We start from the raw sequence: 134,341 nt of genomic DNA on the forward strand, positions 1-134,341 counted from the left end.
TTTTTCAGTGAAAAATTCTAGCACAGTCAAGGTAAAATATGTAGTAGTGCAATAGTGAATGCAGATTTGTGGATCACTGGATAAGTTGCGCTGCTCACACCAAGGTTTCTCACATTTGGACAAGAACTAATCTGAAAATGCGAATTTACAATTTAAAATTTGATTAGGTAGTCGGCAATGACTTTTATTTGGAGATCCGGAATAAAAAACTTCGATTACGTGAGTTTGTTAGCTTGTTTGATCACAAACTTAGACTCCACAGCCAAAATTTCCAATGGATTTCATGCGAGAGTGGACGTGTAATTGCTGAAGAGAGCACGAGACGCCAAGTGCACAAAATGAACCGAATTAGGTGAATAACTCAGATCCCAACCCTCCAGCAGGATTGGATCAGAGCACAGACTCACGTGGCCAGCCGCTGTCACTGATTGGCTGACACATAAAGCAGGCCTTTATTTCACATTTTATCGGCCGCGACAGACTCGAAACGCATACAGCGCAGATACACACACAACGCCAGCGTGCCAGTTGCGAAAACTCAAGATTTTTCTTGTGTCTAGTTTTTTTTATCTTCATTAGCAGTACTTTGCTGCTGGTGTGCTCATTTCGCCATTGTCAACGTTTAACAAGCCGTGTAAAAGCGGTTTGCGAGCAAGGCCGCACATAAAACAGGCAGCCGCTGTCGATCATGCGCAACTGATGGTTTTCCTGTCGCGCTGACACACACTGGGTGGCTTAACAACCCGGCGCACACCAGCCATCTCCCGGTTCACCCGCCCCCGTGCGCTGTGTGTTCTTATCATTACACTCCCTGTGATCGGGTATTTATTGCCCGCTTATCGCTACAGCTGCGCTGCCTGCTGTGACAGGATTTTACTGACTGGCTATCTTTATCTGGCCGTGCGTTTGAATTTGAATGCTAATTTTATTCTTCTGCTCGTTTCTCTCTGTCTGCTCTCTTCCACAACTCTCTCCTTCTGATGTTCCCCTGGAAATAGAGCGCATTTCAAGTGGCAGGAGTGCGTCCATTGGGTGTTGAAGAGCCCCAGCTGCATGATCTTTATCAATTGCCTTGATCTCCTTGGTGTTGTGCTGTGTGTGGCTGTGTGACGGTGTGCTCGGACTGCACGGAGAATCGCCAGTGTGCACTTTTGCAGGCGCTGCATGCTGCCTGCGCTGAATCAGTCTTGCCATGGGTGCCATTAATAGTTGTCTGAAAAAATCCAACGGACGCGCACAAGCTCTTCCTCCGACCAGAAAACCGTTTTCCCCGCCGGAGATGGGTAATCATTCGGTAAGTGAGCGGAATGTATCGCACTCGAGTGGGTTTGTTGAGGGAATTCGAGAAAAAGTGAACAGTAACTTCTGGAATTTAGGAATTGCTGGCTGTTTTTCTTTTGGAAGGGTACAATAATACCAGATATTTTTGGGAATTTCTGGTTCTGTTAATCTGTTTTTATTATAAATCTGCTGACTATTCTATCATTTTTCAGTTTTTTTCTCATTTAAAATTTCAAAATGAGAGAATTCGTCTCTCAATAATTTTCGCTAAAGATTGTTGAGAATCTGATTATTTAATTGTATTAAAGTACTTAATCCGTTTGTTTTGATTCTGTTTTTGAAACTGGCGTGAGATGATTCGGCTTTTAAAAAAGTTTGAAAGAAATTTTGAAAATTTATTTTTGATTTAATTTATTTTATTTTGGATGTATTTCGCAGTTTCGGTTGTTGTTTGGAGTCTTTATTAGTTATCGTAGTGAAAAAATACTCTTTTTTAGTTTACTGGGTCGTTCGAAAGTTATGCTATCTATGTATGGATTGCGAATTGATTTTTCTTGTGGAATATTATCTAATTACAAAGCTCGTTTTGGTGAAAAGCTGGAGAAGAAGGTGCTTCCTTGAAATTGAATGCTGGAGAGTGTGCGTATTAGCGCGAGTATCGTTTGCACAACAAACTGGGTCGTGTTGACAATCGTTATTGGAGAAATGGATCGTTACGCTTGCGCATTATTCGAGCACTTTATGACCTACAAGAAATAACTCCAAATCGTTATGACTGATTGGCACTAGTGAATCATGCTGGGAGACTTGCTCGTCGCTCTAATCAGGCTGCTTTGTTGATGGAAAAGAATAATTAATTGCAAATTACTTATACATTTGGATTTTACAAATAATACAGAGCTGTGTTTTTGGTAACTATTTTTTATCGTTTTTATTACAATATCTTATGCGAAAATAATATAGCGAGTTTTTTTAGTGGCTGGCGAATGTTCCAGAATAATATTCAGATAATATTGTTGAAGTTCAAGCAACCAAGCAGAAATGAAGTGATGAATTATTGATGATTTGGTTTGCGTACTGCCGTACCATCTTCGAAATAGCAGCTTGAAGTCTTAGCGTTGTATCGTAGTATAAGGGCAGTACTGTGGGGCATTTTCAGAAATCGGGCTTTGCCCACTAAATATACAATGAATATGTGACGTTATATTGTTATAACTGCTAATAATTGAGATGTTGCCACTTTTTTTATGTAAATGTTGCTGGATGGTAATCATGGTATCCATATTTAGTCGCTTCAGACTTCAAAGCGACTTTCTTATCGCTTTAACCTGAAATTCTGTTTCATTTAGTTGTACTGTAGATCGCGTAGCCGTTTTCAGAAATTTATACAAAAAGTTCATTTTTTTTCGTATTGTTGCAGTCAAATGCCAATATTCTGACCAGCCACTTGCACAGCGCCCGGTCGGGTGCAGCGGGGCCTGTCCCAGGCGGCCACGGAGGTCACAGTCAGTTGCCCGCCCTCCCGGACCATCAGCGGTCAGCGGATGGCTTCACCTCATCCGGTGCCAATATCTTCGTGGCGCTGTATGATTACGATGCGCGGACGGATGAGGACCTGAGCTTTCGGAAAGGTGATCATCTGGAGATTCTCAACGACACCCAGGGGGATTGGTGGTTCGCCCGCAGTCGGACCTCGCGGCAGGAGGGTTATATTCCCAGTAACTATGTCGCCAAACTGAAGTCCATTGAGGCCGAGCCGTAAGTTTTAATAAAATTGACATTTACACGGTTTAATGAAGGTGCGGTGTTTTGGCGATGGTCAGACACAGATTTGTGTTTCTGTACCGGTTGATCGGCATCGCGTGTTGGGGATTGGCCTAATCGCGATTACATATCTCCGCAGTTTGTTGATTAGGAAATTTTCGGAAAGTGCACACATTTTCCATTAACTTAAAACTTTCAATAGAGCAATTAAACTACGAATGATTTTCTTAATTTTTGTTCTGAAAAGTACGTCATCGGCAGCTGTAAATCTTTATTGCACCGGATTGCAGCGATATACGAAATTGTTTAAGAAATCGAATTCGTAGTGTACTGGCGTAACATTAACGCGGAATCGTTCATCTCATGAACTGCGCTTCAGATTGATCGGATTTTGTATTTGTTGATTTTAGCTTATTTCTTTCAATTTTTTAAATACTTTGTTTTAAAAATCGAAGTGGTTTGTAATTTTAATCAAATAAGATTGCTTCATGAGCGTGCAAATTAGCTGAAATTGAAAATAATACTTGGTGTTTCCGATTGTTTAGTTTCTAAATTTTTGCCATTCAATCGGTTTTCGTGGCATCGCTGGCCTGAATTGCACATTTACGATCTTTCTTTCGCGCTGTTTGTAATTGAATTATGGCATTATTGCGGTTGCGAAAAATCTTTACAAATCAGTGTTCGATTGAAACCGATACAAGCCGCGAAAATTCGTGATTACGGTTATTTATCGATTTTTGTCTTTTTAAGGCTTGATGTGAACTGTGAAAGGTTCACAGTTTGATTTGCGGATTTGTAGCGGTTGGCTTTTCTCGGTGTTCGGTTAATTTACGGGAGGTGAAGGAACGGATTCATTGTTGCGATAGCAAATTAGCGCAAAATTGATTAGTGGAGAATTGGTATTTTCACATCTTTTCCATGTGGCTGCGGGCAGCATTGGTATCGTTCCATTTGTTCAAAGAGCGCGAAAGTTTTCTCGGTCGATTTTGATATATTATAAATCCATTAAATCTTTACATAACAAAACTCAAAATTTTACTTAACGAGAATGAAAAAGTTTGTTTACAATCAGACAAAGCGGTTGAAAAACAAAACATTCCCGGCAGCGTTTCCGAAAATTGGCTGAAAATTTTCAGGGAACTTTATTTTTTAAGATTTTTGGAAATAAAATAGCTGATACGGAAGTCCTAATTCGGTAGTTACTTGGTTAGTTGATTTTCGAGCTTTCTTGCTTCCGTTTTTATTTTTAACCTTTCGGAAATCGTTGCTCACTTAAATCGCGAAAAGTACGGTGCCTGGCAGAAGTTACCCGAAAATGTTACCATAATTATTTTCTCTTAATAAGGTCATGTAATGCATCCGTCTCCGGAACGTTTTAAATTGGTCTAAACCATCCCAAGCACGTAGGCGCACTTCTGTCAATTTGGTTGTTTTGAAAAATTAGCCCGACACGTTTATACAGGCCCGCTGAGCGGCCCGGTGAAATATCTTGGCGTATTTTTAGACATTCGTGGAGTGTCATTGAAATTGGCCGGTCTCATAATTGCCGGTTTTGTGAAGTGTGTTGGCATTTTCTGGTTGATGAACCGTTCTGATTTTTTCCTTATAGATGGTACTTTGGAAAAATTAAGCGGCTGGAAGCGGAGAAAAAGCTGCTGCTGGCCGAGAACGAGCACGGGGCGTTCCTTGTGCGCGACAGTGAAAGCCGCAAGAATGATTTCTCCTTGTCAGGTTAGTCAATTGCCGCAGTGCGACACACACAAGACCGACGAACACTGTGGAGGCGGTTTTTTTCTGCCGGATAAATCTGACAAGTAGTTTAATATGAAAATCTCGAAAGCTCTCGTCAGCCTTTCAAAGCGGAATAAATTATTAATCATGATAAATGAGTGCCGTTAAAAAGCTCAGGCAAATTTGAAAAAGGATATTATTTAATGATCTACTTCTGTTTTCTTGTCCTAATCGATTTTGAAATTTTCGCTTTTCTTTGTTTAAAAATAAATGACAAGTGAATAATTTTTTTATTTAATATATCTCCACTGGGAAAATAAATCACATTTTTGTACAATTTTTTGCTGTTTTTTAAAATTTTTTCTTCATTTATGTTTGCGTTTTGTCATAAATTATTTTTGTTAATTGTTTTATTGTTTTGGTTTATGGAGGGATAAAAATTTGGCAAATTGTGCGGCTTGTTTTCCTGGCTCGTGTCATCAAGGTGGCGAAGCGTGACTTGCCGCTGTAGGCCAGTTTTTTCCCTGTTGAGCTGAAACGGATAACAATAAAAATGTCGGGTGGAATTCAGGCATATTTTTCAGTATGCGCCTTTCAGCAAAAGGTGTTTTTATGCGAGGGAGGTCTGGCTGTGAATTTTATGCATTTTATTCGACGAGCGCATGATTTGGGCACGCGTATTGACAAACATTAACTGGTTTTCTTCATCTTGCGTAACACAGAGCCGGCTTTCGCTGCATTGTATGGCAGACGGATTTCCCATCCCGTTACAATTACTGCGCTGTGTGTCCCGCGGGCATGGCAATTAAGGGCGGGTGGTGTCCTGATCGTAAATTATTTGGAAACGAAAGTGATTGTAATTAATGATGGTGTACAGACAGCTGGCTTTATTCGGCCAAAAAAAGGCAGGTCAAAATTGGTGTGAGCTGCAATTAATGGGTGTTCACTTTTCGGCACTGAAAATTTTTTCAAATGTTAAAAAATCACTAAACTGTCTGAATGTGTTGCAAAATCCTCTTAATTTAACTGGAATGCACAGGCCAGCAAAATTCTGATGGAAAAAGTGAAAATAAATAATTCAAAAAATATTCCGCAGTGAATTCATTGTTTTTCCGGGATTTGTTAGCTTGAGAAAATTGCCGGTGATCCCACAGATGCCTGTAACAGATGTTATGATAACCGCGTGAAAAACCGCCGTGACAGTGTTTTTTTATCTTCGTAATGGGCCACAGTCAACATTTTTGCCGCTGCAGACATAGCCGCGCTGTACTGCGTGCGTTGGAGCATGAAAGTGACTGCTGGGCTGTTTGTTTTCAGTGCGTGATCAAGACACAGTGAAGCACTACCGCATCCGGCAGCTGGACGAAGGCGGCTTCTTCATCGCACGCCGCACCACCTTCCGGACACTGCAAGACCTCGTCGAGCACTACTCACTCGATGCCGATGGACTGTGTGTCAATCTCAAGAAGCCCTGCGCGCAGGTATGCCGGTGAATGCGTTTATAGGTTATGTTGTGGTCGGAGAAAGCGAATGACTGCCGCAAAAACTTGACACAATCCCGGCAAAATTTTTCTGACCTTTTTCTCTAGTTTTTTCTATTTTACAGCAGAGTTTTAAAATTTTTAACGTATACAGGTGATTTTATTATCGATTATTTTATTATTCTTATTATTTTTTAATTAATTTACTGCTGGGGATTGAAACAGTTGAAAAAAATTAAATAGATTGTTTTAAATTTTACTGCTTACTGTAGGATTTTTGGTAGATGATTTGTTTGAATAGAATGAAAAGAATGCGCTGGCGTACGAAAGCTGTTATGCGCAGACGTCATGTTTCGCGATTTTTTACGATATTTCCGCGCTTCCGTTGACGCCGCATGGCAGTGCGAGAATGGAACGCACGCAGTAGCAGTTAATCGGTTGATAAACGGAAATGCGATTATGGACAAAAATGTCGCGCCGATAGTCAGCAAAAGAATGGAGAACGTTGACCGATTGCGCCGAAAATGACGCGTGCGATAAGAGCCTTCCAAGGGATTAGTTTGATTTTCTTTATCTGCCCACAGCTGAGTTGTCATAGGAATTCTGTCGTGCGGAAGAGTTTTCTCGGTGGTGACAGGAGAAACTTTCCAAAAAACCAATCAGAAAATCGTAGTGGTTCATTTCATAATCTTACATTACTATTCTTCTTTTATTAGATATTGTATTTTTCAGGGCAAATAAATTTATAAATAGTTGTCTCATAAAATAAAATAAGAGAACGTGAACTGGTAAAATTTGGTAGATGCACACTTATCGGAAATAAGAATCGTTCAGAAACAGAATGAAAATAATTTAAGATCAAAAAATTTCCTGTGTTAATAGTATTAAGTTTATAGGTGGAGCGCCCAACGACAGCTGGTCTGTCTCACAATACCATTGACCAGTGGGAGATTATGCGGGAATCCTTGAAATTCGTCCGCAAACTCGGCCATGGACAGTTTGGGGAAGTATGGGAGGGTTTGTGGAATAATACAACGCCGGTCGCCATTAAAACCCTGAAACCAGGTATTTACAGGCATTTATCGGCGATTCAAATTTGTAGTTATTTTTCGGTGTTTCAAAATAATTATTCCAATTATTTGGCTAGCTTGGCTTTTTGTTCGCGTTATTGTTCTGTTTTTGCTCGAGTTTTCCCGTTAGCCTTTTGTTTACACATACGTAGCCCGCTTTGTAAAACCCGATGTTTTTGAATTTCTGATTGAATGGATTATGTATCGGTTGTGCGGCGTTTGGCACACAAAAACCAGTTGTGGGGTTGTGTAAGCGAAATGGATTAATGCGTGATTATGCCATCTTTTACTACAGATTTGTACTACGCCAGCCAAGTGTGTGTCGTAACCCGTTTGTAATTAATTTGAAAGATGACTGGTTTCTTGCACTGTTTACAAGCGGTTTTTAATTTTTCAGATTCTTGCATTCATTACGGCAATTTCTGAAGAAAAATATGGAATAATTATAACTAATTTGGCACTTATTACTAAAGTATCCGAATTCCATGCGAGCTTGAAAAAATTCCAATTTTTAAAGCAACAAAATAAGTATTATAACCATTTTATTACGTTGCAGCTGACTTGAAATTGCTATGCAGCTTCGCTGTCTCGTGAATTGTAATTTTTAAAAAATGCAGAATCATTTGAAAACTTTCTATCGTTAAATAAGTACGAGTACGGATAACTGCGCAGAATGCGATCTATTATTTTGTGGTTGATTATTTTTAGGCACAATGGATCCGAAAGATTTCCTAGCGGAAGCACAGATCATGAAGCGTCTGCGGCACAATAAGTTGATCCAGTTGTATGCTGTGTGCACCCTGGAGGAGCCCATCTACATTATCACCGAGCTGATGAAGCACGGCAGCTTGTTAGAGTATCTGCAGAGTCCACGCGGACGCCAGCTGAAATTACCGCAGCTCATCGACATGGCAGCACAAATTGCCACCGGGATGGCCTATCTCGAGTCGCAAAACTATATTCATCGCGATCTAGCCGCCCGCAACGTCCTCGTCGGCGAGAATAACGTCGTGAAAATTGCCGATTTCGGTCTGGCTCGATTAATTCGAGTCGGGGTAAGAAATATCCTGTTTTATATTGCTATGTATTTGTGAACGATTAAAAATGTTAAAACTAGTGAAACTTCCAGATAGAAGATAGAAACTTCTGTTTTTGACAGTTTGATAAAAGACAATCAAATTTTGTTTGAATTCTCAGAAATCTGGGTGATATTCCATTAATTCTTTTTTATTTTTACAGAATTTTGACAAATTAATAAAAAAGCAAATAAGTTTATTTGAGTAGGTATTATATCACGAATAAATAATAAATGCCTTTGCCGTGAAGGATAAATAGAATTTTACGGGAACGTGAAACTGTTTGGCAAATATGTATTTCGTTTTGATTGCTGACTTCGCAAGTATCGGCTGAAACAAAGAAAAACTAACACGATATCATGGGGAAATATTTGCATGTTTTGTGTACCGGGTCGGTGTTTTGTTGACACCTGTCGCGAAGGTTTGGTCAGTTTGCTCCGTTCCGGTGTGAGTGAGATGTTTGAATGGTTAATCTCGGAGTAGTGGTTGTGTTTATGTGGGCATGTGCTCGCTGTGACGGTCAACAGATCCGCTTGATCGGAGCGCTAATTACTGGCGCTGTCCGTGTCAGCATCCTTGATCCCGATCGAGCCGCTTGATACCCATGTTTTCAACAAAAACAATTAACCTTGTTGACTTCGCAACTAAACAGCAGAATCAAATACGTAGTGAAAATGCACATTTAATGATTTATTTAATGAATATAAGAATTTGTGTACTTTTTAACGAAAATATTAGTCAAGTGTACGTGAAATGATTTTTAAAAATGTGATAATTGTATGATTTAATTGAAAAATGTAAATAAAATCGGAAAAAATACTTGAAGGAGAAAATGTAATAAAATAGGAATAATTTGGCGTTTTAGAATTAAAATTAAAATCTATTTCATTCATTGTTTGTTTTTGTAAAACGAATTAAAGTAAATTTCGTTTGACTTGCTAGGAGGACGAGTACGAAGCACGTGTGGGAGCACGTTTCCCCATCAAGTGGACCGCGCCGGAAGCGGCCAATTACAGCAAGTTCAGCATCAAATCGGACGTGTGGTCATTCGGTGTGTTGCTCATGGAGTTGTACACGTACGGACGCATACCCTATCCCGGTGAGTCAGTCAATGACTGCCCTGACAATCATGTCGCTCTTCATTTTACACCAGCTACACCCTCCTGTTTTGCCTGTTTTATCACGATTACCGTGCTAAATAATTTTTTAATAATATTACTACTGAATTTTTTAGTCAAAAAACCGGTTATTTTTGTTACGTAAGTTGTGTAATTATTTATTGTAATTATTATTGCCGTTTTGGCATGCGTTCATGTTTATTGTTGATTCTTTTTACAGTAGTTGTAATATTTCATACATGCTTTGTATGAAAGACGTGTAACGACTTCGACTTTCATTTTGCATTTGTAATGAGCTTAATAATGCATTCAGCAGCGAACGTTTCGATAACCTTTGTGTTTGTTTGGAGAGCGGTCGGTTGGGTGGCGGTGCGCAGCGTGTAGTGTATTGGCAAATTCATGCATCAGCGCCAATTAGCCGCTGAAGCAGCCCCATAATTGCGCAATTCCCATTGAACTTGAACGCTGCTTAAACTTTTCTTGCGGCTACTTATTGGGTCGTGCGCAATTAATCTGAATTCGCGTCTGTAATAGTTGGGCTATTCGTATGCTAATGCTGCGCGAGCGGGCGTTCGATTCGCTGGTGTAAAAGAGTGCAGGTTTCTTGATGGTCAGGTCAAGTGTCGCGGCACCGAATTTATGATGAGAAGCAGACCTTCAAATGCTAATTAAAACGCCCGGCCACAACAACAACAAAAGCACACAAAGAATTTGAATTTTTATGAACAGATCGTTGTTAAATACTGTATATAATTTTTTAAACGAGAAAGCTAGCATCATCAATATTAATAATTGGTAAGTTAATGTGCAGCGTCCCAATAGAGCAGAATTAATTAATTACAATTTTTGCCCGTAAATTTATTTGTTCTTTTGTAAATCTTTTTACTTTTGTCAAAAGAGAAAAAAGCTGCAGTGGTAAAAATTACGTATGACGGTGATGACATTTACCGGTGTATTTTGTAAATTAATTTAAAAATCATTATTGGGGAAAATTGTGATCTTCCATTTTTATCGTCGTAGTTTACTGGAAAAAAATTGAATATAGCAGTTAACAAAATCTGGTATAATTGTAAAATATAAGTCAAAAAAAGTAAATGTAAAGTTAATTTATTAGCCAAATATACTGTAAGTCCAAAATTCGAAGTTAATTTATTATGATTTTCCTGGTGTTATTATTACTGTTTTTATATAAATCGTATTTATCAATAATTTGTTCGTAGGCATGACCAATGCGGAAGTGCTGCAGCAAGTGGAGAACGGCTACCGGATGCCCATTCCCGACAAATGCCCGGCTGAGTATTACAAAATCATGAAAGACTGCTGGCACAAGGACCCGATGAGCCGGCCCACCTTCGAGACGCTGCAGTGGCGTCTGGAGGAGTACTTCACCGCCACCGGCACCGAGTACCGTGAAGCCACCACCGTGGCCTAAAATGCCCCGCTCTTCCTCCCCCTTGTGCGCCCCGTGGTGTCTTTGTATCTCTCGTTGATATTCGCGACAGGACCACACTTGTTTGTAATCTGAGTGTTCGCGTTCGAATTTTCGTGGGACGCGACGCTGCCTCGGCTGGACTATTTTAATTGGATTAATTTTAAAATGTTTTTTTTTCTAGTAAATTTATACCGTTAGTATTGTGCTTGACTCTCTCTCTTTGATTTCAGTTCTCGGCCTGTGTGTGCGGGCTTTTTGATGATCCTGGTTTACTTTGTATCGTGGGCTGCTTTTTTGATTTTTATTTTGTTTTTATTGGCAATTTTGTGGCGGCTGTGTTTTGGGCAGCCTCGTATTTGACCGGATTTTTAGATAGTTTTATTGTGGTTTTTTTTATTGATCGAAAAAACCGCCATGTGTTCAGTGTTCTGGCTGATCTGATCTGGTAATGCTTATTATGCAGCGCGGCCTCTGCTTATAAAATATTATTTCAGCTCTTGTGTAAATCCTTTGCAATAAAATTCTCTTGCGCTGAAAACACAAATCAAAATACATGCTATCAGTAAAATAACACCACAAAATGAATCCAGAATCATGTTCCTACAGGTAGTATGCTGCATGTACATTTAAAATTTTGAATTGATTTGATTGTGTCCATAAAGTTAAGAATGGCAATAATTTGGTCTCGGAAAACGCAGATTGTACACAAAAATCCACACGAACGGATTGAAAAATTGTCTTAAAATATTTCTTTACAGAAACTTGAATAACGTACGGGAAAATGTTGTACACGAGTAATATGACTTCTACACTAGTAAAATATCTGCTTCTAGTTGTACTGTAGTACTTGCTTTTGTCTGTGCAAATGACGCAGGACAGAGGGACCTTTCCGGAAGTCAGTTTTGTCCAATATCCATGAATCCATTCTGGCGTGTACTGCTGACTTTCGCCAATGTTTTACACATGAAACGGGATCGATAATTATTTGTAGCATATTCTGCTATATAACTTAAGAATGTAAGAAAAACAATTATGTGTAGTCCTGAAAAAATGCTACACAGACCACTGTCCACTAGACCATTGACTCCTTCCGTATTGCACTCCGTATCGACGCATTCCGTATTGCGACTCAGAATTAAAGCGCCACCGCCTCCGAGTGGGCGGTGTGGCGATCAAACGAAATTAGAGAACACTACTGACTTTCGCCAAACTTCCGCTTCCGTCACCATTTGTCGAAAAATATTTTCGCTCTTCTTATTAGCCTTCTATTACACTCATAAATCATAATTACAGTAATTTCTTATGTAGCTTCAGTCCCGTGAAAAATATCTTCAGTTGACTTTTTATGCGATTTTTTCCTGATATTACGATCTTGAAATGATACGAGATTTTATCCAGTTAATAAAAGCGTAAGTTGCATGTCCGCAAGCAGGTGACGATAACAGCTGAGCGTTGAGAACTTAAGCATGTTCAGAACAAACATTTGGCGCTACGGCGTTGTTGCCGTGATTGACGACAGCGGACGCATTCGTCACGGTATGATCGTCGATCTGGTGGCAGACGGAGGGGACTTCATCGTTGACTTCGACTACCCCGACCACCACGCCGAGCGCGTCCCCCTGGCCAGTTGTGTAGCGCTGCAAAAGCGCTACCCACTCCCCGTGGGGCAGCCTGTTCGCGTCCTCCTTCAACGTCAACCTGACCAGCCGTGGTGTTGGTACTCCGCTCAGCTGCTCGCTCTAATAAAGGACGGATATCTGGCATTTCAGCGTGAATCGGCGTTGGTGGGGGTGTACGCTGATGGAGATACATTTCGCGATGTTGTACCGTGTGGAACAATCTGCGGAGCGGAGCCTTGGTGTCCTCTGACCAAGAAATCGCGTTCAGACACGATTACATACTGTGATGCATATTCCAGAAAAAATTGTATTTTTCGCCAGCATCAGGTGAAACTGCCCAATGAATCTGTACTGTTCAAGTTGACGGAGAAGGAGGGATTTCGGGAAGAGTGGAATAGCTTGACGACGTCGGTACTGGTCCACATCAAGCTCGTGGCTGAAACGCTGCTGATTCGCTACATATCGACGGAGAAGAAGGCATTTGGAGAGGAGCATTGTGTATGTACTGGTATTCGGATCTGCGATTTGCCATACTGCCCCAGAATTTAATTTAATCATTTTTTCGTTTTTTTTTTCATTTTTGGATCGTTGGAAGTTATTCCTACGAGAAAGCTGCTGATTTTTTATGTAATTTTATTTTTTTTATTATCTTTTTATTTTTGCGTATGGAATTGTCTGTATTGATGGATATTGCTTTTACCTTCTACAGATACGGTACTGGCTAATGTCGCCTTTGTCCATTTTTGCCTTTCTTTGTATTCTGGACTTTTTGAGTGGAAATATCTGCGGTTTTTTGCAGAAAAACCTTGTCCTTCGGATAAGTCGTACGTTGAACAGTCCGGAAAGAAAGAAGCTGGCAGGCGAATCCTCGCACGAGAACCGAAAACGCTGCAGACTTGACTGCGATGAAGCACTCCTCCCATCTCCTAAGGTATAGATACTTATTTAATTTTGACAAGAGTTCATTAGATTGCCTTCTGAAAAGTACTGCGGGTTTTCATACACATGGAAAAACTCCAAAAGTATCATAAATTTATTTAATTTGAAAGAAATAGGGATATCTAATACCTGTGATATATGCTAAAATTAATGCTTTTCTTAGGTAGACGCTGCTGTGATAGACGGCAACGATGTACCTTGGCGCGTTCTCCCTATGATTCTCGTATTAGAATCACTCTCCTGCCTTGCTGTGGACCAGCAGATGAAATACCGTCAAGTCAGCCGTGACTGGAACACGGTATTCGCTACGGTTACCACTGCATCGCTACATCTCTATCTCGAGGTGGACTTATCAAGCATCCCCGTTAAGAGACGCCGGTTAGCCTTCACGTTGAGCCAAACCATCACGTCGTCCACCAAAACCCTCATCGTCACGACAGCCGCCGAGAATCGCCGGCAAGCACAGTTCGCGTGCGAAGTGGTGGATTGTGTGGCGCAAGTGATAGCGGCGATGCAGATAAAAATCCCGTTGATTATCTTGTGGCATGTGGCAGCGGATTTCCGTGATTTGATTCCGTACACCCCCGGTTTCACTGATACCGCCTTGTTGCCCTCCAAGAACAGGCAATACCGCGAGCGGCGGTGGGCGTGGGCCGGGGTTTGTGATCGGCTGATGCTGCGGGAAGTGCTGACGTTGGTGCCGTTCGATTGCGCCGGGGAAACGGTACTGGCTGGGTTAAAGAAGTTTTATGCAGTGGAGAAGCACTGCTGGTTGTACGATCACCTTGCGCCCGGCGTTTGTATCGGAGCTGCTCAATGGGATGCGGAGTACAGTAAGCATGTGCTGCGAGTGGCGAAGAGTATTATGAATACGAACACAACGGCTACGTAGCCCGGCTCTTGATACGTCATGTTTGCTAAGTGGTGGTCATGTTGGCTATGTGGTCATGTTTGCTGTGTGGTCCTATTGGTTTGATAAAGATGTATCGGTACGAGCAACTTACGTACTGTGTAAAGCTCACTTCTGATGGCACAATTCTCTTGGAATCTCATGGAAAAATAAAATGCAGAAAGATGTTTTACCACGACAAGTGTGTTCATCGTGTGCGCTGTAATTCATCCAGGAAGCCGGAAGTCGCAAAGAATACTTGATATAATCTCCTTCCCTGTCCTGAGATGACACTGTAGCGAATTCGTTACCAAGCCTTTTGGTCGTGTGTAAGGCAAACGCCAGTCATTTCAAGCCTGGTAAAACCGCAAATTTCGACAGAAGTATAAAATGCGCTACTAAGTGTTGTGCATTTGGCGAAAGCGATTTATAACGTGAATTAGATCGAAAACGATAGAAAGTAGTACTTCAGTACATTGTTACCTGCATTGCTGTGTGCATTGTGTAGCTTTCCGCAACACCATGGTCGGGTCATTTGCAAAATAAACAGCACTAGGTTGACTTACGTACTTCAGAATATGTCAGTATTACGTATTTCTGCTCCGTTTCCAGCTTCTACAGATATCTCGATATATTAACAGAGCTGTTGCGATGGTCGTTCTGGAAGAACATCCGGGTTTGAATGTGTGCTCTGTACAACGGATCGACGAAAAAAGTGTCTGTTTATAATTAGCTGATCTCGCGAAACCTGTCGAAGTTTACCGACTTTTCACAAGTGCTCTAACCACATTTACAACATAGAATTTTAAAAGCACACCTTTTACAGTTTTGTATGCATAAAATCATTACGAGTACAAAAAATTCACAACCGGTATTATAAATCATTCCGCTTTGGTTTTCTTATTGTATCCGGTGGTGCCTGATCTCGGTAGCAAGTGACTGTTATTTTACTGGAGTTTCAAAGAAGTAGCACGTACGTATGTCAAAATCATTTTGCAACAGGGCTAGTCTGCGATCAACCCAGGCGATGAACACACCGGATGGACTCGGCGGCGGTGTTTTGGATGCGCTGATACCGATGGACTGTGTGGCGGAAGTGATTGCGGCGATGCGTATTAAAATCCCGCTGACAATCCTGAGGCAGGTGGTGGCTGATTATCGTGACCTGATCGTGTATTCCGTCAAAGCCTTCGGTGACGGCTGTCTGTCGCAATTAGAAATCGCCAAATACCGTGACCGGCGTTGGACCTGGGTCGGTATCTATAGAATGCTTCGACTACAGAGGGTGCGGATTTTGGCGCCGCGTTACTGCTGCGGACAACGGGTGCTGGCTGGATTAAAAGTGCGTTATGCTCTGAAGAACTATCGGAGTACGGTGCGGATGTACTGCAGGTAAAGAACGGCATCCTGAAGACAAAAACCAAAAAGGATTGTAGTTACTAGAGGGGACACACACAAAATGTCGAAAAAGTGGTTTAATTTACTTCAATAAAATTTCATATGCTCATTGTGCTCAACTCAATGCATGTTGTACGAGCTCCACTGCGTACAACCTTGGGGGCAAATTGTACAGCAGTTGCCCGGATTCTGTGTCACTTTTCTCGGTCACCAGAGACGTCCTGAACATATCCCAGTGAAATGGAATAGCTTGTGCGGTAGTGATGTGATATTTGTTTTTCTCTTTTTCTAATTAATAATTTAGTGCAACTTGATCTTGTGCAGCTGAATTCTTGCACCTTGCTGCGACGCTTTGTACAGTAGTTTTGAGAGTATCATGCATCCAAATTGTCTTCCATTTCAAGGGGGCTATGTCCCGTTGCGAGAGGACACTAAGCCATATGAATACTTCGGGAAGCCGCTAATTTGTAATTTACTTGAAGTGCTCATTCGAAGCGGCGGTAATCGTGACCTTTCAACTCCCATATGGCCGTCGGAACGCTTTATTCAGCTTGCCGGTCGTTTCCTCACTTTTTCGGATATACTGTAAGATGTTATGCAACATCTGCTGGAAGTTCTTTACCATTTCGAGTCGTTTCAATTCGATCGCGAATGCAACCTCCACCAAAACTGCCCGAGATACGCTATCACGGACGTCGGGTCAAATGCGAATCATTATCCGACCAGCGGATTTTTCATGGAGTCATGTGCTGATATGGACTGAGTAGCGTAAACCTCCTCGAAAGAGCCCTTAGCAAAATAAATAGAAGTATACACAGAGGTATATTACGAGTATTATTGCGCGTGAATGATTACTAAATTTTGCCTCTAGCACTACAAAGCTGAATCCAGGCAAATAAATATTCTGCAAGCATGTTGTGTTTCTGGCATGCATTGGCAACAATTATAATATTCGGCTGACAAAATATTTCGATTCCATACTTCCATGCGTATAACATGCAAAGCTCTCTATAATTACGATCTGCTGAAGTGCTCATTCAGTTATCTGTCTTCGCTAGTGAATAATGAAGGGATTTCTTCGAAGGTCATCACTATGCCTGATTGTTTGTATTGCTGTTTTTACCGGTCTCGCTTTCTCGGCTGCTAAACCAAACATCGCCTTGTTAGGATTTACCGGGCGGACCAATGCAACATTCGGTCCCGGCGGCTTTGGTGCTGTTTTGGATAAAGGAGAGGAACTTTTACAAGCCAAGTACGGATCGCAACTGAATTTTACAAGGAAGTTATTTCTGAGTTCCTATCCCATACGGTGCGATGAACTGGAGTCCATTGCGGCAGTGTGGGCGAGCCAGTTTTACTACAGTGCAGAAGCACGGGATATTGCCGGCATGGTGATGATTGGACCAGGTAAACAGTATGAATTCAGCCGTTACAAATTACGACCGTGTACAATATTAACAATTACATAATATTGTACACATATATACATTATATGCATAATACCTGAATTTTGTTGTTTAACTGCTCTTGCTTTTTTTGTGTAGATTGTATCAAGGCCGCAACATCGATAAATTACATGGCTAAAGGTGGGAAAAGGTTGCAATTAAATCGTCCAAACAGGAATTATACCTATGTTATGTGCACAATATACATTTTTTTCAGAATGGAATGTCCCCATATTCAGCCCACAGTAAGCTTCCGTAACAGTATAAGCTTCAATATCGATGTCATTTCGTTCCATGCCCCAATTTTTAATGGCTCGGGTTGGCTCTCCGAATTCTTGTCCACTCCATTTTACAGAACGCAGATGCTGAATTCGGAATTATACGATAACAGGGCACAGTATCCAACATTAACGCGCATTGCTCCGTTCATCCAGGATGATTTGGATAAGGTCATCCGAGCCGTGCTTACGGCGCTCAATCGCACCACAGTGGCATTACTCTGCGATGACGCGTCCATTTATGGCCGCGCGATAGATCGTCAGTTGTCTTCCTTTATTGTGTTATGCCAAGCACTGCGCAGGGGTCTTGAAAAAGACAGGAAGACGGCTCTTGCGCTTTTCTATGCCAACACTGCCAATACATCACATGTCCAGAGAACCCTGGTGAAAGCCACCTCGTTCGCGACAGGTATTTGTAAAAAATCAGAAACTTGCTTTTCATAAGAGCACAGAAATAATTTTGTACCATCCAGCAAAGAAAATGCATTGTTCTTTATTTTAACGCATAAGTTAATAAGGATTATACAAGACGCACGATTACTTACTAGTACTTTTACTCGTACTTATACACGAATTCATGTATAAGTACGAGTAAAAGTATTCGAATACTTTCCGTTTTACTTGTACGCGCGTCGTACTTATACACGATTACTTTCCGTTTCACCGCGGGCCGTTAATTAATGGTCAAAGCTATGCGCAGGAGTTTTGTAATTGTAGGAAACTTTAGTACATCAAAATTTTGTATTTAAAAAAGTTGTACGAACCCGCATTGCACGTACGACGATCGTACATTATAATAATATTATATTAGGCGGCATTCATAAATTACGTCACACAAGTTGGGGGAGGGGGGAGGTCCTGAAAGCGTTACTGTTGTTACAAAGGGGGAGGGGGGTATTAAAAACTTGCAACGATTCTGACGTCACCATGCTATATCTATGGAGGGGTTCTAAATTTGTTACGTAGCGCTCAGGGGAGGGGATCTGAGTTTGTTAGCACTGGTGACACAAGGGGAGAGGGGTATCAGAATGTCGAATTTTTGCGTTACGTAATTTATGGATGCCGCCTTACTAGTATAATAAGTAATCGATCGTACATCGTACATCTGTATTACTGTGCTTAATACACAGTAAGCACAGTAATACAGTAATACAGATACACAGTTACACAGTTATTAATCTGTATTACTGTGCTTATTACTATAATTTCTTGACGATTAATTAAGATTTGATTTTCTTTTGAGTATTGATGGATTTCGGTATTATCTGGACCGTTGAATACCGGTTTTTCTTGTAGTTGATGTAAGTGACGCTCTTGTCGGAACAGGTACGACGGAATCAACAGTCCGGTGATAAAAGGCTCGGCGTTGCGCGCCCTGCAGGGTGACCCCGCCGGAGAGGCCAGTATCCTGCAGCTGACGGAGGCGCTGGACACGTATCTACCGGATCCGCTGCGCGACTACTCCGCGCCCTTCCTCCTCCCCGTGGAATCTTGCTTCTTGGTGCCGAACCGCGGCGCGGTGGCCGTCGGGACGCTGGTGCAGGGCACCATCAAGAAGGGCGACCCGGCCGAGATTCTCGGGCACGGCACGCACCTCAAGACTGTCGTCACCGATATTCAGGTCAGGAAAATATCTCCAGTGTTAGAAAAACTTTTATCGCTTTATTTTTTTTTTTTTTTTCATAATCAGTGCTTTTTGTAAATAATCTTGGGGCGTGCAAGGGATTTATTTTTGAATTTTTTTTAAAATAGTTTCATGTATTTTAGTGGATTGTAATTTTTAATTAAAATCCGCTAAAATTGCCAGTGATTTCCGGGAGTGTCAATAATGTCAGGTTTTTTTCGTAATTGGCTGAATTCGTATTTGATTTATTTTGGAAATAATTTCGGGTGTGGGAATAATTTTGTTTGTTTTGTTTCTTATTCGACTAATTTAGTGGAAATGCAATTACGATTTAATACGGTTGTAATAATTATATCCTTACTGGACAGTTTTGCTCTGAATCGAAATTTAATTGATTTTGAAAAATTATATTAATTTCGGTGTGTAATAATAATTCAGTGTACGTTGTGTGTTCTGCAGAGAATTTATTAATATTATAGTTTCGGTTTATTATTTTTTGGAAGTTGTTCTTGGATTGTTGTTTGTTAGACTTATTTATTTGCAAGTGGTGTCTGTATGTGTAAATAATTCAGTTTATGCCGTTGATGTTTCCAATAATTTGCAGTTTGCTCGTTTTAAAATTGGCCCATTTAAGTTACAATTTCGTTTGGTTTATTTTGTGAAGAATTTACGAGTATTTGAATAGGTCTTCAAGCAGTCCATTCCGCAAGTGGAAGCCGGGAAGAATGTCGGTGTGTTATTACGCGGAATCAAAGCGGCGCAGGTGTCGCGCGGTATGATCCTGGCGCCGCCCGGCCGCTTCACCGCCCACAATCGCTTCCGCGCCCAGATCTACTTCCTCACGAAACATGAAGGTGTGTTGATACGGTTTTCAACGTAATTATACAGTAAAAGCTTTTTCCAGCAGAAAATAATTGGAAAACAAAACTTGCATTTCGTTCATTGGCGCGTTAGGAAAGACGCGGGCGCATTTGAGACAAGAATCGCTTCTGGCTCTCCTCACTGATTAATCATACCGGAAAAACTCGTACAAAAAATATTGTGTACCTTTTTTGTTATAAAAATAAGGTGTAAAAATAATTTTTTCAACGTTTTATTGTTTTTTGGCAGTTTGGAAAATTTTCCGGCTGTTTTGTGCGGATGTGCTTTGAGTGTGCAGTCGATTTCAGATGACTCACTGATCTACGTTTTTCTCAGTTCAGAAAATAAACCGTTTTGGATTTCAGTGCATTAACACACTATTACGGTTTATTTCAGAGCAAAAAATTGTTTGACAAGTAAATCGAAAACCCCTGGAAAAAGAATATAAAATTAAAAAAATTCAAAAATAAGCATTTGTTAATATTTTTTTAGATAATTAAATTACAGAAACAGAATTACCTGCTTTAAATAAGTACAGAAATGAATAGTAGCCTAATAATGTGATTCATATGTCGCTATACTCGTATAAATGAAGAAAATTACCGGTTTGCGAAATTAAAATCGAAAAAAAAATCGAACGATCCGCACTGTTAATAAATTAACATAAAAACTGGGAAAAACACAATAAATTAGTTACATATAGTTCGGCTTTTTGTGTCTGTCTATGGGAAGAAATGAAAAGTAGTTGTAAATATATAAATCAAAGGTTGTATCCTTGTATGTCCTGGGTTTGATTCCTAGGTTGGGTGGATTTTTCTCTCATAAAAATCAAACCAGAAATGTATTTAATTGTCCCCTAGCCTGGTAAGATATCTCCGTTAATGAGTCTGGCTGCTGTAGTTGCAATAATAAAATCAAAATAAACAATCTTGAAGAAAAAATAATTTAACGCAGACCGCGTGCCGTAGGCGGCCGCAGTAAGCCGATCCGCAGCGGCTACGCGCAGCAGCTCTTCTCGCACACCTGGGACGTGGAGACGCGCCTGGACCTCCCGCCGGGCGTGGACATGCTGATGCCGGGCGAGCACAGCGAGGTGTTCGGGACGCTGCTGCGCGAGATGGTCCTCGAACCCAATCAGCGCTTCACGGTGCGCGAGGCCAACAACCAGACGGTGGCCACCGGCGTCATCACCAAACTGCTGCCCAGTGTGCGGGTGGACCGCAGTCTCGGCAAGCTGGACGGCGCGAAGCTGGTCACGGAGGCGGGGGATGTGATGGAGCGGGATGGCGGTGCGCCGAAGAAGGCTGTCGTGCGGAAGGCGCCCAAGACCGCGGAAAAAGCCGCATAATTCCGGGTTGTTTTCGGGATTTTTTTGCGGGTGTTGTTGCCGCTAGTGTGTAGTCATCTGTGAAATGCTGATTCGGGAGAAAATTCAGGAGTAAAAAATTTGCGGAGAAAATGAAGAAAATAATAAATAAATCAACGATAGAAAATTAATACCAATTGTGGGGAAAATAATATGTTACAAGGAATGAACATAATAATTATAGGAAAAATGGTCAATATTACTAGATTAGTAGCACCGATAAATAACATAATTATGACCAACTACAGAAAAGTCTGCATAAATTAGTGCCGATTTTCGGCGCGTTTGATTCGGGAATTTTCGGGGGATTTTAACATATCCCGAACTAATGGTAACTGAACAGTGAACATCACCGGCTAACAACTGCTGCCGATTTATTACAGTAATAATTATTATGGTTAGCCAATTTCCATATAATTGTATGCAGATGATTATCAACCGCATTGATCTGCTTCAGTTGTTAGAAGCGTCAAACGAGCGAATGACAGATTTTATTAGCGACAACGTTCGCTCATGCAATCCGACTAATAAACTACATTATAACAGATCGTTAATAAATGTTCCTGACAACCAACACGAAATGGAAAAACACTGCAGATAAAGCACTGCGAATACGACTTGACAAGTAAAAAATATTTTATCTCCTTCCGATTTGAACACACTGTGCTACCAGCCTATCAATACTGTTGAAACCGAGAGAAAAACACACAGTGCGACGGTGCATAGTCACTTTAGTCAGTGCTGGTCGGCTATAATATTTTACAGCGCGATAATGTGCTGGGCCAGTCGCTGTAACGCCGGTTCGGCGCTGCTCTCGCGGGCGTCGGCATGCTGGTCACGGCGCTCCGGCGGCTGTCCGGGCCGGGCCACCCCCCAGGCGAAGCTGACCCCGTTAAAGAGGAGGAAGGCCGTGTCGTCCTGGGCCCGCTTCACCGGGCGGAAATGCTGCTGCAGCATACGGCCCATAATGGACTGCATGTCGTCCAGGGTCTCCGGGGAGGCGCCGGGATGGCCCATGATGAGGAGGGCCGGGAAGACGCCGTGCCCGCCCGGCAGCAGAATATCCGTCACCTTCTGCAGCACGATCAGGGGGCGCTGCCATGCCGGGTCCTTGCCAATGACGCCCGTGTCCCACCACTCGTGGACGTAGTAGCCGGCGGTGTCCAGGCGCAGGCTGCTCTCCACCGCGTCGCTCCAGGCGAAGAACCATTCCTCTGTCAGCGCCGCATCGTTGCGCAGTGACAAGCCCTGGCGGGCAGCCGCGGTTAAGGGCCCTTTTTCGCTAAGCATAACAGTCAGAAACGTTCAATAATGCAACAACGCCCGCCAATTTGTAACTTCGCTTTACATCGCTGCAGATGTCTGGTTGTAGTGCAGTGGCTTCGATGGCCTGGCTGCAACTGTAAAACGCTTTCGTTACTGATTTCTGACAATCAGATTGCATTATATATATATTGTCTCAATTTCATTAAAAAATTTTTAGTACCCTGGGAGGAATATATTATCTTGCTTAATCGGATGGAGAAAAAAATCGGTTTAATTAGAATAAAAATTTTATACGTCTTAAATGCGCGTTTTCGCATTGGATTACAACGAATCCGGTACTCATTTCGACCAGACAAAGCAATGCCATTTTAACAACCGTAATTTTATTGTCGGAGTCCCATGAAAGGGCTGTCTGCTCCAGGAAGGAAGGATAATAATAATAATAGTAATAATAATGACATCAGCGCGGCTTACCCAGCGCACACCGCGGCCATTTCGTGATCAGGATTATTTTGGAAGATTTCATCGAGGAAACGGTCTGCTGTCGGTTTCATCTGGAAAACCGAGACACCCAGTTATCAATCATCAACAGTAGAATGATTAGCGAATTTTTTAGATTAGCACAATATATATAACACAATACTTAGTTAATTGCACGCATATATGCTTAAACACTTTCCACATTCTCCGCACTATTAAAATTCTGCACAATTTTCCACATTTTAATAGTTCAAGAAAAACAGTGATTTGGGATGCATACACTGTCACTTTCCGGGATGATGAAGCGTTTATACTTTTCAAGGATTTCATCGCGCCGATCCGGATCGTGCGGGTACAGGGATTTCTTGGCCAGCGTGACCAGCATCTCCCGCCGCAGGCGCATGCCCAGCCGCGAGTGCAGATCCACTTCCGGCGTCTGTCAAATCATCACCGTGTCCGTAGTACTGATAGCAATTAACGACCGACTTTTATTTCAATTTGTTTTAATTTAATTGCTATTATTTCACATTTATTTACTGCTAAAATTTGTTATTATTTATTCAGGAATTTTATTTTTCTTTTTTTTATTTACAGGAAATGTGGTTATTCTTAGGAATTCATCCCACAAAAATTAGGGAGAAAATCCCGGTATTAAAATTAAAAGCGCTGAGCGTGCCAGCGTACCTGGAGAATGTAGTTGTCGAAGCCAAATGCGGCGACAATGCGCTCGAGCGTGGTGTGGGTGACGATGATGAGGTAGTGTTTGTCCAGGATTTCACTGTAGAACGCCGTCTCCCGCAGATGCGGCATCCACCACCGCGGCGTCCTGTCGAAATTGATAAACAATTCGTTATTTTTTTTAATAAATCCTTTTACGCACACACTCCGATAAAACATTGTAAGTTAAATCGCAATAATCTCGGAAACCCGGATCCTGGAAATCCAACGAGAATCTTGGGTAGTATTTTCCGGCAAATTTTAAATTTAATCTTTTCGGTTTTGTATCATGTAAACCATATTCAATTTGTCTATAATATTATAAATGTATTTATAATTTTAATCATCATTATTAGAACTTGTTTTATGCATTTTAGATTACTGGTAATCTGCAGTAAACTGTAAATAACACTTTTCTCTGGATTCTGGAACAATAATCCAAAATGGGTCTGATACGTTTATTTAAGCGTTGCTTGATGTCAGTTTAATTTAATTCTCAATTATCTTAATTAATTTGCCGCAGCATTCAACAAAGAAACCCGAGAAACCAGAAAATTCTGATGTAAAATGACAGTTTACCTGACATGGTTTTTGCTGCGCTTGGTGAAGCCCTTGAGGATCCCCTCCCCGCCCCACAGCCCCAGATGCGCCTCGGGGGGCATCATGGGGCGGACAGGTTGGTCTTCATCAATCTGGCTCCTATCAACACGCAAACCATCCGTCAGAACCGTCTAAACCCGTCTGCATTCTGCAACGCTCTACACACTGCAAGCCCGTAACCGCGGGCGGTTGCCGCGTACACACACACTCCCTTACGTAATGCCCGTTTCGCGGTCGTAGACGTGGGGGCGCTCCGATACCCGATATTGAACGGGATGTGACTGAAAATTGGGGGCCAATGTGTAGGCGCGCTGGTAGTGTGGAGGGGTTTTCTCCAGTCCGTTGATGAGATCGACACGGCTGCGGCTGAACTGATCGCGCATCACCACCAGCTTCTCCAGGGTCGGGCCGCGCAGCCAATATGGGACGCGCATTTTCTGACCGTGAAGCGATAAATCACGGCAGATATCCGTCAAATAATCAGCACAAACTGCACTTACAATTCAGATTTGTGATGGACGTTTTAGCTTTCTACTGCACATCAAAGTGCAGAACGAAAAACTGGGAATCTGGAAAGCGAAAATCAAAGTACCAAAAATTTCCATTGACAGGAAAATCACTCACGGTCAGCAAAATATGATAAATTTGCTGATTTCTATTCCAAGCTGCCCACCCTGGGCGGTAGACCTGTACGACACTTCCACCGTAAGATTTTCGAATTTCGATTTCCGACTGCGCTTGTTGACTTTCAAAGCAGTGCTTTTCGATGCCAAAAACATTTTTTTTCTTATGGAATTTGTCTAGAAAATTTAATAAAATAAAATTCTTACTGCTGGCTAACTTCACCTTGCTTAAAGACTGTGTGCACTGTGCAACGATTTAATTTTAATATTGATGCATTCAATATTTACTCAAGTTTTTGTATTGATTTGATGTTTTGCTTAATTTTTTAAAATAAATAATGCAAATCGAAATTTTTATTACCACCGTTAATTGTGATGCTACATACTCCAGACGCATTCTTAATTATTTTGATGTTTCCACAGTCTTAGACAGGCGTAGACACCGCAGGTTCCGCTGATTTTTAATAATTTTATTTTCTGACATTGATAAACACAAAACGTAAAACAGCAGCGTGATCAGATTTCATTCGGCCTGGATGTTGCCGCGTTCGGAAACGTAGATTCCGTCTAAGAATTTGCGGATGTCCTTGTTCTTCACGGTGGTCGATTGCTGGATGCGGGCAGCTGCAAATGAAAATCAAATAATTATTACGCTATCGAACAATTTTGAAAAACACCGGAATTTAACCGGGAAAAAGCTAAATTATTGGGAATTTAAAAAATAAAAAGCAACAGCAATCCACATTAAAAATGGAATTTACATGATTTAATTTACTGATCTTTACCAATTCCTTTCATCCTGTTTTTTTTTAATAACATAAGTGGTAAGTGGATAAAGCAGAAAAATATACATTTTAAAATCAGCAGATAAGACCGGAAAACACAAATCCAAAAGCAGAAAAATAATACACGTTGTGTCATAACAAAATTACAAATAAAATAAATACCGAAAAATTCTGCAAAACTCGTAGCAATTTTCCAAATCTAGCCGGCCCATTTATTAGAAAGCCCGAATGAAAATCGCTACAATGACTAAACAAACAAAATAATAATTCCGCAAAATCCACTGGCATTTTTCCAAATTTAAGGAGACCAAGATAATAAAAAAATTCGAGAAAAAATCGACAAAATGGTTAGAAAAATAGAAAATAAATGTACCTGACTGTGAAACGAGCTCCAAATCGATCCCATCAATGATCAGTTCATCCTTCTGATCGGGGGAATTGACGCAGGTCACACCGTCGGCCATCGCCACCGTCCGGACGATTTTCTCGCCCAAGAAATTGCGGATTTCCACCATGGAGTTCTTCTGGATGGCCGTGCAGTTGATGGGGAAATGCGCGTACACCGCGCGCATTTTATACCGATAACCCTGTGAAAAAATCCATTACTCCCTTTTTCACGTGAAGAAATCCAAAAGGAAGGGATTTACCAGCGTCACTCCCTTGATCATGTTCTCGATGTGCGAGCACACGGTGCGGACGGCGGCGAGCTGCTTGCGCACCCCGAACCACTTCTCCACCCGCACCCGCTTCTTGCCCACCTTGTACATGTCCACCTGGATGTGGCCGAAATTGCGCACGAGGGTGCCGCGTTTGCCCTTGACGGTGACGGTGCGTTTGGACACGCTCATTTCAACTGCAACGACAAGCAAGAACATCCATCACACGGGGTACTTCGTTTGGCGTATGCACACGGCGCCCTGTTCACAGTATATCAGGTATCATGCGCTGAACAGAGAACTCTCCAGATCAGCCGCATTGCTGAATAAAACTCCTCACGCACCATCTTGCGGGACGACGACGTCTTGATGCGACTGGAGGGTCTTCATGATGGATGATCACAAAAAGGAGAGGGAAGAGATATTCCTGACAAAATAAAGGCTGGTGTTGAATCCATTGGGGAAGTGGGATAGTTGTCAGAAAAAGTCAGAAAACTACGCGCAGAATTCAGAGCTGAGTCGACGATACGGAGTGGACGTACGCTGAAGCGTGCTACGCTACGCTTCCGCCAGTACTACGCGCATTGTGCAGTCCAAAAGGAGGCGCATTATCAAACGTTCAGTATAAACCATATCATAAAGTGCAACGTTGAGCAGGAATTTGCGAAGCTAATGTGTTTTCTGTGTGCGACGGTTTCTGCACGTTGACGTGTCATATTACGCACGGAATACGGTTTCAAGTAAAATTCTCAATTATGTAGAATATTATGTTAATCACTTTAATTTTTTCCTATGGTATAACCTGTTTAGCAGTACAACAAAAACAGCCAAAAATGTCAACAATATTAATATATTAAAATCTTGCCATTGAATTATTTTGACGTTTCGTCAATGGACCCCGCACAGGAACGGCAGTCAGGAGTTGCTTATGTGACTGTGCGCGTGGGCGGCAGTCATAGCGCCAGGAATCAGGATACACCGCGCGCGCACAATTACGTCACAGCGGTCAAGCGTTGCTCATATATATGCGTTACTCCGACCCGATGCCGGCCGAACAGATCGCCTAAAGGCGATAACGCCGGCTAAGAGGGACACTGTTGTGGTGGCCACGTCACCGCTAATTAAGGCACAGCGAGGATACTTCCTGATTCATCTTCGTCGTCCAACAATCTGCACATTAAATTTCTTACCGTCAGTAGTCGAATATATTATTAAATGAATTCATAATAATAAAATTCCACAAATTTGATTATTATTATTGGAAATTTTTTTACGGATTTCGGAACAAAAGTGTCAAATATACTGCACAATTATGCCGGCCATTATCCATCACCCATGCATGGCGATCTGCACTGCGCTCACGCGTATGCGCCCGCGCATGCTCCAAGCAGAACACCAACTGTCCTCCCGCTTATTTCCATCAACTGCGGCCCGGCCGCACGGCAACGTAGACACCGTCGGGCACGGGGATCCCGGGAAGAACACGGTTGTACCGGCCGTCCCGCGGGAGTGGATGCGCCGCGGCGGCGCGCAGTTCGTGACGTACGATCAGATCGACAAGGCCCTGGAGGAGATTCGGAGCGGGAACACCATCCATATCGCCCATATCGGGAATAAAACCACCAGATACAGCTGCGCATATACGGACGCTCCCGGGCACAAGGATGTCGCTAAGGAGACGTGGGTGCATTTTTCTCACAAATTAAAAAATTAAATAACAATGGGGAAAATTTAATAATTATTTACCATTTTTTTGGGAATTTTTGAAAATTCTCTCGGTTAATAAAAAATAGCAATATCATTAGTATGTAAGGATTTGTTATATTAATTGCAGAGTTTATTAGGGAGTTTTTTTTAAATTTTACAAAACAGTGCTCAGTTTCTGCGTAAGAGCGGAAAATATGTATTGAAAAATTGTATTAAATATATAAATATTAAATATATGTAATGTATAAATATAATTGTCATTGTTCTAAATTTAACATGGTTATTAAACATGACACATTACTTACTGGGTGAATTGTTAACTTCGATTTAATTTTGTGTACCGTGTGCGTATTTCCGACTTGTATGTACCAGGGCAGATTAACACGAGTAATGGCACAGTAAATACAATAATTTACAACCGCAGTTAATAGCGTTAAAACAAATGGCATTAAAAATTAATTTTTAATTCGAAATTACTGAACTAATACTAACTGCATTATCCAATTAATTCTTAAGCAAAAATTTCATAAATACAATTTTCGGAATTTTTTATTTCGTATAATTATTATTGAGTTATTGTCTTTGTTTCATTTTATGCAAATTTTGCAAATACAAGTTTCGTAAAATTAAAAAAATAAGAAAACATGTGAATTTTTTGTGGAGATGGATTTTTTATTATTATTATTATTTAGCGCACATTTATCGAAAATTTATTTTATGCGTATTTATTGTTTGTTTTTATTGAAAACTTATTTTTTATAGCGAATTTAAAGTTTTCTTAGCCAAACAAAAAGCTAAATAAAAACTAAAACAGAAGCTTAAGCTATTGTTTGCAGAATCGGCACGTTGGAGATGCAGCCGTTGGTCCTGGTAATGGCGCAGACGCGCGAGCAGCTCCTGCTGGCCAAACAGATCGGCGTGCGGCGCATCATCGTCTGCGTCAACAAGACCGACCCGGCTGACCAGGCGATGCGGGAGCGAGTGAAGATCGAGATGCAGGAACTGCTCACGCGATACGGGTATGAGTGCGCAGTGCGCACACCAGACCCGGCAAAGAGCAATTATTGTAGTACAGTGGCAAAGTAATCCGGGTTTCCATGAGAAATTTGCTTTTTAATTGCTTTTCTTATAAAGCAGGTTTTCGTCCAAAACATAGAGAAAAGTTAGTATTGAATATATATATCATCAATTGTTTTTTTCTGTTTTATTTATTAATTTTCTCAAATATTTTCTGTTATTATTTTGACAATATCTTTATTAAGGATCGTTCATTTATTTTCATTTTTATGATTATTGGGCTGTTCGCTGCTGAATTTAGTATTACTGCTATTCTCTACCGATTTATTATGGATTCAATTAAATATTATTATTTAATATATTATTAATATTAATTAACCGATTATTGACTTGAATTATAAATACAAACTTAATAAATAATTATAAATACAAAATGATATATAAAATTATAAATTAATTCTAAATTATATAAAAATTTAATTCTGAATTATGTATAAATTCAATGTATAAAAATACTAAAATTTTAAATTAATAGGAATTTTAAAGATGATGTATATAAAAATTTATTACAGTCTGTGCAAAAGTTGTAAACCGGTGCTGCATTGGCAGGTATGACGCAATCGGCAGTCCAGGAGTGAGCGGCGTAATCGACGGCGTTATGAAAAAGGGCCAGCAGGCCGAGATAGCCGGGCACAGCCCACAACTCAAGACCGGTATTACCGGCACACAGGTGAAGAACGGTCTCTTGCAATTAAATTTTTGTCTCTTAATTGTCGTATACGAGTACAAGAGACAGCCACAAAATTAATTTTACGCGATCAGTACGGACATTCTTTACGTACCGTATAACCTTTAAAGGTTATACGGTACGTAAAGAACTGCAAATTTGCAGTTTAATCGTTGCTAAAATTATTTCATTCTGTCACCGGATTGTCAGCCGACTACATAATAATTACTAGTTATAATAATGGCGTAATAATAAATCGTCAGTTTTCCTAAAAACTTATTATTACGCCATTATTATAATTAGTATTTATTATGGTAGTCGGCTGACAATCCGGTGACAGAATGAAATAATTTTTAGCAACGATTAAGCAAATTATTACTAACAAATTGTTATTACAATAAATTATTCTAGTAATAAGGTGGTAACAAGTCTGTTGCATGTACTTCGGTAATAATTTCTGTGGTCGGGTTGTTAGATCTCCATTTCGTCCGTTCCCAAAGTGGCAGCCGGGAAGAATACCGATGGGTTGGCAAACGATATAAAAGTGGAGCAGCTGCCGCGCAACACCATCTTCGGTATATTGTTGTCTTATTTGAATCGAAAATACGTGAAAAAAATTGCAGTGCCAAAATAATCAGCAAAAACATAGGCTTTTAATTTTGGTCACGGTCGACCGGAAAATACCAGTACTCTGTACGTACGTACTCTGAATCAACCGCTTATTTCAGACTATAGTGCTGGCTTTTCCAGCAAGAACATTTCGGCGGGTAATTTTACAAAGAATGCCGGTTAATTACGAGAAACAAAAAAATTTTTAATTGCGGTAAGTTATTTTTAGTTAACTGGAAAATAATTCGTGAAAAAATTTGTTTTTAATTAGTGCAAATTATTTAAAATTAACTGCATATTATTTTTAAATAGTGTAGATTATTTAGCAACAGCACCCATGAATTTACAAAAAATTTACTGTAGTAACTGATAGCATTATTATTGTTGTTACATGTAATAAATAATTATTAAAATTACTAACTATTATCATCAATAATAACTGTTATAAATTTATTATAAATAGAAATGTAATTTATAGTAATATTTATTGATCATTAAATGGGAACGGTGTTTTCAGGCGAAGTCAAGCAGCCGATCGGCCAACACGTCGGTACGCACCAGTGGGACGAAAAAACTGGATTGTATATGCCTTCGGGCGGGGACATGCTGATGCCGGGCGAGTACAGCGAGATGGGCGGGACGCCGCTGCGCGAGATGGTCCTCCAGCCCAGCCAGCGCTTCACCGTGCGCGAGGTCACCAGCGAGCCGGTAGTCGGTGGTGTGGTCGGGAAAGTGCTGCTGCCCAATGTGCCGGTCGACTGGCGTCCGGCTACAGCGGACGCTCCGCAATCGCTCACTGAGACCGGCGACGAGAAGGACCGCGATCTGCACACGCCAACCAAAACCGGCGTGAGCCGGGGAACATCGGGTGTGCTCCTCTCCGGCAGCGGCGCGGGTGTCCTGATGATGGGCCGCAGTGGGCTCTTTGTGCCGGCGCGGGCTGATCAGCATCCCGCCCGGGTGCACTCTTGGGCGGATACGGCATGGGGATGGTATCGTGTCCAGCACGACCTCCTGAAAAAGCGGGTGAAGCAAGTGGAGAAGGCCCGGCACACCATTGAAGCCCCTTTTTACGAGCTGTACTTGTATTTGTTCTTAATCAATATAGCGCCGCCCTTTCGGGTGCGGCCACAACCCGAGCTGAAGAACAGAAAAGTGGAAACGAGATATAAGACACCAGACACTACCATCGAGATATTCAACAAGCAGAACGAGCGACAAGTCCTGCTGATTTCCGAACAGAAACGCCCCAAGTTCGACGAGCCGACGCTGGAGAAGCAGTGGGTGGAGCAGGCGAACAAAGCCGTCCGCACCCGATTATGCGGTGAAGCCGTATACGGAGTGATTGCTCTTGGTAGCTGGGCCAAACTGTTCGTTTTTGACGCAGCCAGTCTGCAGTCAACCGCGGTGACGGGATGGTTGCACATGATGAAACCGGAACTCCGCATCCAGTTCCGCCTCGGACTGGAAAAGCTCTCGGGGCTGAAAATCAATGCTCCCCTGTACTGACCATGGTGAGCCTATTTCTGTTTGATTTTATTCATCAGCAGTCAGTAAAAACAAAAATGTTTGCGCGGGACACTAATTAAAATGATACAATGGTATTCGCTGTATTGACATTGATTATGGATTATCTGTGTCCTCAGATGAACGGCAACAGTATGTGGCCTTACCTGACCGGCACGCATCGGCGCTGCGTGTCATCCGTGATCATTCACTTACCTGTTCCATTGCGCAACCGGCTTTATACCGCCACAATTAACCGGCTGCAGACGCGTTACCTCAAACGTCCCCATCGTCATGCGGCATGCGTTGGTTTATTTTCAGTTAAATTTAAATTAATTGACTTTTTTCGATCTTCGTGTATGGAAGACAATTGTAACAGTATTGAACCGGTTTTTATTATATGATTATTTTGTGTTTAGTGTAGGCAATTGTTTCATTTATATGCTTGTCATTTTGCATGATAATTATGCCATTTTTATTATGTAGCTACTTTTTGTTCTGTCGGGTTAAAGTTTTCTGGTGCACATCAGTTCTCCAGTCGGCATGTGTGGAGTGTCTCATCTTCATGTAAAAACCAGACAAGGGTATTTTAATAATAAAAAATTATAACAGTTTCATAATCTATTTCTTGATAATCTCCTAATAATTTTAAAATATGCAGTTTCATAAATTATTTATTTATTATTTATTACAGAGTAATTTTCATGAATTATTATTATTGTTATTATATATTATTATCGTTATTGTTACATAGTATTCTAATTATTACTATTATTTAAGTACAGTATTTAGTTTAATACCCGTATTAGTCGAGCGTACGCTGTACAGTATTTTAGGCGACTGGAGGAAAATGCGGTAAAAACCGTGTGATAATATATATTACTGTGCGGGCATGATAGACATCGGATATGAGTCGAATAATTAAAATACGAGTGTCATTAGAGCAGCCATTGATTTATTAATTATTTTCTATACTATGCTCGCATGGTCAGAGAGTACCGTGTAGATTTAATTCTGTCTGTTATTTCATGTTTATATTTATGATTAATAATTCACAATGAGAAACATTATCGTCAAAGAAAAACGCAGAACAACAACGACTATAGAATGAAGTTACCGGTGTATTATTAGGAAAAACACATGCGACGCTGCATTTTTGCAGCGTTTTCATGCACCCGCGTACAACATTCAGCATCATACAGATAACCTTCTAATTTCTATATACAGTACCAGTATACCGGTCAAACTGCCACCAAGCCAGATTATTAATTAATTCCTTTATCGCCAGCGAGACCAGCGGTTATGATGGTGATGACGCCGATTATTGCCGGCATAATATCCGTTGTTGTTGAAGCCGGTGTTGTAGTTGGTGGCCATGGTGGGTGTGCCGACGATGACAGCGTTGGGATCCAGGACGCCCAGGGTGCTGTAACTGCAGCCCGCCAGCGGCAGTGTCGAGCTCTGACCGTATTTGTATATTGATTTTCATTTTATTAAAAAAATTGTTCTATCCTTATTTAAAACTATCATTTAATAATGTTTTCTATTTTTGAATTATTTCTTAGTCCACTAGAACAGTGTATTTATTTCATATATTGTAATTATCTACATATTTTTTATATATTATTGTTACTGTATTGATATTTATGCTGTTTTGTAATTTGGCTATATACTCGTAAATATTTTTCTTATGAATTCCAATGTAAAGACACGATTTCGACAATCCGGTGGTCAACATGATGAATACGGAAGGTACCAAATAATGCACAAATTATTAATGGGTAATTAGTTTACGGTGATCGATGAGGATAATTCAACAGAAATTAGCTATGGCCTACAGAGTACAGTGATTATGGTATTGCTGGTTTTCGGTTAAAACAGCATGAAAATTTATTCCCACAACAACTTCACCGGTACATGTTTCTGTCAGACGGTAACCAATGAATTAAGTACTTATTATTTTCTTCGTATATAATACGTCGCATTTATATATGCATAGAGCGTTTAACTGTGAATTCTTTGGCTCAATTTCAGCGGCATTCCGGCACGTTTGGCGCCATACGAATCCCGAGTGTTTATTTGCACTGCCCGGTGCGTATTGTTATGGTTTCCCGAAATATGCGCACAAGGCTTTATCACGCGCGCATTATTCTTTGCGCTGGTCAGCATTATGTAAGATGGCGTCGCCGCGTTGCCGCATAAACAAAACACTCGCGGGAATAGCTAAACCGCCTTCTTACCGGACCCCGGCTCATGGAAAACACAGGTTATTAACCGTGAAAAAATTGTCGTTTTCTGGATAAAATTGTTACCGGCATATTACATAGCAATTTTTGGTATTTATTATCGCAGAACTAATTATAACTAATGCGCTAAAAATTTACTAGAAAACATAATAATTATTTTAATTAGAGCTGAATTACACTTCAGTTCGTCAATTACTTATTAAAAAAACAAAAAGAAATTAATTTTAATAAAATAAAGAAACCATAATAAAAATAGATAGGAAGCCCTCTGATGTTTTCGACTAATAAGTCAAACGCGCGGAATAATACACAGAACCGGTGCGGCTGCGTGTCGGCCGTGATGCCGGACGTCGGCGTCAGGTCGATGTCGGCGGGTGCCACGCCCTCCGGCAGCCGAATGTCGAAGCACTGCACGATGCCGCAAAACCGGATGAACAATTCGGCACGGGCCAACGCTTCACCCAGACAGCGTCGTCTTCCTGAAAACAAATAAACAAAATAAAGCAAAACCTATTAATTAAAGAATACATTTATGCTTTATAATTATTACAATAAATCTAAATAAAATAGTAAACAAAAGTTCCCATCGGTAGGCTATCGTGGGAAACACCGCGGATGCGTAGTCCGAACGGCATCAGATACTCCGACCGTCCGACGTCTGCACTTAACGCCGTCTTTTAAGAAACGCTCCGGGCGGAACCGCTCCGGCTCCTCCCACCAGGCGTCATTATGATGGACGAAGTAGATATTGGCTTGGATAATCGATCCTGTCGTTAAAAATAGATATAAAAAATAATAATGACAAATATAATAAAATACAATGAATAAATTTAAAAAAGTCATAAAGGTCACGGTTTGGGATACCTTTCGGGACGTCGTATCCTTCGATCTGGATGTCCTCACGGGCGCAATGGTCCACGCCCATAGGAACGACGCTGGCGTAGCGGTGCACCTCCATGAGGGTGGCCTCGACGTAGGGCGTGGCCAGTTTGTCCGAGGGCGTGGCGAATTCCCCGTTGGCGGCGTTAACGTGTCGGTCCAGTTCGGATTGGACGCGCTGCTGGATGTCCGGGTGCAGCGCCATCATTAGCAAGGCCTGCAACGCAGAAAGTTATAAAGGTCATGAGTTGCTCATTTAATTAGTTTTTGCCCGTTACCGAGCGCAGCGTTGTGGTCGTCTCGAAACCGGCTTCGAAGAGGTCTCCCAACAGCAGCGGAATTTCAGTCGCTACAAAATTCACAATCATCTACTTTGTAAGTAGATTTATTTTTAACTATTTTGTACTTGTATATTTAATTTAATTATTACTGAATCACTTGAACTGATGAAAAATTGTTCGCTAACGGTAGTTGCCGTTCTACACAACACCACAAGACAAAAATATGTATTTGTAACTATTTTGTACTAGTATATTTAATTTAATTATTCCTGAATCACTTGAACTGATGAAAAATTGTGTGCTATATAACGGTAATTGTCGTTCTAATTTTTGATTAAATTTTTAATTGCAATAATTATATTATCTTGTTTCAGTCAAATGCTAACTTTTTCGATGGAAAACTAATTTGCCTCATTAAAAAAAGTCCAAGTTAAGCCTTCGTAATTTCTTCGTAATTTTAGAACAAAATTCGATTAGAACTTTAAGCCATATAAATCTGTAAAGTTCTCAATTAAAACTGAATATTTATTTTTTGTAATTAAAATTTTAATGGCCTTAATTAAAGCAATTATCTTGATGTTTATTTACTGCTTAAAGTGGAATCTTGTCAGCTTTTCACTGCAGAAATATAACTCTAGATCTCCAGAAAATCGGAATTCAGATCGGGTGCAAAGTTATCGAGGTGCTCCTTCATCGGCCGACTGAAGAACGCATTCAATCCGTGCAAAATCTCCATGAATCGCCGGTACGTTTGCCGAATGGGCGGCACGTGCTGCAGTCCCGGCATCACAATCAGGATAATTTTTTTCATAGTAAACTCAAAATTCTTCTTAGTGTACTGCAGGAGCAGACGCAGTTGGGGGTCGTCCATCCCGTAGCGGGCGCCGCGGTGAGGACGCTGGCGATGACGTTGGCCACGCTGATGCTCAGCGGCACCTTCGTCTCCAACGGCCGCCCCTCCTGCGCCTTCAGAAAGGTCACCAACGCGCCGGCCTCCGCCACGATCTTCTCCTCCATCCGGAACTTCCCCACGCCGAAATCCCGGAACGTCGACAGGATGAAACGCCGGTGCTCCTTCCGCATTTCGCCGTCAGCGAAAACCACGTGATCTGAATTTAAATATTACTTCTATTTTTAGGTAACATTTTTTAAATAACGCTTATGTATTTTAAATAGGAAATCACTATAGGCACCCCCTTACACCCTCGTTTATTATAGGCACCCCTTCTCACACCCCGTAATTTGTACGGTGTTTTACCTCGGTTCCTTATTGAAGGAAATTTTTTAATTATATGGAATATACACATATACATATATATATATATATATATATATATATATATATATATATATATATATATATATATATATATATATATATATATATATATATATATATATATATGCATCGGTATCATCCAGTTCATAATGCCAGGCTTTCTCCCTGTGCCACCGATGATTCTCAACTGTATATTATGCGTTTCCCCTGCCGCCATATACTGGAGTACTATTTAGCTGTTTGCATGTTATGAATCAGAACATATATACATCAACTTTGTCTCGCGAGTATATAATTACCGGTATACGTAATTGTCACAAATTACAAAATAAATAATGTACAGTATGTATCTGAGCAATTATATTTATCGTTAGTTCCGCTCTTGTGTATTATACAGCCTGTAATGGAGATTGTTATGAAGTTTTCCGCTCGGTATCAGCAACTTCAAGTGAGTCGTGACTTCGAGGATTACAAGACCATCCGCCAGGATGCTCGGCCAAATAAGCGCTCAGGATCATCTGAAAATAAACGACCTTCTGGATGTTCTTACCAAGGAACCGAAAACGGATGCTCAACTCAAGAGGGTGAGCGAAATTCAAACCTTCAAATTTCCGCCCTCTTTCGCATCATACGAGTAGCATTTATGCGCGGCAATTATTTACGTTGCTTTGACATTGCAGATCCCGGCCAGCATTCCGCCAGTTCAGACCACGGGACATCCATGCCGCTTTATGCTGCGTTAAATGCCACTGCGGACTGGCTATCAAGTTTTGTTTCGGTTGTGCAACAATTCCGGCAAGCGCTTGGAATCTGAAACAGACAAACAGTAACACCACGGCCACTTCCTGAAAGAGACCAAATGTACATTGTTGACATTAACTGCTGAACCACTGTCGCAGATAAGCAACTGCAGCTGAGCTGCAGCACATTTGGCGAGCGGCAAAAGGTCACACGCGGTATCTTTGCCTGTTTGGATTATGTAAAAAATCAGATCTAGAGAGTTGAAGTATCGATAAAAATTTTGGGTATCGATGACGTTGATGCGTTGACAACAATCCTAGAACTTGGGAGTCTTGTCAAACTAGTACTCTGGCAACACGACCTCTAGTCGATCTGTATTAATTAGGGTTCTATGCATGGAAGTATCACAAAAATAATATTCGACAATCATATCAGCTCGAAAATTATTATTCGGCATATCTGTTTCGTGACGAAACTACAGAAAACTAACGTAAGCGTTTTCTATACTATCACTATAGCTGAACACTGATATTTATCCAACATTTCTGATTGTTTCTCCATAACGTAGATGCTTACCTAGACATGACCTCTGCTCCGTCGATCATCACTGATTGAAAACAACTGTCCACCGGCTCGAGCTATACTGGTATAGACGGCCTCGTACCCTTCTCACGCGAACTGAGGGAAATGCTGTACTTGGCTATCTTCATTTGAGTGACCGTGTCAGCAATCCTAATAAGTAACAACTGGATGGGTCGCGGCACGGCGATGATGAATGATTTCGTGAATTTAGGGATCGAAATAATCTCAGTGTACTGCTTAGATACCACCAAAAAAACAGAAAGCATGGCTGTACCGTAATAGCTGATCTCATCACTAACGCAAATAACGCATAATGTCTTAACTGTTAAATTAAAATTAATAAGAGGTTATTTCCTAACCAGCAAAACATGGGCGTCGCTGTTACTCGCTCGCACGGAATCATTAACTACTCAACGTTGTAGCCACTTCGGCTCAAGCCGGAACAGCAGCAGCGCTAGCCGAGCGGAACAAGACCGAGAAATATCGCAGCATTACCCAAGAGGCCAGAATGACTGGTTCTCCCCGTTGGGCTTCGAGACATATGGAACGTTTGGACCTAAATCCACTCACATGGTAAACGTACTTACAGGGTAGATGATTCAGCAGGTAACTGGCGATTGGCAAAGCACGAGAAACCGAATTTTTGCGTCAACAGATCAGCATCGAAATCCAGCGAGGAAACGCAGGAGCACCGGCGGCGAATTCAGACGAAGTTTTTTCTGTTATTCGACCGCCCTTGTTTATAGATGTACGTGGCTGCATAGCTCGTTGTCTTTCTGTTTGTATAAGATAAGTACTTCGCAATTTTGTTTACCGACATGCAGTGATAAAGTACAGTACCCGTTTATTTTAGTACACACTGGACAAGGATTACGAGCTACTGCAATGCCTCCAATATACATGCCTCCCATAATAGAGTAGTACTAAAGATTGCGCTGGTGCGGCACGATGTTTATGACCCCTCGCTTGTAACAAATATACGGCTGCAAGGTGCTTATTCCCGACGATCTGGAGAAGGAGATAACTGCACAGATATCAATCATTCAAGTGGTTTAAGTGGAAGCATATGCGGTACATCGTCTTTCCGCTACGTATCGCCGTTTCGGGCAGTCTTGATTGTGGGACATGGTGACGGTCTTGACAGGCAAATCCGCAAACGCAAACCATTTTCCCCTATTTTCTTAAACGCAGAAACTGTACAATCAACAGGAGTTGTACACGGTGAAGAATGTAACCGAATGTAACCGAGGAACGCAAAAATAATAATGCAGTAATAAAAAAACAGGAAGACACATCAACACTATCACACGTTGTCAGGGCCGGGCTGGGTAGCAGCTGTATGCATGATACTTTTCTGTATCCGCAGCACATTCGCACGGAACTGAGCAGCCCCACGCACGGCAGAAGCTCCGAGATAAATGCCGGGTGAAAATTCGTCGTCCAACCAATTGTAATTTTCCGCCACAGAAACCGACTGCAAGCCAGCCAATGCCGATTCTCTGTGCCAACGGGAATACACCAACATCCGCAGCTCCTGCAATCGCAACATTACACAGGCACCGGGCCAGGCCCACCGCCGATCGCGGTATTTGGCGATGGTTCTCGCTGATACGTAACCACTACCGACGGCTTGACGGGAATACCGAATTAGATCACGATAATCGGCCGCCACTTGCCACAGGATAATTAACGGGATTCTAATCTGCATCGCCTCGACCACTTCTGCGATGCAGTCCACCGGTGCGTATGCAAAACGTCCCTGCTGACGATCCGCGGCGGCTGTCGTGATGATTAGGGTTCTGGTGGATGATGTGACGCACTTGCCCAACGTGAAGGCTAACCGCCGTCTCGTGAAACGGCTGCGGGAGGTGTCCACCTCCAGATAAAGATGTAGCGCGGCAGTAATGACCGTAGCAAATACCGTGTCCCAGTCTCGACTGACTTGACGGCATTTCAGCTGCTGATTGACAGGAATGTACGAGAGCGAGTCTAGCACAAGGGCAAGAGGAAGAACGTGCCAGGGCACAACGCGGTCGTCTTTTATTACGGGAATGTCTTCCTAGGAAGGCATTAAATTAGTAAACCGATGGTAAGGTTTTTCATTAATTGAAAGATCAACCAAGTATTACACAATAAGGCGGGCTAGCCACAGCAGCAGCATTAATCGGACCATGAGAAGCCGTGCCCGAACATTTCGATTTACATGGAGAACATGTCGGCGTATAGTCATTTCTATTAAGGTATATATTATTAAGGCTCTCACATATATTTCTCAGGTTTTTCCGAGATTTCGAAGCTTTTTTCGTGTTTCCTGTATTGCAGTACAAGTACTTATGGAGTGAGTTATGGTTAACGGACAATAAGTATCCGTACCTATTGCTAACCAACATCGTTGGTAGCTTATGTATCTGTGTTGCCAGTGGTCCAGTACGTACCGACTCAATAACAATACTGAAATATTGCAATTTGGAAATGCTCTTATTGAGAAATGGTAGCGCGCCAGAAAATTGATCAGTCTAAAAACGAAAATATTCTACCTTAACACTCGGGAAGATCACTTCATCGCAGCCGAGTCTGCGTCGTTTTTGCTTTTTTTGCCCGGCGTCAACCTTCAAGTTTTGTCTCTCCGGTTGGTTGTTCAACACACGCTTCACGCGAATGATAAAATCGCTCTGCAGAAGAAATGGTAAACTTTGGTTAAAACTTAAAACCAAGCAAGAGAGTGAAGACACGAACAGAGAAAATGCAAAGAAAATTAAGATCGGTTAGTACTTATTAGGCATAACCTATGCTTATGCCGCATAAGCCTATGAGATTTAAAAAGGATTCTTTACTGTTATTACTAACTAACAAGTGAATATATATATTTTTTTATATAACTATGCATATTTCAGTAGCTCCACAGAGACAGGTAAAACATTACTGTATTACTAGTAAGTACCCACACACTGCGATTCTTCAAATGCCTTTTTCTCGGTCGATATGTAGCGTATCACCAGGGTTTCAGCCAGCAAACTGGTATGGACAAGTACAGACTTTGTCAAACAACTCCACACTGGACGAAACCCCTTCCTCTCTGTCAGTTTGAACAGTACGGATTCATTTGGAATCTTCACTAGATGCTGGCGAAAGCACACATTTTTTCTGGGGTATGGATCACAGTATGTAATGGTATCTGTAGGCAATTTCTTAGTCAGCTGACACAACGGCTCCGCTCCGCAAATTGTTCCACAGGGTACAACATCCCGAAAATCGTCCCCGTCAGCGTACACCCCCACCAACGCCGATGTACGCTCTTTTTCCCAATATGTGTCCTTGACCAGAGCGAGCAGCTGGGCGGAGTACCAGCACCACGGCTGATCAGGTTGACGTTTAAGGAGGACGCGAACAGGCTGACCCACAGGGAGTGGGTCTAACTTTTGCAACGCTACACAGTTAGCTACAGGGACACGCTCAGCATGGTGATCGGGGTAGTCGAAATCCACGATAAAGTCCCCTCCGTCTGCCACCAGATCGACGATCATGCCGTGACGAATCCGTCTGCTGTCGTCAATTACGTCCACAACGCCGTAGCGCCAAACGTTATTTTTGAACATGTCGAACTTTGAGCTGGAGTTTATCGCCAGGACTACAAAATTGTGCACAACTTATCCAAATATGATGTTCATAGATAACAGATTTACATAGATACACCGTCATTAGAGCTGGGCGCAGGGCAGGGATCCTGTCCTGAACCTGCAGGATCCTGTCCCTGCAGGACAGTTTCAGGGTAAAATGCTGACCTGAAATTTGTTTCAGGTTCAGGTTCAGGGCAATTAAACTCCCTGAAAGTTCAGGGACAGGGCGTACCTTAGTCCTGCAGGAATCCTGAATTTTTCAAAAAAATTGCAGTTATCGGAATTTCAAAGTTGCGAAAGTAAAACATGGCGCCCGCAAGTAGACAATTGCGGGTGATGGCCCTAAAAAGTGCATAAAGCGCTAAAAAGCGCAGAAAAACTCGCTACCTCATTACACTACACTACGAAATGCGTGCTTAGCTCGTTTCGCTACTGGCTTCGTATCGTCTTTCAAATGTGCAGATGCGGAAAAAATTATACAAGTACATTTTAAGTTATTTAACTCAAACACGCTCAGGATTTCAGGTCAGGCTCAGGGTGAACACTTTCAGGCTCAGGACAGGTTCAGGTAGATCACCAAGGTGAGTTTCAGGGACAGGACAGGTTCAGGGAGGGAAAAATTGAAAAAGTACAGGTTCAGGGCAATCTAACCGTCCTGTTCCCAGCCCTAACCGTCATACACGATAAAAGTTACATACCTAGATAATAGCTATTTACTATATTCTCAGAGGATATAGATTTACTATATCTTCTTAGAATTGACTGTAAATGTTTACGGTGAAAGAAACAAATCAGTTTGCGACTTTATGTACAACTACAAAGTATGTACGTCGTATGGCGACGTATGCTTTCACTTCGTTTAATACTCGTAGTAAATTATGCTTTCTGTTGGACAGCGCTATAGCCAGCGACTTCACATTCGAGTGTATTAATACGACCGGAAGATGGCGGAAGTCTTATAGCTACTCACTCGAGCAGCCTTTAATTTGTTTGAGCGCCACACGTAGGCGGTGGGCGCCACACTGGTGAAGTCGCTGAACGCGCAATCTTTACCGCCGGCCACTGTTCAGGGAGCATGCGCGAGCGTTATCTTATTGCACAATATAGAGATGGATATTAACCAATTCTAGAGTATGCTTACATAATTATTTATTTAATGAACTAAGGTACCAAGATAATCAGATTCGGGGGTAGGCTCTCAGTTGGTCATATCGAATGATCAGCTAGGTGCACCGTCCGTACGTATGACCTTTTCGATTCCCATCGACATCATTTGTTTCGTTTTCCGCTTGCCGGTAATTTCTTAGTTTCTGTCGAAATATAATTATATCGCGTTTTTAAAAAGGAATCTGTGTTGAACATATTGTGGTTTGTCATTGAAAATTTTTGGCCATACATTTTCAGGAACTGCAATTAATTTCCACCAAAACTTCCCACGTTTTGTGATTATGGGCATCCTGCTAAATTCGTTCATCCCGATTTCTTAGAAAAAAGTACTGATGTCTACTGCACGTGATGCCTTATCCTAATTAGTATAGTAATATGGAGCACTTAATATTTTACGAAACGATTGACAGTTAACGTAAAGTACCGTAGTACTTAGCAAGTATAACTTTTAAAACTGCTTTCGTTTTCTAATACGCTTTCTTACCATCTACCGTCCCCGGTTGAAACTTGACTGTTACGTAGTTGTTGTTTGAATTGCCAAGTACTGTACCTGTATTTTATGAAATAAAGCTCGTTAGTACTGTACCAATATAAAAAGCTGTAACATCCTTATTAAGCTAAATGCATGCACTGGCTCATGCCGGTTTCATCATGGGTCCAGAAAAGCGTAGAAACACTTTGCTGATTAATGCATTGAAACATGCGTGCAGTTTATTTGGTGCGTTCGAAAGCACCTTACACGAAATTAACAAATGCAACCGCATTAGGGTAATTAGATAGTCACTGTCGTAGTGTCCTCAAAAGGGTGTATTCCGTAACAGCACTGGCGAAATGGTCGCCTAATATTATTATCATAATTTAGATCCGCAACGCTGCGAGTTATGCGCAAAATATCATGGCTAAAAATATTCCATGAAACGTGACTGTACCAGTAATACATCCATGAATTATCAACCGTCGACACCCACCAGGCACAACCCAAATGCCGGAAGTCCCTAAACGCGTGGGTCACGTCTTCTTTCGAGGAGTTGGCCGGAGTCAGGAGCACCATTTCCGCCAACAGCAATGTGTCACAGAGGGCACCCCATGACCAGGTTGACTGTTGCGCTATTTGCCGGTGTGAAGGGCCTTCCGGAAGAACATCCCGGTAATCAGCGCTCATGTACGAGAGGACCAACATGCGCACTTTTATCTGCATGGCGGTTAACATCAACGCCACGATGTGCACCAGATCACGTGCACGATGCTGGCGCCGATGCGAGGGAACGGTGATGATCAGCACTTTGGTGGAAGCGGATACGAAGTGAAATAGTTTCCGGGCTAATGTCGTCTTCATGCTGGGAGAATCCGTCTCCGTCTCGATGCATGCGGAGGAGGAGGTGCAGCGGACGATGGCGTCCCAGTCGCGGCAGATGCGCCGGCATGGTGCCAGCCGATCCGCAGTAAGGTACGACAATATGTCCGCTGTGAGTTCGAGAGGGATATGTGAAAAGGGCATGTCTGCACAGTGGTTGTATTGCAGTTGATCATTTCTTGCAGCAAAACCGGAAACCTGGAGATATACACCAAATGTACTTGTACTGGTGTCTTGATCATGATTCATGATTACTTGCATTAGTTAATTACTTGCTGTTGCATGATCTTATGACTTATGATAGTCATGTTCGGCGCTCAGATAAGTGACTAAGTGCAAAAGCAGCACAAAGTGCCCAACAAGTGTGTAACTAAGTGCACATAGTTTATGCTTTTCAACTGACAAATCATCTGCTAATATTCGCATAGTGCATAATACGGATGTACTAGTTCTGAACTTGAGAATTTTTGAACTGAATTTTACCGACTACAAGAAGCCTAGAGCATACGCTTACCACGAGCGAGTGCGAAGAATGACCAGCAAGGAGGACGGCGTGCATAGGAAGGCCTCCTAGTATATTCGTGCGGGAATTCCGTCTTTTCTGGCGTTTTTTTGGCACTGCATCCACGTCGTGTGCGCTAACTAGATTTTCTTCGTGTCTCCTTTGTTGAGAGCGCAGTATGCGATTTACCAACCGCATGGATTTCCTCTGGACAACAGAAACATAAATGTAATGTCTTAGTTTTACAGTATTGCCATTTCTGGCAAATGAATACTAGTATACTCGTAGATTTTGATACTAACCATAACTATTTACTCAGTGGTTGGAAATTATATATGTAAATAACAATGTAATAATGATATACCGTATTTTACCAATTATACAGTGACCTGGGTCGCTAATACAATATTTGATACCGTATTACCAAATATACAGTGACCTTGGTCCTAGATTTTGATACTAACCATAAGTAATTACTCAGTGGTTTGGTTTGGATAGAGATTTTGGTTGTTTTTTTAATGTTTAAATTTTAACTGTAAAGTAGTGTGCCCGCGCTACTCAGTGGTTGAAAGTTCTAATTATGTAAATAATGATGTAGTCATGACATACCGTATTTAACCAGACTTATGCAGTGACCTGGGTCGCTCTTTCTTTGTAATTGTAAAGGTTTTGGAGAGCTATAATATATGAGAGCTTCGCAGAAGTTTTATCTTAATCTAATGCTCGGAAGAGAAAATTGTATATCATTGCATTACGTAAAATAACCATAGGCAAACTTCTACGATTGCAATAGAAGTTTTACGTTTACTTTTACGTAAATACGTGTTTACTTTGGCAGGTTCGTATGTGGGTAATTAAACCGATAAGGACATGATGTGATATTGATAACTATAATTATTTCGTGGTGGGTTTCTAAATTGGGACGTGTTACTAATTGGCAAATAATGCGATAATTCGTGCAGCTGTTCTACGCGATTATTCCGTAGAAATACAAGTTCCTTGTACAAGTTCCTACTAAGTATTTGGGCAACAATACGATCACTTACGCAATTCTCAGCGGTCATTTCAATGTCAGGCTTCTGCTCACTGCAGATTGAAATGTAACACAGCGTGACCCTGTCCGGCATCACATCAACACGGACAAAAATGGTTTCTGTCACGTGATTCCAAGTGTCCCGGAATCCCGGTGTCCTAGTCAATTTCCTGGCACTGCGACCAGTTAACTCCACCTGATGTATGCGGAAATTGAAATTAAAGGGATACTCGTCATAAAGTCGATGCGGATAAGCAGTCCGCAACCATCGATTGGCCAGGGTCGATTCTATTCGCTGAACTCTGCCAGAATCGACAAATTCCCGAGTGGTCTTCCCGTCCATTACCACTTCCACCAGGGCACATGAGGCAGCTTGGCGATCGATAACTTTTACAAGTTGCTGACCAGGATACCAGTACCACGGTTGATCGGGGTGGCGCTGCAGCAGGACATGGACATTTCGCTCGTAATCAAATTCAGTTATAACGCGAGATTTCTGATATGATGCCGATGGGCCGTCGGCGATCCTGGCGTCATGCTGGAATGCCACATTACAATTGATTGGAACACGCTCGGCTCGGTGATTCGGGTAGTCGAAATCCACAACGGGATCGCCACGCTCCGGCTCCAGATCGACAATCATCCCATGACGTATCAGTCCGTTGTTGTCCTTCACGTCTACAATGCCGTAGCGCCAAACGTTGCTTTTGAACATAATTGTGCATACACTACTAGTACTAGTGCATACAGTTTTCTGAGATATTTTTTAGCGAAACCAGAATTTAGTATGTGCCTATTGTGGATGTATAAAACGGATTGATACATAGAATCACAGAAATGATAACCACTGATTTACAGTAAACTGGTCTAATTTTCTGCAATGCGTACAAGAGCAGATCAGATACGGTCGCCAAAAATCCATGGAAAGTGGAAAGCATTCGATCACATTCTCTTGCGGTGGTCTAGAAAGGAAAGATATATTTTTACGCAGGCGCTGCACGGTTGAAACGGGCAAGCCTAATATAACATTTGGCAGACGTAGTCTGTCTATATATTATATTAGTATAGGATCCAACGTGTAACTGAAAGGTTACTGAAAGGTCAGGATGATTCTCTCTGTTCTGAGCTTTTGCGTCTGTCTATCCTCTAACGGGGAAAAGATGGAAAGTAAAGGACACTAAAGGTTAGCCTCAATCCTGCCTGTTCAGCTGCCGATTTTCTGTCGGATTCCCATTCGAAGAGATGCTGTACAATGTACTGGTGCAGCATCTCTTCGAATGGAATCCGACAGAGATACTAATAGATGCATCTTTGCGATACATGTACAGTGTACATGTATCGCAAAGCTGAACTATAGACTGTCGGTATTCCAGCACCAGTATCAGTGGATGACTCCCCTCATTCTCCATTCTATGTATCGGCGCTCAGAAAAAAATCATTGAACTAGAACACTTAATTGCTCATTTCCCAGGACAAGAATGCAGTGTCCAGGCTGAGCAGGAGAATATGAAATGAAAAGGAATGCAGGTCAAGAAAACGTATTGCTGTACATCAGAATTGTTCAGACATTCCCAAATTCTAGAAATTCCACGTTAGATTAATTTGGACAACTCGTACGCAGAGTCGCAGATAACGCATTGTTCCGATTTGACTAGCATCAATGAAATTCAAATTTTCATTACGCTAATAACAAATTCTCTTGCACGGCTGCAGTATTTTGGCTTTTGTCGCATTTATTCTTAATCAATCCACGCGCCTGCGTAAGGCTTCCGTAGGAAGCGTTCCGAAGGAGTTTCAGAGAAGAGACTGGGCAGAGACGATGCGATGCGGTAGCTAAACAAGGCAATAAAACTTGCTCCCCTAAACGCTGCATTAGAAGGCCTACTTCGTCACTATGCCACCTGCTACGTGTCTGCATTCTTATTCCCACGAAAATATCCTTATTAGCGTCTGGAATTTTGCCATACAAAGCGCATTTGGTTGCATAATACCGTAGCGCAAATAGATACGTGCACTCGTCATAACAGTCCGTGATCACTGATATTTAACTACAGCAGCGGTGATTGCTATCCTGTTAATTATTATCTACAAAGTACAAATGCACTTAAGCCACCGCGCGCTATAAAAATGTAAAAAAATATACATAACTATATGTACATAAAAAAATACATAATAAAATGTACATACATAACCCTTACTACGTAGAAAAAAAAATTGTGTAAAGTGTACGGTGGCCAGTGTACACGTAGACGGGAAGTACAGACTACAGAAGTACATCCAAAATTGAAATTATCGGTGACCTTAATAGTTTAATACCACTCCCGCTCAAAAACTGCTCACCAATAACGGATCGTTCATACTCGTAATCCGGAAATGGTCACACGTTCGAGCCAGCAGAATTCACCACTTATATCTAAGAAATTACCACTAACTTTTCAAAAAAACTCCTTCGGAATGTTTCCTAGTGCGGAAACCTTACGTAGGCATGTGGACTGATTAGGAACAAATGTGGAAAATTTTAGGAACAAATGGATCTACGAAAGCCCGCCCTGCCATGAACACAACGCATTGACATTTTCGGATTATTTTAAGATTAATTATCATCCGAAAGTCGGAAACCAACAGATGAACACATGACCCACAATAACGTTTCTTATTATTATCTCTTAGGCCCAAAAAGTAAGAATACAACGCCTTGGAAAACCTGATGCTGAAAATCCGCTATCAAAACAAGAAAAACACTTTCCACTCAAAAAGATCTGACCCCCACCTCAAGTGCAAGCAAGCTGAGAATGACACGAATGCAACGACGATTTAACAAGATGTCTTGGTCATATTCATGACGCTTCTCCGCAGCCGCAACACTGTAGACCGCATGTTAAATTCACCTACAAACCCCTTAGGAAGCTCGTTCTTCAACCACAAGATGTCTTTTACATGGCGAAATTCTTGCAGACTGGTTAGCACATCTCCTTCCGAGCATTTCTCACTTATCACAAGGAAAACTTCTGCCAGGATCAACTTCCGGCACAGGGCCCGCCACGACCAAGAAGGCAACAAATTTCGTGCCGGGGGCGCAGGCAGCACATCGCGGTAATTAGCACTCATGTGTGCCAGGACAATCACGCGCACTGTGGCATTCATCACGGCCAGCATTGTGGCCACCAGGGGAACGATGTTATTGGCTGGCGGATAGATTAAACGGTCAAGCTGGAACACGGTCAGCACACGCACGGTGGTCGTAGTGCAGACTGTTTTGTAAAGTGCCCATGCTAGCGCTGTTCGCATGCGCGGAGACGCTGCATTAATTTCGATGCGGACCGAGGAGGAGCACGTGATGATGGTGTCCCAGTTGCGGCAGACGCGGCGGCATCGTGTCCGCCTTTCCGCGGAGAGATAGTCCAGGGTTTCCGTCAGGAGTTCGGGAGGCAAATGCGACAGCGCTGCAGTGTCGTTTTCGAAATCACCAGCCTAAGTCACATACAACAGTTCAAACATGTCCGTGAAATCAAATTAACGAATTTATAAAAAATCCTCAGAAATTAAAAGCGGCAAATCGTGAAACCAAAGACTCCAGAGTCACGGATATTTGAAACATTTTACGGGACAAACTCGAGTGACGTTCTTCGGCTTCGGCTACAGGATAAGTACGCAGGGATGCAGCGTTTTATTCCATTTTACTATTTTCTAATGTATGCACATGTGCGTTAAAATAAAATAATTTTCAAGTACGTTCCGAAGAAAACTGTCCAGTATTTGGACAACAACGCGACATCTTTGTAGGAGTGTACATACGCTGCCCAAGACCATACCTGTGTTTGAGGGAGGATTTCGCCTGGGTTGGCAAGTTTCATTCTCTGTCGTTTTTCTTCCTCGTCTTTCTGATCATAATCTCTCACACGTTTCTCGCGTTTTCTTTTATGATAACCCAGTAAAGAGTCCAACTTTAGCAGCACTTTCAACTGCAATTAACAACGAGCAGCTGCATTAGATTAGTATTGTTTACTTACGCATTCGGCACTCCCATATTCAAAACAGAAAATTTAATTCAAATCGCAAAAAGAAACTTTAACGATAGACTGATAAAATAGTGTACATTTATCAATTCATTTAGTACTAATATTCTACTCGTATTTCAAAGTTTCTGTTAGCTTTCCATTTCCCTTCAGTTTAAATATTTTGCAATCACAAATGCGTAGCACGCAGGGCTTCTTATACTATTGAAACGTTTCAAATAAAAAATACAACCAAAACTTTTTTACCAATTACTTACACAATCGTCCGCGGTAAGCTCATGTTTGTGTTTTGACGCCGTTACATAATGCATAAATAACTGCAGGTCCGGCAGCACTTCAGCCCGCACAAACATCGTGCTCGTTAACTTATTCCATGTTTCCCGAAATCCCGGCGTCTCCGCCAAGTAGCGTATTCCAGGATAAAAGTTGGTCTTAACGCGATGTTTCCGAAAATGAATATTCTGCCGGGGAAATTCATCGTGGAACCGAGCCGACCTAGAGCCGCGTAACGACTTATTTGTCAGACAGTACTCCGTCGCGACCTGAATTCGATTCGCATCCACGAATTCAAATATGGTTTCCCCGTCGATAACGCATCTAACAAGAGAATGGGGGTTCAAGCGGCTGGAATCAGCGATTTGGAGACAAATTTCCCCAGGATACCAGGACCATGGTTGGTCTGGGCTGCGCTGATGGAGAATCTGCACCTGCTGTCCGATAGCAGGCTTGTCCACATACGGCCCTTTTTTAAACTTCTGTTGGAAGGCTACACAAATGCTCAGGGGAACACGGTCAGCGTGATGGCCAGGGTAGTCAAAATCCACAAGGAGATCGCCGCCGTCTTCGACCAGATCAACGATTATTCCATGGCGAACCAGTCCGTAGCCGTCCCTTACATCCACGACGCCATAACACCAGACATTTTTCTGAAACATTGCTAGCGGCCTCCGTCAATATGGATAACGTATCTACAAATTTTAAGGTACGGTTTTCCTTCACATTTGTAAATTAGGGTAAAAGGACGAAATCGGAAAAGACAAGAGAAAGAAGGCTTTCTATTTCTGACTATTTTTTGGCAGTCTTTTGCACCACTATACGGCGTACTGTTTTATCCACTTTACAATAAGTCAACAGGTGGTCGCCGGCCGGAGGTGGCAGCTCTCACCAACGACTACCGCCTCGATGCGTCGGCCATGTGGCCCATCACAAGCACTGATCGGCCATTGGTCAGACAACCGGAAATAACACGCTGTTGCCAACTGGTTGGTGGTTAGTCGATCCGATTGAAGTGCTAAGGCTGCCACCACCGGTTCACCCCAATCAAAGCATATGTACAGAGTACAGAAAATTTTCTCTTGCTTTCGTAATGCCAAAATACTGGATTGTTTTGTTTGTTTGTAAGTTTTCTTACTCGCCTTTTGTCTTGTTTTGCTTTCTTTAAATTTGCAAGTAGTAATTTTTTAATTGTGCGCTCAGCTGCGCGGGAAACCTGAACCCTAAATCCTCAAATGCATGCAGCAAACTGAACTGTGTCATTCTAATACAGTGCAAGCATTTCGTTAAGATGTTCAAAAATAATATCTGGCGTTATGGTGTCGTGGACGTGAAGGGCGATGACGGATTAGTTCGCCACGGAATGATTGTTGACCTAGTGGAGAACGGAGGGGATTTCATTGTGGATTTTGACTATCCCGATCATCATGCCGACCGCATCCCTATCAGCAGTTGTGTAGTGCTTCGAAAAATTCGAAATAGGGACTTCAAAAAAGGGACTGATGTTGTAATCCTTAATCAAATCAACCGAAATCAGCCGTGGTGCTGGTATGCAGGGAAGCTACTCGTGACAGTAAACGATTACAATGCCCGCGGTAAACTCTATCACGCTTTGGTGGAAATTGACATCAATGGCGAAAAAGTGCAAAAATTCGTTAACTGCGATGAAATTCAAGTTGCTCGTGACTGGATCCCTCTGGCCGCGAAATCACAGGTCGTAGGGCGCTCGAAAAAAGTCTGTGACAAATTTCCAAAGCGGGATCTTTATTTTCGTAAGCATCTCACGAGACTCGCCTATCAGCCAGCTGCACCCGAAGAAATTAATCGGCCAGAATTTCGGGATCTGTGGAATCGTGTGACGGAGTCTGTTTTAGTTGGTGTTAATGTGTTGAATGATGCGCTGATTGTTTCTTGCATTTCATCGGCGGAACCACTGTATGCGACTCAAAACGTATGTACGAGTACTTACACCCTTATTGGCTTCCAGTTTCCAAAATATATAATGAAATGTTGCTGATTTTGTACACACGAGGGATTACACACACTCGTATAAACACTTAGAAACTTACAGTAGTTATGTTTTTTTTTATTCGCGCTGTATTCTGTGGACTATGTATGTCGAGACTGTGAATAAGTTACAAGTGTGCACAAATCTTGTATGTATATAAAAATTCAACACTCTGCATACTGCAGAAGTAAAGTGTACCGTATCTTGCACATAAATATGAAGGATTAGTGATTAGGTACTTTTCTATGCACCTTATAGAAGGCTGGTAGTATCTGCACATTGCAAAAATTGGCGGCCCAATGCCCTTGCCACCTTCCAGTGCTATCCGAGCAGTGGAAGTATATCGGGAATATCGAGTATGTGTTTGCGTTTCTAAAAGTGTACGTATTTAATTGTCATTATAGTGATATGATAATATACGATATCATGTTTTATTTTTGCTATCAGGGAAAACAACTCCTCCGAGTAGAACTGGAATTAACCAACTATGGTAAGAAACTGCTATGGAAACGCAAGAGGGAAACTGATGACCGCGGTGCAGAGTGGACAGGAAGTGAACACAACGTTGCATCCGTAAAGCAAGATGCTAAAGCGATGCAAAGGAAAACTCAGTCTATGGTAAATGTTGCGATACAACAGATCCCTTCTCTCCATATTATCTCTCGGAACACCCTGCAGTCGGCAACTGCGGTGTATTTTGGCGTACGAATTGCTGACGAAGTATACACCTATATATGCAGATATTTTTCTTACTACTGCAGATCCTAGATGCAGCCTACATGCCTGTGGAGACTAGTATTCCCTGGTCCCATTTACCACTGGAACTCGTATTCGAAACACTGTCCTATCTGTCCATCGAGAAGCAAATGCGGTTGCGTCGGGTGTGCCGCAGCTGGACCAACGTACCTCCGGCGGCATTTACACATTTCTTCGTCGAAGTTGATCCTGGTGCGTCCTGCCCTCGAGCCAAACTAGCAACGACGTTGCATAAGACCGTCCGGGCGAGCACGAGAGTCCTGCTCATCACTGCCCCTGCACAACTCCGACGGGACGGAAGTTGTCCTTTATACGTCTTACACACCATAGCGGGAATGTTGGTGGGGATGCAGATCTGCGTGCCGGTTATTATCCTGTCACATTTACGCGCTACTTACTGGGATCTGCGAACACCTGATGCTACGGACAAGCGGGATCGGCTGCCATGGCGCGCTGTCTGTCAAAAGCTGGTGCTCCTTGAAGTGAAGGTCAACATGTCGTCGTGGGAAGCGGACATGGAAGGCTGTAAACTGCAAGAGATGCTGTTTTTCCCTCAACTACTCACTTTCACCCAGGTGACGGGAACCTTTTGGTTTCATCCCTATTCCAATGAAGGTCTGCATGTGGTCAAAAGTTTCATATACACCATGCAGAACCCTCTTTTGCAGTAGACTTAAAATACCGCAACATACATGTCCTTCCCAAATACGGCTGACAGACTATCCATATTTTCTACTTGTTACCTTTTGTTTGCATGGCGGAGTAATGTAGGTGTGTTCTCGTTGCTTTATGGCAAACGGTGCCAATCGGGTACGATGTAACAACAACCGAAACATCATCTATGGGGGGTTTGTGTTGTAGACAGTAGACCTAATCGACAATCACCTTTCAAAATTTGGTAATGCACTAACACCGGTACCTCCTTTCACCTACATACTTCGAAATAAAGTCTGATAGTATTTTTAAAGCAAATTTACTGCGGTGTAACCGTGTAAAATGATAAGCTGGGTTTTTCTCCATTTGGTTCTGGAAATAGTTCCGTGACAGTGAAATCTGACTGGTTGGCCCCGATATTGATGGATTTAGCTAGAATAGAGGAGGCTTACAATTAGGGAAGTTGCAGAGATCTCCAGGTGGTAATTTTTTTATCCTCTAATTTTTTTCTCAATTTCCACTAGAAAGAAGTAGCACTAAGCACCTCCGGGCGCCTACCCTGGCCACAGGTGACCAGTGTGACATGTCAAGCACTTCCGCCCGTGTGTAGCAAGTTTTTAGAGTAATACAATTCTATTGCTTGTGTTTTGAATTCTCCGAGCAATCTGCGGTTTACCGTTTACGTATGTACTGCAACAAAGTCTGGCTGTCTTAAAGTATTTATTCACTGTTTACTCGCACTCGATCACAAACTCCATAGAAAGCAGTATCCAAAGCAATAGGCTAATCCAGAATTTAATTATCCTATCTGACACCAACAGCAGAAACAATTGACCGCACGCCGCGATGTCCACTCGACGCCACAATCTGGCTGTTAAAATTAATACTGTCGTCACCGTCAATAATACTGCAAGAATACAGAGACATCAACCTGAATAATGGATATCTGCTGTGAAAAGGCGAAACACCTAAAAGACCTGAACACCCGGCGTACGTACAAACAAGGCAAGAAAAACGAATGCTACAACGGCCTAACAAGAAGTTTCGGTCATATTCATAACGCTCTTTCTAAGCCGCAATATTTCAGACTTTCCGGAATCAACACGATTGTAGTACTCCCGAGTAATCCGATGAGCATCCGTCCTGCACCACAATGGGGCAATCAGATGACGAAATCCCTGTAGATCTGTCAGGACCTCGTCTAGCGAGCATCTCTCCGGCATCACGAGAGCCACATCCGCCAGCACCAACTTCCGACATACTGCGCGCCATGACCAAACAGGCTGGCGCTCTCGTGGCGGGGGTGCAGGTCGCACATCCCGATACTCCACGCTCAAGTGGGTCAGAACAATCACCGGCACCGTGACCTTCATCGCGGATAGCATGGCGGCCACCTCCGGCACGATGTTTTCCCAAAAGGTCGTGCAGACATATTGGGCAAAGGTTAGGACACGCACGTTGGAGGCAGTACTAAAGGTTTTGTAGAGGGCCCACGCTAATGCGATGCGCGCACGCGTTGGCGCTGCATCAATTTCGATGCGGACCGAGGAAGAACACGTGACGATGTTGTCCCATCCGCTGCAGACTCGGCGACACCTTGTTCGCCTTTCGGCGCAGAGATATCCAAGTATTTCCGTCAGTAGTTCGGGAGGCAAATGCGATAATCCAGTGCTTGAGCAGTCGTTTCCCGAGTCGACGTCCTAATTGAGTGCAAACAATGATCAGTGCAGCAGAAATAAGAATAAAATTCAATAAGATTACAATAATAATAACAATAAGGTAAGCAACAAGATTTCATAAATTTCTCAGCATGTCGAAACCGAAATAAAAAAAACATTGAAACCCAGTAACTACCAATACGCTTCAATCCGCTTTGCAAAACTGCGGAACTGCGAATCAGAACCACTTCAGATCTCATAAGCTCGTATAGTAAAACATTTTTTGGGTGGTTTGCATTGAACGATTGCGAGGTACTTATACTGATGCGGGAGTTGACCTAAAGTTACGCCACGACATACCTCTGTTCGGGAAACGATTTGGCCAGGGTCTTCATTTTTTAGTTTCTGTGGCTTGTCTTTGTCGTCCTGATCATATTCTCTCACACGTTTCTGCCGTCTCTTTTCATGGTAGCCGAATAAAAACTCCAACTTCCGTAGCACTTTTAACTGGAGACAACAACAAATTTTCATTATTAATACTACGCACTACGAACAAAAACTTAATGCAAGACATTGCAACATGCACTATATGCAGTATATACTGTACATTTATACTGCACTAGTGTAGTTTTAATTCGTAGCAATAGTACGGCTGCTCGCAATCGCTCGCAATCGCAGTAGCAACGTAACAAACAATCAGAAAGAAACCAGAAAGGCTTTTCTAATTTTTCACTAACTTTTTCACTTACACAATCTTCTTCGGCTATTTCACGTTTAAATTTCGATGACGTTATGTAATGAATAATCAGTTGCCGGTCAGGACCTTCAGGCAGCACTTCAATCCGAACAAACATCGTGTTCGTCAATTTATTCCATGTGTCCCGAAATCTCGCTGTGTCCACCAACTGGCATATCCCAGGATAAAACTTCGTTCCAAGTCGGTATTTCCGAAAACGCAGATTTTGTCGGGGAAATTTATCGTGGAACTGTGACGAGCGTGCGACGCGTAGCGACTTGTCTGTCAGGGAACATTCCGTCGCCACCTGGATTCGATGAGAATCCACGAATGAGCAACAGGCACGTGCATGCGGGCACAGTACTGAACATGTGCGCAGAATGTTTCAGAAGAGAGATAGCAGCGGCGCAAGTGTTGTACAGGGAATCTCTCAGGCCCGCCTGCACCTGACTATTGCTTATTCCAAAGTTGCCTCTCCATCGATAACCACTTTCACAAGAGAGTGGGCGTGCATATAGCCCTCTCCCAGACTGTGATCGTCGACTTGCACAAGCAACTGGCCTGGATACCAGCACCATGGCTGATCCGGGCTACGTTGATGAAGAACTTGCACAGCTTGTCCGATTGAAGGCTTACGGTTACCCCGGTAAAGAGCGTAATGGAATTCCTGTTGGAAGGCCACACAGCTATCGAGGGGCACATGGTCAGCGTGGTGGCCATCGTAATCAAAATCGACAATCAGATCTCCGCCGTCCTCCACTAAATCAACGATTACTCCATGACGAACCAGTCCGTTGCAGGCGTTGCTGTCCTTAACGTCCACGACGCCATAACGCCAGACATCCTTCTTGAACATAATGCTATGGTTTCTTTATATGAATCACAGTTTTTCACGATTTTCAAAACGTTGTCACATGGGGGATAGGAGCAGGGTGTGAAAATAAACAAAAGCATCTCAGACTCAAAATGACCACGAAAAAGTCTGAATTCTGAAAGACAAGACAAGACCAAAAGTCAACAGAAACTGGAAAAGCCCTGAAAGGTCACCTGAGCCTGTAGTCCACGAGGTAGCAGTTTTCTAATCAGTGACTACCGCCTCCATGCGCCGGTCAGAAGTCACAATATCACTTCCGTCCGTTGGTCACCGGAAATAATAACCTGTTGGTGGTTATCCGGGCCCGCTAAGAGCGATATCTTTATTTGCTTCAAATTGTTTCCAAAATCTGCAAAGCTTATGAATCGGATTATGAATTCCCCATTTACAGTGATTTACTTTGCTTTTTTGAAATTATCGAGACAGTGTGAATTTTGGTATGTGTGAAGTGTGTACAATACACTGCAGCCGTATGGTGCGCTTCCGGTCCGTCGCCGTACGGCTTATGTTACGCCGTAGTTCTCATGCCGGGGACATGCCAACTTCGTGTAAATTTAAAATTCCGTAGAGCGACGTACTGGGTTCAGACGTTACATGTTGAAATTTCGACTAACTAAAATCTCAAGGGACAGCTGCCGAACTGATTTTTGTCTTAACAATGTTCAACCACAACATTTAGCGACGACGACGGATTAGTTCGTCATGCGGACTAATTGTTGAGGATCGAGGAAATTAATTGTCGATTTTGACCATCCCAATCACCGTACCCCATCAGAAGCTGTGCATCGCTTAGAAAAATTCGAAATTGCTACAGGAAACAGACTAGTATTGTAGTTCATATTCGACTCGATCAAACGAGATCGACCGGGACCATCCATGGTATCCTGGAAAGCTTCGTGTCGCAGTCGCTGACAGCGCATTGGTCTGAGTGCTCGTTCTCATGCTTCGGGAGTTATAAATTTCTACGATGGGGAGAGAGTAAAAACAGTTCGTCAAGTGCGACGAAATTCAAGCTCCTCGTGAATGGATTCACAACCGGCACGCGAAGGGCCCTCAACGAAAACAATAGTTACACCGCTATACAACTCGTACCGAAAGATGACTATTGACTAACGTAAAGCCGTTTAACTACGTATACCAATAAAAATATCGTACAAGTATAACTATAAAAGGTTGTATATTGTATAAGTAATTAAGTATGTACAAGATGTGGATTAGGACCGTTAACCGGGTATGATATAAATAACAACTTTTGGGGCTTGTGCATGCTGAGGCTGAGTTGTCCTGTAGACAAAAATACATACTTATCACAAAATATTTGAGAGACCTTTTGACAGTAAAATCTGCCAGATTCCGCTCGGCCCGATATTGTGCTGACTTAGGAACCGGAGGATGGGTTACGGAGCTGCAAAATTATCCTACTAAAAAATTTTACCAGAATTTGATCTTTGCATTGCTTTAACCCGTTCCACACCATGCGTGTTAGACCGACATGGTGGAGGACTTCTTCTCTCTAATCCGTAATTATGGTCGTAGAAGGTTTTTAATTGTTTTGTTTCAAAGAACAGATGTTAGACAACAGTCCACAATCTATAAGACTTAGATCCACCATGCCCGTAAGGTCCAGGGAGTGACCAAACATGGTCAAAACTGACCAAACGGAGTACTCTGAGGTCCTGCTTAACTGTACAGCCACCTCCCCATCAGATAAATTCAAAAAAAAACTTAAAAGAAGTACTTGATTAGCTCTATACAAAAACGAAACAAAGTTCCGAAAATAAACGCCCACTGGCCAATACTGGTCACTTGAAGATGCCATGTCGGTTATGACACGGTTGGGCATGACACTATTTTATTAATAAGCTTCGAAAATTCGTATCAATTGATAGAAACATCAAACACGATACAATATGCAATCAAAAGAAAGCTCAGAAAAAGCTGTATTAACTGACGTGTGCATAGTGGTCAGCAAAGTGACCACTGGTCAGCAGTGACCGGAAATCCTACAAATGTAAGTTTTGACTAAACGCAATTAAAATTAAAGTGAATAGATGCAAACAAGTTGTGTAGTGACTGCTGTGGGCAGCTCTAACATAGCTTTGACCCGTACACAATCAGTATTCAATGAATCGGCTTGTGTGTGTGGAATGCTATTATTGCCATATACTGTAACCTAGCTACTCCATTGTTCCAAAGAAAATCTGTATATTTTCTGCAAATTATATCTAAGTGTTAAACTGTATTAATGAGTGTGAAATCTTGTAAAAGTTATTAATCTCGCGCCAATATTTCGCTAATTGAGCTCCTACCCTTGCATCGAAAACACCACTTGCACCATCCGGTCATGAGCGCTCGTAACCTTTAAAAATCAATCTGTGCAAAGGGTCAGCATAACGGAAGAGAGCATCTGGGAGTAAAGGCAACGTCCGTTTAAGGAATTAAGCAAGCATTATTCAGCAGCGGTGCCGACATAGATTGTGCAAAATATAGTTAATCACTCCCACACATTCTGGACAATTCATGGTGCTTACTTGTTTGAAGGGAGCGTCACCTACCATAACGATTTGTTGTTCTCTATAAACGGAAGTATTTCTATGAGTAGGCTTTTTTGGCAGAGCGTTACTGACCCTAACTCCGCGATACCTTCATATTTCTCAACAACGGGTAAGGTAGTGGTCACTGATACAACACTTTGAGAATATAATTATGTCAGGCGTGAGCCATACTTCCTGCTTGTTATCTCTGCTATCCCATTCGGCTGCACAACCGGAAGTGGTATTAAATCCACTGTATAGACGTTACCAGGGCTGTGGCCCGCAATAAGGCCAGTGACCAGCTGTCCAAACCGCAGAGCAGAAGTGACCAACTGTTGTGAAATATCGAAGTAGCACTTATGCACTGGCACATGCTAGTGTTTACCTTTTTTAAAATTTCCTTGACCACTGGTCATCTTGATGACAATCGCAATATACCTTTATTAAAGTACTCGTTGAGATCTACCGTTAGAGCTATTGGCATAATCTGTGTGATTTTTCTATCGCCTGTTATAAACGACGATGTATAACATGTCGGTGCAACATGGTTACGATGCGTGTTAGGCCGACATGGTCATCTCCTGCTTGACCTATGGTCGCCAAAATTTAAAAAAATTATTTTTACCTTAATTGAATTTTTCTGTCTCAGACTGCCAATTTTCAAAACTGTAGTCCCATCCCTTCTGGTACCCGGCTTTCCTGGGTTAACCGAAATTGTAGGTCCCCTGTATTTTAGTAGTCTGCCTTTCTGGTCGCAGACTGCGGGCTGGCTGCCCGTGCCACATTTTTCGGTCGCAAGCATCGGCACAAAAGCTGTAGGTAGCAGACGGGTTTCTGTGGAATTTACTCGGGATTCGGGAAGACCATGCGGCACATACTAATTAGTAATTACTTCTACCTGTGGCTGTGTTCAGTAACTTTGTATTGCTTGTGTATTAAATTTCATTTTCCGCGCACCAAATTTTGAATTAATCTATCAGTTATTATTAACTACCATTTATTTACTGCAACAACTTTCCGTTACTTTCGGCAGCCTTTAAGTGCTTATCATACTACTTAATCATTTGCATTCGTCACCACTTACTCGCGCTCGAAATCTCTTTCTTCCGATTTATTAGATCACAAAGTAGAAAAAACGATTAGCATTATACTTCACAATTTAATTATACTCCGAAAGCCCGAAACCAATAACAGAAACAAATTCAAACAATTGACCGTACATCGCGATTGAGCACTAGAACCCATATGTCTGCTGTGAAAATTATTAAGTATTGTTATTATTTTGACAACCCCGTATAAAGGGGAAAAACTTGGAAGACTCTCTTAGCGCAACGCTGCTGTGAAAAGACGAAGCCACCTAAAAGACTTGACCGGTGTAAGCAAAAACACGTTGAGAAACGAATTCTTCGATGGTCTAACCACGAGTCTCGGTCATATTCTTGACGCTTCTTCTTAGCCGCAATATTTCAGATTTACCGACTTCAGCGTGATCATAGTACTCCCTCGTAATCCAGTCAGAACCCGTCTTTAACCATAATCCACCCTTCAGATGACGAAATCCCCGTAGGTCTGTTAGTACCTCTTCTCTCGAGCACTTCTCCGGCATGACGAGGTCCACATCCGCCAGGACCAACTTCCGACACACTGCGCGCCATGACCAAACAGGCTGCCGCTCTCGTGGCGGGGGTTCAGGCCGCACATCCCGATACTCCGCGCTCATGTGTGTCAGAACAATCACCGGCACCGTGACCTGCATGGCGTTCAGAATGGCGGCCACCTCGGGCACGATGTTTTCATAACGGATCCAACGCGCACAATGGGAAACTGTTAGCACACGCACGTTGGTGGCAGTGCTGAAGGTCTTGTAGAGCGCCCAGGCGAGTGCAATTCGCATACCCGGCGACGCTCCATCAAATTCGATGCGGACAGAGGGAGAACACGTGATGATGGAGTCCCAGCCATGGCAGACGCGGCGACACCTTGTACGTCTTTCCGCGCAGAGATATCCAAGTATTTCCGTCAGGAGTTCAGGGGGCAGATGCGATAATGCAGTAGTGCTCAAGCAGTCATTTTCGCTATCCTAAATCGAGAAACACTGCAAACATTGATCAGTGCGGCTGAAATAAAATGTCAAAAGAAATTTCTCAGCAAGAGAAATTAAAATATTGCAACTTTCAAATATTGGGTAAACGTGTGCAATTTTCTATGATATTTATAATAAGCTGTAGAGCGGATGATTAAATTAAACAAAAATAATCTTTACCAGTAGCCCTGATTGCAAAACCGTCGAATTGCACATTAGATCTAATCATTTCCACTCTACAATAGTGCAGACAGGCAGAGCAGCACTGTATTGTACAGTTTATAATAAATATAGATATAAAAAAATACAACTGAAAAAAATGAACAGTACGTTAGTAACAGTACAGTACTGTTACTACTGTACTGTAAGTACTGTACGTTTTTCAACGTACGAATGTACGTTTTTTTCAGTGTATCTGAACAAGAGCGGCACCTAGGAATTTCGTATAACACAGTAATACCTGAACAACAGTAATACCTGCATATGAATATAACAATTATTATATCTGAACATTAAAAATAAATGTATTCATAGGAGTTCCTCGAATTTTAAGCCGCGGCGCACCTTTGTTTGGGAAAAGATTTCGCTTGGGTTGTTATTTTTCGTTTTCTGTTGCTTTTCTCCGCTGTCTTCCTGATCATATTCTCTCACACGTTTCTGCCGTCTTTTTTGATGGTAACCGAATAAAAAGTCCATCTTCCGCAGCACTTTCAACTGGCGACAACAACAAAGTTTCATTATAAATATTACGTACTACGAACCCGAAACTTCGCAACAACACGCATTGCACAAACTTATATAGATATGCTTTAATTAATTTTATATTCTATATTTCGTATCAAACTATCAACAGCATGGTACAGTCATGGCAAAGCCGCTCGGCGTGCTCGCAATCGCTTGAACGAAAACAATAAGGTAAACAACAAGTTTTACTAATTTTTCACTAACTTTGTCACTTACACAATCTTCTTCGGCAATCTCACGTTTATATTTCGAAGACGTTATGTAATGAGTAATTAGCTGCACGTCAGGCAGCACTTCAATCCGAACAAACATCGTGTTCGTCAGTTTACTCCATGTGTCCCGAAATCCTGGTGTCTCCGCCAATTGGCATATCCCAGGATAAAACTTCGTCTCAAGTCGATATTTCCGAAAATGGAGATTCTGCCGGGGAAATTTATCGTGGAAGCGCGACGAGCGTGCGACGCGTAGTGCCTTGTCTGTCAGGGAACATTCCGTCGCCACCTGGATTCTATGAGTATCCACGAATTCCACACTTGGTTCTCCATCGATAACCACTTTCACAAGAGAGTGGGCGTGCATGTAGCCCTCTCCCAGACTGTGATCATCGACTTGCACAAGCAACCGGCCAGGATACCAGCACCATGGCTGATCTGAGCTGCGCTGATGGAGGACTTGCACAGCTTGTCCGATGGCTGGCTTACGACTGCCAAAGTGCATTCCGTATGGGAACTCCTGTTGAAAGGCCACACAGCTGGTAAGGGGAACACGCTCATCGTGATGGCCATCGTAGCCAAAATCCACAATGAGATCGCCCCCGTCCTCCACCAAATCTACGATTACTCCGTGACGAACCAGTCCGTTCCCGTCCCTTACGTCCACGACACCATAACGCCAGATATGCTTCCTAAACATATTGCTGACGGATCTTTCTGCTCTACTACCAAATTGCTCTCACATCTGAAAACAAGAAATTATGTTTCTTCACGATTGTCAGAATGCTGAAACATGTCAGCAGGGGTGTGAAATTATAAACAGAAACAAAATAAGCGTGAGAAAGTCTGAATAAATCTGAAGTCTGAAGTCAAACGCCAAAAATCGGAAAGGCCCTGAAAGGCGGCTGTGTGTGCAACCCCAGAGGTGGCAGTTTTTCAATCACTGACTACCGCCTCCATGCGCTGGTCTGGAATCGTAACGTCACTGGAAAACACTGGTCGACCGTTGGTCACTGGAAATACAACGTTGCTGCCAGCCGGTTGGTGGTTACCTTGACCCGCTTAAAGAGTCATTCTTTTAATTTCTTTGCTTACCAATCTGCATTTTTTCCACTTTCAAGTTTGCCAAAGAAATACTGTACTGTACCATTTTTGATTGTGCATCCATTCTTAAAATGTTTTTTGGAAGGAGTCGCATTTTGCATACTTCAGAAGTATGAATAATTGCATTATTTGCATGTAAACGAACGAGCATGTATTGTACTGGGTCCTCGTGTTACAATAAAATTTTGGAACCTTGACTTACCGAGCAACTGCACGCAACAGCTTCCAAACCAAACCGATCTTTGCCTTAGTGATAAATGATAATGGTATAATTGTAATTACAATGTTCAAACACAACATTTGGCGTCATGGTGTCGTGGATGTGAAGGACGACGACGGATTAGTTCGTCACGGAATGATTATTGATATGGTGGAAGATGGAGGGGATCTCACTGTCGATTTCGACTATCCCGATCACCACGCTGACCGTGTTCCCATCAGCAGCTGTGTAGCGCTAAGAAAAAGTCGAAATTTTTACTGTAAACAGACTGATATTGTGATCCTTATCCAATTGAATCGAGACCAGCCGTGGTACTGGTATCCTGGAAAGCTTCTTGTCCCAGTCACTGATTTTGATGGTTTGGGTCATTTTCGTCATGCTTTGGTAGAAATTACCATTAATGGGAAGACAGTACAAGAATTCATCAAATGCGATGAAATACAAGCAGCTCGTGAGTGGGTCCCTCTTACGATGAAATCACAGGTCACAGGTCGGTCGAAACGATTTTGTGACAAATTTCCTAAACGAAATCTGTATTTGCGTAAATACCGGACGACACTCGCTTATCAGCCAGCTTCAGCGGAAGAGATCAAGCAACCAGAATTTGGGGATCTATGGAATCGTACGACCGAATCTATTTTAGTTCATGCTGATGTGATGGATGGTGCACTGAGTGTTGTCTATATTTCGTGGGAGGAACCGCTGGACGCGACAAAACATGTACAACGCAGTAACGCATGGCGTACTGCCAAAATGCATTTTTGCTATTTGCTGTTAAGAGAAGATAGTGCTATAGATCCAGACGATTTATTGTTAAGAGAAGATAGTGCTATAGATCCAGACATCCAGTTAAATTTAAATCTTCCCACGCTCGTCATGAGTGATCTTGACAAGTGACTTTCCACAGAGGAACGAACAATCCCTCTATGAGCTTTCATTTGCGTCCGTAAGCTTAACCAATCAGAAATTGGGAAGCTTCCGGTGAGCAAAAAAGTCCCCACCTGCCAGGGGCTCGAGAATTCTGAGCACTTTATTCCATACACTGCCGGTGCGGATATGTTTAATAAGAAAAACTTGGCCTTTCGTTCTACTAATTAAGGAAGTTGCGAAAGGGCATTCTATGTACTTTGAATTGGCTACAGTGTTCAAATCGATAATCTATCGCTTCGAGACCCGCTTTTTGAGGCTCCGTTGATGTCAGAGATATTTATTTCATCTTGTGCTTTTAGAGGAAAAAACTTGCCCGAATGGAACAGGAACTACGGAATTATCACAAGAAAGGTCAAGGGAAACGCAAGAGGGAGATTGACGACTGGAGCTCAAAGCGTACAGGAAGTGTACACGACGTTGAAATTGTAAAGCATGATACCAGAGCCAAATTAAATAAAACGCACGCAAAATGCGATGCGGCAGAAGGACAGCAAACCTTTTCTCTTATGCCACCGAGGAATATTATCACCCAGAATATCTCCCTGCAGCCGGTTAGACTACGCTTCCGCATGCACATCCCCCGTTTTTTCCCTTTGCATAAGGCACGTTATTGTTTTCTTCTGCAGACCGTGGATGCGGGCTGCTTGGGGACTGATATCCCTTGGTCTTATTTGCCGCTGGAACTCGTATTCGAAACATTGTCCTACTTTTCCATTGACAAACAGATGCTATTGCGTCGGGTGTGCCGTAGCTGGACCACTGTATCTTCCGTTGTTTTTACACACTTCTACGTCGAAGTTGATCCTGCCACGCGCTGTCCGCAGTCCAGGCTAGCCATGGCACTGCATAAGACCGTGCGGTCAAGCACGAAAGTGCTGCTCATCACCGCCCCTGCACAACTCCGGCAGACGGGAAAATGTTCCTTGAACGTAATATACACTGTAGCGGAAATGCTGGCGGGCATGCAGATCCGTGTGCCGGTTATCATCCTGTCGCATGTAGGCGCCTATTACTCGGGTCTGTTGATGACTGTCGAGTCGGACAGGCACAATCTGCTGCCTTGGCGCGCTGTCTGTCAGCAACTGATGCTGCGTGAAGTGGAGGTGAAATTATCGTCGTGGGAGATGTCGAAAAAACTGGACATGCTGGGTAAACTACAAGCTTTCCACAAAATGACGGAAATTAGCTGGTCTCCGCCATATTGCGATGTTTTACGCGTGGTCAAAAGTTCCATGTTTACAACTCCACCCCATTGCACTTACAGTTAAATATTATAAATGCCGGGAAATACGTTTCTCTTATCGTTAGTACGGCAGTATATAAGAGTATGATGAACCGATAGCATTCTTCTGTTTTGTTTAAATTGCATATTTTTGTATGGAAGCTGGATAATTGCAGGGGAACATCGGAGCGTGATTGTAGACTGGAAGTATTCTAGGGAACTAAGCAGGAAGCTCTTCTGTCTTTTGATGTTTATTCAAACCAAACACATACGGGAAATTGTACTAGTACTTAGCAGTTCCAGTAACTTATGCGACCCCAACCTGATATTTAATGTCCTTGAAGTTTAAATGAAGATAACTCGGATGTGCGCGTTTATCTTTGCTGTCGCAAGTTTTAGCACTTTACTCGAATATTGTACGTGTAGACTGTACAGTGTACAGATGCAGTCTGTACTCGTAATCATAATTCGTATCCAGCTTTTGATCAGGTTAAAAATGTGGCTATTATTTCATCACTGTGTGCTGTGTAGTGTGTACGAGTACATATTTCTTCGTTGTTGGACCATGCGCGAGTTACATATGCCCCTTCACTAATTCCGTCTGTGCTCACTCAGTAACTCTAATTTATAAGGGTCTTAATAATATTGCTTGCTGTTTGGATAAGTATTTCCATGCACCACTTTTTAAATTCAGTTATCTACAAAACCTGAAGTAATCATCATCGATAAGTCGCTAGCTTCGTTCATGCATGACATACCCATGGCCACTGGCCATCGCCCATATAAACGCAGTCAGCACCCATGTTTACTCGTGCACGCAGGATCGAGAAACTGCATGGATGGGTAATGTAGTAAGTACTGCAGGACAACCCCAACAACGCTTTTCATTATGGTGTCTTGTGCACCCTCAAGTCCCGATCCACCATAAAATAGTATAACTACTGTCGGCTCCCTGATGCGCGTTGATGCGCTTCCGGTTCAGTGACTTCCGGTTGTGCCACACCCGCATCGAGGTGGCGGTGTGGTAAATTCTATATGTTTTATATGTTTTACCCATGGTGGTGATACCTCCATAAATAAAATTTAACGACAACTACCAACGGAGTTCCATAAAGTCCCCAAACATGTTTAAAAAAGACGTCTGGCGCTACGGCGTCGTTGACGTCCAGGACGACAATGGACTCATTCGTCACGGAAAGATAGCCGATTTAGTGGAAGACGGTGGAGATCTGATTGTAAACTTCGGGTATCCTGGCCATTATGCTGAACGTATCCCACTGAGCCGTTGTGTCGCATTTACCAATAATGACTACCGCCGTGGCCTTACTGGTGTTGATGTGCAGTTTTTAAGTCAGCGCAGTCCCGATCAGCCGTGGTGTTGGTATCCTGCAAAGCTCCTGGCCCGGGTGAATGATATGTACTCCTACGTCGTCGTCCAAGTGGATGTAGATGGACAGTCTACGTTTGCGTTTGTGGATTACGACAGAATCCGCGTGACAGAAGAAGTGTGTTCCTTGGCGGATAAGGCGGCGTTAGGCGCACAGGGAGTGCGGTTCTACGATACCTTCCCTATCCAACATCTGTCTTTTTATAAGCAGCACGTTGAGTTGGGCGCGTATCCCGAAGTACTGGTTATCGCGGGAAGACGCGGGTTTCGTGATATGTGGAATCGTTTAACACATACCATGTTTGTTTGTATTGAAGTTCAGCCGCCGCAGGAGATAGCACTGCATTATGTTATTGCGTGCAAGCGCAAACTTGCCATTACCTCGGAGAAATGTGTAAGAGGCTCTTCAATTTTGCTGTTACTTAATTTCAGGTTTATCCCCGCTTGTGTATGTATGTCATCAGCGTATGTCCTATGGTCAATACGCCCCTCATTGCACACCTTAAAGTGATCTGTAAGTTTTAAAGCGATTTGGTTTAAACTTAAACCAACTAGCCAACATATTCGAAATTTAAAGTGTTCTTTTTAAGTTAATGGAGCTGTCTGGGTTACGAAGATAAGAATGATACAGATTACAGAACATCCATGACTTTGCACGCAGCAACAGTCTAAAAGCTGAAATAATAATTGTAGCGGCTCGATCAAGTGGCACCACAGAGTTCGTGTACGGGAAAGCAGCACACATGCAGCGTATGCATGCCCATGCGCTCGCAACATGAGCAGTGCACACTTTGCAAGTGCTGATTTCTCGTACACAGACTCTGTGGTGCCACTTGATCGAGCCGCTACAGTAACGCACTTTAATTAACTTACAGAGCATTTTAATGTGCGCAGCGAGAGGGCCTTTTGACTCATTATCGGAAATATTATTCTTTGGATTAAATTTCTGTACTGTGAAGAATGTGAATTTTTGTTTTCTAGAAAGAGCATCTGGGCCGTGCAGCCTCCTTACTGGATTATTATTATAGAAAACGTGAGATTCGAATTGACGCGTGCCTCAAAGACGAAAATCGACGTCGAAAACGACTGAAACTGACAGCCGAAACCGGAAGTGCGAATAGTTCTCTCCGTATCAGACACCGCCGTCAAAGTTCGCAATCCCTCAAGGCAAGGAAGTATCAATAATCAGGATTGTTAGTTTCAGTTCGGCACCGCGATATTTCGCCGAGGTCGTCACACTAGCCACCAACAAATAGCAACTTTTGAGCTGTCTTATTGAAGTAATATTATGATACAGTATGATTTTATACCGTAACCTTAGGAAATTACAAAAATCATGTGGTCTGCTAGCCTGCTACCCATTAACCAATGGCGCCTTGTGGCGGTACGATCTTCAGCGTACACGTATCAGGAGCATAATAAAAGTTAAGAGACAAGAGCAAGAATATGATTGTCAGTGTTGTCACAGTCAGGTATTTTCAAAAACTCCAAGTCTAGAAATTCCATGGTGGATTGGTGGGCAATTGCACATTTTCGGATGTTTCCGGTTCAATTAGCAGCAATCAATCTGCACTGCTGCACTCCATTTGCAAGGTTTTAGCAACAGTAATTGCTCGGCTCTACCCTCTTAGACGAATATAATACTTGTCCACCCTCGATTTTTACCATATTTTACAGACTTGTAATGATTATGTAGAATACAGAGTATGATGGTGGATCTAGGAAGAATCCACGGACAGAGACAGAAACGGAATCTATCCTGTAGAGTGAGCAGTGTTGTATACTACGAGTTATGCGGAAACGCAAGACACCCGACAATCAACTGCACACTTTATCCCATTCATATGTCACTACAGAAGCTCCCGCAGCAGAATGCTGCGGGGCCAAAAGAGCAGCAAGTTACTCAGACGACGATGGCTAGCAACTGAAGAATCTACCAGATTGAAGATCTGGTAGATGAAGAAATTCAACATCAGAATACAGCAAAACAACTTAGCGCCCGCACTGGTGCGGGCGTACGGGGAGGCCACTCCTCCTCACAAGAGCATACTAGTTTCCTATTTGGTAACAGTACGCTATTGTACTCTGTATTACAGTGAATACTGGGAAGTATACTGTACTTGAACAAATTTCAGAATATCCTTTCGTTTTTCAATACTTTACGCACGCTGAATTACTTTCTGACCACATTTGACGAGTCCGGAAAAACCAAAAGTTGATTACTTTTTGGGCGGCAAGATCGTACGAATACAAAGACATCCTTTCCCACCTGTATGTGCAGAACTAATTTAAATGCAGTACTTGATTAATTTATTTTCTTCTTATTATACACCAAAAGTATGATACGGTAATACATTTTATTATGTAGCTTGTACAAGCTCTAATTTCAGAGACTTGTTTCTGGAGACGCCAGTGATGAGACTCTGCTATTGTGGTATCTCCCGCTGGAAGTGTTATCGGAAACATTATCGTATCTCGTTGTGGAAAGAAAAGCGATGTGTCGGCGCGTATGCCGCGACTGGAACGCTCTCGTCGTCCATGCGCCATCGGTTCTGATTACATGGGATCCGTTGTCTACCCACATGCAGACAACTGTAGCGTGGATGTTGTATGGAGTTGCGAGAACTTGGTCAACTTCCATTCGATCGCTGATACTTACCGTTCCTTCGCGGGACCGCTCCCGGCGTACCCGCCGTAATCAACTTGTACACGTCGTACAAGAAATGCTCACAGCCCTCCGGATAAGAACGCAGATAATTCTTCTGTCATATATTACGGATACCGACAACGTCGATTCCCTACCTCCGTTTCAACCAAAAAATCAATCACCATGGATCCGTCTCTGTCGAAAGTTGTTGTTGGTGGAAGTGGAGATGATGTTACCACGAAACGGTTCCAGAGATGGCGTTCTGACAGGTTTTTATGGCAATATCGAGGGTTTTTTGTTGCCGGCTGCGAATGACTGGCACCGAGATATGTTGCGGATAACCAGAGGCAGTCTCCAGCTCCTGACCGAGACATAGTGCTTACGCTAGGGGTCAGCGAAAAAGGACTTCCTGTAGTAGTCGTCCTCTTTATCCATATGCTGGTGTGAACTCAGTGCGGTATCGTTTGCTGGGGGATTTCGAATTTCGATCACAGAAGGTCTAACGTTTTTAACGCACCCGTCGTTATCAAGGAAAATGCACACCGACGCCGCCCATCGGCGTGATTCAATGCATGTATAATACTCGTAATCACTTTACAGTTCGCTGTTCTGGGTGTGTCTCTAGAAACACTGTTTTGTTCCTTTTACCTCCGATACCAAACTAACAATGTCAGAAGTATTAGGTAGAGAAAAGCTCAAATTTTTGTACATGTTATATAATTCACACGGTACATAAATGTTGGAAATCACGGTGACCGCATATCATCTTAAATATTAATTATCTCAGCAGTCGTGTAGGATTCCGTAAAATTTATGTGCTTATACGGATTCTACGGAATAGGTGCCTGTACATACAACGATAATTTCGCACTGAACTTCAATCCGGCGTTTTGGTGCTGGTCTGCAACTGCACTTTCACATTTGCAGACAGTACTTCCGGTTGAGCGACACCCGCACAAAGGTTACAGTTACAGTCGCCAATGGCTCCCTAGAGTAGCCAGGTGGACCATGCATACTTGGTCCACACGCTAACAGTTGTAAAGCATACTAACATTATTATTATGTAAGCATGTGGATTATGCCTTGACAGCCTAGTAGACATCAATCACATGATGTACTAATAGTGGTGATATGGCACTAATGGCAGGTGCATAAACAAAATTCGATGACGATTTTTAGGTACTTTAACTTCCAGAAACCCAGAATATGTTTAAAAAAGACATCTGGCGATATGGCGTCGTGGACGTCCTGGACGACAATGGAATTATTCGTCATGGCATGATAATAGATTTAGTTGAAGACGGTGGCGATTTCATTGTGGACTTTGGGTACACTGGCCACCATGCTGATCGTATCCCACTGAGCAGTTGTGTCGCCTTCACGAATGACGACTACTTTCGTGCTGGCGTTGATGTGCAGTTTTTAAATCAGCGAAGTTTCGATCAGCCGTGGTGTTGGTATCCTGCTAAAGCCCTTGTCCGGGTGAGCGATCGCAGGAGGTACAAGCAAACGTTGTACAACTACGCCCTGTTGGAAGTAGATGTCGACGGGCTGCCCACTTTGGCATTCGTAGATTGCGACCGAATTCGAGTGTCAAAGGACAGGTGTGCCCTGACAGAGAAAGCACTAATGAGCACTGGACGAGGACAGTTCTACGATAAGTTTCCAAACGCACAGTTGTATTTTTCTAAGCGGTGCGTGGAGGTTGGTTGGTTTCCCGACATGCTACCTATCGCGGAGAAGCGAGGATTTCGGGAAATGTGGAATCATTTAACCCACACCATGTTTGTTCGCATTGAAGTACAGCCGCGTGAAATAACGGTGCATTACGTTTTTGCGTCAAAGCGCAATCGTATCATGGACGCAGAAAAATGTGTAAGGTTTTGTTAATTTGGCCCATATACGTACTCTGTACAGATATGTGTTGTCGTGAATTCCCATCGCGGCCAGTAACACAAATTCGAGTGCCTATGGGCTATGGTAGGTATTTGCGAACTGTGAAAAATGAGTAATTATTTTCCAGAAAGAATATTTGGGCCGCGTAAATTCCATACTGAATTTTCACCACAGGAAACGCGAGATTCTAATTGAACTGTACAAAAACACCAAGCGACGTAAACAGCAGAAACGGACTGTGGGTGGTGACGCCGGAAATAATCCTCTCCGTGTCAAACGCCGCCGTCAGAACGCGCAATCTCTCAGGGTAATAATTAAACAAGATTTTCAGTTGCAGACCGCTGTCGATATGTTGTTTAATTTTTGTTATTCGACTTTCGAATTTTCGTCGCTTCACGGGATACGCTAGCAAGATGTTTTACTACGGCTACATATAAATTGGAAAGTTTTTGCATCGAGCGCAGATAACAGTTTTTGCATCGAGCGCAGTGAGGCATCGGCAAAGCGCACACATTTTCTGTCGCTACGCAAAGCGTGGTTTAAGGCTTTTATAAAATTTCTCCAAATCCTTTACGACCGTTTACCAAGGCGTACGTACTAGAGCTTGCTCAGTACAAATGTTATGCTTTATGGTAACCAAACACACAGCTTTGATTCATGTATTATGTATTACTGTATTTGCATTTTATACTTCTAGGGACTAGGCTCTGCAGATGCCAGTGATGATTTGTTGCGTTATTTGCCGCTGGAAGTTTTAACGGAAACCTTGTCGTATCTCACTGTGGAAAGAAAAGCGATGTGCCGACGTGTCTGTCGAGACTGGGATGCATTAGTCGTCCATTCGCGGTCTGCTCTGGTTCAAGTGGACCCGTTGTCTCAGTATCTTCGACCTACGGTGGCGTGGATGTTGTATGGAACAGCGAGGACCTGGTCCACTTCCATCAGAACTCTGATATTTGCCGCCACACATCCGCACCGCTGTTTTTTTGCCGGCGATGACCTGATACCTATCGTTAAGGAAATGCTGACAGCATTGCGGATTAAAGTGCACATAATGCTTCTGTCACATATTACGGAAGCTGATTATTACGAATTCCTACCACCATTCCAATCAGAAACACCACCGCCGTGGTCGCCGATCTGTCGAAAGTTGCTCCTGGCGCATGTGATCCTGATCAAACCGCGCGACTCTAGATACACCAAAGAAACCGTGTCAGCGGTTTTTCAGAGGTGTGGCAATATGGATGGATTCTGGTTGAAGCCTAAGGATGAGCGGAGCCCCGATAAACTGCGAATTAACAGAAGCACCATTTGCTTGACCGGGACGTAACGGAAGTGTATTCCAGTGAGTTTCCGGCTTCCTTTGTTTGGTAACGCTTAACAGAACACTACAAAATGCCGCACCAAGCGTAGAATATGCTTGATAGGCATCTTATACGTACATACATTACCTATGCTTAAAAATTATTACTGTAAAGAATACACATGCCTTCAAGGAAGTGGACTAGGTTGAAAATGAACCGCAACGTACCTATGATTGATTGGGGGGACCGTGGACGCCGGTAATGTTCGTATTTCTGATACTAAAAAACAAACAATGGAACCAGTAATAAACGACAATCTTTATTTTATTTCACCACGTGTTCTGCATTGGTATACACTATACAGTGTCAGTGCTGTCGGGTCGAAGAACTGATTAAATTAATGGCTACGTGATTAGAGTTTGTAGCGTCATCTCATGTTCGGATAATGGGCTCAACGGTTGCACGCACAACTGTACACACTGCACAGTAAAACTTACACACAAAAATTGAAATCACTGAATTGCTGAAAGCTCAATATGTATACAGACTTTGCTGAAACAATGGTATTGGTGAAATATCCTCAGATGAACGTCCGATGCCTACCTATCAAAATAATTAAAATCTTCCTCTCATGCTCACAACGATGAGGCACATTTCCGTTACGCAATTTACCGTAGAAGTATTGCAAAAAGCAGAGCTGACTTGCAAAGTAAAGTACAGAACAACGGCAGATGGCCGGGGCCTCCAGCTACTGTACTTCCGGGCCTGCTGCCACAGCCTGAGGGTGCGGTACAACGGTTTGTACTTCCAGATGTTCCTATAATATGGAATAATATACTGTATTTCATCACCAGATCTTTCTGCTAAATTAGCACTTATACTTTTAGAACAAACAACCAGTGTTTTGCTTTTGATATATAAATATAAGTAGATGTCCAATATACAAATACATTTTTGTACTTGAACTTCTTATCACTACGCTGACTCCACTGTGGACCTTAACCGTGCAAGACCGCAGAAGCCAACAAATCGCTCCAAGCCTTTCCAGGTCTTGCCGCGCAGGGGACCCTAGACGGGGTTGTGGAAAAACGGGAACGGCAAGGAAGAATGAAAGAACAAACAACGAAGCACAAAAAATGATAAAAAGAGGCTGTAGAATAGATTTTATCGTTTAGGTTGGGTAATTCCAATTTCTATCTCATGGTTACAAACTTACAATTAAAATTTTTGAATTTCCCGAGATCTCGTAGGTAGATCAATGGGCAAACCACGGAACTGCTGATAGAAAACATATCCGCGTGCCCAAAAGACTCCAAATGTTGCACAAATGCGGGTATTACACCCGCCATTTTGGAAGTTTGGCCTTAAGGTGATTATTATGCCTGTTTTACTTACATTCCAAAAAAAAACGATTGAAGCCACAACAAAAGCCACAACATACTATCTGTACTGCACATATTGCAAGAACACTTACTAAATCCATCAAGTACAAAACACATACTGCTGCACATTTTGCAAGAAGACTTGCACAATCCATTAAGTCACAATATACTGCTGCATATATCGCAAGAAGACTTGTAAAATCGTAAGAAAATTATTAAGGTTTAACGAGCCAAAAAAATTAAGGCCTTCAGAGTTCCACTCTAGCTGCGATCCGTCCTTCAAACAACGGCAGAGTATCATTGTCATTCTTCACTTCCTTCCATATGGTTCCAGCACCCGCCACCGCTTCCCGGATATAGTACCTGTGCACATGACCTCTGATACAGTAACAGTTTTTTTTACCATAAACTCTGATTCAAGGGGCACTGTACATATGGCGTTAATATTTTTTAGATCGTTCCCTTTACATATACGGACGATATACGGGCATGATATACCGTGTATACTGTATATTAATATACAAGTTTTAGGGTAAGCATCCACTGTTCGAGCTTCGGACTAATTACCTTGTCACTGGTCCAACATTCATATTCGCGGGTAGTAGGCTCTTGAAACTCTTCCGACAGTTCGGTCCTGTCATCTTAGCCGCGAAAAACTCCCCGTTGTCTATTTTCCACACCACCGTGAAGCTTTCTTCCATGACGCTGCTGTTTAACTTAATTTTTGTATGATCACGATAAAACGCCTCGTTATCGTTGCCAATTCCTACTCTAGCTTTCAAATGCTAATTTACCGTTATGCTACAAAAAACTAGTAAAATAAGAAGTGTTCCTTTCATTTATCGAAGTATATACTTCAAAGTGGAAATAGTAGTTTTCACAAAGCGAGCGTTCAGCATTCCAAAACAGTAATTGTTTTTGGAAGCAGCTGAAACCCCGCAAATAGCTGGTGTGCTTAAACTGCGCCCCCATAGGCGGCTGTCAAGGATAACAACAGGTGTCTGTAACTTCGAAGCAAAATAGGGACTCTTCAATTCCTCATATTAGTCATTTATAATAATAGCATAGAAAATTATAATTTTCTATGATAATACTAATAGTATGCGAGTGGTAGTAAGTGCTTCTATCTGTACAGGGCGCTGGACAATGATGTACTTCCGGTCCTCTTCGTTGGTACATTTCCGGCTGTGCGACACCCGCGTAGAGGTGGTGATGTAATGAAAAACATCAGTTCATTTCGGAATTCGGACTTATTTCGGCAGGCTCGCCCGCTTGGGCACCCCATAAACAAAATTTAATTTACGGCACTTGCACCAGCTAACGGCCAATCCCATCAAAAGGCCCCGAACATGTTTAAAAAAGACGTCTGGTGTTACGCCGCCGTGGACGTCCAGGACGACAATGGACTCATTCGTCATGGAATGGTGATCGACTTAATCGAAGACGGTGGGGATTTGATTGTGGACTTCGGGTACACTGGCCATCATGCTGAGCGCATCCCATTGAGCCGCTGTGTCGCATTCACCAATAACGACTACCGTCGTAGTCGTGTTGATATTGCTGTGCAGTTTTTAAGCCAGCGCAATCCCGATCAGCCCTGGTGTTGGCATCCTGCTAAGCTGGTGGTCCGAGTGAGCGATGTGTACTCCTACGCCTTGGTCGAAGTGGATATCGATGGACAGTCCACTCGGGTATTCGTCGATGGTGACAGAATTCGAGTGACAGTAGAAGTGTGCCCCCTGATGCAGAAAGCGATGCTAGGCGCAGGCACACAACGAACGCGTTTCTATGATAAGTTCCCCAAAAGGCAGCTTCATTTCCATAAGCGACGCGTCGAGTTAGGTTGGTATCCCGACGTATTGGCCGTGGCGAGAAAACTAGGATTTCGGGAAGCGTGGAATCGATTGACAAACACCATGTTTGTTCATTTTGAAGCACAGCAGCACCAGATTATTCTCCATTACATATCTGCATTGAAGCGCCAGTATGTCATGGACGCAGCAAAATGTGTAAGGCATAGATATTAATTAACCCTTATGACTTAGAGTTGCAGTTTAATGGGACACGTCGCGTGTAACAAAATGTAGATATGCTTGTGATTTATGTGTCTGCGAAAATATGTGTATGTAAACCTTTGTTTTCTAGAAAGAGTATCTGGACCACATAAAACGCTCATTGGATTACAAGCATAGGAAACGAGAGATTCGAATCGATGCATGCCGCCAAAGTGAAAAACAATGTAAACGGCAAAAAATGACGGCTGATGCCGGAAGTGGTATAAGGCGCAGCCACCGTTATAATGCACAATCGCTTCAGGTAGTAAAAAGTAATGATTTTTAGCTGGTTGCAGGATCTGGCGACTCAAAATTGTTGTCCATGTAGATCATCGCATTTTTTATCTGCTGAATCGAAAATTCAGTACTTTTCGGCATGCTTTCGTCAATTTCTTATATCTTATACCTTGCTCTTGTTTTAGGGACTGACTTCTGGAGATGCCAGCGATGAGACTACGTTACGTTATCTCCCACTGGAAGTCTTATCAGAAGCATTGTCATATCTCGTTGTAGAGAGAAAAGTTATGTGCGTCTGCCGGGACTGGGATGCACTTGTCATCCATTCGCGGTCCGCCCTTATTGAACTGGAACCGCTGTCTACCCACATTAATACCACACTGGCATGGATGCTGTATGGAACAGCGGTGACTTGGTCAATATCCATCCGATGGCTGATAGTTACCATTCCCCGTCGGCACCGCTGCCGGTTCGTCAGCCGGCATCTTGTACCCGTTGTACACAAACTGTTAATCGCGTTGCGGATCAAAGCGTCGATTATTCTCCTGTCATATATGAAAGGTGCCGGTTATGACGATTTCCTGCCCCCATTCCACTCCGAACAAGTACAATCACCGTGGTTCCCGATTTGTAAGAAGTTGCTACTGGTGGTAGTGGAGCTATCGTTACCGAGTAACTGCTACAAAGCTGACGTCGTCACGGCATTTCGAAACTTTGGCAGTTTGTATGGGGTCTGGGTGGCGGATAAATGGGGCGACGAGTTTCTGCAAATTACCCAAAGCATCTTGTTTACTACCGATGCGAAGCGCTCCACGGGCAAGGGTCGACAATGACGTGTCCTTCGTTAATTTTATGTACAGAAGGGGAATCTGACAGGGTTTTCAGCGAAAACTTCCCCGCCGTTTGCGTGTTTTTATTTTTAACACGAATAATGCATGTAAACATTGTAAAGTTCACGTGTTATTAGGAAAATATGAGTCCAACGTTTATGCACAACGGAATTAACACGTTCTGGTAGTAATGCCGGCGCTTGTACTTTTGCAAACGCTACCACTCGCCTGCTACCATTTTTACTCGGTACAAGTGCACACCGATTTTGTTCTTTTCGCTTTCCACTCATTCCTATGAGCAAAGACTAAGAAAGGTTTTTTCAGAAAATATGTACAGCAAGTTCTCCTCTTCAGTAAGTTCAGTATTAAAGAACACTTACGATTAGTAATTCTGCAATGCCCGAAGAGGTTGGTATTGCTAGTACGTATTGTACACGCTATTAATTAAAATAATATGACGTTTCTTATCGCGATATGTAAATTTTACGACAGGATTTTACATAACACAACCGAATGCGGAGACAATATACGCATATAGACTAATATATGTAACTGTATATATATATGTAACTGTTTTCTATATATGTAACTGGTACTTTGTGCGACTTGGTACCGGAAGCAGAAACAGTTATTTTCACAAAAAATTTACAGACCCTCGAACAAACAATTTTAAATTAGCCGTGGCGGTTGTGTAACAAGGGGAAAACATTCGGTGATCTTGTTTATAACAAGTAAAAGTTTGCCTAGTGACCGGAAGAGGAGGAAATCCAGAATAAGTTCTGTACTGTACGAAATAAATTACGGCCATTAGGTGTACCGTGTACAGATACATAATAAAATAGCAACGCGGTAATAATAACCAGTATGTAATATCTGCAATTCTATGAAACAACACGCCTCTACTATGCTTCCCGATTCCGGCAGCTGCGCATAACGCAGCTGCCTTCTCTGGGTCTGAATAGGAAGCCGCTACCGGAAAAACTCTGCCGGGTAGCTTGAGATTCTGAGTAATATTACTCAGAACTTCAAACTACCACTGGATCGGACGCCGCGTCAAATTCGGCCCACTAAACTATCGCGCTTTCGCCCCACGGCCCATATATATCTCAAAGGCGGTCGGAGCAAATTGGTATCTCGGAGTCAGCCTGATATAGCTTTAATTTACTTGGAATACCGGCTGGATTATCGGTGGAGATTGAGGAGGAGGTCCTGTATATATTTGTAGTATGGTTGCACAATTCTGACGAAACCGCATATGTACGAATAAGAACAGAGGAACAGAAATAGGCACAAGTATTCGGGCACGATTCTTTGTGAATGATGTCATAAGTTGACTCATAACGTCATGTCCATACCGATATCGATTATTATGATATAACGTGCCCTAGTCTTTTTTGGGTTTATTTTCATGATTCATGATGTCATATTGGATAATTTAGATTCCTAGTTCTGAATTGTTTATATAAGCCAGGGAGACGGCGTCCTGCTTTAACCATTACGATTTTCCTTCTAATTTGTTTCCGGTTTACTGTTTTCATTACCATTTGATCTCTATTGAAACACAACTAATTCTGGAACGTTAAGCAAAAAATATTGGTGGAAATGTCGTACAGATTAATGCTCTCTGTTGCTGACTTGTTGGCTACCTGTTGCAGTTGGAGATGGCACTGTCGGATACCACAATCAACCGTCTGCTGGTTGAACTGACCAACATGACCAAGGAAACTGGCCGGAACCACGGCGTCGTATTTTGGGAGATGTTTGAAAATCATGTGGAAGCTCTTACCGGAACCATCGTTGGACCTGCCGGAACAGTTTATGAAGGTGGCAATTTCCTGCTGGATATCGAAGTCCCGGAAGACTATCCCCAGCGACCACCGATACTTCGCTTCATGACCAAAATCTGGCATCCCAACGTGTGCCCCATCACTGGAAAGTTGCATCCCGGCTTCTACAGAACATGGTGCGAAAGTATGACGATTAGGACGCTGCTAATGGGTGCTCGTCGTTTGCTCCGTTCACCGGTACTACAGATACATTTCACGTGTTTTATACTGCACTGCTTTATAACAATTTTTAACTTTTTAATTTTTTTTAGAGATTTTTAGAGCGCAGATTTTTAATTTGTTTCGTTAACCATTTGCCTAGCTCCTTGAGGATCCTTCCAATGCCGTTCTAACGTGCCAGTTTGTAAATAAACGGGACCAATTTGATCTTACGGCCCGGTACTGGCTGCGAGTGTACGCTAACGATAACGCCACCAGCACGGAGTACACGGAAATGGACAACAAAGTTGCACAGCTGGTGGAGACGGGATGCTGCGATGAGATGGCGGCACGGAATGCACTAGCGTTCGTGGAATGGGATGTCGAACGTGCCTTTGAAAATTTGTGGGATAGCTCTCAACTGGAGGATCGGGATCAGGAATTATCCGCCATCCAGGATGCGTTCACGTTCAAGTGACCTGAGAGATATGGTTATGCGCTAGTTCTCCGTAGTTGAGCAATCGAAAGGACTTATGCTTTGATTCCATGGATCGTGATATACGGTGTTAGAGGTGCTCTACATGTCTTGTACCAATGTTCCTGTCAGACATTGTCCAGCGAGTGGCAGTATTGTATTCAGTGTAAAGATACGATCAAATGAGAATTCTCAGTGTTATGGACTATTCATTTTGTTAGCATACTCGTATATATAATATTGTGTTTTGTTTAGATGTGGAATTTGCTTTACTTCTTAATTGTTTTGTTTCTCTCAACATTATCGGTAGTTTTCTTTAACCCTCACGAAGACGTATATAATGTGGCTGCGTTGTCGAAATGTAAAAGTATCCAAAGAAAATTAATCGCAGATTCGATACGCGTACGATTGGGTGCATTTTGAGATCTCGATATTTGTAATTTAATTTCTTACTCGAGCTATTATGAGCGTTTTTTCGCAAGCTAGCAAAGGTCACACTGACGATAAATACCGGCTATTGTCTTCCTTGATTCTCTGGCATTTCTAAAATTCAGTCTTGCACTCGCTGGAGGACCGCTTGTTCCCCTTCCCTAATTTTTGCACCAAACCTTGCTCCGTTCTTTGTACGCCCTTGTCATGCCGTGAGTTACGTTGTCGCGTTTGATCGCTTGGGAGGAATGTTAACCTGTGTCATCCCAACCGGAGTCACCGGAGTACTTGCGTTAAGTCAGTTAAGAGTGTCCACGACCGTACCAATGCTAGTCGCGCCAACCGTTCATCTCGACAGCCGCATAATCGTGGTAACGCTGATCGCCACGCCACTAATATGCAAATTAAGATAAAAAGATGTAAATTCAACCGAGGTGTGACTGCAGTCTATTTTCAAAAAGGGAAGGGTCCACGCGCTCACAAATTATTTACATGGCATAACGGTAGCAGTGCGTAGTCTGAATTTCATGATTGCGTATATGGTGCCGACTGCCGAATTATACAGTCGAATGTACCACCACCAACCGCCAACACGCTAACGAGAAATTATGCTGCGGCAGCATACCAGCTAGTAAGTGCCAGTCAATTTCGTACAGTAATGTTTTTTCTAATGGTAAGCCGCAAGATGTCGAACTCAGAGTCCACGTAGCCATAGATCCGAGAACCTTGTACGCCAACCAAATCCTGTCCTCCAAATGACGCAATTCTCGCAAATCTCTTACTTTGTAGCATATCTAGTCTCTCGAGCTAGCATCTGACAGAGTCCATGAAGAAGAGTTCGGCCAGGAGCAACTTCCATCCGGCATACCGCTCGCCATGACCAGGAAGGCAGGCGAGAGCGGGGCAGCGTTTCAGGCAGCACATCTGGATAATCTGTGCTCATATGTATACCATCGCGTATGTATATCTTTTCTAAACATGTATATCTTTCCTGACTATTTGCGATATGTAGAACGCACAGTTACTTTGTTAGTTGCTGCATGAATCTGCAGCGAACACTTATTGCCGCCTAAGATTCTATGAAAACTTTAGGTAGGAAAGAAGTCAATAGCATCGTTTCTTTTGTCCATATGTCAATATTGCCAATTGACAACATTTCAGAACATAGTGATATGGCGTGCATCTTGACCACTGCGATGGGTCAATATTGACATATTGTGGTATGTCACTTGAGACGACAAGATTACGGGAAACCAAACTGTCAAATGTCAATATTAACAAACTGAAACGCGGTGACCCATACTCAATGTCCAATGTCCTAACAGCTATACGGGAACAGGATAAGCTTTTGTGAAGATGCTATATAACGAACTTCTGGCTTTATCGAAATTTACCATGTTGCTATATAATATTAGTACTCGCCTACCCTCCTGCAAAGAAAGTACTACATTATCAGCTGCACAATTAAGTGTACAATTATTTGTTAGCGAGTCGGCATGCTTAGCAGTCAGCAGCGAGTTAGCAGCTAGCTAGTTGGTCCTCGTGATTTATTCATTTTGCATAACTTTTTCTGCTCATTTCTACCATCGATCAATGAGAAAACACTATTTCGAGAGCGGCATCTCTTCTGTTTTGACCATTGCAGGAATTTTAAATCTCGTCTTATAACGTACATACAGCAACTTCCAGATTTTTTTGTCTTTGCCTTAATTATCAGGATAATGTTTAAAAACGATATTGGGCGTTATGGTGTCGTGGACGTGATGGGCGACAGCGGATTCGTTCGTCATGGAGTCATTGTGGACCTAGTGGAGGATGGAGGGGATTTGGTTGTCGACTTCGACCATCCTAACCATCATGCTGACCGCATCCCCACTAGCAGTTCCTTAGCGCCTGCGAGACCAAGATACAGACTAGACAAAGCACAAATTGACATTGTAATCCTTATTCAATTAAGCCGAGACCAGCCGTGGTGCTGGTATCCTGGAAAGATTGTAGTCCCAGTCTCTGATTGCGATAAATTCGGTACTCACAACCATGCTCTGGTGGAAATTCACATCAATGGGAACCGTGTGCGGGAATTTGTTAATTGCAATGATGTTGAAGCTGCTCGTGGCTGGATTCCTTTGGCTGATGAACAAGGTCCTTATTTTCGCAAGCATCTTACGAATTTTGCTTACGAGCCAGCTTCACTGGAAGAAATTCATCAGCCAGAATTTCGAGATATTTGGAATCGTGTGACGAAATCTGCCCTAGTTCGTGCCGATTTGGTGGATGGTGGGCTGAGGGTTGTTTATATTTCGCTGGCGGAGCAACCTATGGAGGCGGCAGAAGGCGTACGTTCCCTATTTGTAGTGCATACAGCATACTGTGAATTTGCTAGCTTTCTATTTTTGTAATTTGGGTATGGGCAAATGCTTTTATTAATTAATCAATCTATAGAATTTTTAATCAGTCAGCCTTACTGGTTAAAAAAGTTGATGGTACATGTATTTGTATGTACTGAAGCTAACAAAACAGTACCATCAGTTCTCAAATCGCGACTTTTATAAAGGGTTAAATTCACTAATACTGTGAACAACTACAGCAGAAGCATAATGAAGAACAACTCCAGTTATTCTTGAACAATTATGATGCTAAACTGCTAGAGTAGTAGATGTACATTGTGCAAATACTGCAATGGTGCTACATGTGAGCAATGAGCATTACTAGGATCGGCTAGGTAGAAGTGTTCTGATAGTTCACACTTAATACTGTTTCCTGCTTCAGCTCCCGACGCTCGCTCGAATAGAGCGGGAACTGATGAACTATCGTAAAAAACGAGAAAAACGCGAGAAGAAGCTGGGTAACGTGAGTACAAAGCGGACCGATAGTGATCGTGATATTGGAGTTACGAAGCCAGGAACTGAAGCAAAACGAATTAAAACGGACGCATCGAAAAGCCGGGCGTTACCGGATACCTGTTCTGTTGTGGCTTTGAAGAGCAGCGCTACCATAAACTTGACAAAGCAACCGGTAAGACCCATCTAAAATCACCGCGTGTTTAACTTCGTACTGGACGAATTTTTATTTCTACTAAAGGCGATAGCTCGAGGATACGGGAAAAGGGGTATGCCCTGGTCCCATGTGCCTCCAGAACTTGTCTTCGAGACATTATCCTATCTGCCAATGAACAAGCGAATGCGATTGCGCCGGGTGTGTTGCACCTGGGCCACCATACTTCCAACTGCTTTTGCACATTTCTTCATCGAAGTGGATCCTGACGCATCCTGCCCGCTGGCCAGATTAGCCATGACACTGCATAAGACCGTGCGGGCGAGCACGAAAGTGTTGCTCATCACGCCTCCTGCAAAACTCCGACGGAACGGTGAATATTCTTTGAACATCGTACGCACTTTAGCGGAAATGCTCGCTGGCATGCGGATCCGCGTGCCAGTTATTATTCTGGCACACGTACCCGCCGATTATTGGGATCTGCTGTTGACCATCGCCAGGAGCGCGTTTGATCCGCTGCCTTGGCGCACGGTCTGCCAGAAGCTGTTGCTGATAGAGGTCAAGGTGGCCACATTGTTGTGGGAAAAGTCCACGGAAGCTTCCAGACAAGAGGTGCTCGATAAACTGCAAGCTTTCCATCAGTTGACGGAAATTCGTTGGTTGTGGCCGTATAACGCTTTTCTGCACGTGGTCAAAAGTTCGATGTACACAACTCCAATCGCACTCCAATAGGATTTTGCATTTACCGCGACATAAATTTTCTATCCAAATGCGCCAGTGTACATGTACACTGTTCCACTTTTGGCTTTCTACTTTTGTTTGCGCACAGGTTTTGTATAGAAGACCAATGTCGGTTTGACTCTCCTAGTCTTACTTTAAAGTAGATTGATCGTAATGTATCTGTACAACACGACTTCCAGGCTAATACGGGATTTATACTGTACCTACCTATGCAGCAGAAAAGTTCTGTAGGTGGCCTTATATATTCTACGAGTAGGGCTTTACAAATGTACGAGTACAGGTTAACAGTGATGCCCGCGTATATTTCTGTCTGTTCTTACTATCTTCTTACTGTTTTTTTTCGCTCTCTTTTAAACTTTGTTGTACATATATATAGCCTGCGTAGGCGGTCCCAGTTTCTTTGATTTTGATTTTGTCTTCTGTTTTTTGCCAGTGGTCAGACGACTCAGATATGTTTCGTAAAAAAAACATTTTCGTGGCCACAGCTGCCGTATAAAGTATGGTATAACGGTGCGCTCCTGCAGTTAACGCCCAGTTTGTGGTGGATCTGAAGGCTACAGGATTATTTTCTATCTGAGTAGTGGGTATGTCCGGTTGCGTACCACGGGTCACCCGTGCCAGGTTATGTACGGCGGCAAGTATATCGACACGTAACGATAACTTAATTGAAATTTTTAATCTGATCGCATCGTACTGCAGCAAAGCTAACAATAATTATTAGTAATTTGCATGTTTCGACTGCCAGGTGCTGTTGACCGTACCAATAGGTCCTCATCATTAGTCGTACGTGTAGGACAGCAAGGCATACGTACGGACTGTGGACCGATACGGTAATTCATTTCTGGGTGGGTATAGACTGTAGACACGGGTAAGAACAAACGTCGCCGGCCTATTTAACCAATACTTTCCATGCATCAATCTGAATTCCCCTTCCAAGCCATCTACAAGTCATTACAGCAACAACTAAGTATCATTTTCCTTCGAGTTGTATGGAAAAAACGTTTTGTTGAAAACCGAAATTCATCATGATAACAGCGACTAGCGTATCGTGCACCCAGCCAACTTCCGCGCTGTATCTGTAGTATCAACTATCAACCAATCTGCAAGTTTCAATACTTCAAAAAATTTATCCTAGAAGTATGCAGTATGCACTACCCCGAGTAGCATACCCATAGTGAAATTTGCATTTTGCAAGAGAATCACAACGATCAACGATGTCATTCAATGCGGTTGTTAAAGAACGCCGAAGTCCGCACGTCTGCGTTAATTACTGCATAAGTAATATAAATTCGTATGTACGAGCACTTCCGGTACTGCGACACCCGCGTAGAGGTGGTTTACTTTAGCTGCGCAAGCAAAGAATGAAATACTCGTCCTATCGCCTTTCGTTCTGGTTTTGCCTTTTGATATTCAAGTCATCTGTATAAATACAATTTGATGGCGTCGTTTGTTTTACACCCATCAAACTCTGAATATGTTTAAAAAAGACGTTTGGCGTTACGGTGTCGTGGACGTCCGGGACAACAATGGAATAATTATTAGTCATGGCATGGTAATTGATTTAGTTGACGACGGTGGCGATTTGATTGTGGACTTCGGGTACACTGGCCATCATGCTGATCGCATCCCACTGAGCCGTTGCGTCGCATTTACCAATGACGACTACTTTCGTGCTGGTGTCAGTGTGCAGCTTTTAAATCAACAAAGTCCCGATCGGCCGTGGTGTTGGTATCCTGCTAAAGCCCTCGCCCGGGTGACCGATCGCGGAGCGCATAAGTACAGTTACGTCCTGGTGGAGATGGACGTCAATGGACAGCGCACTCTGGCGTTTGTGAATTACGATCGCATCCGAGTGCCAAGGGAAATGTGTTCCCTGGCGGAGAAGGTGCTGATAAGCATTGAACGAGGACAGTTCTACGATAAGTTTCCCATCAGACAATTGTGTTTTCTTAAGCGGCGCGTCGAGTTAGGGTGGTTTCCCGACGTGTTAGCCATGGCGGGGAAACGGGGATTTCGAGAAATGTGGAATCATTTAACACGCACCATCTTTGCCCATATCGAAGTGCAGGCGCACGAGATAACTTTGCATTATATTTGTGCGTCGAAGCGCAATCGTATCATGGACGCAGCGAAATGTGTAAGGGTTTGTTTGCTGTTAATCTGTGGCATATTTGGCGCATATATGCATACAGCCACAGGTGGTTGGTTATAGGTGGGCGACCACTGGGCGCATTTAAATAGCTTGTCATCGCCAATTCCCAAAGGCCGTTACCAGAAAACATAAACACATACCATGATACTTATAACTTATGCAGTTGTTTTAAGAAAAAATAAGCAGTTTTTTTTACAGAAAGAGCATCTGGGTCGCATAAATTCCTTAGTGGATTCACACCACAGGAAACGAGAGATTCTAATTGAAGGATACTACAAAATCCCAAAGCGACGTAAACAGCAGAAACTGAGTGTGAGTGGTGATTCTCTCCGTGTCAAACGCCGCCGTCAGAGCGCGCAATCCCTCAAATGCAAGGTATAAATGCGCATTTTTTGTTGCAAACTTGCAGTCGGATGTAGGTATAGGCATGATAATCTTAGTTTTTAATTTTTCTTATTTGATGGGTTGATATCGCGATCCACATGCAAGATCGCGATTACACGTAAATCTTTATGACTTGTGAGTGCAATGAGATGCTACGAGTGTACTTTTAAGGCGTCGTCAAGCGCACCTTTATAAGTCTCCAAATCCAGTACCGCCGTTTACCAAGAGGTACTAGAGCTCGCTCGGTTAAAATGTTGTAATAAACAACCACCCGCAGGCCGAAGGTATTGCTTACGTATTTTAATCTCTGCGTTTAGGGACTCGGCTCTGAGTCTATCCTCCTGTCTTATCTGCCGTTGGAAGTTTTAACGGAAACCTTGTCGTATCTCACTGTGGAAAGAAAAGCGATGTACCGACGCGTCTGTCGAGACTGGGATGCACTTATCGTTCATTCGCGATCTGCTCTGATTCAGCTGGATCCGTTGTCGAAGCACCTTCAAACCACACTGGCATGGATGCTATATGGAACAGCAATGACTTGGTCAAATTCCATCCGATCACTGATATTTGCCGCTATCCATCCGGATCGCTGTTTTTTTGCCAGCCGTTATGTTATCCCCATCGTAAAGCAAATGTTGGCAGCGTTGCGGATGAAAGCGCAGATTGTTCTCCTAGCACATATTAAGGATGCTGATTATAGCGAATTTCTTCCACCGTACCAATCGGAAACTCCACCGCCGTGGTCCGCGATCTGTCGAAAGTTGCTCCTGGCGCATGTGGTGCTGGCCATTCCGCTGGACTACACCGAAGAAAATGTGGCTGCGGTTTTTCAAAGGTGTGGTAACATGGATGGATCCTGGTTGAAGACGAAGGATGAATGGAGCTGCGATACATTGCGGATTAACCGAAGCACCATTTGTTCGACCAAGGAGTAGCGGAGCATGTGCGAGCCAGTGAGGGTATACAGACAATTTGAGACAATGACGTCCTGTACTATGACGTTCTTCGTATGGTAACGCTTGACCACTGTATAGAATGCCTGAGAATGGACATTCAAGTTTCAAGTATTGCTACCAGTATGTTGAAAAACGAAGTCATGCACTCCAAAGGATTTTGCAAAACAACGTATTAGTAACTCAGCAATACGTTTTGTGGAATTGATTGTGGAAACTGGAATCGCCGCACCCACTTGTTACCTGCCACAGAAGGCAATTAGTTTATTAGCTCCCAGAAAGTCAATATGCTGCAGCATCTTGTGCAGTGTGCGTTATCAATGCAAAACAGTGTGCGTTATCACCTGTAAAACATACACATGTCAGGAATATATCATATCGGTGATCCGGTGGACGCTGACACCATTTCTGGAGTGAAAAATAAAGACGAACCAATGACCGACGTTAATTTTTTATGCACCACGTGTTCCGTGCAGTACTACATTTACGAAAAATGAAATTATTAACTTGTAAATTACTGTTACATACTTACATGTGATGATGTGCAGTACTTCGGCCACACTCAGAAGAATGTCCGATGCTTCTCTGTCAAAATAAAATCAAAACGAATATAAATAGGGCATTTTAGTTACGCATCCGTGCTGCAACGTGACGGGGATGCCCAGTGTCCAGCTGATGCATTTCCGGGCGTGCTGCCACCGCCTGGGAGAGCGGTGCAACGGTTTTGTACGGTACTGCCAGCTCAGATTTGTCGTGTTTCAAAAATCATTAACTAAGAAAATTTTTTAGCCGCATTTACCTTTTCGGTTATTTTGCCCTGTCGTTGTTTAGATTGCAGTTTTGTAACTTCTACCTGTTTTGTTACATGTTTCTTTTCTACTGGTAGTAAATCTTATGCGTCATTTTGTGTTTAATAAAAGACGTTTGGCGATACGGCGTGAAAGATGAAGATGATGCGGGTACAATCTGGTAAACCCTACTGTAACAGGCTAACACGACACTTACTTCGTCTGTGTACCTCTGCAAATCAAATTTTCAGTTCCCGTGCCGAACCATCTATGAGTCTTCTACAACATCTATTCCCATATCACCAGCTTTGAATTTTATGGAGAAAATCCTTTTTCAAAAACCTAATGTTACTTAATTATTACCAGTGGCGCCGCTGAGTGCACCCAACTCCCGTATTTACTCGTGGATACATTTACAGCATCAACCTTATAATTACTCGTATCAACTTTATAATTACTTGTAGCAGCTTGTACTCGTATTTATGCAGATGCTCAGATACAGTACAAAATTACAACGATAACAACGTTTTCAATTGCGGTGACTTCTGAACTCCAAAGTCCAGACGGCAGACGCCGAGTTTAATGCCGCTGAAACGCGTCTGCTTAAGGTTACCCCTATTTTGGCACTGTAATTAATGACCGGCCCGGCTTACCATTTGCATGCCTGCGTATATGCAAGCGATTAGATTTGGACATGCAGTCAAATGAATGGAGACTGGAGAGCACCTGTTTGCGATTTGTATCTTTTGTTTTACTGGGTCATAAAACCGTAGCAAAATTGATGCAAACTCTGAAGACAAAAGACTTTGATCACACATGAGTGTAGCTGGGCAGCGCACAATCGGTTGTCTAGTTGGTCTTTCGGGCTATTCCTACGTGGTGTGTGTGGTGAACTGAGACTGCCAACATCTTCAAATGAGATTTATCCCTGCATGAACTTTCGAATCCTACAGCTAAAAATGCGGTTAATAGGCTTTGAAAATTAACTAGTCACTAACGGAATAGAGTAGGATTTTGAAATTTTGACAGTGGATGTATGGATATCGTAAAAGTCTAATTGCGAGGGCGATTTTGAGAAAAGTTGGTTTTGCTCGAGTTATTGTCGAATCAAGCAACCAACGAAGTGTTTTTTGCAAGTTGCAACTTTAAAATGGACTTTTTCCAAAAAAGCTCTCGCAAGGTGCTGGAGAATCGCGTTTTATATTTTACAGGCCGGTAACAAAAAATCTCAGTTCAATCTAGTCAGACTAGTTAATTTTTAAGCGGAATTACCAAATCTTGAATTTTAAAGTTTACTATTGAACCTATGATACTGGTTACAGGGGTTGAATTTTTCATGATTTTAACTAAGAAACACTTTAGAATGGTCAAGACTGAGTTTCGAGTCGATATCGCAGGATCTCCACATTCGCGAACGGTAAAAGCCAAAATAGGGGTAACCTTAAATAGGCTCGTACTTCCGGTTCTGCGACGCCCGCGTAGAGGTCGCATTTGGCTAAACCGCTAACGATGTATCGCGTTCGTTTTGGTTGTGCTTTGCAGCTGATTTACATAAATAAAATCTGATTGCAGTTGTATTACGAAATCCCATCAATCTCCGAATATGTTTAAGAAGGACGTCTGGCGTTACGGCGTCGTGGACGTCCAGGACGATAATGGGCTGACTCACCATGGCATGGTAACTGACCTGGTTGAAGACGGTGGAGATTTGATTGTGGATTTCGGATACACTGGCCACCGTACTGACCGTATCCCACTGAGCCGTTGTGTCGCATTCACCACTAACGACAATCATCGTGTTGGTGTTGGCGTGCAGTTTTTAGATCAGCGAAGTCCAAATCAATCGTGGTGTTGGTATCCTGCCAAGCTCCTGGTCCGGGTGAACGATATGTACTCCCACGCCCTGGTCGAAGTGGATGTCGATGGACAGCCCATGCTGGTGTTCGTGGGCTATGACAGAATCCGTGTGACAGAAGAAGTGCATTCCCTGACACAGAAAGCGGCGTTAGGCGCAGGCACACCACGTACGCGGTTCTATGACACCTTCCCTATTAGACATCTGTATTTTCACAAACGGCGCGTCGAGTTGGGCTGGTATCCTGACGTACTGGCAGTGGCGGGCAGGAGCGGGTTTCGGGAAATGTGGAACCGCTTAACACACACCATGTTCGTTTGCATGGAAGTGCAGCCGCATACGCGTGAGATATTCTTGCTTTATATTTCCGCATTGAAACGCAAACGTGCTCTGGACGCAGAGAAATGTGTAAGGGCGAATTTATATCAGAGTTTTTGGGACAGCGTCCGTTATTGAACCTGGTTTTGGTCTATGCTACATGTAATTTGGGCAGCTTTTAGTGCCACCGAGAGCTAGTAAGATTGTCTTATGGAACTATTTATCATTTTATCTATAGATAGAAGTATATTTAGTAAAAGGCTTCGAGGCTACGTTGATGCAGTACAATCCTGTCAACGAAAAAAACGGCAAATTCGTGATTACTAATTGCACGTGTCGTTTTGACTTTCTAACGTTCATTCCAAATATGCCCGTTTTGCCCATAATTCATGTGTTTAGGAACTGTAGAAATAAGTAGTTGTTTTGTAGAAAGAGCGCCTGCGCTGCGTAAAAACTTCCTTGGATTATTGTGACAGGAAACGAGAGATTCGAATTGAAGCAAGCCACAAAAACGAAAGGCGACCTAAGAGACCGAAACTGTCGACCGCCGACGCCGGAAATGATTCTGTACGTGTTAAGCGCCGCCGCCATAAAGCGCATTCTCTCAAGGTAAGGACGAATAATCAAAATTTTAATTTTTAAGGTGCAGTCAGGCTATGGGCTACTAGAAAATCGGTGTCGTAAAACTGTTACCCGACAATACAGTATTCGTACTGTAATGTCTGATAAGCGCTTCTGGTTTTTTATGCTTATAATATAGAGTATAATAATTACTAGCAACGACCGCGGCGCGTAGCGCCGCGGTATCCACCGAAGGTTGCGGTGCCGCCTATACTCTTGTATGGTTACTTACTGTCGCGTGGTAACGTTGCGCTGCTAACTTTCGCGTGCTTGCGTTATATCTCTTAGTCTCCCTTGGTTACGCTACGCCGCACACTCTCTTGTGGTTACGTTAAGCCGCTCAATCCCTTGCGACTACTTTGCGCTGCTAACTCTCTTGTGGTTACGCTACGCCGCTCAATTCCTTGTGGTTACTTTGCGCCGGTTGCTCTCGTGTGGTTACGTTACACTGCTCACTCTCTAACGGTTACTTTGCGCCGCTGGCTTTCTTATGGCTACGTTACGCCGTTCAAAATCTTGTGGTTACGTTACGCCGCTCACTTTCTTGGAGTTACTTTGCGCCGGTAGCTTTTGTGTGGTTACGCTACGCTGCTCACTCTCTAACGGTTACTTTGCGCCGCTGGCTTTCTTATGGCTACGTTACGCCGTTCAAAATCTTGTGGTTACATTACGCCGCTCAATTTCTTGTGGTTACTTTGCGCCGGTTGCTCCCTTGTGGTTACGTTACGTCACTTATTCTCCTGTGCTCACGTTACGCCGCTTACACTCTTGTGGTTACTTTGCGCCGCTTGAGCTCTTGTGGTTACGTTATGGCCCTCACTCCCCTGTGGTTCTGTTACGCCGCTGAATTTCTTGTGGTTACTTTGTGCCGGTTTCTTCCGTGTGGTTACGTTCCGCCACTTATTCTCCTGTGCTCACGTTACGCCCGCACTTTCTTGTGGTTACGCGACGCTGCTCATCCACTTGTGGTTACGTTACGCCGCTCCTCTTGTGGTTACAGTATGCCGCAAACTTTCTCGTGGTTACTTTGCGCCGGTCACTCTCTTGTAGTAACGTTACGCTGCTCTATTTCTTGTGATTACTTTGCGCCGGTAACTTTCGTGTGGTTATGCTACGTCACTTGTTCTCCTGTGCTCCCGTTACGCCGCGCACACTCTTGTGGTTACGTAACGCTGCTCATTCTCATGTGGGTACTTTGCCCCGCTTACTTTGTTGTGGTTACGTTATGCCGCTCACTTTCTTGTGGTCACGTTACGCTGCTCAATTTTTTGTGGTTACTTTGCGCCGGTTACTCTCGTCTGGTTACGTTACGTCACTTACTTTCCTGTGCTTACGTTACGCCGCTTACTCTCGTGTAGTTGCTTCCTAAGCCGCTTGTTTAATTTATTTGAATTTTTTTGTTAATTTAATTTTAATTTGTTTAGGTTAGTTATTTTATTTAACTTATTTATTTTATTTATGTAATTTTAATTATTTTTATTAATTGCTATAGATCTAGTTAACTGAATTCAGTTGATAAGAAATTAATTACTTTTATTTTTCTATTTATTAAATTATTGATCAGTTAGTTATTTAATTAAGATATTTCGTTTTAATTTATTGTATTTAGTTTATTTAGTGGGAAATTAATGAAATAATTTAGTTTAATTCAGTAAGATGTTCAGTAAGTTAGATTCTTTAGTAAGCTTAGTAAGTCCGTATAGTAGGTTTAATTCGTTTAGTTAGTGTATTCAGCAGGTTTATTTTGTAATTTGTTTCAGCAAGTGGACTTTGTTTAGTAAGTGATTAAATAGGCTCAGATGTGTTTTAAGTTTGGTAGGTCGGTTTAGTAAATTTAGGTGGTTCAGTAAGCTTGTTCATCAAGTTCACTTGGTTTAGTGTGTTCAGCAAGTTCAGTTTGTTAAGTGAGGTTGTATAATATATTTCCGTTGGGTTCAGTTGGTTCACTAATATTAATGTTATGTTCAGTCGCTTTACCAACTCTTCGGCTGGGTTGAGTTGGTTCAATAGGGATTGGGTCAGATTCATTTGGTTCAGCATGGTTTGGGTTTAGTCGGTTCAATAAGGTTTTGGTTGGGTTCAGTCGGTTCACTAACTTTTCGGTTGGTTTCAGTTGTTTCAGTAAGATTTTGGTTGGGTTCAGTCGGTTCAGTAAAATATTGGTTTGGTTCAGTCGGTTCACTAAGTTTTCGGGTGGTTTCAGTTGTTTCAGTAAGATTTTGGTTGGGTTCAGTCGGTTCAGTAAAATTTTGGTTGGGAAAGGTCGGTTCACTGACTTTTGGTTTGGTTCAGTCGGTTTGGTTGGGTTCTGTCGCTGTCGGTTCGCTGAAGCGGGTTTGGCTGGTTCAGAAAGGTTTTAATTGGGTTCAGTGAGTTCACTAACTTTACGGTTGGGTTCAGTTGGTTCAGTAAGGTTCTGGTTGGTCAGCCGGTTCACTAACGTTTTGGTCGGGTTCAGTTGGTTCAGTGAAGATTAGGTTGAGTTCGGCTGGTTCAGAAAGTTTTTAATTGGGTTCAGTCGGTTCATTAACTTTTCGGTTGGTTTCAGTTGGTTCACCAAGGTTTTGGTTGGTTTCAGCTGATTCATTTTGTTTAGTAAGTGTGTTCAGCAGGTTCAGTATAGTCTGTGAGTTTGTTCAGTATGTTCACTTTGGTTAGTAAGTAATTAGGTTGTGACCAATGAAAGCAATTTGGAGGCGGTCGCGTTACGACTCCTGCCGCTTAATATGTAAGATTATTTAGAGACTTACCCACCAGTTATTATCATGGCGGTAGCATATTAGCAGCAGCAACAAAGTCAATAATTACAGTGACATTGTACACGCTCATTGTTTTCCTGTAGTTGTGATTATTTTACTGTACTTTATTCGCACCTTGGCGGCCCCGTGGTTTAAAAGCCATATGATTTATCTCTTGCGAGTTTTGCGTAATGGTACGCGAGGAACACAGATTGCCGAGCTCCATGCCATGACCCTTCGCTCCTTATAATACCTGATTTGCGATAAGCAACCGGACTAGTACACATGCCAAGAAATCGCGAGCACAAGTCATAAAAAGTAATTAAAAATCAATTAAGACTGTGCTTACTAGGAACAGTCATGGTCACAGAGAGACGGGCCCGACTACCAAAAGTGACAATCGGTAGGCCGCAAGTGCACATGCACATGCGAGAGGTAAAACGATGGATGAATCACAGGAGAAGGGAGAATTTGGTCTGCCCTGTGTCTGCCCGGGGCCGGTCCATCGCGCGTGCAGTTTTTCGCAAGGCGAAAGAGGCAAGCATTCCTTTCAAACGCATGACGCGGTGCCTCCGAGTCATGGTATCTATAGCATGGGTACTAGCCGCTTGCTTATCGCAAATTCCAAAATATGTACTGTACTACGCTACGAGCAGGATACACAGTATATGCTTTTCGCCCCACGGCCCGGTTTGTATGCAATCGGCTCTGTGGTCAAGCAGTCTTCGTGGGCTGACCGGCTGACCGAATGGGTGCCGGCAGGCTGGCAGACAGAATGCTCTCTGCGTAGCTTCAATGGTCATTTGCCTGTTGTACTGAACTTTGACGCGATAGTGGTTTCTAATTTATCAAGTCCAAGAAGATATTCCTGTTATAGTGTACATTGTCGGCATCAAAGTGAACAGGAAGACAATTACTCGCGCTATCCGTTGCACTAATTTTTATCTCGATATGACGTCGCGTTCGTACGGAATTTTGGTTTAAAATTTTGTTTTTGATAGTTCTACAGCGTTTTTTTCGAATTTTTGAAAACCCTCCCAGCAACGGATAGTCGACATCAAGATCTATCATAAGGCGATGTATCGTCCTAAACGGGTGAATAGTGAATATTTTTACCGGGGTCGAAGCAGAAAATTAATTTCCTCATTATTTTGTTAATGACCGCACAAAACTTTATAAAAAAATTCTCAGATGTTAGCACAACATCTTGGTGGCATACGGCAATAGTCAAGTTAACCGCACATTAACCACCGAGTGCACACTAAAAATTAGCGCAAGGGGACCATATGTTGGGTACCCCTCGTCTTAAGCACGTAGTACATACAAGTATTAAACGCGATTAAGAAAATAATCAGTCACCCGCTTTGTACATGTGTATTGTACCGGCACCAGACCACGCAGATCAAATTAAACCATCAAACGCTTATGAATTCTCGCTAACGGCTAAAAGGTCAATGTGGATCCGTTGGGTTTTTTACAAGATATTGATTGTATTAGGGACTGGTTTCCGAAGAGGCGAGCGATGAAGCAACTCAGTTGTGGTATCTGCCACCGGAAGTTCTTTCCGAAGCATTGTCGTACCTCGTTGTAGAACGAAAAGGCATCTGCCGACGAGTATGTCGAGACTGGAATGCGCTGGTAGTCCATTCACCGTCAAGCCTACTACTTGAAATCGACCAGGGGTCTACCCACATTCGGACAACAGTGGCATGGATGTTGTATGGAGTAGCGAAGACTTGGTCAGCTTCCGGTTCCAGGAACTCCAACCAAACGCTGATAGTTTCCGTCCCACAGCAGCACCGCGACCGGATTTCTGAGCGTGCGGTGGTTAACGTCATACACGAAATGCTAACAGCGTTGCGGATGAAGTTGCACATAATTCTTCTGTCACACTTAAAGGAAGCCCATTATCACGATTTTCTGCCACCATTTCAGTCCGAACAACAATCGCCGTGGTTCGCGGTCTGTAGGAAGTTGATGCTGGTGGAAGTGGTGCTGGACAAACCGTACGATTATACCAGAGCAGATGTGGTGAAGGGGTTTCGAAGCAGTGGCACTATGGATGGATTCTGGTTGCGAAATCCGTGGGACAATACTTTGCGGATTACCAAAAGCACATTATCGTTTACCTCGACCGGGGCGTAGTGGTGCACATTTCCAGAGGTCCTTCGCAGTAATCGACAATGACGTCCATCGTTTGGAACTTGGGTAGTACAGTGGTCGATAGAATAAAAATACGCTGGAATGCAGCGCTTGAGTTTTTTAGCATGGATATCGCAAATAACGTTACGACATTATCAGAAACGTACATTTGGTTTCTGATACAATATCATTTTATGCGATTGATTACAGGACGTGTGGGATATTTAATGGAACTCTAAAACGAATTTCATATACTGACGGTTAATTTACTGAATCGATTGTTTGCAAGGATATCGTTGAACATGTATTATTAACTTTTCTTATCGGGTTGTTATTAAATTTTCGTATTGTCTTGTAGACTGCCTGTTCAAGGAATAGTACGCTTTGCCGGTTATGTACAGCAAAACAAAAATAAGAGCATAAGCAGCGAACCAATTTAATTACCACTGGCACTCAGCAAGGAAGATATGTCCAGGTAGTTAATTTGCGTATCATTTATGAAGTATGTCTTCGGAAGACCCATAAAACATAAATCCATTGCACCACCGTACACCAGCACCAAAACGCCTGATTAAACTTCTGCACTCGTTGCTATAAATTGCAAAATAAGGAAGTACTTCCGGTTGTGCGACATCCGGATAAAGGCGGCAGTTTTCTGAACGGCTGCAAGACCACTTACTGTACTTGGCAGGGTAGTTGCTGACCACACGTGCACACAGGAGATGGACCACAGCATAATGTCGACAAAATTAATCACAACATGTACATACTCTACCCTCCGGGTAAGTACTGTACCAGCGTAGTGAATTATTATCCGTATAATTTGTTTACTATGGTTCTAGTAGCGATACGAGTATGGCAGGTGCATAGTGAGAAATTTCTTGATTAAATTATGCTGATATCTTAGCATCCATAAGCCCGAAATTGGCGAAATATGTTTAAAAAGGGCGTTTGGCGTTACGGCGTCGTGGACGTGAAAGACGAAAATGGGCTTATCCGCCACGGAATGATAGTCGATGTCGTTGAAGACGATGGGGATTTAATTGTGGACTTCGGATACACTGGCCACCACGCTGATCGTATCCCACTGAGCAGTTGCGTCGCATTCACCAACGACGACCCCCGTCGTGTTGGTGTTTGCGTGCAGTTTTTAAGTCAGCGCAGCACCGATCAGCCGTGGTGTTGGTATCCTGCTAAAGTACTCTTCCGGATACACGATCCTTATATGTACACCTACGTTCTAGTGGAGGTGGAATTCGATGGGCAGCCCACGCTGGCATTCGTTGATCATGACAGAATTCGCGTAACAGAAGCCGTGTGCTCCTTAGAACAGAAGGCGGTGCTGAGCGACGCCACACAACGAGCGGCATCGCAGTTCTGCGATAAATTCCCCATTGGGCAGCTGTATTTTCACAAGAAGCGCGTTGAATTAGGATGGTGCCCCGATGTGTTAGTCCTGGCAAAAAGGCGCGGGTTTCGGGATATGTGGAATCGTTTGACACACACTATGTTCGTCCGTATTGAAGTACAGCCAGGCATTATGATTCTGCATTATGCTTGTGCGTGGAAGCGCAGTCGTATAACTGATGCAGCGAGATGTGTAAGAGTTTCTTCGGTTTTGATTTCGTGTTTGCTGTGCAAACCTGCGTTCGCGTATGCGTGGCTAAACTCGGCAACTGTCATTACCAGGAATGCCTTGGCCTGCAATTCATCATGTGTTTGTGTTTGTAGTCCGATAAAAACTAAAAACGTTTTGTCTTTTAGAAGGAACGTCTGCGCCGCGCAGATTCTTTACTGGATTATCATGACAGGAAACGAGAAATTCGAATTGAAGCTTGCCACAAAAACGAGAAGCAACGTAAACGACAGAAACTGACTACCGATACCGGAAGCGGGTATTCCTGTGTCAAGCCCCGTCGTCTCAATGTACACTCTCTTAAGGTAACTGCTGCATAAAATACGCGTCCTGATTTTCAGTCTGAGTTCGGATGTCGACACGAGAACATTCATTATATTATTTAATAAAGTATTCTTTGTGCGTACTGCGTACATCCAGTTAATGCTCTACCGCTTCTCTACAGAGATAGTATGCTACGGTACTACCATTTCCGTGAGAACTGAATAGGCTGTTCTTTTCCGCGCCAATCACCGGGTATCAAAAAGAATAATTATAATATTCATTATACAAACTGCAGTAATCCGATCCGTAGAACAAGGCGTGCCATAGAAAAAACTCTAGTTATTATATTCATAGAAGAGCTCATAATCTGCATTTACAATTAGTGCATCACTGCATCGGCACCATGATGGCAGTGCTTATGCCAGCCATGAGACTATAAGCTCTCTGCTATAAGTACGTACGCAGACCTAAGCAAAAATCATCGAACGGCTTGTGAATTTTTCCCATCCAGTTTGTCGACCTTCCAGTATTCTTGTGTTCAGACCCTTATCTTTGCAAACTTTTATTTTACGAGCCCGTTCTGTTTAGGGACTCGTTCCCGCAGACGCCAGTGAGGGAGCTACTCAACTATGGTATCTCCCGCTGGAAGTGCTATCGGAAATGTTGTCGTATCTCGTTGTAGAAAGAAAAGCAATGTGCCGACGCGTCTGTCGAGACTGGGATGCCCTGGTAATCCATTCCCCGACTGTTCTCATTGAACTGGATCCGTTGGCAACCTACGTTGAGACCACACTGGCATGGATGTTGTATGGAACAGCGAAGACCAGGTCATGTTCCATCCGATCCCTGACAGTTACCGTTACTCAACCGCACCGCTCTCGACGTCATCATGCCAGACGTAACCTAATACACATCACAGAGGACATGCTAACAGTGCTGGGAATCCAACCGCAGATTATTCTTCTGTCATATATAAAGGATGCCGATTATCGCGATTTTCTGCCGCCATTCCAAGCAGAGCAACCACCGCCGTGGTGGCCGCTCTGTAAGAAGTTGCTGCTGGTGGAAGTGGAGCTGGCCATTCCGCGGAACTTTTCCAAAGATAATGTATTAAAGGGATTCCAAAGTTTTGGCGACATGGATGGATCCTGGTTGGCTGATATCGATGAGTGGGGCCGCAGTAAATTGCAGATTACCAGGAGCACCTTATTCACGGCCGGCGTGAAGCCTTGGCTGGAAAAGGGTCGATAATAACGTCCCGCGATGGAAAGTTTCTTCCACTCGGTTTATATTTTTTGGTGAAGTCAAAAATGGAGCTCCATCGATCAGTACGATGAAATTAACGTGTCGTATGTTTTCCAGAGTGGTTGTCCACCAGCTATATTTTTGTAATAATTTATCACTACAGTATTACTATTATAATGAATTATGCTCAAAATTGCTTGTACGTTTTTAAATTTTGGCTTTCAGATTTGGTTTTTTATACTTTATCTCTACATGTAGGTACAGTATTTAATGTACACTACATTATTTCAGCCAACGCTAGTTGGGTCTGTTGTTTTTTATGTAAAAATCAGTTTCCTGAATCGATATAGAAGCACTTGACTTACGAACTGTACTGAAAGAACTCAAACTGATCGTCAGATACTGTATGTAATTTATCGTTAACAGCTTATAATAGTCTTGGCCTGCACAGCTACCGAACGGCCAATAAATCTAGAACTTTTCTGTACCCCTTTTCTCGCTTTTTTCCCACTGTTTTTTCCTTGCCAAAGTATGAGTTTTTTTACTTGAACGCGGCGCTCTTAATTAGAGCTTGCCCATCGGGTAATGGAGATTCATTATGGAAGCATATCTTCTGCATCTTCCTTTTTTTCCTGCAATTTGTGGAGCAGGCTGCTGGATATACGACGCCTCGCTGTTGGAATAACGGTCGACCGTTGGATATCTGGCCCACCATAAAGCAGAAGCATCTGGCTGTTTTCCCTACTTTGGACGTTAACAACATCCGGTAAGCCAAGACTCCTGGAGCTGGCATCATCCAGAAATTACACGCAGCATCGTTATCCACCTTTTGCGTTTTGCACACGACGCGGTGCCTCCATCCATGCTGCCGTGTGCCTCACATCGAGGAGGAGGGGCCTCTCATTCCATCAAAGACTGTGCAATTGCCATTCGCCATCGGCATTTGGAGTGGGCGGAGTTGTCCAATCAGCTTTTGCTACTTCATTCTTTTTAGGCCCCTTTGTGATGTGCAGGTCGGCTTGCCCTTTTTTGCGGCGCCAAAATGTTGCCTTGTTGTCAATTACGTAGCACTTTGTTTGATTGTTTTCTGAAATTGTGAACTACATGTACTGACGATCTTGAATTGTACCAACCACAGGACAATAAAGGCTGAGACACATTGTATCTATATGCCCTGTGTCACTGTCCACTGTCCAGATCGATACTTCCGGCCGAGCTCCTACCGCCCGAGAGCGCGGCATGAGATAGTTTGCTGCTGTCAGCTTGAGCTGTTCAGACGAGTGCACAATAATACTGTGCAGAAGTGGCGTCTTACTTGATTTTATTCGTGATTTTACAGCCATTGCACCATCTGTGGACCCGGCTAACAGTGCTAGCCGCACTGTTAGCCAGTACGGCTAGCATAGCCGCCTATGGAGGATTTGTCATAGGCGGCTATGTTAACCGCAGGGGCTCCTAGTGCATTACCCTGAAGAAGAAACAGAGAATCATTTATTTTGTCTAATGCTGTGTATTATTCTGCATTTTTCAAGACTATACATAAAAATTTAATGCAGGAATGAACAAAGTTATGAATTTTCAAAGATTTACGTTAAAACAGCCTGTGGCATGGGCCACCGCACGCGTGCTTCTGTTACGTTGTCACTTAACAACTGGAGGGTCCACAGATGGTGCAATGGCTGTAAAATCACGAATAAAATCAAGTAAGACGCCACTTCTGCACAGTATTATTGTGCACTCTTCAGACTTCAGACGAATAACGAATTCAAAAATTCGTCTGCGACTCTGCACTGCAATACGTATCAATTTAGTAATTTACAACCCGTTTATTATTTTAAATTTTATTATTTTAAACTTGTTTGGTTTGTACTTGTCACTGGTTGGCTGTCATCGGAATTATTAAATCTTTTGTGACATTGTTATGTTTAAAAAAAGACGTCTGGCGGTACGGCGCCGTCGACGTGAAAGACGACGACGGAGTGGTTCGTCATGGAATGATTGTTGATCTGGTGGAGGATGGCGGTGACATCGTTGTGGATTTCGACTACCCTGGCCATCACGCTGACCGCGTTCCAATGAGCAGCTGCGTAGCAATCGCACAGACTAAAATTTCCCAATATCAAGCGGGGCTGCAGGCGCAAGTCCTGCTCCAGCATCGCCCCGACCAACCATGGCGCTGGTATCCCGATTCTAGAATCCTGTTTGTCGTCCACGATGGCGTCTACAAATCGCAAGATGGTGCTATTCCCGCCCTGCATGCTCTTGTCGAAGTGCCCATCGATGGAGAGATTATTCGGCTGTTTACGGAATGTGGGAAGGTTAAATTGGCCATGGATTGGGTTCCCTTGACGGATAGATTCCAGAATAATGCAGGCAGGGAGGTGTTTTGTGATCAGTTTCCAAAAGATCTCCGTTTTGCCAAATACTGCATTACGCTGCCGAGCCATCCAGCAGTATTGGAGGTGCTACGGGAACAGGGTTTTCGGGGGAAATGGAATCGGTTGACCAAGTCGATACTGGTTCGCGCGGATGTGGTACAAGAACACCTCAGGTGTAAACCCAAATTTACCTATGTTTCCACGACGGAGCTTCAAATGGATAAACCAGAATTCGTAAGCTACTAGCGCAATCTCGCTTCTTTTTAAATCATTTCATTTATTTCACCACTTAATTTTTTGAAAAATAATTTTAATTTCGATATAGTTTATTAAGATAATTTTAATTTTCACAAGTTTCCAGTGAGGAAAGTTGAACTTTCCACTCTGTATTAGTTATTCTTAATTATTGCATTATTTAGTAATTTTCCTGGTTAATTCATTGTCTTTTTTCTTACTGCTACAGAATGACTACGCACTAAACGTTTCCCATTATGTTTAAAAAATTCTGAAAAAATGTTCTTCATCCCCAGGAAAGGCTGTTTGCCTATGCCGAAAGCGGACAGACGTCTGCGAGAAAAAAGACACGGAACGGCGATAGTGTAGTAGTTGATGCTCTCACTCCGTTTCAGGTACGTGTTATCGATTTGATTCTTCCTTCGTATAACATAACTGCGATTTGAAGGGATGATATTGTAAAATTTCTAATTTTTCTGTAAAGGTATATGGGTATTATCCTGAAGTCTTAATAACCTTATTTATCTGATGCACTGCAGCAACACATAATTCAAAAACTTCGTTCACTCCGTGTGCACTCATTTAATTTGCTAATTACAGATATATATCTGTATTATGCGCAGTACCTAAATAAAGAGGTATAAATCAATTATTGTTTTATCAGCTAAATCGCTGATTTATTTGAATAATTAAGGGTGATATCATTTCCAGGATATGCTGGGACTTTCCCGTTTGCCTCCCGAACTTATATCCGAAATACTTTCCTACTGTGACGCCATTACGTGGGTAATGTGCCGTCAGGTTGATCGCAGCTGGGATGCGATCCTCAGTAATCGCCATTATTCAGTGGTTACCATCCGCACCAGTTCGCGGGTGTCCCGCCCGAAAATTCGTCTAGCCTTGTTAGTGTACCATACCGTTACGGTGTCCACCAGATGCCTGGTAATTTCCGCCCGGGACAATTTTTCGGTGCGCCTGGTGACGGATATGCTAGCGGCTTTGCAGATTAAAGTGCCGCTGATTGTTTTGGCGCGGATGACTGTTGGTTGGGGGGATCTTCTGATGGATGCGCTTTTGGTCAGCGCTTTGATCCGGGAGGGGAATCCGGTAGTGGACTGGTGCCGCGTCTGCGCAAAATTGGAACTGAGGAACGTGGATGTTATCATGCCGCCCATGGGCGTGCTGGACATGGCGAAATGTACGATGCTGACGTATCTGCAGAAACATCATCAGATGCAAGGGATCCGGTTGCAGAAGAAGGAATATGTTTGTCTCAGTGTCGCGAAAAGCGTCATGGACACAGCCCTAATTTCTGGCGCGGCTGAAGCCGGTGTTCAGGTTATTTAAGTCGGAGTTATTATTGATTGTGTTATTTTGAAATCCGGTGGATCTCGTTTCTTGATCTCCTAATTTGTTTTGTGGTTTTAGTTTGGTAAGTTTTAATTGTGGGTGATGTGAAAAAAAATTTACAAATGATGCATTGGATTTTGCCTACGCAGCCAATGCCATATAATATACAGTGTATGTACAATAGTGGTGAGACTTTATTTCAAACCATCACCTGAATACGTGTTTAGAAACAGTTAAAAAAACAACAGTTCATTTATTATTCCCACTTTCTCCACCGTGCCCATAACAGAAACTCAGTTCTCTTTTCGAGACAGTTGTTGCCGAAGATGTTCATGTGAGCGGGCTTCTCCTGAATGAATCAGTACTTACTCTTTTCCCCAGTTCGCCGGGAGTAAGCTCTTCCCCAATTCTTGGATAGCGGCAATGGCCGCTGGTCCCCCTGGGCTCGGTGTTTCAGAAGAGATAAGTGCGAAAATAAAACAGCCCTTTAAATAAAATGTAACCTAGGGTATACTTCTCTTCTGCCTGCAAATCCCGTGTTTGCCGAAGTAGATGTCATGTGGGAAGCGGCGAACGGTCGTGACAGCCCAAGTGGTCGCGGGACATTTCGTCGCGTGGGACATTTCGCCAAAAGGTTTTCGTCGCAGCGGCTAATTTGTTTTGGACAACTCGTTTCGCAGCTGTTTCGTTGTGTGGCATTTGGTCGCGCGACTTTCGGGAGGCGAAACATTATCGACTGGTTTATGACAACGAGTAGCCATATGACTATTTGCCACAAAAACGACTTGTCCTCAGACGAAATATCCGTAAATGAAATGTCCCGCGACCACCTGTCGCGTAGCCTCCACGAGCAGGACGTGCACTTACCAGTACTACTGCATGTCGCGTTTTTGTATCAGCCGGAATCCCAGCTAAACTTGAACCTCGCGGCACCACAGAAGTGAACGACGTCCCGAAGGCTGCTTAACTTTCGCGTGGCAATGCGAATGCACGTGTTTGACATGCATGGGATGTCATTTGTGTCGATAGACTGGATACCAGTAAAACGAAATGTCCCGCGACGACCTGTCGCGTAGCCGGATACGGCTGGATACCGCGCTGGTAAGTACACGTCCTGTTCGTGGATGTTTGCCGGCGAAGAAAGAGCGGAAAAGGACCGGAGTGGTGCATGGTGAGACGGGTGTACTTTGGAACAGAAGAATACAAAGCACAAACTACATATACCGCTATATCGCATAACTTTTTAAATGGGCACGGTCCATCCGATCGATCCTTGACGTTTAGCAATAAAGGAACGAATAAATTAATTATAATACATACACGTATGATGTACATATGTGGCAGTTATGTTACACGCAGTGGGAACTACTGAGTCGAAATCAATCTGTACAGGTACGAGTACAGACGGAATAGGAACCAATCTGCACAATTAATTGATTGAATTAGGCATGAAATTTATACGAGAGAATAGGAATAGAGTAGGAATCAATGTGCCAAAATTAATACCTGTACGTGTTCGGTGCTGAAGATATTAAAGCTTCTTCAGGATTGTTTCATCTCCCTTCCTGCCATTCACAATTCACCGCAATTTGTAGTTTATCAGCATTCACTGCTTCATATTTTCAACCGTACCCGAAGTCGACATCTCCTAAAAATAACCTGCATAATTCCCGTTTCGATCTAAAGTGTTATAGAGCGACATTGCTTACGATTAAGGAACTACTCTAACCACTTTTAATGTTTTTCACGCTTATTCTTTTGCGTCTGCACAGCTAAAATAATACTTATGAACACTATAATAAGGCGAAAACGAGCCGGCACGTGAATTCAACCGGCAAATTTGGTTTCCGCCTTCCGGTAGTTTCCAGCACACTACTTATCGTCGTTTGAGAGTATGTACGAGTACATAACTAATACTTACCAACAAATGCTTTGGATGTTCATTCTGGAAAAGATCATCGTTTAGCAACAATAAAGAAATGTGCTGTCAAATTCGTGTTTGACATTGTTATTTGTGAAGTTCACTTCAGGAAAACTTCAGCAAACGCTTAGGAAAATGTTAAGCAGAGGTTTTCGGTGTTCAGTGAAGTTTAATAAGTGTGTAATTTGTGAAATGATCGGTGCTTGTCAACATCGGTCAATTCTCATCAAGTTGCCTCTACTGTATTATGTTTATAACGGTTGACAAATGCGCTCTGCGGAGATGCACGCATGTTGTACTCCACGGGCGATTATTAATCGCAAGTTTTTGTCTGTTTTGTTATACCGGCTTTCAGTGAATTCGGTGAGTGAGTTTTTCTCACGCCGGTCAAGATCACAGCATCCGAACATGATCAGGACTGTAGAACATCATTACGATGATTCGTGCACATTAACTCGTCCTGACAAGGAACTTGTTGTATACAATATTTTTTGATTTCGGCTTCAAAGCAATTAGCCAAAATACAGTTATCATGACGTAAGCCACGTTTACAACTTATTGCACAATTATTTCGAAATATCATTGAATTTTGAGAGCATCCGTAATTTTGTTACCCAAACATGATTCTGCGATGGATGATAGACTCACAAGTTCGCAAGTCAAGAAGGAATATTCTGGGAATAATTTTAATCATGTATTTAGTAGCATCCTTTGTGGAAGCGACCAATCGTTACTATAACACCTACATTAGCTATGGATCGGTAAGTGCAACCGGCATTAATGTAGGAAAGTATCATACCATGGAAATACACAACTTTACAAGCTGTCGCTATTACTTAAAAGGAAATAACTACTGGTTTTTTATTTATTATTGTTTCGCCAGTATCAGTTTCTAAATGTTTCATATAATTCTTTGGCCGTCGAAAAGTATGCACATAAGGCTGCGCAGACAGTACATGTCTTTGCAGTTCTCCACATTAATTGATTAAAAGTATTCATGCTTTCGGTGTACCGCGAACCGTCGATAAATAATGATAAGTTCCTTTACTTTCTTATATAATAATATGTTTCCTAGGCTGCCGTGAAATTTTTGGTGAAGAGACTGTATAAATTAACTCTGTAATTGTTGATAATAAGTTTATTGCCGGCCTTCGATAACTACGTATATGTAAAGATGCGGAAATGCGGTGTCTATCTCGGCCGTTTTTCATATTAATTTGTCGTTAAAAAGCCTCTTGCATGGTGAACCGGGGTTATCAACTTACTGTCACAGTTTAATTTTATATACAATTAATTGGTGGCTTTAGGGTGACACGATAATACAATCCTACCATCAACATATGGGATCTCAATCACCTAACAGAAAGTGGAATGTTGAATGTCTCGATGGCGAAGCACTGGTTCGTACATATTAGTAACTGCATGATATAACATCGAATCAGTTATGTATATTGTGTGTTACAATATGCACTTGTTTAAATTATTATTTAAATACAGTACGAAGTATTCTTTTTTAGTAAAGTAAGTGTGAGCGAGCTGGTAAGCCTATGGCAGCTAGGGTATATGCCGGCTTTAGAATTCGGGATGTTAAATGCATGCTAACATTAAGCCTTTACAGAAAAATTAAATTACTCTTTAAAAGTATACATTTACTTCTTCACAGCCGTTTCTCTGGTTTAATAAGTTTTACCACTGGCAGTTTAAACGATATGTTCGATTTGCAGTTTGTGCAATAAAATATCAGTTTATTTACCAGTATTTTATTTTTTTAGGTTGGATTGCAGTAAGTGTCTGTACACTAATTTCTGCAACACTCTAGCTAATTAAAGCTTTGTTTTATAAAATTTGACTGCTTTCAGAGACTGGACTGATGATTTTGAGGTAAAGAGTGCCCATTGATATGTGACTGAATTTTGCATTTAAAATACCAAATATGGCAACATCGGTCGAGCATTCGCACAGTTATAATATGAAATCTTTTTTTCAGCGTATCCAAGCCTTTTGGTGCCGATTTACATTTCCTAATAAACCGCCAGCTAGTGGTGCATATCCCTATTACGGCGGGTCAGTAATATTAAAATTGTAGTTAATTTTTTATGTTTGTGATAGCTCTACGGATGTTGAACGTTGTTATTTTAGCGATATTTGATAAGCTACCAGACGTATTTGATAATTTGTGCAGAGAAATAATCTAGTACGGTCATCCAATATATAGATATTACGTTATAGAGTACCTGCAACAAAAAATTCGTACATGAATTTTATTTTGAAGCTTTGGTAAGGCAATATACTTGGTGCTAGATATTGCAAAGGAAGAATTACATATTTATCTTTATATATTGTAAACCATCCATGCATCTACACATGCATACGAAGTATCTATCTTGCTGTTCGTTTGTCAGATGCCATACACGGAACTACACGAATCAGTATTTCTGCTACAATCCACAAAACTCAGCGAAAACCATCAATACATTTATTACCGGTTAGTTGGTACCTGTATAAAATTAGGGCCGCGTAAATCAGGAATTTTCCCCTCTCGTAAAATTTATATTATGTACTTTTAACATTGTGGTTATTCAAATTCAAAATCTTATATCATTGGCAACTTGTTATACTTCGCGCTGATTTTTTGTCTGACAACGACAGCCATGTGGAGTGGCAGTTTCCAGTGGTTCATCCACCTTACGCCCACCTGGGACCAGGTCCCTTACAAATGCTGCCAACCGCCGCCCGGCTACTACATCGACTACACCTCATGCTACTATCAGGTGACCCACGACCCCTTCTTCGAATACTACGACAACACCAACTTCTACATTGTGGTGTGCGCCAACGGCTACGTCATGACCGGCATCTCCAAGAAGATCAACCCCTACGACCACGAATACCACATCGAATGGATCCAGTGCTGTCGGATGGGGTTTGGCCCTTACATAGCCACGCCCCCGCCGGTGACTACCAACCCGACGGATGGCTCGTATTCACTGTACAGTCCGCGCTCCAATAATGCGCCGTTGACGCACATTAGTGAAGCGTACCGCGGACAGTATCGGACGGTGCGCAGTGCCGTGGGGGATGATGAGACGGATGAGTATTTTGTTAATAAGACTCTGCAGTTGCCGGATGGGCAGTTGGGTGGTGATGCGGATATGGTGGCGTACCTGAAGAGGAAGACGGCCAAGGAGAAGCGGAAGAAGAAAAAGGAAGGGGACAAGTATGAGAATCTGACGGTGGAGGCGCTGGATCGGCCGCTGGTCAAGTTCTCTACTGCGGGCGAGGGTGGAGCTTCTTATTAAATTTTTATTGAAAGATCTTAAAAATTTGTTGTTGTTTAGTCCGTTTAGCAGTTTGTGATGGGTGCACCCGTTTGTTAATCTGTGGTGTGGCCGATTGGTATCGTTCTCCGTGAATCATTGCATTGTTATTACGACGTGTTTGGTTAGTACTTTTGGCAGGAGTGACCTTTAGCACGTTGTCACATTATCACGAACAACAAATTTTCCGTTATTATGGCCTGGCAGAATGGTTTTAATTTGTATGATTCGGGGCAATTTTGGGCACGGTAGAAAATACTCATCTTATTTTCGACTCACACACGAGAACCAGATGCATCGGTAGAAGTACTTTGCACGTTACAGACGTGAGTTTTCAAACGCACCGCCATATACGGGTATTTACACATAATTTTACCAGTGGGAGAAATGCGAATACGTACACTGCTCCACACTGTGCCATTTTAAGTTCACAAAAGCGATTTGTTCTTTTAAGCAGTTTTAAAATCACCCATGATTACCGTCACCCAGCCGGAAATTGGCTACCTGGCCAGGTAAAATCTAGGCCCGAACTGATCCATGTTAAATTATTGTACGAGTAATTTAGGTGAAATTAGCATATTATGCTCTAAATTACACTATGCAATGTTGGTTTGTATTAATCTTTTATCCTCGTACACGGTACCTTGTGGTGGCATTCACGTAGTTTTCACCGGTAATAAAGAATTCGACTTTGCTAGCGCGGTAAAAATACCGGATCAGCGAGTGTCTGCCGAGCTAGAAGTACCGGATGTACTTGTCGTCTATCGTATCGTCGCAATTGATTAGCCAGTATACAGTACTTTACTAACGCTGAATTAACTTACTCTACTTGATTAAAATAAGTCGCACATAGAATCGATATTTATACCGAACATACCGAACAACCAGTTTACGAAGCGGTAGCTGCAGATAAAGCTTTCATATGCGAGTGTGATATTACTCACGCTGCAGTCTGCTCATAAGTCATGATGCAATGTGGCAAACCCTGTTCATCAGCTGGCTGGTACTACTTAACTGCTTATATCGCTTAGCTTGCCTCCGTTATCTCTTGTAGGTACCCGTATTAGTTTTGTAGCAGACTTTCTTGAACTTGACAACGCTAGAATTACAAATTGCAGTGAAGACTTAACAGAAACTGGAAGCGGTCGAAAACGTGCATTTTAATGTACTTGCTATCTGTGATAAACGAACAATTCACACTAAAATGAGTGGACCACGCTACGCTGAAATCGGGTTGAACCAGCAGACATCCAGCGACAATGACGAATTACAACGCCAGGAGCGGGAATGTCTGCAAGCGCTGTTGACGGACGAGGAATTCCAACGGTCCGATACTGGATCTGGTGGTATCCTGAATGTGGCTTTATCTGCTGCATTTTCCACGGAAATCTTCGCGATACCCGGCGAAAAATGTGATCAACTCCAAGAAGTCTTTCAAACATTCTGTGATTCGATGTCTTCCAGCAGCGAAGTAAACTGCCTTTAAAATTTTTTACTTACAATTCGTTTGAAGCTTGTCACAACCAAATTTCTGACAGGATGCCAAAAAGCATTTACTGGAAAAATTCGCTGAGCTTCGTTCCTCTGTGATCAGGCATTTGCCCAGCGTTCGCGTTGTCTTTCAATATCCCGGATCTTATCCGTCTGAATCTCCGCCGATCGTCCAGGTTTCGTGTTCCTGGATGACGGGCTCAACTGTATGAACAATAAAAATTAATTACCATATTACTAAAAATTTAAAACCCGAATTTAATGTATAGCTGCGTCTGCTGGAAAAGCAGATTGAAGTATTATGGAAGCACAACGGTCGTCTGGCTGTGATGTACGATTTCTACGAGTACCTCCGGAATATTCTGGATGAAGCAACGGTTTTCCCTTTGGGACACTGTCTGTTGCTGATTCCCCAGGGTGCTCAATTCACTCAAGTCGACTGCGCCAATATTTTGCCCGTTCATAATCCAGTGACCTTTGCGGCACAACTGCTGACCTACAGTAATCAACGAGAAGAAGTCGTTTTTGCCCGTGAATTTCACCAGTGTCCGGTGTGCTTTGAATCACATCTGGGGAAGAATTTCCTGAAGCTTCAGAATTGCGGCCATCGCTGCTGTCAAGCGTGTTTGAAGAGACACTGTGAGACGCAGATCGCGGAAGGGACAACGTGGCTGGTCAACTGTCTGGTGTGCCAAGCGGAGCTCCATCCCTCCGATGTACGTCATTATTTCAACATTTTTCATGCTAAAAATTTTAAAATCCTTTCATCAGTAATTCATTGCATGGACATTCATATTATTTAAGGTCTCAGCTTTGATCTCCGAAGAAAAGCAAGACAAATTCCAACGCCTGCAATTGGACACAGCGTTGACCCGGATGGGTGATGTCGTCTACTGTCCGCGTCCACAGTGTAACTCGGTCGTCATTCGGGATGGTGACATTGGTCAGTGTCAGTGCGGATTTGTCTTTTGCACACTCTGTGAGCGAAGTTCACATGGAATTCAACCGTGCTATCGGGAGAATGCACGAGGTATGCTTTAAGCTTTCCTTTAACTTACGAAGTAGCTTTAAAATACCTTCACAATGATACTTTATTCACCTTTGGTATAACGTACAATTAAACACTTTAAAACATCGCAAAAGTTTTTTACAACATTAAGATTTCATTAAACTTTTCCGCTCCTTCCATCGTCCCCATAACTGATGCCGCATTTCCCCGCTGTATCTCCAGCGATACAATCGCGTAGTATTGCTAACTTATTTAGAAAGCGGTATTACTAATCGTGGGTGGTGGCCAACAGATGTCAGCGCTGAAGAACGGGACACGGATGCTGAATACGTTCGCGATAGGCTCCTAACGTCCATCATGGAAACCGGGTTACTGGCCAATGTCAAACGCTGTCCACGTTGTGTCACATACATTCAAGTACTTCAACTCACATTTATTTGGAAAGCAACTTGAAGTTTGCAACATTTTTATCCGTTCTTTCTGTTGATGCAGTGACAACCAAAATTTTTCGTAGAAAATTAGTGGATGCAATCATGTGGTATGCCGTTGTGGACAGCACTTCTGCTGGGCTTGCCGACAATTCCTGTCCTCACATGATCCGTACGCCCATTTCCGCAACAACGCCGATCCCCTCTGTAACGATTATTCGGCCGGTGGAGTGGATGTTGGTGTAAGGGGTTTGTTGCCATGCCGGATATGTCAGTTTCTTATTTGGCACCGTGTGCATTTTCGTAGAATGCTGCTGTTACCAGGGCGGTTGATGCTTTAGTGGACGAACTGCTTCCCACGCCGGAGTTGTGGTTCGACACCACCGTGGTCGAAAAGCGGCTGCGGGAGTTACTGTTAAATGTGCGAACGGTCCAAATGGATGCCGCAGATCGTGATGGTGATGATCAGGACGAGATCGCCCCAATTTAACCAGAGAACTGGTTTATATATTCATTATTTACGAAGGACAGTTCTAACGTGAGGGGAGACTGCATGTTCTATCTTTCTTTCAGACAAATTAACTTGTGATGCTTACTACATAATTGCTATACATTGTAGTTATTTAACAGTGGTGTCCGGGTCATTACATGCAAGATTGTAAAGTTCTCCCGATGGTTGGAATGTTGAAGATAATTATAATAACAAAACTTAAGCGCGCAGCGCAACATAAAATTTCTGGCAACAAATCAAGAAATGGAAGTTTTACACGAAAAAATTAATATGATAGTTCCCACTCACCTTTGGTATGGATACAATTTGGTGATAGATAAATGTACAGAGGGTGATTTCGCAATATGATTCCAGCACGGGAAAAAATTCCCAAAATTTATAATAATAATAATAATGATAATTTTATAAATTTATAATATTTATAATAAATTAATGAATAAAGTGGAAGCATATTGCGAAATCACCCTTTGTACTGATCTTGTTGTTCTGTAACTTTGTCCGGTGTCTTAATAACGTAGTTTTATGCCCGTACAGCAATTTTGAAACGTGCTGTACGTATCACTGGCGTGAAATAAAGCATAAAAATCTTATCACGTGGTCGCTTGACCAACTTAACACATTTGACGTTCTTCATCAATGAGGGTATGACAATTATGAGAAAAGCTGTTTACGGGTTTGGCTTGTGTACTCAACCAAAATTCAATCCAAGTCCAGGAAACGATAACCCTTACGTACTAGTACTTTAAAGAAAAAAGACTAGTACTTTAAAGAAAAAAGGTTTAAAAGGTAAGGCTGTATAAAAGAAAAGTTAAGCGATTCAGTACATCACACAGTAAGTGGATTGCCAACGTTCCGCATCACGTACTGTTGCCGGCAACATCTAGGGTACCACTGGGACCGAGACAACACTTACTAGAGCGTTAAATGTTGGGATGTCCAAGCGGAACGTGTTTAAACCGTGCTGAAGTCAAGGCCACAACAGAGCAGCTGGGCACTTAATGCACTGGACCGCTGCAAAACAAGCTGAGCCTTTTATCAACAAAGGTATAACACGTGATTAACAAGTACAACTTGCACCCTATTTTATTTTGTTGTACCGTTATTATTGTTTTGTACTGTATTGATTGTTATATCAGTTAATGACAATATCACCCAGACAGCTGGCAATCTTTTAATAAAAATTGGTGATTAATGGATCTGCTTCTTGCATGCAAAATTTTCACCGTTTGTGCCTTATTTTTGTTTTTGTATTATGTACATTTCATCATCCAAGGGTGAGTGCAACTTAACAATATCAAAGTCATGCAAACATCGCTACAGTAGTGCCCATAATTAATTTTGGACGAGCTCAGCATACGCCAGTTACCGTTGTTCGCAGGGTGATTTGTTTAATTTATCCATCGCGTATCCTAGGTGGTCCTTCGGATCTGCATTTCCGTATACACTTATCATTCAACGCCATCCACATGGCGTTATCCCAGACGCCCTGGATGTCCCAATTCCCAGTTCCTTCTCGTCCAAATGGTTTGACGACTGGTTCGCTAACTACAGCCAACACGCTGCCGGTATCGACCGATGGACCGGCTACTTTCGCGCCTACACCCACCACTTCCATCACTATCGTGGTCATCCCGTCCATTTCCTAGAGATCGGCGTTCAGAGCGGCGGATCCATTAATATGTGGCGCGACTACTTCGGCGCTGGGCTGATGTACTATGGTCTGGATATTGATCAGCGGTGTCGGCGGTTTACACGGGAAAATGTTACGATTTTCATCGGGGATCAAGGCAATGCCGACACCTTGCGGAATTTTAGCCGGCAATGGCCGCCGTTTGATATCATTCTCGATGACGGTGGACATTCGACGCAACAACAACTGGTGTCGTTTGAGATTTTATTTCCCTTAGTTAAAATGGGAGGAGTGTATGTTATCGAGGATCTGCATACTAGTTACTGGAAGGAGTATGGCGGCTCATCAGAACGGCATGCCGACACAATGATCGAGCGGACCAAGATGTGGATTGATGTGCTAAACTTGCAGCATAACCGTAATGCGGCGTTTCGTAACAACTCACAGAACTCGGAATTGCATGGTCTCATGGATAGCTTGCATTTTTATGACAGTATGGTTTTTATTGTTAAGAACACTGTTCTTCCTAGCAATCGGTTACGAAAAGGTGGTCGCTGGATCGGCCGGAAGTAAATGGTACATTTTTTTTTAGAAAAGCATGATGAATAAAACAAGACTAACATAGATACATGCTAGAATCACCAAAATCGTATAAAATTAAGCGCTACAGTTGAAAATTCGCAGCATACGCAGGGTTTCTCTATCACTGGCTTAACTCATATAAAAAGAAAGAAAACTGTACAAAATACAGTATAACCACATTAGTTGCAAGAATTCCGAGAACCTGCACATTCCGCATTCCATAAGACGTACAAATCCTTTTGCCCCATTTTATGTATGGCTGTATGCTTGTTCTTTAGACAAGGCTGCGCTAAGGAAATCGTTTTGGTCTTCTTCGTAATACCGGCTATATGCCGCAGGGGTATTCCAGTGTAGTTCGCTACCAATCCGGTGACGTAAATATCATCAATAAAGCTATATGGAATGAACTGGCTGGCGTGTAATATTTTCCCTAATAAAGCTGTCGGAGCGATGATTAAAAATCCCCAAATATACACCGGATACCGGTCATGGCTGTATTCTTCACGCGGCGAATAATACTTCTCACTGGGATTCCGCTGTGGGAACCACTCATCGTTCAGAATCTCCTGCTTGTACACGTGCCCGTAGAACGCATCGGGCGGTTGATCCTTCAGAATGTCGTATATTTTCGGTATATTGAGGTAAGCGTCATCATCCACCCGCACGATAAACGTCGACGTGGAGCAGTGAGCAGCGCACCACTGGTATAGATGCAGCGTTTTTATCGTGGAACTGCGGAATGTATCATCGAATTGGCTAGACTGCAAAAGGTCACCGTGTTCCCGGGCTTCTTCCTCCAGGAGCTGTTGTGTGGTTGTCGAATGCACTCTTCCTAGCATAAATAACATCCGGGTTTGGCAGGAGGATCCGGCTAATGAACCCCAAGTGCGGCGAATCATCGCACGGATACCGGCGTTTCGTGGCGCAGTGATCACCGCGACCACGAGAAAGATGCCCGGCTCGCAAGGTTTGGGAGAAATCGTATACTGCCTTTGCACAGATTTGGGATCGACAAAGAATAACCCGGGATCGGCAAGAGCAGTACTTGTTGTACGATTTTTTACGGTAACAGTAGGTCTATGCGAATCCAGAAGCAGAATACAGAATGCAACGCATAAGAGCAGTATTATGAGGAAAATTGACCCTGCAGTATTCTTTCGAATATTCCACAAAGTGGATCGGTATATGCGCCACATGGTTTTCTCATGATAAACACAAAAAGTTTGCATAACCTATCATTGAGTAATATGTATGTTCAAAATATTTAAGCTGTAGGATGATGTAGAAATGTTTGTTTTTCTGCACCGCCATTCATGTTCCGGTTGAAGCCCTGCGCTGATTATGGCATTGTTGTCTGGGCGCCAACGTTGTCTGTGGTTGGTTACGCTTGATGGTCAGAGATGTGCATATCATGCAGCAGCTAAAGTCGAGTGACCGGCAGCGACCGGAAGGCGGTAACAAAACATGGCATGCTGACACCAAAAACATAGGGTAAATTACTATGCACTATGACTTGACACTCCGTAATTAACCAAGGGGAACTGGAGCCAACTTAACCAACCTAGACGAGCAAAACGACGACATACTGTGCAGCTGTGTGAAGGCTCTTAATGTCGTGGAATAATTAAAAACTAATTATGCAAGTGAGCAACAATGTAGTAACTGCGGGTATGAAGTTTTTATGAACTTAAATTAAAATAGCTTAATTTCTTAGACCATAACTTAATTAGAAACGGTATAGGCTATTATGACACAAATAAGAGTTAGATTTTATGGAAACGTTCTCTTTTGTCGTTGAGCCACGTAACGGCTGAACTTCCGCTTGCGATTTGCGTCTTCCGTGCTGCCGGCATCATTCTCCAGCGTAATGCCCAGCTGCATCACAATTAAGCGTAGCAATTCTTGCTGTTGCTCCATTTTTGCAGTCAGACTGTCGGTTCTGCAAAATTATGATAATTGTAATATTTAATGAATTATTAAATTCCCGTAGTGCCGAGAAAAGCCGGGAAACTAACACAGTGTTCTGCTCCATTAGTTCCGCCTTGATAATCACAGCATTCTGTTCCCAGTCAACGTTCTGCTTGTTTAGGGTCCCATCAGAGGCTTTGTCGTCGTCTTTATCAATTTTAATATCGGCATTGGTCAGATATCGGAAGACACCCTAACAAAAAAGCAACGCTGACGAAACATAAAACATTTCAGATTAGTGTAAATAAATAGTTTTAATATTAAATAATACAAAATGTTTATTTTTTTAAAATAATACTTATTTATTTCTCAAAATGTACATAGCGAGCTTCGCTCAACAATTACATTCAAATGAAGAATTTGTCCCAGTTAACATGAGAAGGGGCTGTGCACGACACACTCATAGCATTACCACGCATAATCTCTAAACGTAAACGTAAACGTCGAAACAAAAAACACGTATAGCGACTCTCGCCCGTCCTCAAAAACAGTTTCTTCCCAATTTCCATTAACGAAACAATGCCGGCCTCACACGAAGTACCAAAAGTCGCGCATTCAAACGGTACAAAACAGCAGCGATCAGTAAGCAAATATGTTTAATAATAAAGAATTTAGGTATATGCCTTTATCTACAAGTTCGGTATAATAGCAATGTATAACCAAGACAGAAAAATCTGTTTCAAAAGAAACAAATTGTAGTATTTTCGCACCTGGATCACTAAGCTGCTTAGGGTAGTTAGAAGTTACCTTTAAAAATCGCGACTGCAGTCGGTTTGGATACACAAACACATTCGTCTTCCGCCATTTACTCAGCAAACGTGCCGGTAATTTCTCCTCAATCTCGGCGTGGAGATCCACTTGCATAGCACGGCGACGCAGTATCAGCGTGTCTCGGACTTTCCGAATATCACCCAAAGTGAGACCGTTCTGAAAATGTTTACCATTAGAATTCAATGTAAGACATGACATTCAAGAAACCGCTTTACGATTAAAGCCTGAACAAGCATGGTGATTATGGCCATCGACAGCATCCCCAAAATGTATGTGGACACCGGAAACAACATCAGTTTATTCTGGATCGGGCTGATAAAGTTGACGATCACTAGAAAAAAGTTCAATTGCTATATTGCATTAAAGACAGTATCGGTGGGACTCAGTACCATCAGCATCTCCAATCATTTGATCGGACACACGTAAAATAGACGTCTGTAGGGTAGAATAAGCGGTGAAGTAGATGTCGTCCAGCTGGTCGTTATCGTGTTGCCGCTGTGGAACGTTACTGTTAAAAAATACGTTCCATAACAATTCTGGAATGTTCCATTATACCTCATAAAAAGCTGGATCATCAGGAAGCAGTTTCATGGGATTGAGGAGGGTAAAGGTCAGGCTGAACGCCACGACCACCACGAAGAAGACACACATGGCTTCGATTAACGTCCGCATAACCGTTAGTAAGATGATGACATGCAGTCCAACTTCTCCATAACTGCAGTTATTAGTTGTTTTACGAAGGCTTACGATTTTTTCAAAGCAGCAAAAATCCGACATTACCGTTGAAGATAGAAGCAGAGGTTGACCCAGGTGAAGAAGATGGCGGTAGCTCCCACAAGCCATTGCGACTGCCACGACAAGTAGTAATCTTCTTCATCGTAGAATGCCGCACAGAACACGATGGCGGTAGTGTATAAGGTCAGTTCGAACCAATTCATCAAATGGAAAAAGAACCACAATTTCTGAACAACACAAGCGTATTTTAAAACACTGTATTTGGTTTGGTACATAAAAAAATGTATGTGTGTGCAAAAATCACAAAACTTTTGCTTGATCATTCAGCTGTTGATAGCAGCCGGATGACCTTTTTAGAAAAACTATAGCAAACCTGTTTGGTTAGCTGGAAGGTTTTCTTGGCCAAATTCAGCACCGCAAAAATAATAACGAGGGCCAGTAAAGTACTGTCCAATGCGCTGTAGTCTTCTTCCAAAGCGTTTAGATTAATGGGACCAAATCTGGTGCCGTTAAAATCGGGCATGTGAGCTTTAATACGTTCTGAGTCCATCTTCCGAACGTGTGGACGAAGATCCATCTCAATGCCCACAATAACCAAATACGTCATCAAGGTGACAAAGACAATGTACAGCAATAAACTGAAGAAATGGAAGTACACTCCGTAGGTATGCCATTTGGAATCCAGATAGCGGATGCACACGGGATGCTCCAAAAGCTCGGTGCGCTTGTACGCTGTCATATGCTATGGAATGAAAGACTACAGAATATAACCGCTTTGACGAATTAAAGAACAACTCAGAACTGAAGCTCTCATACATTCAAAACTTGCAATGGTTGCACTCGGGATTGGTCTTTCGGATCTTTGCTGGCGATTTCCGGTTCCAGCAGTTCGAAATCATAACGCATCTAAAATCACGCCAGATTGTGTTAGCGTATCGTTACGCATTATAATACATTAAAAAAAGGATCTGATGTTTCTCACCCAATAGTTTTTGGATAAGACGCCAGTATTTGCCGAGGAAACACATTTATCCAGCACTCTCTAAAAGGTACCTTCTATAATTTCCAGTATCCAGCACCATCTGTACGGTAATTCAAAGGGTACAGACGGCCCCTTACCAACATAACTCCCGGCAGTTCTTCGATGAGTCCAAGCACAGGCCATTTATACAGCGACGATGGTTCAGTGATGATTTCCTTCCATCTATTAAAAGGTACAATAAGGACATATCTTTAGAACATTAGAAGGACTTCCAATAATAAACCAGTCCGGTACCGTGACTCACCGCTCACTTTCCATCATCACCAGCACAGCTTCTTTGCGTCGGTTCATGATAGCGAGATCCAGCGCCGTGAGGTTCTGATCGTTCATGGTCAACTGAGCGTTGGCATGTAGAAGATAAGCCAGGGTTTTTGAGGCATTGTGCTGGGCTGCAACATGGAGCGGCGTATTCTGCAAAACAAGCCCCTGTAAATGAAGTAATCAAGTTTCTAAGTAATTAAGTTTCTAAGAAACACGCACCCCGTCCTTTTCTATGGCGTTGAGCAGATTTGGATGCGTCGAAATGATCAGCTCGGCAACATCTACACAAATACAAAAAAAAACTCCGTCACAACTTGATACGAAGAAAACCGATAACAAGTAACCACCACAGAAATTTTGAAACACACCTTGTTGATCCATAGCGCATGCAAGATGTAGCGGTAGACATCCCTGATAGTCGCTGTTTAGGAAAAAACTAATTCCCATTTGTTCCTTTTAGCATAGCTGGCACCAAAGCGTTTACCGTAACATTGTGGCCGCTCGTGACATCAAAAACTGGACAATCTTAATGTGTCCATTTTCCGCCGCTAAGTGAACGGCTGTTAATCCTAATGAGGAAAAGTAATATGGTACAAGACCTTAGTGTTAGACGAGAAAAGTGCGCGACCAGCCGTTCTTTACCCATCTTGTCGGCATCATTGATGATAACCGAGCAAGCGGCATTGCTCGATAATGTTTTGACGGTGTTATATCGTCCATTGCTGTTAACACAAGAACGATTCATTGAATTAATTAATGATTGTATTGTTAGCGTTTTTATTCAGTTTATTGTGAACACTCATTTAGAAAATATGTATTAACATACGCAGCCGCATGATGCAGTGGCGATCGAGATTGTTTATCCTTCGCGGTCAACGTTGCACCCATACGAATTAACCCTTCGCAACAACTGGCAAATCCATGCTGCGCCGCATAATGTAGAGGTGTCAATCCGTCGTGGTCTTGTCCGTTGATCAGTGCCGGCAGACCTTGGACTGCATCCTTAGAAACAAGGTCTTTCGTAAACAAGCGAGCTTAGAAAAGAAGTGTTACGATCGAAGCCATTACTTTCTGAAAATCGTCGCGAAATCGCTCTGGATTGCCGCCGATAGCCACCGTCATATGGATGAAATTCTGACCGTTAGCACTGGTGATGGATGGATCGGCGCCCAGGCTGAGTAACTCTGAGACGGCATCCCATGATCCGCACGAAGCGGCCAAAACGAGGACTGTCCGGCCAAGCAAATCTTGGGCGTTCATGGCAGCACGCTAATAGTTAACAAAGGTCATAAGCAAAATGTGCAAGTGTCAAGCGCATTTTGCTTTGTTCAGAGAATAACCTTGCTGGAATTTCAACTGGTAAAAAGGGTATCATTGAATCGGAAAACTGGAACTACAATACCTTTTCAACAAGCAAGCGAAGAAGATCCCAGTAGTTGAACATCGCGGCACGGTGCATCGGCGTCATTCCCTGGGCATCCTGCATGCTGACCACCTTGTCGAACTCCACGACATTGAACACGTGCATTAATTCAACCATTTCCGTGAAACCCCGAGCGCAGGCCAAATGCAGGGGCGTCGATTCTTCGAACTATTCAGAAAGGCAGGGTGTTAGTGTTTTGCACTTAAATACTGTTGGTTATAATTTAACTAGCGACGTAACAGTTGTTTACTGACGATGTACAGTAAACCTTTACGTGTTGAGTATATGTACCATTTGAGCGTTGATAGGTGCGCCGTGTTCCAGAAGTAAGCGGACGGTCTCCCGGTTGCCGCTGTTTACACCGTAATGCAACGGTGTAGCCTGTTCCTCATTGGTCGCGGCAAGGAGTTGGTCCACCGGACAGTCCGGCAGCTGGAGGATGTAGTCCAGCACCTCGGTCGATCCGGCTTCGGCGGCACGGTGGGTTGGCTGTTCACCGGTGTCCGACTGCGCGGTTAAGCACGCGCCATGACTGATCAGTATCTTGGCACACTCCAGGTGGTTGAGTGCTGCGGCCACGTGCAACGGAGTCTTGCCGTTGCAGCCTTTAGTGTCGACGTTGATTCGGGCCGATGACAACAATTCCTGTTTAGCAAGCGTTACAAATTACTGTTCCCTAACTGCTTTGTCATATGACAAGATTGCATTCGTGTTGTCGTTGACCCGCTAAATGTGTTTATTGTGCATTTAATTCTTACTCGTAGCGCTTCGAGATGATCACATCGTACAGCCAAATGCAGCGCCGTATCGCCGGATGGAAGTTTGGTATCCACAAGAAGCTCCGGTAGTTTCAGTAACTCCCTTATAATCAGCGGATCATTTTCAGCACTGGCTGTGTGCAGCAAAGTATATCCTTTCGAATTCGTTGCATTAGGATCTTTAGCGCACATAAAAAATTAATTAGGCAAATACTGCGAACAAAATGTTTTGCTTATCATAAGTTAAAACTGACCTTTGGTTAGGTTTAAGAGATATTGGAAAACTTTCGTTTGTTTCGCAGTAACGGCCAGATGAGCGGGACTTTCATTCAGAGTGGATGTTTTGCGTAACAATTCTGGGTGTTGATGTATCAAAGATTCCACAGCATCCAATGACCCGTTTTCAATAGCCTGCATGACAAGTATTACAACGTACGATCGCAATGGAACAATTATTTTGCCGTTTAATGTTCATATGTATGTGTACCTGGTGGAATCGCGCCTGATAATCGTCTTGCACTGTGGGCACGGGATGCTTCTTCGTGGCACTGGATTCAAATCCGAAATCCGTAACGGATTTAGATGGCCAAAACGCCGGCATAGCTGGTGAGTGCAATAAAAAATCTCTTCTTCTTGCAATAATTGCCCAAAACAAGGACTTGGGAAAAGGTTTTTTTAATAAAATCCATGCACGGCAAGGCTGTTGTCAAAAGAAAACAAGAAGTGCTGAACTTGACCCAAAGAGTACTTACTGCAAGTATGCAACTAAGCTCTATGGTGTTTCCATGTCTGACACTCACACGACTAACAAGCGACAACATGCAACAGTTGCACATACATAATTAATTTACTTCACAGGAGGTCCAGAGTATTTTTAATAAAATCACTGCAGCCGATAATTCAATTCACTCTCTTAGAACTATGACATGATCGTGCGTTTAACGTCACTTCCAAATGCTACCATTATAATCGTAAGGTCCTCTTCGTGCTGCTATCATGATTAACCCGGCAACGTCTGCTAGGTGGAAAAACCACCAGTAAAGTTCGCCAATTTTTACAACGCCCAGACTATCGTTTTTGCCGGAATAACAAATGCATCCGATAGAGCAAGGATAACTTTGTACAGTTAATTTTTGTTTTTTGATCAAACACACCATAACAAAGCTACATTGCTTAAAAAACACTGAAAAAATAACGTAAAGTTCTACGAAGTGCATCTAAATCGGATGTTATGGTACAAATTTGGGATTAAATTAGTGATAACTTCCTGTGAGTATCTCACAATTTCAGTATCTTACAAAATTCTGCAGCTCGATCTTCTGTAAAAAACTGTGCATTTTCAAAAACAGATGGTGGAAATTCCACCGCTTGGGCATAGGCGTAGGACAGTGGCAAACTGTGGCATGCTGCCTGAACAGGCAGAGTGACCAGAGCCGCACATTTCATATGATTCAGCCGTTGCACGCTAGGTGAGCAGCCAAGCCACATCACTAACAGCTAACTGATCAAGATTACAAAGCCAAGAAGGACATCTGAATGCTTCTGTAGTAGCTAAAATAATAACAAAACAGTATTTTGATTGTATTACAATGCTTTCTTCGGCCGTAATAGGGGCACGATGCCGCACGAACAATAAAAGGACGTTATGATCGAAGCAGCCAGTCATAGATATGGCTGACCGTGATCAGTTTTGTGCACGTGTAATCTGGCGCAGCCCATCATGACCCTGTAACACACTGACCGGAAATCGCAAATTTTTTGGATTCTGAATTTTTTGGATTTTTTGGATTCTGGATTCTGAATTTTTCAAGATGAATTAATCTGCATAAACTAACTTTTGTAAACAGCTACCAAAGCCAAGTCGATTCGAATAAATAAAATGGCCACGACGTTGTGTAGAACGGAGCTTGTGTGGTGTCGCACCGGCAACCGCCTTGCCCGCACCGTACGTATTGTATATCCTCAATGCCCAAGCGGTGGAAATTCCACCTACCCTTCAAATTTTAAACTACTGCAGCAAAAATTTTGAAAAAATTAGTTTAAGTTCATTATATTATTGTTATTCTATGGTATGAATTTCAACGTCGGCAAAAAATTCCTAGATACCTCGGGCATTGCCGGGTTAATATTTTCTGCATTGGAAAACAAGTTCAGTAGCTTTGCAATAAAAGTATATTATTAGCTCGTATCAATACACACAACGTTTCATGGATGTCCTTGTTACGCACTATGCCGATCACAGACGTTGATTCTGCGGCACCAAATGTATTAGTACAATTCATAATCAAATTATTCTGCTGATTTGTGTGAACAAACAGATCCAATGCTTTTCTTTGAGGTGGTGCTAATCGTAATAATATTATTATTATTACGTCATTACATAAGTGCACGGTACAGGTGCGGGTGAAACACGGTAGAAAATTATTCGATAAAACAAATTTGACTTTAGTCAAAGTTACGTTGTCGTACTATGGGTTAATAAATCAGTACGTAAGTATAGATTAATGTAAGATTATCTGTAAATTCACGCGTGCAGAAATTTTCGGACGCATGCGGAGTCAGCTGCCCATATGGTATAGCCGTTTTGACGGCTTCCTGCTGTGTCTTACCGGACGAGCACAAGTGTTACTGAATCACTTAACAATAGTACCAGCGTTTTAAGTTGTAACAATTTTATGGTGTATTGGTATTTGAAAGACGCTAACAGCTGGTAATGCCAAAAAAATAAACAGCACCAACGGGAAAGCTTAATTGCACTAGGTTTTGCTTCCGTAGAATGCATCACTAGACAGGTTTGCCATAGCGAAAATTATGACACGTACTGGTTCCGGACGGGTGAATCGTCTTTTGGATGCTTTTGCGAGGAAACCGGCAACCTACAGAGTAGACCAAGGAAAAAAGCGCTTTAAAAACAAAAAAAAAACAACTTACTCGCTGTTATACTTTACCATATCGCATTCAGTATCACACCCGGACGCTATTGCTGTAATGCGTTTTCCAGACGAACTCTTATGCCGGCGGAGTGTGTTTTTTACCTAAGCGAGAGGTTCTGCTGACTATCAGGTGCCGACACTGCCGAGCGCCCCGTTCAAAACTCATAATTTAAATCTTGCATGTGGTTATCGAATTGCCATAACGAGAGTATTGGAAAATAAATGGCCAACCTCTTCATGCAGCGCAATTTACAAGTTATTAAGCATGGACGGTTTAACCAGACCGCTAAGCTCCAGACCGGGCAGAACACCATTCAGATGGGTTTTTCGTGTAACCTTCAACTTCGTGCTTCCAGCTCGCCGCAGGGTTCCGCCGACTTCGACAGAAAACATGTGGAAAGAGGACCGGACTAAAATCTACGGCGTTAAGGTCATTTTACAGCCTTTGATGGAGATAACATTTGGCCGTTTATGTTTCATACATAGTCTTTTGTACATCCTGTTAGCACTGGCTCGCTTTAAGATAAATGAGCCGGTACATGTTATACTTTGTAGTTTGTACACAAACTACGTGGTTACAAAATGTCATAAAACAATCGAAAAAGAACGCGAAAGCGTTGCGTTTCCACGTGTGTACACGAATTTAATACCATGTGCCAGGTCGCACCCTTCCGGTGTTTCCTACGGTGTTTCTAGTGTTTTCTACGTTTCTTGGTGAACTGGATTAAAACTTATGCAAATTGACCTAAAAACGTTCCTACAGGAAATTGCTACATAATGGGATAGTTTTTTTGACTTTCCCTATGATGCACCACTGGAAACACTTTTAAAATTATCTACGTATGGCGGCTGTTGCTGCAATTTTGCTGTAACGATTACAAAGTCTATTCGTTGTCTTGTTATTGCCAACCTAGATTGCTGCCTTTCATTTTTCAAGGTTCGACTGGTTCGACTGAACGAGCTATAGCTCAAGTTAAAACGCTTAAAAAGAGGCATAACTGAAAATGTGGGCAAAAATGGAGGCCTACGAGTGCATAATCGAAACCGAGACATCCGATTCGTATACGTATGTCCTGCAAGTCCAGGACAGATTCTGAGATTTGTACCGTTGGATTGACGATTTTACTTGACAAAATTAATGTAAATTACAGAGTAGGTGTGTATTCCGTGTCCACGCCAATGATGAAATACTTACTCTTAATAATAGTTCGAACTTTTGAAAATACTGTTAAACAGGATCTTGAGAACTTGCCGCGCAATCCATTAAGTACAGTACGAGTATACTGTATGTGTGCGTGTTGCCGGGTATGTAATGTACTCTGTACGTTGTACTGTACTTCGCTTCTAGAGCGAACCCAAGCAGCAAGCGGGCATGCAAAAATTAAGTGCTTCGGAGAAGATGTTGCTACGCAATACTGTACAGTACATAATCAATTTCTCTAAGTTGAGTCGTAGTGTCAGAGCGGCATCCGCTCTCTATAGGATCGTTCGATAGAATATTTCATTAGATTAAGGCCGAGTATGGAGGTTGTGGGTTCGATTCCCTCAATCGGCAGATTTTTTGCGAGTGTCTGTGCGAGCCTAGCCCAGCCCTTTCATGGTAGCAGAGCCGTTCCGATCCACGGATCCCCTATCAATTCTATTAAATTATTCGATTAATTAAACGATTTAAGCGAAAAATTAAAAACTATTATTAAGCCGATTTGCCGAACGTATGACTTAACCGTTGTACGTACAGCCGACTCGATATGAGTATGAGCCGATTCTATCAGTACGGGATTTGGGCTCTATCAGCTCGAGGGACCTCGCTTCGTAGCGGAGGGGGTGTCAGAGCGGCATCCGCTCTCTATAGGATCGTTCGATAGAATATTTCATTAGATTTGTATGCTTTGCCGATAGCCTAGTGGTGCCTCTCGGCCTTAGAGTATGGAGGTTGTGGGTTCGATTCCCTCAATCGGCAGATTTTTTGCAAGTGTCTGTGCGAGCCTAGCCCAGCCCTGGCCCCTTTCAGTAGTTTACAAGACACAAGTGACGGAGCCGGATTCACGATTTCGATTTTGCGGATTTCGCTCAGTGTGCGCAATTACTCGTACATACGTACACTATAGTCACGGACCTATGTGACAATTTTTGAGGTAGAGAAGTCGTCATCAGTTGTGCAGCACCCCTTTTTTTCGATCTCAGTTTGTCCTCCAACTTTAACGCGTTTTCGACCAGAGTGATCTTTACGGTGACAGTAATACCGTCATCATATACGCTAGAGTAATACGTTCACAGGTACGATGCGTGTTCGGCATAAGTATCCCCGGCCACAGGCCCACAGCGATGGAGAGGTGTGGATGTGCGAGACAGCAACGGCCTCCTGCAGCACGGCCTCATAGTTAACATCGTGGACAACGGGATTATTGTGGACTTTAACTGCACCGGGCGACGTTCGGAGATGGTGGAATTCGGGAAAGCGTTCCGGTGCGAAGGCTGCTATTTCCAACCATACAACTGGGACGACCCCAATGCCGCGTTTTTCCGGAATTCCAGCGGCGACACCCTGAACAATATCGAAGCACTAGTGCAGTTCACTCGTCAACAGCCATGGACCTGGTATCCGGCCAAAATTCTTACCTTCCATGTCTACTGGAAAGAGTTTGTATTGGTGGAAGTTCAGGTGGGTAATACGGCCTCCAGAGAAGTTATGCCCATCTGGCAAATACGTGTGCGACCTTCCAAAGCAGACATGCAGAAACGAGCCATCGAAAAGGGCTTTATTGTTAGTCGCACATGCGACTTACCAAAGGAATATGGACAAGGCCTTATTGAACATGAACTATGGAAACAGTGGAAGAAAACACTGGAGTATAATGGGCAGTCCAGCGTATATCTCGTGTGTCTTCTCGGACCCACGTTGGTGTATCTGCAGTGCGCCAACGAATCGCCCATGCATTCTGATCAGCTGGTAAGACATTGCTGTATTAATAGTCCCAAAATTTAATATTATTCGTGAATCGCAAAAATTGAGCCTGCTTGCAGTTAAACTTATTACATACAATCCGGATTACAAAATCTCATATTAATTACTCAGTATAACCACGGAATATTACTACTCGTTATACAAATAACTTTGCGTGCAACGTGACCAATGTGTTTTTCGAACTGATAAAATACGGTACACAGTAATACCGTGACAGTATTAATAGTAAATGTTGTTCTATTAGAACCATTTTCATTTGAACGTATTTTTGTGAGCGATGCTCGTCTTTGCATTAGGAAAATATTATTATTCGGAAAATTATCATTTACCGTTAGAGCAGTTGACAATTTGGCATTGGCAGTTTTCTCTGATAATGACATGGCTTATTAGCATTGAACATTACATGGAATGATGTACGAGTACATTTGCTTGGCAAATTGCAGCAATCGGCCTTAGCCAGAGCCAGCAAAGAACTCAGCGAGTCGAAACAAGATCAGGTGCTGTCGATTGCTCCGGTCGGTTATGATGAACATGATCAACTGCAGTTTTCCGAACTGTCAACTGATATCGTCACCGGCGTTTTCCAGCGGCTGGACACCATTAACCGCGTGAAGTATCGTCGCGTGTGCAAACAGTGGCACTCACTGCTGACTTCTAATGACACGATGGCGGATATCCATGTTTCTTTTATGCCCAATTCATACGCCGGCAAAGCGCACCACACATTCGCGACCTGCGTGTTGAAGGGCATAACGGCGAAAACACGGTGGATTATCATTGCCGACACCAAACATAACCGCCACACTGACCTCTTGGTGGAATGCCTATCGTGGATTGGTATCATGTCCCTTTGGATGAAAGCCAAGAAATATCGCATCATTATTCACAAATGCAAGTGGGATATTGATTCTCTGCGGAGGGATGTAGAGTTGTTGTGCCGTGCGTCGCGCTACATTCCGTACCAGACGGCTTTGGTTTGGAAGGATTGTGTCTACTCCATGCCTGGCAAACTGCAGGATGCATCTTTGCCCATTGCCATCCGCCCCATTAAATTCCCGTCACGGAATCTGGAGACCGAACTGTGCGATCTGCTCGAAGAGAACCTGCCTGAACCAGCGCCGTTATCCATATCGCAGTGGTTCGCCCAGCTCATCGCAGCAGGAAAGGACGCTTTGGAAAAAAGCGAAGTTTCATCGGTAATACCCGTTTGAATGATGCATACTGGTTTTTCGGAACGCTTGACGGCTTGAGCGGTGGGCTGTAGTATCTGTACGGTGTGAATTAATAATACTAATGTCTGTTGTGGTTTTGCCGCAGATTTTTAGTTTCTATCAAGCACTGGATCCACGGACACCCCTTCATATGCGGGATCGATATTTCGATTGCTCTTCGGACCGGAGACTGCTTGATGTGGATCTAACTAAACTATCCAAGTTGACTGTGTACGCCTTAACCCACTTGATGCAATCCAACCAAGAAGGAGCAGGACGCTAATCTTGAAGCACACTGCAATGCCGTTCACCGTCTTCTGATGCAGTCCATTCGTATACCGCTAATTAGCATAATACTTGCATAATTTCGATTCTTTTACATTTATTTTACCAAGTATTTCCATATTAGCTGTATTAAGTAGTCTTCGTTTACTTAGTATGCAGAAGAAGTATCCCATAGTTCTGCTAAATTCCTGGCTTTTTTCCTCACTGATTTTTTTTACAATGATACTATTTGAAGACATGTTGAATAACACATTATGTCCTATCATGAAATGATCGTTTGGTAACTCGATGATCGAACAGGTACAGTCTGTACTATAATTCCACAATAAATTACTCGCCTAGTATGTTGGATGTTCTTCGTAGATAAGGATGTGTGAGAGTGCCGCGTTTGTGGGTTTGGCAACTCAAACTAACTTCATCAGATTTCGAGCTGAATTTCCCTTGCCAAAATGGCAAATTTTCAGCATTTATGTCGTTAGGGAAATTGGCAGCAACATTGAAATTGCATGAAAGCATTATGAAAGCATTATATCTCAGCATTAAACCTTTCCATTTCACACAGTTCGAGTGCGAAAATACTCGCCCGACATCGCTCTGGGTCCAGTATAACTATAGTTCCGTTCATGCAATCAAAACCCTTCTCGTTGTTATAGTAATCTCCTGCCACCGCAATGCCTCCATGCTGAAAGGTGATTTCCGCATTTTGCAGACTGCCAATCTTGTATACGCTACCCGGCTCTCGATTGCCGCTGAGTTGTGGATGTGCTTCTAACCAGTCCCACAGCCACTTGCTGGCGGGGTCACAATAGAATCTGCTGACATCCGCCAGCAAAACGGATTTGTCGTCCTCATCCCGCGGGAGTTCCATATAGTCAGTATTAGCCACACCAAATATTTGTAATCGAGGCAGATCCGTAAACGATCCCGGCTCGACGGATCTAAGGACTGTGCCGTAGAATAAGATGATCCGAATGTTTGGCATCGGTAAAAAGTCTCGCTGACGTACAATAAGAGGCTTGCAGTGGTCGAATGTAATTTCTAACAAATTAGTCAGTCTCAGCAGCCCGACACGGGACGTTGCATTACTGTCACTAGAGTCGAAGACTTTCAGCACGACTATCTGCTGCTGAATTGGTAGGATGACCTCCGGTTCCAAGAACGTATCGTTCATGATCTCCACGTAGACAGCGCGGTTTTGATTTGCTCTGCTAATCGCTGTTGTCTGGACTTTGAAGATCTAAAATGGAAATGCGCTTATAATCCTCGAACAATTATGTATTTACAAGCGGCTCGTAAATACATAATTGTTTCAGGCTTGTAACAAGCCTGAAATGACAGGATTGCTCGTATGTACATACTGTACGCTAATACTTTCGGTCAACAAAAATGAAAAAAGTTATTCCGCGAATACTGTTAAATGCACTGGCAGTGTCATGGCATTGTTCCTTTTTGGCGGGTTTTTACACGTACGTCTTTGGTAACATCCTTCCTTAACCAATAATCACACTTTAAAGTGACGTGAGTCTGCTGGCGTCCCATATCATAATCGAAACTGCCCTTTTGGAGAAATGCACAATCGGTCATAACCGGGGAAACCGGCTTGCAGGCTCCTCGCGGCCGAGCATTACACTCTTGCTTTTTCAGAGGAGACGTGTCGAAGACTGCATCGGTGATGTTTCCCGGTGATCCTAGAACGGTAGCCATAAATTAACTAGGAAAGTGCACTCGCTTTTTGCGGGCACTGCATGACCGAAGCGTAGAGTGAAGAGTAAAATGAATGAATAATGAAGAGTATTTTATCGTGTTTAAATTTTATCGTATTTGTTCAAATTTTATCGTTATTTTTAATCAATCAACCCATTGGCGCGAACATCGCATTCGTTACCAAATTCCGCTGTGACGGTAGTTTCATATTTGCACACCGGCACAAAAACAACGGAGTAGTGGGCCAAAGAAGGCATTTAATTATTTCAGGCTTTTTAACCGGTCCAGTTTACGCGCTCTCTGCAGGGTGGCCTTCTTAGTTTTGGTGCTTTGCAGTAAATTGTATGTTTTAACCCGAAACAACACGTACACGTACAGTATATTAGACCAGCACGTATATACGTACTGGTCTAAACACTGGTCTTTAACCCCACGTACAGTATATTAGACCAGAGGCAAATTCCCTAGCTCCCAGATGTACGACGGAGTGGTTACACGTTACGCCCAGGGATATGTGAATGATGATAGTCTACGCCAGGCACAGTGGCACTTGCGTTCTTGTGAACTTGTTCGACTTGACTTTTTAGAAACTTGACTTGTCCGATATGACTTTGTCCGACTTAACTTTTTTTCCTTGACTTGTCCGACTTGTCCAAAATATTCTATAGATTTCAGATTTCTCCATATGATGCCGATCGGGGTTCCGCTTTAGATGAGTATTTCGCAACATAATTTATTACGAGGTAACAGATGTGCCTCTTCCTGATTTTTGTCAGCATTTGCCGAATACCGGTAACTTTTCCGGCTAATTACGCACAAAATTTTGCTCTACGTAGTGACCTTTGTAGAACATCTTGAAGTGTTTGAAAGCAATTTAGTATTGTGATTCCATGGATCTGTACCGTATGACTTCCGCGCTTCAGGGTAATGGGTGGAATTGTCCGACGAACGTAACAGTTTGTACGAGGCATGAGTACCTAGGGCCGCGTATAATGACCTTTGAAGGTATAATAACCGAGCAAAAGTGCATTAGGTGGCGGTGACCGACAGACACCACATTTTTCATGCGGCCTGAGTATATACGGCCAGCGCGCATGGGCAATTGGTAGTGGTGGCCGTGCATATGTGCATTAGCTGGCGGTGACCGACAGACACCACATTTTTCGTGCAGCCTGAGTATACACGGCCAGCGCGCATGGGCAATCGGTAGTATGGTGGCCGCGCATATGTGCATCAGCTGGCGGTGACCGACAGACACCACATTTTTCGTGCAGCCTGAGTATATACGTCCAGCGCGCATGTGCAATTGGTAGTACGCGGACTGTGCATACGTGCATTAGGTGGCGGTGACCGACAGACACCACATTTTTTATTAACGCTGAACATAGAGGACCTTCGCTACGCTTCGGTCGACTATAACGAGCAATGAGCATTCACGCTCGTTTTTAGGTGTATAAAGAGGAAAGAGCCGGTTTACTAGCGATTTCATTGCTCCATGAGAAGCACGATGCTGAGTATTTTTACTTTGCACGCGCTATTAGTATTCTTACTGATCCAAAAATTTGTTTTACTGGCACAAACCCACTATAAACCGTTTGCTTTCGATTTCGAACTGAGTTTCTGATCACCTTCCAAATAATCTTAACAAACAAATGCCGGCAAAACTCAAACCTACCTTTAGTATGGTTGGTGGCTGCAAAAGTCACCGGGAAAGCCACATCTGCAGCAAAGGCGAAGAAAAGTAAATTTATAAACCGCCTGTCCATAGTTTGAGAAAGTTTATGAAGTTTTTGCTTGTAATTTTTTACTGTCTGTTTCATGCACTACTAGCTGGAGTGTTTAAGGACTCGCAGCGTTTGATAAATGCCGGTAATCGGTGGGTTGGGTACCGGTTTACATGCATAAACAAGGTAGAAGGAAAATAAGTTTATTGCTTGTTTAAATACAGATACCTCGTAGACATAACAGACTTAAAGCGCTTTCGGCGCTTTAGGCTCCTCTACCTAGTTAAAATTTCTCTTCAATAGACCGTATCTGTCCCGTACATGTCTACCGCAACATTTTCGAGATGGGTTTTATGGATTCTCCAAAATAAGACTAACAGCGCTTAAGGCAGTGGGGTAGTCAGAAAGTAATGTAGTTTTGACAGCAAGGTAAAAGTTTGCGCCAGTATCACGAAGCTTCATATGCCGATTTCAGTTTTCTCATATTTCGGACTCCTTATACGGTTTTAAAATTTGGTCTCCGGTTACAGCTCATGTGGTGCTTTTTTTGATTGACCGCCGATCGCGTACGTTTCTGTAACACGTCTCGAGATTTCTAATGAATTGTTTTTCCGTGATTGACAGTAATTCATTCTACTAATCGTAAAACCAAATATTTCTGAAAATTTCCTTGGCTTCAGAAATTAGAATACGTACGGGAAGACGATTTTACGAAACGTACAGTACACGCAAAGTGACTGAAATAAGAGAAAAATCGAAGAAGGTTATTTTTAGCGAAATATACTACCGTGTCTACATACAGCTGTTTACATTGTCAGGATAAGAAAATGCTCCCTGAGTAATCTGTGAATTCTGATCACCAATATGATTTTTACTTCAAATATTTGTTTGATCGCAGGACGCAGAGTCAATAATATTTAATTGAAAACGCAATCTGGTATTTTGTGACTTCTGGTATCGGTAATCAAGCTACATTGATGACCTTGCATCTTTCCCATTCAGATGCCCTCACTTGAGGAGTCGAAGTGCTTAGCAGGCAGGCCCAATCGAGGCACTTTCTACATTCTGCAAACTTTGTTATCATTTACCTAATGCCATTTATTGGAATTACTTGAAAAAGTACATTCGTTAAGGACAGCGTACTATATGTGGCGTACGTACAGCGTACGTACTAAAATATGTGAGAACCGTTGCTTCAACGTTTAACGCACCATAATATGGAGGCCACGTTTAATGTTTAACGCCACCTCCATTAATCCGATTTTATATTATGAAATCGAATTAATGGAGGTGGCGGTAGCGGATCTACGGTCCTACCTGCTAATAACTAACCGTACAAAGTACTGTACTGAACGCTACAGCACTACAGCAATGCACACAGTGCGGTGAATCTTATAAGCTCTGGTTGTATGCTGTATTCTGAAGTTTGTTTAAATTTATTGTTGGCACCGATCGATCAGTTGATAGTATAAATTTTTGCTGTAGATACACAATTAAAATAGAATAACATTTTTCAAGTTTCTCATGGACAGCACTATTTTCCAACGATACTAGCAGTAGGCAGTACTGCTACGGCGGACAGTCATCCGATGGTATCATCGCACTGCATATTTCATCCAGATCAAGATTTAAACATGGCAAAGCTACACACAGATTACATGCGAAGCCACCGTTTTTGCATTGCTCCGTTGTCATCGCCATTGTTCCATTAGAGCAGTCAAATCGGGCGTTGTTGAAATGAATTCCTGCTGGTGTGGTGTCTCCCTGCTGAAAATCAATCTTTTCATTCAGCAGTGTGCCAATCTGGAACACGCTGCCCTCTTTGTGGCTGACGCTCAGCTGTGAATGTGCCGCTAACCATTTCCACAGCCATTCGTTGCCGGGATCACAGTAGAGACTGTTGAGATAATGCATCAGTGTCAGATTGCCACGTTTAGTCTGAAAATAATCCAGACTGGATAGGGCGAAAACTTGTAGCCGAGGCACACCCGTAAACGTTCCCGGCTCCAGGAAACGGATGGCCGTGTTGTCGAATAAGATGATGCGAATATTCTGCATCGGCGAAAAGTCACGCTGATGAATAGTTAGCGGTTGACAGCTCTCAAACGTAATTTGTAACAAATTGGTCAGCTCCAAAAGGCCAACGCGGGACGTTACTGCATCATCTCGGGAGTTTATAATTCTAAGTACGACTGTCTGCTGTCTAATTGGTTGAAAGACTTCCGGGTCCAGGACCGTATCGTTGATGACTTCCACATAGACAGCACGGTTTTTACTGCGTTTGTTAATCGCAACCGTCTGCTTCTTAAAGATCTGCAACCATAAATGCACTTGCATTGTCGGTGGCAACTAAATTTAGGAACAGCCCTATTAACCGCAGATAGTTGGTAGTCGGGCGTTCGATCTACGAGTATGACTAAAATTATGAGACCGCGAGCATGGTACAAGTACATAGTCATTGTAGCAGTCCTGTGAACGGTTGA

General features: G+C 42.8%; 23 protein-coding genes, 1 long non-coding RNA gene and 1 pseudogene across 35 annotated transcripts; 15 read left to right on the plus strand and 10 right to left on the minus strand.

The window, feature by feature from the left end:
* The first annotated feature begins 500 nt into the window (after window positions 1-500).
* Window positions 501-11,453, plus strand: LOC129595346 (tyrosine-protein kinase Src42A-like). Its single transcript, XM_055492332.1, has 8 exons — window positions 501-1,294; window positions 2,702-3,039; window positions 4,655-4,776; window positions 6,094-6,257; window positions 7,154-7,322; window positions 8,036-8,382; window positions 9,346-9,502; window positions 10,742-11,453. Exons 1-8 carry the CDS (start codon window positions 1,193-1,195, stop codon window positions 10,951-10,953), a joined length of 1,611 nt encoding a protein of 536 aa, XP_055348307.1. The 5' UTR covers window positions 501-1,192; the 3' UTR covers window positions 10,954-11,453.
* Window positions 11,454-12,221: 768 nt separating this feature from the next.
* LOC129595417 (uncharacterized) lies at window positions 12,222-14,749 on the plus strand. Its single transcript, XM_055492423.1, has 4 exons — window positions 12,222-12,362; window positions 12,428-13,070; window positions 13,372-13,503; window positions 13,675-14,749. Exons 1-4 carry the CDS (start codon window positions 12,331-12,333, stop codon window positions 14,401-14,403), a joined length of 1,536 nt encoding a protein of 511 aa, XP_055348398.1. The 5' UTR covers window positions 12,222-12,330; the 3' UTR covers window positions 14,404-14,749.
* Window positions 14,750-16,741: 1,992 nt separating this feature from the next.
* Window positions 16,742-21,486, plus strand: LOC129595379 (elongation factor Tu-like). Its single transcript, XM_055492374.1, has 6 exons — window positions 16,742-17,205; window positions 17,343-17,384; window positions 17,461-17,488; window positions 18,848-19,142; window positions 19,831-19,999; window positions 20,975-21,486. The coding sequence occupies exons 1-6, from the start codon at window positions 16,863-16,865 to the stop codon at window positions 21,352-21,354; spliced, it is 1,257 nt and encodes a 418-aa protein (XP_055348349.1). The 5' UTR covers window positions 16,742-16,862; the 3' UTR covers window positions 21,355-21,486.
* A 195-nt stretch (window positions 21,487-21,681) lies between these two features.
* On the minus strand, window positions 21,682-25,032 carry LOC129595408 (uncharacterized). Its single transcript, XM_055492410.1, has 6 exons — window positions 24,652-25,032; window positions 24,415-24,534; window positions 23,803-23,944; window positions 23,399-23,554; window positions 23,113-23,192; window positions 21,682-22,654 (listed from the first exon to the last, which is right to left on the minus strand). Exons 1-6 carry the CDS (start codon window positions 24,867-24,869, stop codon window positions 22,132-22,134), a joined length of 1,239 nt encoding a protein of 412 aa, XP_055348385.1. The 5' UTR covers window positions 24,870-25,032; the 3' UTR covers window positions 21,682-22,131.
* A 471-nt stretch (window positions 25,033-25,503) lies between these two features.
* LOC129595413 (60S ribosomal protein L9-like) lies at window positions 25,504-27,017 on the minus strand. The gene is made up of 4 exons (XM_055492418.1): window positions 26,844-27,017; window positions 26,491-26,696; window positions 26,217-26,430; window positions 25,504-25,682 (listed from the first exon to the last, which is right to left on the minus strand). The coding sequence occupies exons 1-4, from the start codon at window positions 26,887-26,889 to the stop codon at window positions 25,582-25,584; spliced, it is 567 nt and encodes a 188-aa protein (XP_055348393.1). The 5' UTR covers window positions 26,890-27,017; the 3' UTR covers window positions 25,504-25,581.
* A 6,803-nt stretch (window positions 27,018-33,820) lies between these two features.
* On the minus strand, window positions 33,821-36,587 carry LOC129595396 (cytochrome P450 2D14-like; annotated as a pseudogene).
* Window positions 36,588-36,908: 321 nt separating this feature from the next.
* Window positions 36,909-37,782, plus strand: LOC129595412 (uncharacterized). Its single transcript, XR_008691310.1, has 2 exons — window positions 36,909-37,334; window positions 37,431-37,782. It is a non-coding gene; the product is annotated as an uncharacterized LOC129595412 (long non-coding RNA).
* Window positions 36,914-42,270, minus strand: LOC129595411 (uncharacterized). 6 transcript variants are annotated; one of them, XM_055492413.1, is made up of 6 exons: window positions 41,019-42,002; window positions 40,611-40,745; window positions 38,661-40,132; window positions 38,068-38,223; window positions 37,413-37,560; window positions 36,944-37,268 (listed from the first exon to the last, which is right to left on the minus strand). In XM_055492413.1, exons 1-3 carry the CDS (start codon window positions 41,667-41,669, stop codon window positions 39,377-39,379), a joined length of 1,542 nt encoding a protein of 513 aa, XP_055348388.1. In that variant the 5' UTR covers window positions 41,670-42,002; the 3' UTR covers window positions 36,944-37,268; window positions 37,413-37,560; window positions 38,068-38,223; window positions 38,661-39,376. The 6 variants fall into 6 exon arrangements, 4 of the variants coding, with proteins under 4 accessions (XP_055348388.1, XP_055348390.1, XP_055348389.1 ...); XM_055492414.1 differs by lacking the exon at window positions 38,068-38,223 and adding an exon at window positions 42,194-42,270 and having other exon boundaries at window positions 36,945-37,268; window positions 41,019-41,940; XM_055492416.1 differs by lacking the exon at window positions 38,068-38,223 and having other exon boundaries at window positions 36,945-37,268; window positions 41,019-41,701; window positions 41,923-42,008.
* Window positions 42,271-48,469: 6,199 nt separating this feature from the next.
* LOC129595422 (uncharacterized) lies at window positions 48,470-50,819 on the minus strand. Its single transcript, XM_055492427.1, has 3 exons — window positions 50,020-50,819; window positions 49,559-49,708; window positions 48,470-49,217 (listed from the first exon to the last, which is right to left on the minus strand). The coding sequence occupies exons 1-3, from the start codon at window positions 50,695-50,697 to the stop codon at window positions 48,561-48,563; spliced, it is 1,485 nt and encodes a 494-aa protein (XP_055348402.1). The 5' UTR covers window positions 50,698-50,819; the 3' UTR covers window positions 48,470-48,560.
* A 3,480-nt stretch (window positions 50,820-54,299) lies between these two features.
* Window positions 54,300-56,083, minus strand: LOC129595431 (uncharacterized). The gene is made up of 3 exons (XM_055492440.1): window positions 55,861-56,083; window positions 55,472-55,618; window positions 54,300-55,153 (listed from the first exon to the last, which is right to left on the minus strand). The coding sequence occupies exons 1-3, from the start codon at window positions 55,963-55,965 to the stop codon at window positions 54,485-54,487; spliced, it is 921 nt and encodes a 306-aa protein (XP_055348415.1). The 5' UTR covers window positions 55,966-56,083; the 3' UTR covers window positions 54,300-54,484.
* Window positions 56,084-60,438: 4,355 nt separating this feature from the next.
* On the minus strand, window positions 60,439-63,532 carry LOC129595420 (uncharacterized). Its single transcript, XM_055492425.1, has 4 exons — window positions 63,390-63,532; window positions 62,299-63,039; window positions 61,903-62,052; window positions 60,439-61,335 (listed from the first exon to the last, which is right to left on the minus strand). Exons 2-4 carry the CDS (start codon window positions 62,992-62,994, stop codon window positions 60,670-60,672), a joined length of 1,512 nt encoding a protein of 503 aa, XP_055348400.1. The 5' UTR covers window positions 62,995-63,039; window positions 63,390-63,532; the 3' UTR covers window positions 60,439-60,669.
* Window positions 63,533-64,222: 690 nt separating this feature from the next.
* LOC129595430 (uncharacterized) lies at window positions 64,223-66,039 on the plus strand. 2 transcript variants are annotated; one of them, XM_055492438.1, is made up of 3 exons: window positions 64,223-64,338; window positions 64,848-65,099; window positions 65,175-66,039. In XM_055492438.1, exons 1-3 carry the CDS (start codon window positions 64,276-64,278, stop codon window positions 65,814-65,816), a joined length of 957 nt encoding a protein of 318 aa, XP_055348413.1. In that variant the 5' UTR covers window positions 64,223-64,275; the 3' UTR covers window positions 65,817-66,039. The 2 variants fall into 2 exon arrangements, with proteins under 2 accessions (XP_055348413.1, XP_055348414.1); XM_055492439.1 differs by having other exon boundaries at window positions 64,848-64,973.
* A 5,201-nt stretch (window positions 66,040-71,240) lies between these two features.
* On the plus strand, window positions 71,241-73,079 carry LOC129595428 (uncharacterized). Of its 2 annotated transcripts, none has more exons than XR_008691315.1 (3): window positions 71,241-71,679; window positions 71,875-72,007; window positions 72,398-73,079. XR_008691315.1 is itself a non-coding variant. In XM_055492436.1 (3 exons), the coding sequence occupies exons 1-3, from the start codon at window positions 71,434-71,436 to the stop codon at window positions 73,028-73,030; spliced, it is 1,059 nt and encodes a 352-aa protein (XP_055348411.1). In that variant the 5' UTR covers window positions 71,241-71,433; the 3' UTR covers window positions 73,031-73,079. The 2 variants fall into 2 exon arrangements, 1 of the variants encoding a protein (XP_055348411.1); XM_055492436.1 differs by having other exon boundaries at window positions 71,828-72,007.
* Window positions 73,080-75,657: 2,578 nt separating this feature from the next.
* LOC129595423 (uncharacterized) lies at window positions 75,658-77,514 on the plus strand. The gene is made up of 3 exons (XM_055492428.1): window positions 75,658-76,395; window positions 76,532-76,702; window positions 76,863-77,514. Exons 1-3 carry the CDS (start codon window positions 75,736-75,738, stop codon window positions 77,508-77,510), a joined length of 1,479 nt encoding a protein of 492 aa, XP_055348403.1. The 5' UTR covers window positions 75,658-75,735; the 3' UTR covers window positions 77,511-77,514.
* A 1,142-nt stretch (window positions 77,515-78,656) lies between these two features.
* On the plus strand, window positions 78,657-80,119 carry LOC129595432 (ubiquitin-conjugating enzyme E2-22 kDa-like). The gene is made up of 3 exons (XM_055492441.1): window positions 78,657-78,713; window positions 79,163-79,531; window positions 79,656-80,119. Exons 2-3 carry the CDS (start codon window positions 79,169-79,171, stop codon window positions 79,968-79,970), a joined length of 678 nt encoding a protein of 225 aa, XP_055348416.1. The 5' UTR covers window positions 78,657-78,713; window positions 79,163-79,168; the 3' UTR covers window positions 79,971-80,119.
* Window positions 80,120-86,195: 6,076 nt separating this feature from the next.
* Window positions 86,196-87,776, plus strand: LOC129595435 (uncharacterized). Its single transcript, XM_055492442.1, has 3 exons — window positions 86,196-86,268; window positions 86,482-86,658; window positions 86,985-87,776. The coding sequence occupies exons 1-3, from the start codon at window positions 86,251-86,253 to the stop codon at window positions 87,600-87,602; spliced, it is 813 nt and encodes a 270-aa protein (XP_055348417.1). The 5' UTR covers window positions 86,196-86,250; the 3' UTR covers window positions 87,603-87,776.
* Window positions 87,777-96,970: 9,194 nt separating this feature from the next.
* Window positions 96,971-99,446, plus strand: LOC129595419 (uncharacterized). Its single transcript, XM_055492424.1, has 3 exons — window positions 96,971-97,682; window positions 97,847-98,023; window positions 98,571-99,446. Exons 1-3 carry the CDS (start codon window positions 97,017-97,019, stop codon window positions 99,231-99,233), a joined length of 1,506 nt encoding a protein of 501 aa, XP_055348399.1. The 5' UTR covers window positions 96,971-97,016; the 3' UTR covers window positions 99,234-99,446.
* Window positions 99,447-100,969: 1,523 nt separating this feature from the next.
* Window positions 100,970-104,989, plus strand: LOC129595414 (uncharacterized). Of its 3 annotated transcripts, XR_008691312.1 has the most exons (5): window positions 100,970-101,839; window positions 102,136-102,234; window positions 102,551-103,271; window positions 103,504-103,655; window positions 103,742-104,989. XR_008691312.1 is itself a non-coding variant. In XM_055492419.1 (3 exons), exons 1-3 carry the CDS (start codon window positions 101,222-101,224, stop codon window positions 103,184-103,186), a joined length of 1,353 nt encoding a protein of 450 aa, XP_055348394.1. In that variant the 5' UTR covers window positions 100,970-101,221; the 3' UTR covers window positions 103,187-103,434. The 3 variants fall into 3 exon arrangements, 1 of the variants encoding a protein (XP_055348394.1); XR_008691311.1 differs by having other exon boundaries at window positions 103,504-104,989; XM_055492419.1 differs by lacking the exons at window positions 103,504-103,655; window positions 103,742-104,989 and having other exon boundaries at window positions 102,551-103,434.
* Window positions 104,990-107,043: 2,054 nt separating this feature from the next.
* On the plus strand, window positions 107,044-108,611 carry LOC129595397 (uncharacterized). Its single transcript, XM_055492392.1, has 3 exons — window positions 107,044-107,174; window positions 107,513-107,595; window positions 107,760-108,611. The coding sequence occupies exons 1-3, from the start codon at window positions 107,044-107,046 to the stop codon at window positions 108,407-108,409; spliced, it is 864 nt and encodes a 287-aa protein (XP_055348367.1). The 3' UTR covers window positions 108,410-108,611.
* An 815-nt stretch (window positions 108,612-109,426) lies between these two features.
* Window positions 109,427-112,088, plus strand: LOC129595404 (E3 ubiquitin-protein ligase RNF14-like). Of its 3 annotated transcripts, none has more exons than XM_055492404.1 (7): window positions 109,427-109,898; window positions 109,966-110,124; window positions 110,188-110,634; window positions 110,723-110,948; window positions 111,184-111,344; window positions 111,442-111,597; window positions 111,663-112,088. In XM_055492404.1, exons 1-7 carry the CDS (start codon window positions 109,632-109,634, stop codon window positions 111,843-111,845), a joined length of 1,599 nt encoding a protein of 532 aa, XP_055348379.1. In that variant the 5' UTR covers window positions 109,427-109,631; the 3' UTR covers window positions 111,846-112,088. The 3 variants fall into 3 exon arrangements, with proteins under 3 accessions (XP_055348379.1, XP_055348380.1, XP_055348381.1); XM_055492405.1 differs by having other exon boundaries at window positions 109,966-110,094; XM_055492406.1 differs by having other exon boundaries at window positions 109,429-109,898; window positions 111,220-111,344.
* Window positions 112,089-113,016: 928 nt separating this feature from the next.
* Window positions 113,017-114,069, plus strand: LOC129595398 (demethylmacrocin O-methyltransferase-like). The gene is made up of 2 exons (XM_055492393.1): window positions 113,017-113,140; window positions 113,280-114,069. The coding sequence occupies exons 1-2, from the start codon at window positions 113,058-113,060 to the stop codon at window positions 114,067-114,069; spliced, it is 873 nt and encodes a 290-aa protein (XP_055348368.1). The 5' UTR covers window positions 113,017-113,057.
* Window positions 114,070-114,165: 96 nt separating this feature from the next.
* LOC129595399 (N-acetyllactosaminide beta-1,3-N-acetylglucosaminyltransferase 4-like) lies at window positions 114,166-115,274 on the minus strand. Its single transcript, XM_055492394.1, has one exon. The coding sequence runs from the start codon at window positions 115,272-115,274 to the stop codon at window positions 114,258-114,260; it is 1,017 nt and encodes a 338-aa protein (XP_055348369.1). The 3' UTR covers window positions 114,166-114,257.
* A 413-nt stretch (window positions 115,275-115,687) lies between these two features.
* LOC129595359 (transient receptor potential cation channel subfamily A member 1-like) lies at window positions 115,688-121,822 on the minus strand. Its single transcript, XM_055492346.1, has 23 exons — window positions 121,524-121,822; window positions 121,291-121,447; window positions 121,037-121,215; window positions 120,570-120,923; window positions 120,258-120,446; window positions 119,924-120,124; window positions 119,682-119,857; window positions 119,498-119,577; window positions 119,340-119,424; window positions 119,224-119,276; window positions 119,075-119,136; window positions 118,839-119,005; window positions 118,672-118,756; window positions 118,535-118,594; window positions 118,369-118,458; window positions 117,926-118,294; window positions 117,598-117,779; window positions 117,373-117,532; window positions 117,207-117,312; window positions 117,033-117,148; window positions 116,794-116,973; window positions 116,094-116,239; window positions 115,688-116,017 (listed from the first exon to the last, which is right to left on the minus strand). Exons 1-23 carry the CDS (start codon window positions 121,635-121,637, stop codon window positions 115,849-115,851), a joined length of 3,480 nt encoding a protein of 1,159 aa, XP_055348321.1. The 5' UTR covers window positions 121,638-121,822; the 3' UTR covers window positions 115,688-115,848.
* Window positions 121,823-125,498: 3,676 nt separating this feature from the next.
* LOC129595403 (uncharacterized) lies at window positions 125,499-128,742 on the plus strand. Its single transcript, XM_055492403.1, has 4 exons — window positions 125,499-126,104; window positions 126,247-126,919; window positions 127,378-128,130; window positions 128,252-128,742. Exons 2-4 carry the CDS (start codon window positions 126,410-126,412, stop codon window positions 128,426-128,428), a joined length of 1,440 nt encoding a protein of 479 aa, XP_055348378.1. The 5' UTR covers window positions 125,499-126,104; window positions 126,247-126,409; the 3' UTR covers window positions 128,429-128,742.
* A 214-nt stretch (window positions 128,743-128,956) lies between these two features.
* Window positions 128,957-131,967, minus strand: LOC129595400 (uncharacterized). Its single transcript, XM_055492395.1, has 3 exons — window positions 131,810-131,967; window positions 129,901-130,118; window positions 128,957-129,667 (listed from the first exon to the last, which is right to left on the minus strand). The coding sequence occupies exons 1-3, from the start codon at window positions 131,952-131,954 to the stop codon at window positions 128,957-128,959; spliced, it is 1,074 nt and encodes a 357-aa protein (XP_055348370.1). The 5' UTR covers window positions 131,955-131,967.
* Window positions 131,968-134,341: the final 2,374 nt, after the last annotated feature.

The sequence above is a fragment of the Paramacrobiotus metropolitanus genome, unplaced genomic scaffold, assembly GCF_019649055.1.
Source record: "Paramacrobiotus metropolitanus isolate TYO unplaced genomic scaffold, Prichtersi_v1.0 Parri_scaffold0000077, whole genome shotgun sequence".
NCBI lineage: Eukaryota > Metazoa > Tardigrada > Eutardigrada > Parachela > Macrobiotidae > Paramacrobiotus > Paramacrobiotus metropolitanus.

Excerpts from the sequence above, each read along its gene's own strand:
- LOC129595346 (XM_055492332.1), top strand. The coding sequence starts at position 1,193 with ATGGGTGCCATTAATAGTTGTCTGAAAAAATCCAACGGACGCGCACAA. Across the intron at positions 3,040-4,654 it reads AAGTCCATTGAGGCCGAGCC|ATGGTACTTTGGAAAAATTA; the intron begins GTAAGTTTTAAT and ends TTTTCCTTATAG. Across the intron at positions 9,503-10,741 it reads CGGACGCATACCCTATCCCG|GCATGACCAATGCGGAAGTG; the intron begins GTGAGTCAGTCA and ends ATTTGTTCGTAG.
- LOC129595417 (XM_055492423.1), top strand. The coding sequence starts at position 12,331 with ATGATACGAGATTTTATCCAGTTAATAAAAGC. Across the intron at positions 13,071-13,371 it reads CATTTGGAGAGGAGCATTGT|AAAAACCTTGTCCTTCGGAT; the intron begins GTATGTACTGGT and ends GGTTTTTTGCAG. Across the intron at positions 13,504-13,674 it reads CACTCCTCCCATCTCCTAAG|GTAGACGCTGCTGTGATAGA; the intron begins GTATAGATACTT and ends TGCTTTTCTTAG.
- LOC129595379 (XM_055492374.1), top strand. The coding sequence starts at position 16,863 with ATGAAGGGATTTCTTCGAAGGTCATCACTATGCCTGATTGTTTGTATT. Across the intron at positions 19,143-19,830 it reads CTGTCGTCACCGATATTCAG|GTCTTCAAGCAGTCCATTCC; the intron begins GTCAGGAAAATA and ends GTATTTGAATAG. Across the intron at positions 20,000-20,974 it reads CTTCCTCACGAAACATGAAG|GCGGCCGCAGTAAGCCGATC; the intron begins GTGTGTTGATAC and ends CGCGTGCCGTAG.
- LOC129595408 (XM_055492410.1), bottom strand. The coding sequence starts at position 24,869 with ATGCGCGTCCCATATTGGCTGCGCGGCCCGACCCTGGAGAAGCTGGTG. Across the intron at positions 23,945-24,414 it reads CGCAGCAAAAACCATGTCAG|GACGCCGCGGTGGTGGATGC; the intron begins GTAAACTGTCAT and ends CAATTTCGACAG. Across the intron at positions 23,193-23,398 it reads TCATCCCGGAAAGTGACAGT|ATGAAACCGACAGCAGACCG; the intron begins GTATGCATCCCA and ends TCGGTTTTCCAG.
- LOC129595413 (XM_055492418.1), bottom strand. The coding sequence starts at position 26,889 with ATGAAGACCCTCCAGTCGCATCAAGACGTCGTCGTCCCGCAAGATG. Across the intron at positions 26,697-26,843 it reads CGTCGTCGTCCCGCAAGATG|TTGAAATGAGCGTGTCCAAA; the intron begins GTGCGTGAGGAG and ends TTGTCGTTGCAG. Across the intron at positions 26,431-26,490 it reads TGATCAAGGGAGTGACGCTG|GGTTATCGGTATAAAATGCG; the intron begins GTAAATCCCTTC and ends ATTTTTTCACAG.
- LOC129595411 (XM_055492415.1), bottom strand. The coding sequence starts at position 41,669 with ATGTTCAAAAATAACGTTTGGCGCTACGGCGTTGTGGACGTAATTGAC. Across the intron at positions 40,746-41,018 it reads CATTTGAAGAATCGCAGTGT|AGCGATTTTATCATTCGCGT; the intron begins GTGGGTACTTAC and ends TTTCTTCTGCAG. Across the intron at positions 40,133-40,610 it reads TGATCTTCCCGAGTGTTAAG|GAAGACATTCCCGTAATAAA; the intron begins GTAGAATATTTT and ends ATGCCTTCCTAG.
- LOC129595422 (XM_055492427.1), bottom strand. The coding sequence starts at position 50,697 with ATGTTTCAGAAAAATGTCTGGTGTTATGGCGTCGTGGATGTAAGGGAC. Across the intron at positions 49,709-50,019 it reads AGCTTACCGCGGACGATTGT|TTGAAAGTGCTGCTAAAGTT; the intron begins GTAAGTAATTGG and ends TGTTAATTGCAG. Across the intron at positions 49,218-49,558 it reads AAATCCTCCCTCAAACACAG|GCTGGTGATTTCGAAAACGA; the intron begins GTATGGTCTTGG and ends TATGTGACTTAG.
- LOC129595431 (XM_055492440.1), bottom strand. The coding sequence starts at position 55,965 with ATGTTTGTTCGGATTGAAGTGCTGCCTGAAGGTCCTGACCGGCAACTG. Across the intron at positions 55,619-55,860 it reads AAATAGCCGAAGAAGATTGT|TTAAAAGTGCTACGGAAGTT; the intron begins GTAAGTGAAAAA and ends TGTTGTCTCCAG. Across the intron at positions 55,154-55,471 it reads AAATCGTTTCCCGAACAGAG|GACGTCGACTCGGGAAACGA; the intron begins GTATGTCGTGGC and ends GCACTCAATTAG.
- LOC129595420 (XM_055492425.1), bottom strand. The coding sequence starts at position 62,994 with ATGTTTAGGAAGCATATCTGGCGTTATGGTGTCGTGGACGTAAGGGAC. Across the intron at positions 62,053-62,298 it reads AGATTGCCGAAGAAGATTGT|TTGAAAGTGCTGCGGAAGAT; the intron begins GTAAGTGACAAA and ends TGTTGTCGCCAG. Across the intron at positions 61,336-61,902 it reads AAATCTTTTCCCAAACAAAG|GATAGCGAAAATGACTGCTT; the intron begins GTGCGCCGCGGC and ends TTCTCGATTTAG.
- LOC129595430 (XM_055492438.1), top strand. The coding sequence starts at position 64,276 with ATGGATGGTGCACTGAGTGTTGTCTATATTTCGTGGGAGGAACCGCTG. Across the intron at positions 64,339-64,847 it reads CGCTGGACGCGACAAAACAT|AGGAAAAAACTTGCCCGAAT; the intron begins GTACAACGCAGT and ends TTGTGCTTTTAG. Across the intron at positions 65,100-65,174 it reads AGAATATCTCCCTGCAGCCG|ACCGTGGATGCGGGCTGCTT; the intron begins GTTAGACTACGC and ends TTTCTTCTGCAG.
- LOC129595428 (XM_055492436.1), top strand. The coding sequence starts at position 71,434 with ATGAGCACTGGACGAGGACAGTTCTACGATAAGTTTCCAAACGCACAG. Across the intron at positions 71,680-71,827 it reads TCATGGACGCAGAAAAATGT|AAAGAATATTTGGGCCGCGT; the intron begins GTAAGGTTTTGT and ends ATTATTTTCCAG. Across the intron at positions 72,008-72,397 it reads AGAACGCGCAATCTCTCAGG|GGACTAGGCTCTGCAGATGC; the intron begins GTAATAATTAAA and ends TTATACTTCTAG.
- LOC129595423 (XM_055492428.1), top strand. The coding sequence starts at position 75,736 with ATGTTTAAAAAAGACGTCTGGTGTTACGCCGCCGTGGACGTCCAGGAC. Across the intron at positions 76,396-76,531 it reads TCATGGACGCAGCAAAATGT|AAAGAGTATCTGGACCACAT; the intron begins GTAAGGCATAGA and ends TTTGTTTTCTAG. Across the intron at positions 76,703-76,862 it reads ATAATGCACAATCGCTTCAG|GGACTGACTTCTGGAGATGC; the intron begins GTAGTAAAAAGT and ends CTCTTGTTTTAG.
- LOC129595432 (XM_055492441.1), top strand. The coding sequence starts at position 79,169 with ATGGCACTGTCGGATACCACAATCAACCGTCTGCTGGTTGAACTGACC. Across the intron at positions 79,532-79,655 it reads GTCGTTTGCTCCGTTCACCG|CTCCTTGAGGATCCTTCCAA; the intron begins GTACTACAGATA and ends CCATTTGCCTAG.
- LOC129595435 (XM_055492442.1), top strand. Across the intron at positions 86,659-86,984 it reads CGCAATCCCTCAAATGCAAG|GGACTCGGCTCTGAGTCTAT; the intron begins GTATAAATGCGC and ends CTCTGCGTTTAG.
- LOC129595419 (XM_055492424.1), top strand. The coding sequence starts at position 97,017 with ATGTTTAAAAAGGGCGTTTGGCGTTACGGCGTCGTGGACGTGAAAGAC. Across the intron at positions 97,683-97,846 it reads TAACTGATGCAGCGAGATGT|AAGGAACGTCTGCGCCGCGC; the intron begins GTAAGAGTTTCT and ends TTTGTCTTTTAG. Across the intron at positions 98,024-98,570 it reads TCAATGTACACTCTCTTAAG|GGACTCGTTCCCGCAGACGC; the intron begins GTAACTGCTGCA and ends CGTTCTGTTTAG.
- LOC129595414 (XM_055492419.1), top strand. The coding sequence starts at position 101,222 with ATGATTGTTGATCTGGTGGAGGATGGCGGTGACATCGTTGTGGATTTC. Across the intron at positions 101,840-102,135 it reads AAATGGATAAACCAGAATTC|GAAAGGCTGTTTGCCTATGC; the intron begins GTAAGCTACTAG and ends CTTCATCCCCAG. Across the intron at positions 102,235-102,550 it reads ATGCTCTCACTCCGTTTCAG|GATATGCTGGGACTTTCCCG; the intron begins GTACGTGTTATC and ends TATCATTTCCAG.
- LOC129595397 (XM_055492392.1), top strand. The coding sequence starts at position 107,044 with ATGGCAACATCGGTCGAGCATTCGCACAGTTATAATATGAAATCTTTT. Across the intron at positions 107,175-107,512 it reads GCATATCCCTATTACGGCGG|ATGCCATACACGGAACTACA; the intron begins GTCAGTAATATT and ends TTCGTTTGTCAG. Across the intron at positions 107,596-107,759 it reads CATCAATACATTTATTACCG|CCATGTGGAGTGGCAGTTTC; the intron begins GTTAGTTGGTAC and ends TGACAACGACAG.
- LOC129595404 (XM_055492404.1), top strand. The coding sequence starts at position 109,632 with ATGAGTGGACCACGCTACGCTGAAATCGGGTTGAACCAGCAGACATCC. Across the intron at positions 109,899-109,965 it reads CGATGTCTTCCAGCAGCGAA|GATGCCAAAAAGCATTTACT; the intron begins GTAAACTGCCTT and ends AATTTCTGACAG. Across the intron at positions 110,635-110,722 it reads CGGAGCTCCATCCCTCCGAT|GTCTCAGCTTTGATCTCCGA; the intron begins GTACGTCATTAT and ends ATATTATTTAAG.
- LOC129595398 (XM_055492393.1), top strand. The coding sequence starts at position 113,058 with ATGGATCTGCTTCTTGCATGCAAAATTTTCACCGTTTGTGCCTTATTT. Across the intron at positions 113,141-113,279 it reads GTACATTTCATCATCCAAGG|GTGGTCCTTCGGATCTGCAT; the intron begins GTGAGTGCAACT and ends CGCGTATCCTAG.
- LOC129595399 (XM_055492394.1), bottom strand. The coding sequence starts at position 115,274 with ATGTGGCGCATATACCGATCCACTTTGTGGAATATTCGAAAGAATACT.
- LOC129595359 (XM_055492346.1), bottom strand. The coding sequence starts at position 121,637 with ATGCCGGCGTTTTGGCCATCTAAATCCGTTACGGATTTCGGATTTGAA. Across the intron at positions 119,137-119,223 it reads ATGCGCTATGGATCAACAAG|ATGTTGCCGAGCTGATCATT; the intron begins GTGTGTTTCAAA and ends GTATTTGTGTAG. Across the intron at positions 117,533-117,597 it reads CTCTGCTTCTATCTTCAACG|TTATGGAGAAGTTGGACTGC; the intron begins GTAATGTCGGAT and ends TAATAACTGCAG.
- LOC129595403 (XM_055492403.1), top strand. The coding sequence starts at position 126,410 with ATGGTGGAATTCGGGAAAGCGTTCCGGTGCGAAGGCTGCTATTTCCAA. Across the intron at positions 126,920-127,377 it reads CCATGCATTCTGATCAGCTG|CAATCGGCCTTAGCCAGAGC; the intron begins GTAAGACATTGC and ends GGCAAATTGCAG. Across the intron at positions 128,131-128,251 it reads AAAAAAGCGAAGTTTCATCG|ATTTTTAGTTTCTATCAAGC; the intron begins GTAATACCCGTT and ends GTTTTGCCGCAG.
- LOC129595400 (XM_055492395.1), bottom strand. The coding sequence starts at position 131,954 with ATGAAACAGACAGTAAAAAATTACAAGCAAAAACTTCATAAACTTTCT. Across the intron at positions 130,119-131,809 it reads AGCCACCAACCATACTAAAG|GATCACCGGGAAACATCACC; the intron begins GTAGGTTTGAGT and ends CTACCGTTCTAG. Across the intron at positions 129,668-129,900 it reads GGAAGGATGTTACCAAAGAC|ATCTTCAAAGTCCAGACAAC; the intron begins GTACGTGTAAAA and ends TTTCCATTTTAG.